Source organism: Lepidochelys kempii, chromosome 7 (genome assembly GCF_965140265.1).
Source record: "Lepidochelys kempii isolate rLepKem1 chromosome 7, rLepKem1.hap2, whole genome shotgun sequence".
NCBI classification, from domain to species: domain Eukaryota; kingdom Metazoa; phylum Chordata; order Testudines; family Cheloniidae; genus Lepidochelys; species Lepidochelys kempii.
The window spans coordinates 83,234,742-83,378,920 of record NC_133262.1 but is presented as its reverse complement, the minus strand read 5'-3'; the positions used below and the strand labels follow the sequence as shown (position 1 = coordinate 83,378,920).

General features: G+C 45.4%; 1 protein-coding gene and 1 long non-coding RNA gene across 2 annotated transcripts; one reads left to right on the top strand and one right to left on the bottom strand.

Annotated features, from left to right (window-relative positions):
* Window positions 1-37,684: 37,684 nt before the first annotated feature.
* On the top strand, window positions 37,685-83,639 carry CHST3 (carbohydrate sulfotransferase 3). Its single transcript, XM_073353538.1, has 3 exons — window positions 37,685-38,127; window positions 73,955-74,245; window positions 75,362-83,639. The coding sequence occupies exons 2-3, from the start codon at window positions 74,109-74,111 to the stop codon at window positions 76,602-76,604; spliced, it is 1,380 nt and encodes a 459-aa protein (XP_073209639.1). The 5' UTR covers window positions 37,685-38,127; window positions 73,955-74,108; the 3' UTR covers window positions 76,605-83,639.
* Window positions 83,640-92,271: 8,632 nt separating this feature from the next.
* On the bottom strand, window positions 92,272-122,098 carry LOC140915339 (uncharacterized). Its single transcript, XR_012160137.1, has 3 exons — window positions 121,904-122,098; window positions 121,009-121,076; window positions 92,272-92,804 (listed from the first exon to the last, which is right to left on the bottom strand). It is a non-coding gene; the product is annotated as an uncharacterized lncRNA (long non-coding RNA).
* Window positions 122,099-144,179: the final 22,081 nt, after the last annotated feature.

Sequence of the window (144,179 nt, the reverse complement as noted above, 5' to 3'; positions counted from 1 at the left end):
TGTTCTCACTTTCTGGTGACATTGTAAATAAGAAGAGGGCAGCATTATCTCCTGTAAATGTAGACAAACTTGTTTGTCTGAGCAATTGGCTGAACAAGAAGTAGGACTGAGTGGACTTGTAGGCTCTAAAGTTTTACATTTTTTAGATTCTGAGTGCAGTTAGGTAACAAAAAAAAATCTACATTTGTAAGTTGCACTTTCACAACAAAGAAATTGCACTACAGTACTTGTATAAGGTGAATTGAAAAATACTATTTTTCATTTTTACAGTGCAAATATTTGTAATCAAAATATACTCTTTGATTTCAGTTACAACACAGAATACAATATATATGAAAATATAGAAAAACATCAAAAATATTTAATAAATTTCTATTAGTATTCTATTGTTTAACAGTGTGATTAATCACAATTAATTTTTTAATTATGATTAATTTTTTGAGTTAATTGCATGAGTTAACTGTGATTAATCGACAACCCTGGTCTAAACACATCTGTCTGACCTAAAGCTTAGGCAGGTTTACCCAGATCCACCCCCTTTTGGGCTGTATTCATCTTCCCCACAGTCCATGTCCCTCTCTGACCATCCCCTCTAGGAAGTATGTCCCCTAATATCCACTCCCAAACTACTTTATCTCCCTATATCACTTCAGCCTGTTCTCAAACTGGTTTATGCACCCCACTGGGGGTTGGGAGAGAGACTTCACAGCCATTGTTCTCTATATTGTCTTTTAAGTATTGCTAAGTAGGGGGCTATCAGAGGTATTTGTCTGCTTTCCTGTATGGGCTCTGTGCCCCTCTTGGAATTAACCCCTTTGTAATCAACCCCCTCACAGCAGCCAAACAAAAAGAGAAGGACATACAGTAGTATTCATAAAATAATACAGGCAGCTTCAATTCCCTTCACAATAGGTGTCCTGACCAAATTGGGTAATTACATTGTTCCCTGAATTCCTTCTACATTTCCCCATCTACACAGTTTTCTTTCTTCTCCTGGCCTAAAGTTCTGTACAGAATTATAAATAGCTACTGCAATCCACCCCAAATGTGGGTGCATAGAAACAGGAATCACTTCATTCACAATTTTAAAAGGGCTTTTTGTAACCCAGAAGAAGGAGAGCCAGTGAATCCTTCAACAGAGGCTCAGAATCAAGGAATTAAAATGACAGGTTTCAGAGTAACAGCCGTGTTTCCACGGCATGCATCCGATGAAGTGAGCTGTAGCTCACGAAAGCTCATGCTCAAATAAATTGGTTAGTCTCTAAGGTGCCACAAGGAATTAAAAGCCACACTGTGGAATGTGGAGGAGCTTGTAAATTCTTTGATCTGGACCTATTATTTAGCTTAGAAATTTTACAGGCTCCAGGTATCTCCCCCGCTGCCCACCCCTTTTGATTTTCTTACCACTCTCCCACTTATTTCTTTAAGCAAGCAAACAAAGAAACTATATGCAAAACATTAGCATTAATACAACATCAAGCAGCTAAAAGTGAGGTAATTCCAAAAGTTTAGTTGGCTTCCACAACATTAATTCAGCTGCTTTGCACATATTTAGCATTTTGTATTCCTGTTTGTTTTAAAATGTAAACTTTAATGTATTGTTGTTCCCTGCTGAGGTACGTCTACCATTTAAATATACTGTATGGTGAAAGGCTCCTGTTGACCTTAGATCAGAACTTACACTGTAGCAAAAAACCGAGTTTGCACGAAAAGAACATCTGGCTTCTAATTTCTCCTTGTGAAGGTTCTGCTGGATTGATGAGTGAAGCAGCTCTGAGCAGCTGCCCTACAGCAACCATTCAACACACAGCAATGGGAAGCTACAGAGACAGCTAGAGATTAATCCTTCTGCTAGCTTCACCTTCTGGCTGGGCTGCTGCAGTTAAGGGTAGGAAGTGAAACAGGGAAGTGTTGCCAAACTGAAAGTTCCTGTCCAGCGCTTTGTACCCAAAGGTGGCACTTTTATTACTCTATTTTTGTTGTGCTGGATAAGGCTGCGCAATGCTTTACCATAGCTAAAATGTGCTAGACAATGTCCGTGCCCCAAAGTGCTTAGATACAAAGGGCCCGCACAAACAGTGCAACACAACATAATTCGTGCAGCACAAAAATTAGATTGCAGAGTGCTATATGGTCATAGCTGGAGTGCGACAGGGAACACATGATCTGGAGGAGGAAAGAGGAGACTAAGAAAGTACTTGGGAGAGATGCTTGGGCAGTGTGTAGAGAGAGGAAGGCATTGTAGGATGAGTTGAAGTCACAATTATTCCTACCTCATTCTATTAATCTATTTGCATTCATATAGCACTTATCACAGGTAAGCTCTGCAGAAGGGTTAAACCACAGTAAGGTGCAGGCCTGGGCAGCATTAGCAACAGTTTTGGAAATAAGGAAGGGGCTTCTGAACTTTACATGGGAAAAAATGAAGCAAGAGAGAGTAGGTGGTGACATGGTTAAAGACAATAATGGCCAGAATCCAGGAGGTTTCAGATTCAGGGATTTTTTTTAAAAAAAGGGAATAAGATTGAAAAAAGGTGAGGTGAATTCTGTGCACCTTAACTTTACACTTGGAACTTCTGTGGCATCAAGGGAGAAGGGGTCAGAGCACAGAAACATTCAGAATCAAGGAAAATGAGAATTTTGTGGGGCATCTGGGAGGAGAGAAGGAGTCAAAACAAGATTCTACCACCCTTCAGGGAGAATTCCTTTTGGATACCCTCAGTACCAGCCCTTAAATCAGCCAGCAGTGTTCACTGGAAATGGTGTGATCTCCACCCCCAGGACTCAGGGCTGAATATACTGACCCACTTCATAACACATTGAATACAGGCTGTAACAAGTTATATTAGACTAGGTCAAGCTGTAGGAAATTGAATCTTGCTGCATCAGGCTTCACTGGACTATACCAGACTGCATGAGGCTGGATGAAGTATTAAATCTACACAGCTGAGGGGAAGTTCACTTGGAAGAAAAAGCTGCCTCAAGAGCAGTGGTTCCCAAACTTTAACAGCCCTCGAACCCCTCCCACTAAATTGTGAAATCTCGTGAACCCCCTCCTAAAAATGAATATTTAAATTTCCTCAGTGTGATGGATGCGCTTGCTTTGTTCTGCATAGCTCTTGGAAGTCCGGAATCACTGGAGAAAGAGAAGGTCTCAGGTCTGGTTCGGCATCAAGTCTGTTTCTGCATTTGGTTTTCAGATGTGCATAGGAGGAAAATGCTTTCTTGCGTAAGTATGTTCTTGAAAATGGTAAAAAACTTCAGCAACTTTTTCTGCCAGAAGGGGGTACTCGTTTCTTAAACTCAGCCAAAAGTTGATCAGTGACAGATTTCTGAAACTCCTTTTCAGTTCGTAATCACAGGAGTTCTCAATCAATTTCTCTTTTTCCTCAGTGTTCAATATCTGTGTTGAGAAAGTGGTATCATCAAAAGGGTTGCGAATCCAGTCATTATCGCCTGACAGCTGGAAAGTATTCCCTGAAAGTTGTGCAAAGTCCTTTTAGGTGTGCAATTATACTGGTTTTAGTGCACTGATCCAACTGAAGTTTATGTTTTGCCAGGAAGTCATGAAGATTACTGAAACACTCAGTTTGATTGTTTTCCAAACAATTTCCCCAGAACTGCAACTTATTTATCATGGATTCAACTCGCTCTTGCACACTGAAAACTGTTATACTGAGGCCTTGAAGAGATAAATTTAGGTCATTAATTCTTGAGAAAACATCTGATAAGCTTTTTATATAAGCTAGGCTCTGGAGCCAGACATTACCGCCCCGTATGCATCCGATGAAGTGAGCTGTAGCTCACGAAAGCTTATGCTCAGATAAATTGGTTAGTCTCTAAGGTGCCACAAGTACTCCTTTTCTTTTTTAAGGTGGAAAAGGTGGCTGTTGAAAAAAACTAGGATTTCATTCTAAGCTCAAACAAGCGCACAAGGATTTTGCTCCGTGAGAGCCATTTAACTTCAGTATGGGTCAACAGACAATTGTGTACACTACCCATTTCTTCACCAAGTACGTGAAATATTCTGGAATTTGTTGGCTGTGATTTTATGAAATTCACTATTTTCACTGCATTGTCCAGCACTTCCTTCAGTCCCTCAGGCATGTGTTTTGTTGTGAGGGCTTGTCTATGGATGCTGCAATGAGTCCAAGAGACTTTTGATGCAACCTTTTTTGTTCCCAGCTACAAATCCAGTATACTTCCCCGTCGTTGATGTGGCCCCATCAGTGTAAATGCCTAGGCAACGAGACCAATCTATTTCCTTTACTTGAAAATATGTATTAGTCAGACTGAAGATATCTTCTCCAGTTTGTACATTCTTCCAATGGTTGGCAAAACAACAAGTCTTCTTCAACCATACCTCCATTCACATAACGTACAAACAGTAGCAAAATAGCTAGATTAGCTACATCAGTTGATTCATCCAACTGTATAGCATAATATGGACTGTTTTTCACTCTATGTATAATTGTGGTCTCTACATTATTTGACATGTCCTTAATTCTTTGTGACAACATATTATTGGACAAAGGTATCATGTCAATCCTTTTTGCAGCCTTTTCTCCGAGCATGCAATGAACTACGTCTTTTATACATGGACCAATCAAGCTCTCTGCCATGGTATGGACTTCTGATGCTTTTGCTACTCGGTAGCTCATGCGGTATGATACTTCAAGTACATTTTCATTATCAGTACTTGCTTTGGATATAAAACTGGTCATGTCACTTTTCCTCTCAGCTAATTTTCGCTTGAAAAAATCAACAGGCTTGTCGAGTTGTGCAGGATGTCTAGTTTCTAAATGGCGCCGAAGTATAGAAGGTTTGAGGCTGCTGTTTGCTAGAACATCACCACAAATCACACACAGTGGTTTTGGACGTTCTTGATCACCAGTGCATGTAAAGCCATATTTTATATAATCATCATCATATTTTCTTTTCTTTGTAAGTGACTTTCCAGGTCCATCATGATCATTAGATTTAGATTTTCCACAGTGTGAACTTGAGGAAACCCTAGCTGATTCTTGCGTCTCTACACTTTCGTTTTTCTGCCACTTATCCATTGAACTTGTGTACCAAAATTTTAATAAAAATAATCCTGCTAACAACCAACAAACTAGAAAATGAGAAGATTCACTCAAGTCTCACTGAAGCAAAACAGCACTCCAGAGAGAATGACAATTACTGAGGCATCTTGAACACTGCTACACTGGCTACAATGTGCTTCTGGCTGGTTTGGCTCACAAACAGCTTTTCTTCTGCCAAGAGGTCCGTCCCTACGAGGGTGCTTTGCGGGGGACAAATTAGCTTGGACCACCCCCATGTACAGCGCGGCCCCAGCTCACTCTGCCCTCGATGCCCACTTCCCCTGTCTGACAGGGACAGGGGTCCGAGCTGCCACCTGCGTAGCTGGGGTCCCAGCTGCTGCCCTGCCCACCACAGGGCTCAGGTGACTGGCCTCGCGTGAGGATCTGGGCTGCCGGCTCCGCACTCCGTGCGGCTCCTGCTGCTGGACACCGTTGACCGCCCCGGTCAACGGAGCTCCACTGAGCTCGGGCTGCAGGTCCTGCTGACTGGCGGGGCTCAGGCTGCCAGCCCCAACTGCCCACCCCCGCTCTCCCTGGGGCTCGGGCTGTCTGCCCTGCAACCGGGTCCCACTTGCTGCCTCCAATGCCCGGGGTCCTCTGGCCGCCATGAGTGAAATTTTTCTGGCGACCCCCCTGTTCGGGAACCCCAGTTTGGGAACCACTGCTCAAGAGATTGCATTTTCGATACCGTGTTCCAGCCCCTACAGGAAAAAAAAAAATGCAGCCCAAATCATCTCTGTACTACCCCCAGTTCTCAGTCATTGCAGATTTCCTATGAGCCCCTAAAGCTATTAGCAGCAGCAAGGCAGCCAGGTCTAGGGTTCACAATACTGGTGCAGCTCAAGAATGGCCCACTGCACCCCACCCAGCCAGGATTGCTCCCCTTCCTGATTAGGGGTGGGGCATTTTGTATGGAAGGCTTTTGCATCTTGTCCTGGGGATTCTCGTGCTAGCACCTAGCTTTGGGCACTGTATCCCAAAATGGTGGCTCTGGAGGCCCAGCGGGGGAAGAGTTGTGAGGGCTTGTGTTCCTTGGTCCCTCTGGAAACAGGCACGGAAGACAGGTGGGTGGAAGTCAGTGGTTTGGCACAAATCAGTGTAGTCATAGGATTTTATGTTTGTATTTTATGTAATTTAGAATAAAAAATAATGTAGCATGTATGAATATAATTTAAAATACAAAATAAAGAATAATAATGTAGCATGAATTATATGTATTGGTGTACGATTTGATCATATCCTGCCAGCTGCCTTTTTTGAATAACAGAAAGGAATGGCCTAATGGGCCAGTGGGTAGAAACATCAGTCAGAATCTGTGTCTGGACTGATTTCAGAGCAGTAACAGACCTTTGAGGGTCACCAATTTGTTGTAGGTTTAGCATTTTAAAATAAGTAAAAGAATGCCATGATTGTTTTCTTTTGCATTGCAATTTGATGTTCCTGTTCAAAATGTTCTGTGTAAATTAATTCTGTTCTGTGTCTGAATTTGGAATGTATGTGTTAAGAGATAAGCGTGAAGGCGATTGCTGAATCAGATGTACGAGGAACTGGAAACAGATGCAATGGTGCCAGGAGGCTGCAACACGCCTGTAGCGAGGAGAGACTCACCTCCGTGGCACCTCCTGCTGGTCATTCAGGGAATTAGCTCACCAGCCTCCAGAGCGCCCCCTGCCCGCTGATGTCTCGCCTGTCGCTGGCCCCCGTGTCCCTTCCGGACCCAGGTGCCCCTTTATCTGGAGGTTCTGCCCCAGCAGTATCCCCCCCAGTCTCTGGGTCTCCCCTCCACGGGGAACCCCCAAACCTCCTAATCCCACCTTGCCTCAGCCTATGGGCTACTGACAGAATATGGACCCTGGACTTCAGAAAAGCAGACTTTGACTCCCTCAGGGAACTGATGGGCAGGATCCCGTGGGAGAATAACATGAGGGGAAAAGGAGTCCAGGAGAGCTGGCCGTATTTTAAAGAATCCTTATTGAGGTTACCGTGACAAACCATCCCGATGTGTAGAAATAATAGTAAATATGGCAGGCGACCAGCTTGGCTTAACAGTGAAATCCTTGCTGATCTTAAACACAAAAAAGAAGCTTACAAGAAGTGGAAGATTGGACAAATGATCAGGGAAGAGTATAAAAATATTGCTCAGGCATGCAGGAGTGAAATCAGGAAGGCCAAATCACACCTGGAGTTGCAGCTAGCAAGAGATGTTAAGAGTAACAAGAAGGGTTTCTTCAGGTATGTTATCAACAAGAAGAAAGTCAAGGAAAGTGTGAGCCCCTTACTGAATGAGGGAGGCAGCCTAGTGACAGAGGATGTGGAAAAAGCTAATGTACTCAGTGCTTTTTTTGCCTCCGTCTTCACGAACAAGTTCAGCTCCCAGACTACTGCACTGGGCAGCACAGCATGGGGAGGAGGTGACCAGCCCTCTGTGGAGAAAGAAGTGGTTCAGAACTATTTAGAAAAGCTGGACGAGCACAAGTTCATGGGGCTGGATGCACTGCCTCCGAGAGTGCTAAAGGAGTTGGCAGATGTGATTGCAGAGCCATTGGCCATTATCTTTGAAAACTCATGGCGATCGGGGGAAGTCCTGGATGACTGGAAAAAGGCTAATGTAGTGCCCATCTTTTAAAAAGGGAAGGAGGAGGATCCGGGGAACCACAGGCCAGTCAGCCTGACCTCAGTCCCTGGAAAAATCATGGAGCAGGTCCTCAAGGAATCCATTCTGAAGCGCTTAGAGGAGAGGGAAGTGATCAGGAAGAGTCAGCATGGATTCACCAAGGGCAAGTCATGCCTGACTAATCTAATTGCCTTCTATGACAAGATAACTGGCTCTGTGGATGAGGGGAAAGCAGTGGACTTGTTATTCCTTGACTTTAGCAAAGCTTTTGACATGGTCTCCCACAGTATTCTTGTCAGCAAGTTAAAGAAGTATGGGCTGGATGAATGGACTATAAGGTGCATAGAAAGCTGGCTAGATTGTCGGGCTCAACGGCTCCAAGTCTAGTTGGCAGCCGGTATCAAGTGGAGTGCCCTAAGGGTCAGTCCTGGGGCCAGTTTTGTTCAATATCTTCATTAATGATCTGGAGGATGGTGTGGATTGCACCCTCAGCAAGTTTGCAGATGACACTAAACTGGGAGGAGAGGTAGATATGCTAAAGAGTAGGGATAGGATACAGAGGGACCTAGACAAATTGGAGGATTGGACCAAAAGAAATCTGATGAGGTTCAACAAGGACAAGTGCAGAGTCCTGCACTTAGGATGGAAGAATCCCATGCATTGCTACAGAGGAGGGCAGCAGTTCTGCAGAAAAAGACCTAGGGGTTACAGTGGACGAGAAGCTGGATATGAGTCAGCAGTGTGCCCTTGTTGCCAAGAAAGCTAACAGCATTTTGGGCTGTATAAGTAAGGGCATTGCCAGCAGATCAAGGGACGTGATCATTCCCCTCTATTCAACATTGGTGAGGCCTCATCTGGAGTACTGTTTTGGGCCCCACGCTACAAGAACAATGTGGAAAAATTGGAAAACGTCCAGCAGAGGGCAACAAAAATGATTAAGGGACTGGAACACACGATTTATGAGGAGAGGCTGAGGGAACTGGGATTGTTTAGTCTGCAGAAGAGAAGAATGAGGGGGGATTTGATAGCTGCTTTCAACTACCTGAAAGGGGTTCCAAAGAGGATGGATCTAGACTGTTCTCAGTGGTAGCCGATGACAGAACAAGAAGTAATGGTCTCAAGTTGCAGTGGGGGGGGGGGGGGGGGGCTCAGGTTGGATATTAGAAAAAACTTTTTCACTAGGAGGGTGGTGAAGCACTGGAATGTGTTACCTAGGGAGGTGGTGGAATCTCCTTCCTTTGAGGTTTTTAAGGTCAGACTTGACAAAGCCCTGGCTGGGATGATTTAGTTGGGGCTTGGTCCTGCTTTGAGCAGGGGGTTGGACTAGATGACCTCCAGAGGTCCCTTCCAATCCTGATATTCTATGATTCAGTCACCATCTAGCCCCCTTTCACTGCAGCCGACTGCAGTCTGTATAAGCCAGTCATCATGGGCAAGGGGAGGTAGGACCTACTGCCTCTTCCCAGCCTTGGGCTGTCCTTTTGCAGCCCCAGAACCTGTTTAGGCCCCACACAAAGCCCTGCAGCCTGGGAGGTTTCCAGGCAGGAACTCCCCAGCTCCTCTCGCCTTCCCCCAGTACTGCCCCACCTCAGGTTCCTGTTTCACTCCCAGGCAGCCAAGTCCTTTCCTCTCTGCAGTCAGAGAGAGACAGCCTGCTCCTGGCCCACTGCCTTCTTATAAGGGCCAGCTGAGCCCTGATTGAGCTGGCCACAGCTGCGGCTGCCCTCTTAATCAGCTTGGGCTTTTCTCCCAGCCCCTAGCCCACTCCCAGGGCAGGCTTTAACCCTGTCAGGGCTTGAGTGGGTGACCACGCCGCTACAATGCCCCTGTTGAAATGTCAGAGGAGGGCAGATTGAGGACTCTAAAAAGAGACAGGCACCTATCAATGGGGACAAAATAGCTGTGATCAAAACCAGCATGGGCTAATTCCCTGAGGAACTTAATAAAAGAACAAGATAAAAGATGAGAAGTACAATTTAAGAAAACAAGCACTCATCAAACAACAATTAATTACAGCACAACAGTGCAAAACTCATTGGTCCCAATGAAGAAAAATCACTATATAAGCAGTGTGCTTTGCCATGAAACTTTGGGTTCGTCCTGCCAATACCCCCGGAGCATCATGTCGCAACCGATGGAACCCGGCTCCTCCCTACCTGTGATCAACCTAGCTGGTCACTAGATTGATCCGGACTCTGAACTGGTAACTATAACATTGACTGGCGGGACAGTGTGTGTGTGTGTGTGTGTGTGGTGTAATTGAATGGATATGCTAATTGTTGTATCTTCAGTAAATGCAGCATATTGTTTTTTCCCCTAAAAAAGACCCCATGTGCTTCTTATAAGCATAACATCAGAACTGACCTGCATAATCTCACAACCACTTGTTTTGGCCTGTAAACTCAAGAGTTTGGGTGTTACCTGAGAAGATCCCAGTTTTGGGCTCATACTATTAAATGTAATATCATTGGTAAATAATGTTTCAGTTGCCCATGATTTATTTAAGGGCAAGGCCCTGGACCTTGCATATAAAACCTGATGGGATGATTTCACTGGGTCAGTTTTGGCACAGTTGATACTGACAGGGTATTCAGTGCAACATGACCCCCAGAGAGCGTGGTGGGGTAGAGGGGAGGTAATGTGGCTGTTTCCATCTAACCTGAAATGTGGGAGGTTGCCCCCACCCCAGCTAGACTGAACACAGTGCATCCATTTACTGTCACAGTTATAAATGAGTGGAGGTAACGTCAGTGATCAGGATGCGGACAGTCTTTCTGAGTGGTCAGAGCAGAAGTTAGCAGCCAGGAACTGGAACGCACAGTCAGAGGCTGGCTGCCAGAGCCAGGCTACCTGGAGTGAGGTAAAGCAGGAGCAGGGCTGGGAACACACAGACAGGAGTTATCACAGCCATGAGCATGTGTTTTGAGCAGCCACTGAACTGCTGCTGGGACTAAGAGCCCGTCTGCTGATTCTTCCAACCAACCAGGCAGCCTATTACAGGCCAAGTGTTCTCATTAGGGTACCTGGAGACTGGCTCTGCTGCCAGCCCTGCTTTCTGACAAGCTGGAGATCCTTTGATTAAACAGAGAGTCATCTCTCAGCAGGCCATTCTTTGTGAGGCGCTTTGGAATCTCCTCCTTTCCCCCCAGGTCCAAGATAGCCCTAATGTATTTCCCCTTGAGATGCACTGCAATGCCTCTCTGTCTACCAGGACTGCTGAGGAGGGAGGGCCCTGACGAGTGTTCTTTGTGAGGGGAGGTGGGGTTCAGGGTCTCTCATGCCTGGTTATATTTCGGGAGGGGTATGTGGAAGCTGCTGGTCTTTACTTTTGTTCTGATTATACTGTTAACTTTTGGCAAAGACTACAAGAGTCCTGGAGAGGCACTTTTTATTCATACTGGATTGATTTTTTTATTTATTTTTAAATACAATAAGCATGTTCTAGTTGACCAATCCATTATGGACAAACGCATTCCAGGTAATTTCTTCTGTTAGCCTCTGTACAGTGATAGAAACGGAGAAGAAGCCTGTGTTCAAAACAAGGGCGGCCCCAGTACCAGAAGATGGACATTGAAACCTCCTGGGCAGCCTCACTTTATTTGTACCCTAAGTCAAGAATTGTGTCATTTCCTGGTGCCTGCATCAGCCACCAGACGGCAGCAGAGCACAATTTTATTCGATAACCGGGACTGATTTTATGCTCAGCGTGGAACTGCAATTCCCCCCGACTAGAAAGATTTGATTAGGTTTGGGAAGCAGTAGTCTAATGGTTAAAGCCTGGCACTGGGAGTCATGGCTGCTGCTGCTATTTTAGTGTTACCAACTGACTGTGAAAGAGCATCATGCTAGGTAGAACCTGCCTCCAGATCAGGCCTGGATGACAATAATAAAAGGACACAGAGGATAAGTCCCCAACCAAGCACCCCATAAAGCCTATCCTGGGCAGATTGTATCTATCGTTGACGTACACCTGAGCATTCCCCCTGTCTTTTCACGTTTGCTTACCATGCCAATAACATAGTCCAAGCTCACAATTCAGTACAAGTCACCACATCCTGGAGCCTCAGCTGAGGGATAATATAACTTCTCTGTCTCACAGGGGTGTTGTGAGGCTTCATTCATTACTGTTTGTAAAGCACTTGGAGATCCTTAGAGCAAAAGCACTTATGTAAGTGCAAGGTATTATTAAAGATTGTTGTTCTAGTCCAGAGAATGGTGTACCAGCTCTGGCTGTAGCCTGTAAGAAGAGACCAGCCACCCACCCCCGGCCTTCCCCAGCAGCAGTCACTGAAGGAAGTGGGCTGTGCACTGTGGTGGGGTGGAGGGCAGAGGTCATTGCTGTCTATCCTCCTGCAGCAGGAGCCACTGTGGAGAATGATGAAGGAACACTCGCTCTCCAGTCTTTCCATACTAATCACATCAGAAGTCAGTCTTCTGAGGTGTAGGAGCAATAGCAGTCCCAGACAGTCATCTAGCCAGGCTGGCTATGGGAGCTTCTCAGCTATTGGACTCTGATAGACCTTAACTAAGGCACACTATTTATTTTTCCCACCCCAGCCAAGACAGCAGCTTACAATGTGTATCCATAAAGAATCACAAGGCATTGTTTCCTTGCATTCAGCTTTTTGCAGACACCACAACTTCCCCCAGTGTCAGATGAGAGCCTGGGGGAAGCAGCAGGGCTAGCCAAAGAGTAAATGGATCCTAAAGAAGTAGGTCTCCAGTAGTGGAGTCACTAGCCTGGAGATAGGAATAAGAGTGCTGACGTGTGGAAGGACAATGTAATGAGTAAGGGGAGCGGTCCCCAGTGATCAGCATACAAGTGTAACCCTTCTGCCCGTCAGAGTTGGCAGCAACAAGGGCCGGGTTCAATATCTAGGGGATCCATTCCAATAACACAATGCAAACCGGCTCGAGCCCCCACCCAGTGACCTGGGACAAATATATACCACCCCCGCTGGGCGCCTCCAAGAGGCAATACTTCCCCTCTCGCAAGCACATAGTCTGAGTGTAACAAAAGCCTTTTAATAACAGAGAGAAACAATGTGGCATTATGTTGGGGAAACACCACCAACAGGATTCATAACACAACCCATGAGCAAAAAAAAACCAACCCCAAGCAAATTGGGGCATGCCCTTTTCCCTTTGGTTCTTGAGTCCAGCAACCCCAAATCACCCAAAGTCCCAAAAGTCCAATGCCCCAAAAACCTCTGTCCCTGGTCAGGGCAGCCCCAGAGTTCGAAAGTTTATCTGCGGAGCTTTACCTCCCAACCTGGGTGGAAATGGGACGGGGGTAAGAGGCACCTTACATGGTCTGAAGCTGACCGCCCCATAGCGGCGCTCCACTCCGCCAGCCGCCCCACGAACTCCTTCGCTCAGCTGCGCTCCGCTCCGCCAGCCACCCCACAAACTCCTTCGCTTAGCTGCGCTCCGCTCCGCTCTGCCAGCCGCCCCACGAACTCCTTCACTCAGCTCCACGGCCCACAAGCAGCTCCTGCCATTCACAAACTTCTCCGCGTCAAACTGCTTCACCAGCCAGTCCACAAGGCACTCCAGCCATCCCGCAAAATGCTCCACAATATATCTTCAGGCTCCCCCACTACTTAACACAACGCTCAGTGATTTCAGCTCTTAGGTGAATTCAGCTTGTAGTAGGGGAGCCCCAGTGCTGGTGCACTGTCAGCCCAAAGTGAGCTCAGCAGCCTATAACTAGACTTCTAATGAAATCAAAATTAGCTCTGATATTCCACAGTGGAGAGAGGAGGAAGTGCAATTAGCATGTAAGGCCCTCACCAAGGGACCCATGCCACCAAGTATTAATACTTGTCCCCAACCTCTCTCCATTCACACAGTTTTGGAACCCATGACCCTTGCCTAGCGAGTGCTACTTAGTTGATGGTGAATCCCTCCATCATAACAAAAGGCCACGTACAGTTCCAAGCACAGTTCCCATAATCAGGGTAATAATTTATTCTTCCTGCCCCAATAACAGAGACACTGGGGATCCCACAGCAGCCAAAGTGACCATTTGGGCAGCTATGGTCTCATTCTAGGCGTGGCGGGTGTGCCTATGCAAATGAGATCGGCCCCTGAAGTTCTTTTTCACAACTTGCCACACCTCACCACCAGATGTCAGGGTGGAGCTCATCCTGACACTGCTTACACAAGAATGAGCCAGCTATCACATGATTATCTGCCTTATCACTAACTCACATAGCTTGGAGTTAGAGATGGATCAAAACGCCATTGTTTGTGCCAAAATGTTATTGCTGGCATTTTTTACTTCTGGGAGGCACCCAGATACTGTAACAGGCATCTGGATGGATGGAAGCCAACAAGAGTCACTACCCACCTCACTCCCCAAGCTTTTGGGGGGTCCAGATAAAATGAAACCTGTATCTGGCACCCTTGTGGGTTTTGCAAACACAAAACTCTAATTTTGCAAAAGCTCATCACTTGAGTCACCTGTTGTGACTTGTCATCTCTGCTTGGAGTATCTGACTTGTGTTTATCCCTCACATCATCCCCCACACTTGTGCAGTTACATACCCACAGGGCAAATAAAAACCTGTATATTTTGTATGAGTGGCTCATATTTACAGTGTTACATTGCTGGCTAATTTCAATGTAGCCAAAATAAATGTTAAAATCAAACAGAGTAAATATATTTCAAGAGACATGTTTCAAGTGTCTTGCTACACATCTTACTTTTGGAACAAATCCTGCTCACAATACTCAAGCAAATGGTCCCACTGATCTAAGTGCAATTATTATTTCTTGGGTGAAATTCACCCCATGCAGAGTCCAGCACCAGGCCCAAGCACCATTTGAGTCCCCAAAATCATATGTGAGACATAGGTGGTACATAGGACTTATACTGGACCCTGAAGCACAGGGGTGAATTCCCCCTCCCCTACAGATAAAGGCAAGCAAGTTTTGGCCATTTAATCTGACAATGGCCAGTTTGGCAACGTTGCAGTGGGGGAAGTGGTTGTGACTATTTCCATTCTTATCCCATATTCCAGTCGGTCCTAACATCTGATATGTTTCTCCTTTGGAGCGGATATTTTCCATGCTTGCATGAGAGTGAGTTGATTTAGAAACATTAGTTGAACTGGCAATAAGTGCCGCTCTGCAGAGAGGCTATGGACTAACGGACCACTCAACTCTTCTTTGATCAACAGGTGGTCCCTCTTGCACAGAGTTAAGGCACACTGAGAGCACTGTATAAGGAAGCCTGCACTGCTGTAGCACGTATTGTGCTTGATTTGTGGACTAGCTGTTTACTCTGGGGCCACCAGCAAGGCACTTTCAAAAGCACTAAATTAGTTTATAGTTTTAAGGGAACGTTCTCCAGGTGCATTTCATACCATTGATCGTAAAGTCAAATGGTAGCTTTTGGAATCTCTTGGTGTGACAGGAGCTGCACTTGCTTGATTTCAGTCTTATCCGTCCGATTAGGCACAGCCTGTCACTGCAATTTCAGTCTTGCACCCAGCCTAGTTTCTTTTGTTGTCTGTTTTAATCCTTTACTATTCAGCCTTTCTATGCTGCTTTGGATGAAGTGGTCTATAGGTGAGAGGCCACATCTCATCCCCAATACAGCCCCGTGTGCTATTTTGCCTGTGCAATGTGGCCATGAAGCTCCCTTAACCAAGCAGCTGAGAACTCCCCTACTGTGGTGTAAAAGCCAGCATAGCCAACTCTGTCACCCTGACACAGTGTGGCCACTTACAGAGCACCCCCTCATGGTCAGGGATCATTTTACAGGCACCCTACCCCTGTTAGCCCTCTCTTCCGCACTGGTATAATAACCTCTTGAGGCATATTATCAGCTGGCAGAATTTAGAGCAACCCTGAGGCTTTTTTAAATTGCACAAGAAGGCATGAAAAACTGGTCCCTAGAAACTGTAGGGATCAAGTGAGCACAGAGATGGCAACCAGCCATCTTTGTCTGGTTCCCCACCATCATTGCCACCAGTTGTGCCAAGTATAACTCTGTTGGTCCCCAGGACTAGGCCCATGCAGGAGATTTGCATTCTTAAAGTGGTGACATAATAGATCTATTTTAGGGTCATGATGAGTTGTTGTAAAAGTTTAAATTTATATTTCTATACTAGATTGGCAAGTAGACTACCATTGGCAAATGAAGCAAAACAACCATATGATGTGGGAAAGAACCTTCCAAGACGAATTCTCTCAGGACAATTGAGCTCATGTTTTGAATAAAGTATGAAATATGGCATTGTGGCCTGCAATCTAACAAAATGATATTTTCAGATTTTATCTCAGCTGTATAATCCCCCAGATAGAGTCAGTCATATTGACTGTCTTAAATAAACTTCCACAATTGCCTTCTTCCGGAGTGCTAAGTATAGATAATAGACAGGTGAAGGAGACTGGACTAGGTGGAAAAGTATCTTTTCAGTCAGAGGTTTCTCCATCACTCTCTGGTGAGATTATCCAAACCAACTTTTCTGGATCATTAAGAACACTTATTAATGACTTCCTCCTGGTGGTTAGACTCAGTATGCTATAAATCACAATATGAAAACAACTCTTCCACTATAGAGAAAGTCTGGTGATGGCATGTATGGTTAGTGGTGGTGGTGAAGAGATTGGAAAAATTCTACTGAGATATTCTGGACAAATATATGGCCTTTTATGCCATATATTTATACGCTTTTGATGTTCTTAAATATTTGCTATTCATAGAGAATTCTTGATGTTCTTAGAGACAGAAAAGCTCAAGAATGGCATAGGGGGTGTGACAGGTTGGATCACAGTAAACCCCTTGGGAACTGCCAACTGATGTGCTGAGACTACCCCTGAGCCTGTTTCCCCTGGCAGCTTGGGACTTCAGTGCCCTGCCTAGTTTGAGCCAGACATGCTTGCCTGCTGCAAACCCAGACCCAGGTCTGAACCACGTCGCCAAACAGCTGCAGACTTAACTGAAAATGGCTTAAGAAGTGTTCCTGTCTCCAACACTCAGATGCCCAGCTCCCAATGGAGTCCAAACCCCAAATAAATCCATTTTACCCTGTATAAAGCTTATACAGGATAAACTCATAAATTGTTCGCCCTCTCTAACACTGATAGAGAGATATGTACAGCTGTTTATCCCCCCCCCCACACACACACAGATATGAATATGTACTCTGGGTTAATTAAGCAGTAAAAAATGATTCTATTAAATACAAAAAGTAGGATTTAAGTGGTTCCAAGTAGTAACAGACAGAATAAAAGTGAATTACCAAGCAAAATAAAATAAAACATGCAAGCCTATGCCTAATACAATAAGAAAGTGATTACAGATGAAACCTCACCCTTAGAGATGTTCCAGTAAGCTTCTTTTTACAGACTAGTCTCCTTCTAGTCTGGGTCCAGCAATCACTCACTCCCCTGTGGTTACTGTCCTTTGTCCCAGTTTCTTTCAGGTATCCTTTGGGGGTGGAGAGGCTATCTCTTGAGCCAGCTGAAGACAAAATGGAGGGGTCTCCCAGGAGTTTAAATAGACTTTCTCTTGTGGGTGGATACCCCTCCCTCCTCCTGTGTAGAATCCCAGCTCCAAGATGGAGTTTTGGAGTTACATGGGCAAGTCACATATCCATGCATGACTCAGAACTTACAGGTAGCAGCCATTGTTCACATGCTACCTTGAACGAACTCAGGTAGACTTCTTATGTAGATTGGAGCCTTCCAAGATCCATTGTCCGTTAAGTGTTTCTTGATTGGGCACTTAACTTGCAAATTCCTTTCTAAAGAAGCTGTGCAAATGCCTTACTAAGGCTACTTAAAATCAAACAAGTACACAGCCAATATTCATAACTTTGAATACAAAAATGATACATGCATACAAATAGGATGAATATATTCAGTAGATAATAGCCTTTGCAGAGATATGTTATGTCATATGTAGCAAAAAACATATTCCAGTTATGTCATATTTACATTCATAAGCATATTTCCATAAAGCATTATGGGGTACAACGTTGCAGGGGTTATAGCAGCTTCAAAATTGGTTCTAATTTTGCCACACTGTTGGCATCTTATTGTTAGAGATGAGAAGAATGAGCAGGGGGACCCAGAGATGGATTGAATAAACGGGCTTCTTTATTGTGGTACTTGTTCCCCTAGACCCAATTGTCAAGTAAGCACTGAGTTAATCACATCACGCTCTTTTATCTAAGTTAATATGTAAATACCCACATTTACTACAACACCCCCAAAACTCTTATTTAGTAATATAAACACCCATATAATGAATATTAATAGCTATATACTGAATGGAAAAGGAGTACTTGTGGCACCTTAGAGACTAACCAATTTATTTGAGCATGAGCTTTCGTGAGCTACAGCTCACTTCATCAGATGTTTACCGTGGAAACTGCAGCAGACTTTATATACACACAGAAATCATGAAACAATACCTCCTCCCACCCCACTGTCCTGCTGGTAATAGCTTATCTAAAGTGATCAACAGGTGGGCCATTTCCAGCACAAATCCAGGTTTTCTCACCCTCCACCCCCCCACACAAATTCACTCTCCTGCTGGTGCTAGCCCATCCAAAGTGACAACTCTTTACATAATCAAGTCGGGCTATTTCCTGCATAGATCAAGGTTTTCTCACATCCCCCCCACCCCCATACACACACAAACTCACTCTCCTGCTGGTAATAGCTCATCTAAACTGACCATTCTCCAGGTTTAAATCCAAGTTAAACCAGAACATCTGGGGGGGGGGTAGGAAAAAACAAGAGGAAACAGGCTACCTTGCATAATGACTTAGCCACTCCCAGTCTCTATTTAAGCCTAAATTAATAGTATCCAATTTGCAAATGAATTCCAATTCAGCAGTTTCTCGCTGGAGTCTGGATTTGAAGTTTTTTTGTTTTAAGATAGCGACCTTCATGTCTGTGATTGCGTGACCAGAGAGATTGAAGTGTTCTCCGACTGGTTTATGAATGTTATAATTCTTGACATCTGATTTGTGTCCATTTATTCTTTTACGTAGAGACTGTCCAGTTTGACCAATGTACATGGCAGAGGGGCATTGCTGGCACATGATGGCATAGATCACATTGGTGGATGTGCAGGTGAACGAGCCTCTGATAGTGTGGCTGATGTTATTAGGCCCTGTGATGGTGTCCCCTGAATAGATATGTGGGCACAATTGGCAACGGGCTTTGTTGCAAGGATAAGTTCCTGGGTTAGTGGTTCTGTTGTGTGGTATGTGGTTGTTGGTGAGTATTTGCTTCAGGTTGCGGGGCTGTCTGTAGGCAAGGACTGGCCTGTCTCCCAAGACTTGTGAGAGTGTTGGGTCATCCTTTAGGATAGGTTGTAGATCCTTAATAATGCGTTGGAGGGGTTTTAGTTGGGGGCTGAAGGTGACGGCTAGTGGCGTTCTGTTATTTTCTTTGTTAGGCCTGTCCTGTAGTAGGTAACTTCTGGGAACTCTTCTGGCTCTATCAATCTGTTTCTTTACTTCTGCAGGTGGGTATTGTAGTTGTAAGAAAGCTTGACAGAGATCTTGTAGGTGTTTGTCTCTGTCTGAGGGGTTGGAGCAAATGCGGTTGTATCGCAGAGCTTGGCTGTAGACGATGGATCGTGTGGTGTGGTCAGGGTGAAAGCTGGAGGCATGCAGGTAGGAATAGCGGTCAGTAGGTTTACGGTATAGGGTGGTGTTTATGTGGCCATTGTTTATTAGCACTGTAGTGTCCAGGAAGTGGATCTCTTGTGTGGACTGGACCAGGCTGAGGTTGGTGGTGGGATGGAAATTGTTGAAATCATGGTGGAATTCCTCAAGGGCTTCTTTTCCATGGGTCCAGATGATGAAGATGTCATCAATATAGCGCAAGTAGAGTAGGGGCTTTAGGGGACGAGAGCTGAGGAAGCGTTGTTCTAAATCAGCCATAAAAATGTTGGCATACTGTGGGGCCATGCGGGTACCCATAGCAGTGCCGCTGATCTGAAGGTATACATTGTCCCCAAATGTGAAATAGTTATGGGTAAGGACAAAGTCACAAAGTTCAGCCACCAGGTTAGCCGTGACATTATCGGGGATAGTGTTCTTGACGGCTTGTAGTCCATCTTTGTGTGGAATGTTGGTGTAGAGGGCTTCTACATCCATAGTAGCCAGGATGGTGTTATCAGGAAGATCACCGATGGATTGAAGTTTCCTCAGGAAGTCAGTGGTGTCTCGAAGGTAGCTGGGAGTGCTGGTAGCGTAGGGCCTGAGGAGGGAGTCTACATAGCCAGACAATCCTGCTGTCAGGGTGCCAATGCCTGAGATGATGGGGCGCCCAGGATTTCCAGGTTTATGGATCTTGGGTAGTAGATAGAATATCCCAGGTCGGGGTTCCAGGGGTGTGTCTGTGCGGATTTGATCTTGTGCTTTTTCAGGAAGTTTCTTGAGCAAATGCTGTAGTTGCTTTTGGTAACTCTCAGTGGGATCATAGGGTAATGGCTTGTAGAAACTCGTGTTGGAGAGCTGCCGAGCAGCCTCTTGTTCATATTCCGACCTATTCATGATGACAACAGCACCTCCTTTGTCAGCCTTTTTGATTATGATGTCAGAGTTGTTTCTGAGGCTGTGGATGGCATTGCGTTCCGCATGGCTGAGGTTATGGGGCAAGTGATGCTGCTTTTCCACAATTTCAGCCCGTGCACGTCGGCGGAAGCACTCTATGTAGAAGTCCAGTCTGCTGTTTCGACCTTCAGGAGGAGTCCATCTAGAATCCCTCTTTCTGTAGTGTTGGCAGGGAGACCTCTGTGGATTAGTATGTTGTTCAGAGGTATTTTGGAAATATTCCTTGAGACGGAGACGTCGAAAATAGGATTCTAGGTCACCACAGAACTGTATCATGTTCGTGGGGGTGGAGGGGCAGAAGGAGAGGCCCCGAGATAGAACAGCTGCTTCTGCTGGGCTGAGAGTATAGTTGGATAGGTTAACAATATTGCTAGGTGGGGTGAGGGAACCATTGCTGTGGCCCCTTGTAGCATGTAGTAGTTTAGAAAGTTTAGTGTTTTTTTTCTTTTGTAGAGAAGCAAAGTGTGCGTTGTAAATGGCTTGTCTAGTTTTAGTAAAATCCAGCCACGAGGAAGTTTGTGTGGAAGGTTGGTTCTTTATGAGAGTATCCATTTTTGAGAGCTCATTCTTAATCTTTCCCTGTTTGCTGTAGAGGATCTTGATCAGGTGATTCCGCAGTTTCTTTGAGAGCGTGAGGCACAAGCTGTCAGCATAGTCTGTGTGGTATGTAGATTGTAATGGATTTTTGACCTTCAGTCCTTTTGGTACGATGTCCATCTGTTTGCATTTGGAAAGGAAGATGATGTCTGTCTGTATCTGTACAAGTTTCTTCATGCAACAATTCTTAGAGGGTGTTCCTGAGGAAATAGAAAGATACATCCTAGATGGGAAACCCAAAACTGTAATTGAGGCAGGAGAGATTGGAGCCAGATGGGTGGAGGTGGCAGAGAAGAAGAAAACTGGTCGCAGTTGGAGCGGAGACCAGTCTCGTCGGAGGTTCAGAGCCCTAAGGTGGAAACCAGACATGTCATTTACCCGACATGCCTACCACATTGTAAAACATTGGGATGCCTGGATATCAGGAGCAAGTGTTGAATCTCCAGTAAATTTGCCCTTCCTAATGCAAATGGAACAATTCTTAGAGGGTGTTCCTGAGGAAATAGAAAGATACATCCTAGATGGGAAACCCAAAACTGTAATTGAGGCAGGAGAGATTGGAGCCAGATGGGTGGAGGTGGCAGAGAAGAAGAAAACTGGTCGCAGTTGGAGCGGAGACCAGAAGGGACCACCCCAGACCACACCCTATTACCGGGGGCCGCCCAAAGCCCCACCTACCTCCCAAAGAACCCTCCAGACCCCTTATCGTCCCACCACCCCGTTCTCCAGCAACCCTCCTCGCCCCAGTGACCCGTCAGCTGGACGATGTTTTAAGTGTAACGAGCTGGGGCATGTAAAGGCCAACTGCCCCAAGAACCCCAACAGATTACAGTTCATTGCACCGGAATCACACCAGAGGTCCACAGGCCCAGATACCTCCCAGATACCCTTGGAGCGGAGGGAAACTGTGAGTGTGGGTGGGAAGAAGGTCACCGCGTGGAGGGACACCGGAGCACAAGTGTCAGCTATCCATGCTTCCTTAGTGGACCCCAATTTAATCAACCCAGAGATCCAAGTGACGATTCAACCCTTCAAGTCCAACTCTTTCAATTTGCCTACAGCCAAGTTGCCTGTCCAGTACAAGGGCTGGTCAGGAATGTGGACTTTTGCAGTCTATGATGATTATCCCATCCCCATGCTGTTGGGGGAAGACTTGGCCAATCATGTGAAGCAGGCCAAGAGGGTGGGAATGGTCACCCGCAACCAGGCTAAACAAGCCGTGAGGCCTAGCTCTGTTCCGGAAACTTCTATCAGGACCCAGTCAGAGGTGATGGACCTGGACCCCAGGCCAATGTCTGCAACAGCAGTAGTGGATCCAGTCCCAGAGACCCAGACGGAACCAGTCCCAGAACCGGAACCAGCCGAACAACCAACACCAGACCCCGTGTCAGCACTGAATCCAGTACTTGCAACCTCAACACCAGAGGGCCCCACCGAACCTGAACTGGCAGCAGCCGATAACCCTACACAAGAGGCTCAGCCGGAGCCTGAATCCCAACATAGTACACCAGCGGAGAGCGGTTCACAGTCAACAGAAACAGCTCCATCCCCTATATCGCTTCCAGAGGGACCAAGCCTAGGTCCACAATCCCATGAGGAACTGATGTCTCCAGCATCAAGGGAACAGTTCCAGACCGAACAGGAAGCAGATGAAAGCCTCCAGAGAGCTTGGACGGCGGCACGGAGCAACCCACCGCCTCTCAGCTCTTCTAATCGATCCAGGTTTGTTGTAGAAAGAGGACTTTTATACAAGGAAACTCTTTCTGGGGGACACCAGGAAGACTGGCATCCTCAGAGACAGTTGGTAGTTCCAACTAAATACCGGGCCAAGCTCTTGAGCTTAGCCCATGATCACCCTAGTGGCCATGCTGGGGTGAACAGGACCAAAGACCGTTTGGGGGGGTCATTCCACTGGGAGGGAATGGGCAAGGATGTTTCTACCTATGTCCAGTCTTGTGAGGTGTGCCAAAGAGTGGGAAAACCCCAAGACCAGGTCAAAGCTCCTCTCCAGCCACTCCCCATCATTGAAGTTCCATTTCAGCGAGTAGCTGTGGATATTCTGGGTCCTTTTCCGAAAAAGACACCCAGAGGAAAGCAGTACATACTGACTTTCATGGATTTTGCCACCCGATGGCCGGAAGCAGTAGCTCTAAGCAACACCAGGGCTAAAAGTGTGTGCCAGGCACTAGCAGACATTTTTGCCAGGGTAGGTTGGCCCTCTGACATCCTCACAGATGCAGGGACTAATTTCCTGGCAGGAACTATGAAAAACCTTTGGGAAGCTCATGGGGTAAATCACTTGGTTGCCACTCCTTACCATCATCAAACAAATGGCATGGTGGAGAAGTTTAATGGAACTTTGGGGGCCATGATACGTAAATTCGTAAATAAGCACTCCAATGATTGGGACCTAGTATTGCAGCAGTTGCTCTTTGCCTACAGAGCTGTACCACATCCCAGTTTAGGGTTTTCCCCATTTGAACTTGTATATGGCCGTGAGGTTAAGGGGCCATTGCAGTTGGTGAAGCAGCAATGGGAGGGATTTACACCTTCTCCAGGAACTAACATTCTGGACTTTGTAACCAACCTACAAAACACCCTCCGAACCTCTTTAGCCCTTGCTAGAGGAAACTTAAAGGATGCTCAAAAAGAGCAAAAAGCCTGGTATGATAAACATGCCAGAGAGCGTTCCTTCAAAGTAGGAGACCAGGTCATGGTCTTAAAGGCGCTCCAGGCCCATAAAATGGAAGCATCGTGGGAAGGGCCATTCGTGGTCCAGGAGCGCCTGGGAGCTGTTAATTATCTCATAGCATTCCCCACCTCCAACCGAAAGCCTAAGGTGTATCATATTAATTCTCTAAAGCCCTTTTATTCCAGAGAATTAAAGGTTTGTCAGTTTACAGCCCAGGGAGGAGACGACGCTGAGTGGCCTGAAGGTGTCTACTACGAAGGGAAATGTGCTGGTGGTGTGGAAGAGGTGAACCTCTCCATGACCCTTGGGCGTATGCAGCGACAGCAGATCCAGGAGCTGTGCACTAGCTACGCGCCAACGTTCTCAGCCACCCCAGGACTGACTGAACGGGCATACCACTCCATTGACACAGGTAATGCTCACCCAATTAGGGTCCAACCTTACCGGGTGTCTCCTCAAGCTAAAACTGCTATAGAACGGGAGATCCAGGATATGTTACAGATGGGTGTAATCCGCCCCTCTGAAAGTGCATGGGCATCTCCAGTGGTTCTAGTTCCCAAACCAGATGGGGAAATACGTTTTAGCGTGGACTACCGTAAGCTAAATGCTGTAACTTGCCCAGACAACTATCCCATGCCACGCACAGATGAACTATTAGAGAAACTGGGAAGGGCCCAGTTCATCTCTACCTTGGACTTAACCAAGGGGTACTGGCAGGTACCGCTAGATGAATCTGCCAAGGAAAGGTCAGCCTTCATCACACATCTCGGGCTGTATGAATTTAATGTACTCCCTTTCGGGCTGCGAAATGCACCCGCCACTTTCCAAAGACTTGTAGATGGTCTCCTAGCGGGATTAGGAGAATATGCAGTCGCCTACCTTGACGATGTGGCCATATTTTCGGATTCCTGGGCAGACCACCTGGAACATCTACAAAAAGTCCTTGAGCGCATAAGGGAGGCAGGACTAACTGTTAAGGCTAAGAAGTGTCAAATAGGCCTAAACAGAGTGACTTACCTTGGACACCAGGTGGGTCAAGGAACTATCAGCCCCCTACAGGCCAAAGTGGATGCTATCCAAAAGTGGCCTGTCCCAAAGTCAAAGAAACAGGTTCAATCCTTCTTAGGCTTGGCTGGTTATTTCAGACGATTTGTACCGCACTACAGCCAAATGGCTGCCCCACTGACAGACCTAACCAAAAAGAAACAGCCAAATGCTGTTCAGTGGACCGGAAAGTGTCAGAAGGCCTTTAACAAGCTTAAAGCGACACTCATGTCTGACCCTGTACTAAGGGCCCCAGACTTTGACAAACCGTTCCTAGTAACCACAGATGCATCCGAGCGTGGTGTGGGAGCAGTTTTAATGCAGAAAGGACCTGATCAAGAATTCCACCCTGTAGTGTTTCTCAGCAAAAAACTGTCTGAGAGGGAAAGCAACTGGTCAGTCACTGAAAAAGAATGTTATGCCATTGTCTACGCTCTGGAAAAGCTACGCCCATATGTTTGGGGACGGCGTTTCCACCTGCAAACCGACCATGCTGCACTAAAGTGGCTTCACACCGTCAAAGAAACTAACAAAAAACTTCTTCTGTGGAGTTTAGCTCTCCAAGATTTTGATTTCGACATCCAACACATCTCAGGAGCTTCTAACAAAGTGGCTGATGCACTCTCCCGTGAAAGTTTCCCAGAATCAACTGGTTAAAATCGTCCTTGAGATGTGGAAAATATTGTTAGTCTTTATGTACTTGGTAGTATATTTAGAGATGCATGTGTCTTATTAACTCTGTTTTCCTAGAGCTCCAGGAAGAAATCCCAGCCAGTGTTTCACCCTAGCTGAGATTTGGGGGGCGTGTCATAAATATAAAGGGAAGGGTAAACCCCTTTGAAATCCCTCCTGGCCAGGGGAAAGCTCCTCTCACCTGTAAAGGGTTAAGAAGCTAAAGGTAACCTCGCTGGCACCTGACCAAAATGACCAATGAGGAGACAAGATACTTTCAAAAGCTGGGAGGAGGGAGAGGAACAAAGGGTCTGTCTGTAGTCGTCTTGGCCGGGGACAGAACAGGAATGGAGTCTTAGAACTTTTAGTAAGTAATCTAGCTAGGTATGTGTTAGATTATGATTTCTTTAAATGGCTGAGAAAAGAATTGTGCTGAATAGAATAACTATTTCTGTCTGTGTATCTTTTTTGTAACTTAAGGTTTTGCCTAGAGGGGTTCTCTATGTTTTTTTAATCTAATTACCCTGTAAGATATGTACCATCCTGATTTTACAGGGGGGATTTCTTTATTTCTATTTACTTCTATTTTTTATTAAAAGTCTTCTTGTAAAACACTGAATGCTTTTTCATTGTTCTCAGATCCAAGGGTTTGGGTTTGTGGTCACCTATGCAAATTGGTGAGGCTTTTTATCCAACATTTCCCAGGAAAGGGGGGGTGCAAGTGTTGGGAGGATTGTTCATTGTTCTTAAGATCCAAGGGTCTGGGTCTGTGGTCACCTATGCAAATTGGTGAGGCTTTTTACCAAACCTTGTCCAGGAAGTGGGGTGCAAGGTTTTGTGAAGTATTTTGGGGGGAAGGACGCGTCCAAACAGCTCTTCCCCAGTAACCAGTATTAGTTTGGTGGTGGTAGCGGCCATTCCAAGGATAACGGGGGTAATATTTTGTACCTTGGGGAAGTTTTGACCTAAGCTGGTAAAGATAAGCTTAGGAGGTTTTTCATGCAGGTCCCCACATCTGTACCCTAATTATACCCGCCCCGTTTACTGTTTACAGCATTACGCATATTATACAGACATTTTTACCTTGAAGATACATTTCTTTGCAGTAATTGTAGCTACAAGTTCCCTTAATCAGTAGTTCACAGGGGAGTGAGGAAGGGGCCATGACCCTGAGCTCGTTTATGTAGCTGGGAAAGGAAGGGAGGGAGGAGATAACACGTCTTCACTTAAGGTGTATCCCTCAGACAACCACATTCCTTATGCAGCTGCAATGCTCATCTATCCTTAACAAGCGGGCGGGGGGGTTGGGGGAGAAGGGTAGCAACTTTGTGAAGTGAAGACAGTGTCTGCCTGTGCCTTCCTCCCTATAGCAGTTCCCCAGGTTTTTACTTAACCCTTACATACCCCAACACTATATATATATATATATATATATATATAGCTATACCTATGACTATAATATATACACACATTAAATATTTGAAAATACATACATTTAAAGTGTGTATTTAAGAATATGTATGAAAAGTGTATTTTCATATGCTGAATATAAATGTTGGGGCAAAGTATACAATATACTTCCATAGCAAGTATTAGGATTTAGTAGCGATTTAAAAATAAATGTATATTATTAGTAGTATAATAGCAGCTAGAGTCCCAGCTGAGATCAAAACCCCATTGTGCTAGGCACAGTACACACATACTGCAAGAAACAGCTCTGCCTCAAGGGTCTTCAAAACTAAATGGACAAGACAGACAAAGGAGGATTAACACCATTTTGCCAATGTAAAACTGAGCAAGATTAAGTGACTTGCCTGAGGTCATTCAGAAATTTTGGCATCGTGAGGAACCAAACCCAGATTTCTCAAGTCTCCAGTCCAGGGCCTTAAACATATGACTATCGTTCCTCTTAATTTAGCTTGAAAATATATACTTAGCCATACACACATGAGACAGGCCTTCTAATATACCAATATATATTAAACTAAGTAAAAATAACAACTGATCTGTTAGACTTTTTAAATGCAAAACTGCTGTGACTTCAATGGAAACTGTACACATAAGGACTAAATGGATGATATTAACTTTCTTTAGAAAAAAAGCAAAGAAACTGAATCTAATAACAATACCAACAATACCTTCTTGTCTATAATGCATTTCATCTCAAAGATTTCCAAAGTGCTTTACAAACTATGGCAAACATTTTCAGAGGCCGAGGCCTAAGCTTTGGTACCTAAATCTATAGGGAAGTACCTAAGTGTGAGGCCTGATTTTCAGGGCTTGGGCATTCACAGATCCAGCTGAAACCTAAGTTTAGGAACTCGGGTCTGAAATATTGGGCTGTGAACATCCAGAACCACTGAAATGCAGACATCTCTGGTAATGGAAGGTATTAGACAATAGTATAATGCACAACAGTGAAGAAAGAAGACAATTTAGGCAAAAACACCTGGGCAAACTTCTACTCTTACAAAAAGTGCTGTGGGATCTTTAATATCGACACACAGCAGACAGGACCTGAGTCTTAAGAATCTCATCCCGAAGAACCTCTCACAGTAAACTGGGTGGCACTCATTTTGTCTACACTGAAAGGATAGGTTCCAGAGAGCTCACCCTGCTAGACTATCTGTGAAACTATCTTGGCAAAGGGTCCCCTGTTCCTTGCACACAGCTCTCATCTAAGACCTGATATACTCACTACACCAAACACACGTCTTACAAGATACTTATCCATAAAGAGTAACACATAAGGTATCTACAGAAAGCTCAGAATTATTCAAGACTCATAATCATTGTGAGATATATGTATGGATAATATTTAAGGAATAATGTATTTATATTAAAAGCATGCTTTATGGACTTGCAGTAGAAATTAGTTACTAGGAGATGATGTGCCTCTGTGATGACCAATTCTAGCAAAAGTCCATTGTCACCCCTCCCAAATCAGCTGGAGAGGTAATGCAAGATTCTACTGTCTACTCTTGCCACAGCTAAGGGAAAACCATCAGAGAAAATGTGGAACAATCCCAACCACTTAAAGGTAGGAAAGAAACTCTACAACAAGGCAGGTGTTCTCCCTGTCTGTGAATAGAAATAAAAACCTGTTTTCAGTATAACAGAGCATAGGGAAAGGCACTCTGGGTGCATTCACTGAGAAAAGCTCTGGTTGAATGGGGTGCTTTCCTGAACATTTGGCTCCTTGTTCTCGAGAAACCAGCCAGCTCGGCCACAGATTGAACTTTGGGGAAAAAATCTATTTATTAGACAGGAAAGATAACTCTTGATAAGTGTAGATCCAGGTTCCTGTTTTATGTTTTTGATTTGTATTGTAACTACTTGTTTCCACTGCTCTCTCGTTACTTTTTATTCTTTCTTAAATAAACCTTCTTTTTTTTTATTTTAAGTGCTCACAAGTGCTGTGTGGTTTACAGGAATGGGGATTTAAGGTAAAACTGGTGACCTGGGGTATGCTGCACCTTTGGGTGTAGAGGTTCTGTAAGCAGCCAATGTCAGGGGCTGCACATCACAGGGGAGCTATTCAAAGGGATTCAAGGATTGGCATGCACCTAGTGTTAACCTCCCTGACAAAGAAAGGGCTGGCATAAGCCCAGAGGAGGGTGCTTCAGTGGCCAAAGCACTGGCAGTGTCAGGGAGCTGACACCCAAATACCACAGGAAAGACTCACTCTCATTGGAGATAGGGGGTAACATTGTGACTGGGTGCCCCAACAACTGATACACTACCCTTCCTGTGGTGTGTGAACAATCCTCAAATTACACACATGACTTTACTCTAAAAAGCATCTGAATGAAAATGGTACCTCTTTACTCACTGAATCTGATCCTTGTGTGTCAATTCAGAGTCATATCTGCTGATTCTAGTGTCAAACGTACATTTTTAGTACCTTTAGTTAGCCCTGCAGAGCCAACATAGCTAAGAAGGAGTGATCTGGATTCTGTTCCATCTATGCATCATCAACAAAACTGGCTGCTAAATTCCAGTTATAGATATAAACAGTTATCCCGGTGCAGCTCCAAAGAAGGCAAACAGAGATTGCACAGTTCTCTGTAAAGGTATAATCTAAAGATAATGGGGTTGCATAGATATCAGTTGGCCTCCAAAACCTTTATTACTGGTAATGATATATAAGAATAAAAGAAGCTGCTTGGCTCTCAGGTGCCAGGGTGAGTTTGTAGGGTTGGCAATTATAAAAGGAAATGTATTTTATTGTAAACTGAGAACATTTGATATGGAAATTATTGAAAGACAGTAAACCTGGAACCCCATGATGGTACTTTTAATGAGTCACTTTTCAGAGCAGAACTGCACTTTAAACTTCAACTTCAACATGTTAAGTTCTTCTTTTCCTTCATTCTGACCAGAATTGAAATTGGATGTCTATCATTTCCCTATCCATATGCTTCTACACATACACACAAAAAAACAAGTCTTCATCATATTACTGAGAACTGATCAGCATTCAAAGATAGCTATCATGGGCTGTGCACAACCATGTACTTGTCTAGTTTATTCCTGCCATTATCACAGTTATGCACACAAATGGTGAATTAGGTTATCTAATTGGTCATTTGCACATGGATTTGTGGTAATCAGCTCTTTGCTGCTGAACTTATGAAATCCAGTATGGCTGATGTGTCCTGGTTAAGCCACTAATGAATTTCAGTTTTCAGTGCATATTATGAAAGGCTATAAATCAGAAGAAAATTGACATATTTGTACCATTTGGTCCCAGTTATTTTTTCCATCACCAATTTGTCCTAAACTCTGACACACCGCTCTGCGATGTTTGCTGCAGACACCTGTGTCCATGACGAGGAACATTGCACTGTTTCATCCGAACTGTGTATGCATCTACCTTTGGTTGGTGTGGTAGCCATCCTTCTGAACTGCTGTGAGCCTTTGATGTGTGAGTCTCATACTTTCTTCTGTGTGAATGCCACAAATTCCGTTGTGTGTGTGGAATGCAAGCAAACCTTGCTCACAAAATTAAGTTTCAGAAACACAGGGTTAATGTTACTTTTACTCACCTAAATCATCAGGTTGTTTTCAACCATGTAATTTTGAGCCTAGCTGAGTTTTTCCCCACGGACTGACTCACAGCCATGGTGGGTTTGCTTCTGTGTCACATGGCCTTCCAGTGTTCCTGATGAGCTGTTAAACTGTCAACCACTGATGCAAACTAGGGGAGCGGATATGGAGTAAAAAATTCAATGAATTTTCAGTGAATATATTGAAAACATTAAGTACCCAACTGGCAGCTCTGAAATCCTCTGTTTATCCACCAAAATGTACAGTACAGGGAGCAACCATGGAGCATGATCCTACACTTCAAGTCTTCAAACCTGCTTCAGCCCTGATCTGGACAGAACTCCCCTAAGGACAAGACAATAGTTCCCTCCTGTCTTCATTCACTTTTTGACCTCTTTACTGAAACTGCCAATAAGGCAGCCAGCTGTGATGTGGACACCTCTCGAGCAGGAGAAGAACGAAGACCACCAACTAATTTTAAACAGGCCACTGAGCAGCCATGAAATGCTAAATGATTTGCTGCCACTACTAATTTGGGCTGAGTTTGGACTAGTGACAGGTCCTATAGCTCATTACCAAATCCCAGCTATCTGGCCTGACTTCCTCCAAGTGGCTGTCTCCACATCTAGACTACCATCCACCATAAATATAAAAGCCAGAAGTGACCACGTGCTCAGGACAACCATAAACTTCAGTGACAGAAGCCAGAAGGGAAGCCGGGTGGATTACTCCAACTGCCCTGTTCTGTACACTACCCTGAAGTTCTGGCATTGGCCACTGTCGGAGACAGGATACTGGGCTAGATGGACCATTGGTCTGACCCAGTGTGGCCATTCTTATGTTCTTATGACTTTAAAGTGAATGAAAAAGTGGGGAAAAAAAACAAATTTAATCTATACTGCATTTTTATGTATACATTATTTACAAATGCAATATATTAACCCTTGTCAAGTTTCTTTCCCCACTCTGAACTCTAGGGTACAGATGTGGGGACCTGCATGCAAGACCCCCCTAAGCTTATTCTTACCAGCTTAGGTTAAAAACTTCCCCAAGGTACAAACTTTGCCTTGTCCTTGAACCGTATGCTGCCACCACCAAGCATGTTAAACGAAGAACAGGGAAAGAGCCCACTTGGAGATGTCTTCCCCCAAAATATCCCCCCAAGCCCTACACCCCCTTTCCTGGGGAAGGCTTGATAAAAATCCTCACCAATTTGTACAGGTGAACACAGACCCAAACCCTTGGATCTTAAGAACAATGAAAAATCAATCAGGTTCTTAAAAGAAGAATTTTAATTAAAGAAAAGATAAAAGAATCACCTCTGTAAAATCAGGATGGTAAATACCTTACAGGGTAATCAGATTCAAAACATAGAGAATCCCTCTAGGCAAAACCTTAAGTTACAAAAAGACACAAAAACAGGAATATACATTCCATTCAGCACAGCTTATTTTACCAGCCATTAAACGAAAGGAAATCTAACACATTTCTAACTGGATTACTTACTAACTTAACAGAGTTTCTGAGACTGCATTCCTGATCTGTTTCTGGCAAAAGCATCACACAGACAGACAGACCCTTTGGCCCCCTCCCCCCCACCTTTGAAAGTATCTTGTCTCCACATTGGTCATTTTGGTCAGGTGCCAGCGAGGTTATCTTACCTTCTTCACCCTTTACAGGTGAAAGGGTTTTGTCTCTGGCCAGGAGGGATTTTATAGCGCTGTATACAGAAAGGTGGTTACCCTTCCCTTTAATTTTATGACAACCCTGTACTATCATGTGACACCATAACGTCTTTTAAGGAAAGTACAGAGTGAAGACTATTTGGATGTTTATAATCTATTGTGCTATCCTATGCAATCGGTAGGGAATACAGGTTCTTGTATCTGGACAAATTCGTGCAGTAGCTTTGATAGGATTAAATACCAGTTGGGTAAGGGTTAATTTAAGAATGGCCAGCACTTTTTAAAATAAAACTGAGTGATCTTGCAGACACATCATCAGCTTGGACTAAGTGCAGCTATCCAGAGCTCCAGCTAGATAATTGGAATCAGATGGGGTCCCTCCCCCAACAAGACCCAAGTATTCTGGTTGCTGTAACAACTTGTTCCCCATGCCTCTCTTCTGATGTCATTCTTGGAGGGCATTGCTTTGGAATGTAGTAGGGACAGTAGCTGGGATAAGGAGGTGTGATGCCTGGAAATACAGACCATAAACCTGCTCTCTGGGCTTTGGGGAGATATTATGTTTGAATCCAGACCCCAAGAAAGCAATTCCTGCAGAACTCAAAGGTGATCACTTTCTCAGGGACACCAAACGCTTGTCCAGCGGAGTGGAGAGCTGTTGTTGTCATCTGGAGGCTGAGTAGTTTAGGAAAGGAGTATGACGTAGTGGCTAGAATAGGACAGTAGAAAGCCAAACTCCTGGGCTCTTTTCCCAGCACTAGTCTTAATCTACTTTTTGGAAAAACCACTTCAGCCTCCTGGGCTTCAGTTTACTCATCAGTAAAATGGGTGAAATTATCCTTATGTCACAGGGGGGATTGTTAGACTTAATACACATTTGTAAAGTATTATGAGATCCTCAGAAGGAGGGTTCTATAAATGGGAAGATAATTGTTGTTATTTTTGTGACTGAAAATATATTGAGAAGAGGCTTGCTCTCGGTATTTCCATGTTAAGTGAGTTGAAATCTGGCGAGGCTCATGCAGATTTAAAAGTGAAATAAAGCAAGGGCACACATTCTGACTTTACAGAACCTGAGCACCAAAAGATTCTGGCTCTCCTTCAACTCCCCAGGTATATTACTACTCCGGTTGATAGTGCACTAAAAGCCTACACAGGTCATCCCTCTCAGATAACACGCGTAGCCAGTTACAGACCCTCTTCCTTCTGCATTCATTTCAACATTATAATAATTTTAAAGTACCGGTATATAATTTGATTAGAATCTTCTTTAACCACAACATATACGACACAGCCCCTTGTTACAATGGACACAATAAGTGAGAAGTTCAAAAATCCTGCAAGCTTAACTATGTCTAGAAATCACATATAAATCCCAATGGTGCGCAATCAATCCAGATAACCATCATTTTTCACATATGTCTAATCTCATTATCTACATAGACCCAATCCTGCAAGCCTTCTGCATAACTCCCACTTGCTTCAATGGGAACACTATATATAAAAGGCTTACAGGATCAGGCAACAAATGTCTTTCATTCTTTAAATATAAACCCATAGAGATATAGTCCGTCACTCTTACCCTCCCCACCAGCATTCTATATAAGACTCTCCTGACTGCATAGTGTCCAGCCACACCATTACAGTACCAGAATTTTATCTGGGCTACCATATCTAACTGCAATGTCATTCAATACCAACATTTTGGCTCCTTGGTATGAACTGAAGATGAAGGAAGCCAAACAATACAACCAGGAGTAGGTTCACTGCTCCAGCAAGGTGGGTGTGACATGAATGAAGAGGCAGGGTCTAATAAAACAGCACTGGCTGTAATGTAGACAGGAAGGGTAAATAAGCCAAGCTAAGGAGCACCCGGTGGTTGTTGGAGGATGTGGAAATATCTTGATGCTTTCCACCTAATACAACAAGCTCTTTTCCTAACACGCACCCTGTTACCTGAATCCACTAAACAGCCTTCTTTGTGGAAGACAAGGGTAGTGAGCTGCTAATAACCAACCAGCACTGATAGGTGGAGGCTGTAACCTGACACACAGTATGCTGAGGCTGTCATATACACACACTCACATTCATGTGTATGCACTCACCAACCCTTTATACAGACACCCCTGTACACCTCCATGTACAAACACATACCTAAAGACAAACCTTCATATGCAAGGACTCCTCATTGTTTTTGCTGATACAGACTAACATGGCTACCACTCTGAAAACTGTTCCTAAAGGCACACATGCTTACATTAAACAAACACACATATATAGATTTTATATAAAAGAATTTATCAGCCTGAGTTTGGGATGGGTGATTTACCCAGGAGTAGCACAGCCACTAGTAAATTATGCTGGTCATCCCAAATGAATGCCAGTAAAACCCAATGTGTGTTACAGAAAAAAATATTTAGGAATGTTAAAGAATGCTTAAACTTTTTATTGGGACTATTTGTTGTATCCCTCTCTCTATAAAGCCAGATGCCTTAGTTACCATGAGTCCAACCATACAGGGCTCAGAGGGAGCTCGTTAAACAAGATCTAAAATACCTTTTTTATATAGAGAAACATTGCAGCTTTAAAGTCTGATACTTTGTGGCTCTGCAAGACTAGAAATGAGTGCTGTGCCCTGCATTAGTACGCTGGGAATCTCCCTTTCACAGAGATAAATAGCTCACATTTCAAGCCCTGTGGGGCTGCAACATTTTTATGTACAGAAAAGCTGTCACTGGCTCAGGCCTTAATCTAGCCTGTCCTAGGCCTCAGGCTGGAGTACTTTGGGTGGAGGAAGCAGAGAACATTCTTGTGGCACATGGATTTTTTTAAAAAAGAAGTTGTTGGCAACTGTTCAAGGGGTTGGATGTTAGAATAAATCCTGGGGAGACAGATAGCAGGTAATGCAGCCCTACGTGAATGATAACTACATTTATCACATCTATGCAGTTTATCACATGGAGGGCATCTTCACATTTATGGTAGATATTGTACCAAAAACACACATTCACAATCCTTGCAACAAAGCCCGTTGCCAATTGTGCCCACATGTCTATTCAAGGGACACCATCATAGGGCTTAATCACATCAGCCACACTATCAGAGGCTCGTTCACCTGTGCATCTACCAATGTGATCTATGACATCATGTGCCAGCAATGCCCCTCTGCCATGTACATTGGTCAAACTGGACAGTCTCTACGTAAAAGAATCAATGGACACAAATCAGACATCAAGAATTATAACGTTCAAAAACCAGTCGGAGAACACTTCAATCTCTCTGGTCACTCGATTACAGACGTAAAAGTGGCAATTCTTCAACAAAAAAACCTTCCAAAACAGACTCCAACAAGAGACTGCTGAATTGGAATTAATTTGCAAACTGGATACAATTCATTTAGGCTTGAATAAAGACTGGGAGTGGATGTGTCATTACACAAAGTAAAACTATTTTCCCTTGTTTATTTCCCCTCCTACTGTTCTTGTCAACTGCTGGAAATGGCCCACCTTGATTATCACTACAAAAGGTTCCCCCGCCCCCACTCTCCTGCTGGTAATAGCTCACCTTTCCTGATCACTCTGGTTACAGTGTGTATGGTAACACCCATTGTTTCATGTTCTCTGTGTATATAAAATCTCCCCACTATATTTTCCACGGCATGCATCCGATGAAGTGAGCTGTAGCTCACGAAAGCTCATGCTCTAATAAATTTGTTAGTCTCTAAGGTGCCACAAGTCCTCCTTTTCTTTTTACGAATACACACACTTGCATACTCATGCACACATACATATGTGGTTACAAACTCGCTTATGTACACACACACACCCCATAACACAAACATATGCTCACACATACATTCACACACATTCCATGTGCATAACTGTGAACATATACAAAGTGGTGTACACGTATAAAGCTGCACATGCATTAATGCCCACACAAATCCTCACACAATCTCATTTATAGTGAGAAACTGATACAGCAATTTTAGAAAAAAAACATTACAATTACAATGTTTCAGCAGCTTGCTTAGCTTCTGCATTTGGAGTCAGAAGCCAATTTAAATAGGAGCTTTAGGGAGATAAATTGAATTTCCTGACCTCTTGGTGGAGCAGTTTTCCACGTGGTTTATTTATTATTTATTTGAGGATCTCACCTCATTGTGGGCTTGCAGACTCAGGTTTACAGTGAAAGGAGGGGAGAGTGAGAGCAAGTTTACAAGCTCTGAAGGGTTTTTACAAAAAAATACAAGGATCTGAGGCTCATGTGTTTGCTGAACCTTTGGTATACACCCAGCTGTTCCAAAATAACCGACTTGCTGCTCTGTCACACAAATAAATTCCATCTCACAGGTTCTGGTGATCTGAATGCTGCTTTGTGATTTATAATGTAATCTGAATGCTCAAGTGGAATTAAAGTTGTGTATACATGGTTATATACCTATTACCGTTATCCCCCAAAGTCTGTCAATAAATGGGGTGCATATACACCTTATAGTGCTAGAAGTATAATGTGACAATGCAGGATATTTTTAATAACTGCAGGTTTTGGGTCACCACATCAGTAACAACTAAAAATGGCCCCAAATCTAACCCTGTCTCTAAATATCCATAAACTCTGGGATGTTTGAAATTCAGATCTGCATCCTGCATCTGCTCCATCCAGGTATTACACTAAAACCACAACACCTGAGTGCAAGGAAGTGTCCTCTCCCAAGAGCAGCTGCTGATCTGAGATCAACACCCTCCACTGGAAAAAAGCTTTCACAGTACTGTGTCAGATCCCCTCGCTCTGGAATGGAAACACAGTGGAAGCATTATTACCACGAATTGCCAAAAGCTGAGCAAGAAGGGCTACAAATTTAGTTCATCATCTATAATCAAAAGAGCCCTGGAGCAACAGAAAATACACAATAATGAAAATATGAAATACAACCCAGCCACACTAATATGGAAACTGTTTAGTCACAAAGGCACTTTCCTTAAAAAAGAGATATGATATGCACACTTCCCCGCTTTTACTTCTGTGTAACCTCTTCCCCTCTGTGCATACTACAGTGAGGAGAAGGGCCTCAAAATTACCATTGATACAACTGTAATAAATGGAGTCGACAACGGCCTTGGAATATTCCGATTGAAAAGGAGCTTGAAATCCCTCCTACTAAAGTGGGAAGTCACGATCCGAGTGACTTCAGAGCTTTGGCTCTCACAGACGTGCGATTCCCTCCTAAGTTATTTCCTCGCTTGCAGAGGGGAGGGATAATGCAATCAGAAGTGCGGAGATAACACAGATGAAGTGTGTCCTGTCCTTTCGCTCCATCCCCCACCCCCCCCGCACACACACACCTTGTCTCACGCCACCCCCCCCGGCCAAGTTTCTTTTCCTGCAGCCACTGCACCCCCCCCCTGCACGTCTGGCCAGATGCGCACTCGGCCACCTCCGCCAGCGGCTTTGCGCCTCGAGAGCCGGCCAGCGGCGGAGACGCGAAGGGCGGCGTGGCGCGGAGTGTCTCGAACAAAGCCAACAGAAGGGTCCTTGTTAGCGGGCTGCTCCCAGGAGGGGGCGAGCGGCGAGGGGAGGGGCGGGGCAGGGCAGGCGGCTCTCCCTTCGCCTGTCTCCTCCTCTAGCCCGGGGCCCGCCGCCCGCCGCAGGGGGACCCGCTGGTGACTTTGGCTCACTTGAGAACTCTCCTGCGCCGCCCGTCGCGGGCTCGCCCGCTGCCTCCGGCCCAGCAGCGAGTTTCCGAGGGGCCGGGAGCCGCTCCAGGCGGCGGCGTGAGGCTGGTGTGCCTGCGCCTGGGGGAGGCCAGCTCGCTCCTCCGCCCCTGGGGGCTGCTCTGAAACCGACCCGACCCTCTCGTCCATTGCAACCCCCCCTCCCCCCAGGCCAGGCATCCAGCCCGGGGCGAGAGCCCGGCCGCCGGCTGCGGGAGGGAGCGAGCCCCAGCCTGGCACGGGGAAGCCGCGGCGCTTTCCCAGGAGCAGGGCGCTGCACCGCTGGAGGAGCGAGCGCGGATGGTCCCCCGGCCGCAGCCCGTCCCGCCGGGCAGAGCTCTCCGCGGCCGGCCCCGGGAGGAGCGAGGCGGGTCGCGGGCCGGGTAAGGCAGTCGGTCGCGTGCACGGTCCCGGCGCCTCGCCGCCGCCGCCGCTGCTTTTGTTCCTTGGTGGGGCTGGGGGGACCCTTCGTGCGCGGATGCCCGCGGCGCGCTCAGCCTGAGCGGGGACCGTGCGCGGGGGAGGCGCCGTCCAGCTGCTCCCTGAGGAGGGCAGGGAACGTGCCCCGAGGACCCCTGCCCCCCGGGACACGCCCGAGGGTTGTGAGAAGAGCTAGCACAGGCCGGGCGCGGTGGGGCGGGGAGAGCCGGGCTGCGCCGGCTGGGGGCAATCCGGGGGGGCGCGCGGCCCCTGGTCGGTCGGTCGGTCTGTCTGTCTGCCCGCCCGCAGCACTCAGCGTGCTCCTAGCGCTCCCCCAGGGACGAACCAGGACGGCCAGAAGGCAGGGAGAGAACAGAGCCCAAGCGCAAGCTAGACCCGGTGGGTTCCTGGGAGCAACTAGCCGGATTTTGGCTTTGCGAAGGCCACGCTGCAAAAAGGAATAAGCGGCATGAAACAGAAAGAGGAGGAGATAAAAAGCCGTTCAGCCCAAAGCCAGGCTGCGAGGTGGAGGGTCAGGTTCTCCTGCAAAGCCGGGAGCAGCGCTTGCAACCCTCCCCGGGCAGGAATCATTGCACTGATTGTCCTTCCAACTTTGGGATACAATTCCGGAAAACTTGTGTGTGTGTGCTGTGCAACGCGGCCTGTTCAGATGGAAGTTTTAGGGAATGATTCATGGAACCTCCTTCCAGAATGTAAATTGCCAGCAGATTTAAAATGAAGCAGCATTGCTGGGAGTGAAAGTCAGTTCAATGCACAGGCTAAAATGCTTGCCTTGAATATGCTGGGCCAGCACAGAGTTATGCTAGTTACACCAGCTGAGGATCTGGCCAGTTAACTATATTTAACCTACTAAATAAAAATATATTCAGTGGAATTAAGGAAGACTCTCACATCCAGGTAGGTGGAAACAAAGGGACCAGTGCTAGGTATGGTTTCTTTTTCCATGACGTGAAGAATAGGGCAGTGCAACTATATCAGAAACCTGGCTGTCCCTTTATGTACAGTAGTACAGTATCCTGTTTTTGACAATGGTCATATGCTTTAGAGGAAGGTGTAAAACCTCCTTAATGCACCGCATAGTGCTATACATAGAGAGGAAGGAGGGATTTCTTCCTGATCCCAGCTGATGATCAGTATCAACTCTGAAGCAGAAAGGTTGATGATCTTTGTAACTGTATCCTAGCTAGGGTAGCTGCAGATGCTATTCCTGTTTAATATCGATAGCTAAAATGTTCTATGTTCCCCCTTAGCTCTTTACTTTCTTCAGTTTCTATCATGGGCTCACCCACCCACCTCTGCCAGTTGACTTCAGTCTTTAGTTGCAGCATCTTTCCTGGCATTGGGTACTATAGACAGCTTTGAGAATCCACCTCTGACAATCCACCTCAGGCAGGCCTGGCATGCAGAACCCTCTCATAATTCCTGGGCTTCTCATGGGCAGAGAATGTCAACTACGCTAAACCACGTCTTGGTTTTGGGGACAAATGCCCATTGAGGACTTCATTTCACTACTGGAGTTAGCTAGATCTGAATGCAGTTCTTCAGGAGAGAAGATCTTGTTAGCAATGGAACCTCCCACACCATGTAGTTCTTTTGGTTACTTTGTTAAAAATTAAGGACAGACAGTCCAGCTCTAACTGTGAGCTTCTGTCCAAAAAGAGCAATGTGTCTGGCTCTAGAAAAGGGCACTTATTCATAAGTATCTTGGAATTGCATCATCTTTCTTGTCAACCCTGTTTTCTTGCTCAGAGGTGTGGAAAATTCTCCTCACTTCTCTTTCTCCCTGGTGCAGACTGGGGCTAAGCACCAGTCCATGTCTGAAAGTTCCATCCGGAGAGTTCTGATGCAGAGTGGGCATTGGCAGGTCCACCGCAAATCTTGCTAATTCCTCCATTTTAGACTTCAGCCACAGTTATCAGAAGCACTGACTCCTGTTGACTTAGCTGATTGCTGTAGCCAAACTCTGAGATGGAGAAACAGACACATGGGTGTATTCTTCTGTCAGAGCATGTGCGGCTTTCTGTGAATAATTCCTGTTAATATTCAGAGAACTTATTCACATAAATCCCTCATTCATCAGTGGGAGAATAGATCCCTATGTGTATAAACCACAGGATTTCATCTTGACTTACCTCTTTTCCCCAAGGGATCTAAGTCCCTTTTTGCATTTTTTGTCCTTTTCCACTACTAAGTGGGGTGATTTATGGGTCCAGAGCAGGGTAATGAAGAGATAATGATGTTAGTCAGTAACACACACACCTGACTTGTTGCTTTTGGGGGGACACTGTGTTTCCTGGAAATGTGCTATATGCACACAGATGCATTCTGGGATATTCATTCCAATTCCCCAGGAGCGCAACAACAGATTTATTTACTAGCTGGAATGCTCTATTTCTTAATACTACTTCTTGCTTCCTGTCCTATCTGCAGGAGCTTGGATAGTGGGATCAGGCTAACATACTGCTTTGTTTACACAATAAAACTGGAGCAATGCAGGTCTCAGACTAGCCTATTGAACAGGCACAGTGCTCAGCAGTTTCTCTGTTCTCTTAGTGCAGGAATGGGTCAGGGGGATTATGAGAAACAGAAAAGGACATTCCATTCCCATAGAAGCTGGGCGACTGTTCCAAATGTGCTCTGGGGACGGAGCGGGAAGAGCGTGCACGCACCAGTCAGCATTGTATCTTGTGCTACAGAAAAACAGCAGCAGCAGCCAGGCGCAACTCATTCCCTCTTTACCTGCACCTATGCGGGGTGTAAACCAGTAGTTCTCTGGCCCGCCTACTCATGGCTCAGCAGTGCCCCTCTTAGCCCTTCTTGGCGGTCTGCAGAGTGAACCACTTTGGGAACCAAGGAGGCAGTGATTGGGGATTGGGCTGGGAGGGGAGATGGGTCCAGGAGATGATCTCTCTTACTAAGTAGTCTACAGAATAACTAGTAAATTATATGCTGTATCGCTCTTTCCCCTTCCCAAACCATTTCCTGTATCACGCCTTTTTAGAGAAATCACATACCTGCATAATTTCTTCAAGGGCATATGGCCCAAGAGGTGATCAGGAGAAGCAACCTCCTGCTACCCTTGCTTTCTAATAGATAGAAGAGTAGAAATTGAAACGTTCATCAAGACTCCCAACAACTTGCCATCTCATTCCCAGTCCGCCCCTACTGTTCCATCTGCCCCACAAAGACCTCACAGTTGTAGGGAGATTTTCTGTTACTTGTGTGGTTTTCATTTCTCCTGCTTAAAAGCTGTCTGATGGCAGAACCCTTAGCTTGAACGTGTCCAGGGCACTGAAGAGGTGAGGTAGGGTCTAGCCTTCCATATTTGTAAAACAAGCGGAACCCGAAGCCCCTAACTCTGTCTCCCTCATCACTTTTTCTCCTATTAAAATTGTTTCCCAGCCCTCCTTACTCCTCTTTTGAGTAAAGGGTTTCTGAGGGCATTATTACATTGCCTGGACTTGTAATGTTATAACACGAAATTACATGGCCAATGCATATAATGAGCTGGTATGGCACACTGTGTTTTAGTGTTTCGTTTGTTCTGGAGTGGATTTGAGACATTGCAAGCTCTTCCACAATTGCAGTTCTTTGTCAGAGCTTCCTGAACCTGAGGCACTTGGCCATTACATTTTTAGTTCCCCTTTATACCAGGGTTATAACTTAACAACACAGTGTATGTCTACACCAGAGGATTTTTAACTCCAATTGGTTGATTATATCAGTTAGCTTAAGTTAGCTACCAGTCTGGACACTCCCCAAACCTTTGTTCCAGGACACAAACATTTGTTCTAGGATAAACCACAAATATTTGTGGTGTCCAGGCTGACATGCACAAATGTGTTAGCTAACTTGAGTTAATTAGTAATGCTGATGAAGACAAAATTAGAGCACAATCTGCTAAGGGCTTCCGCCTTTACAAGACACCAGTTGGAAGGTATTTACGGAGCCATGAGCGGGATGGAGGATTGGAGAGTAGCTGTCTAAATGCTACCTGGAACAAGCCCTCTGTCCAGTGTTGATGTCTTTCCTTGAAAAGTCCATCTTCATTTAACTGTGATTGAGTCAATGGAGTATTTTTGGAGGCAGCAAAAATATCCAGTGAGGCACTTTTCACTTATAGTCAGATCCAGCAAACAATAACAGGGTTCTGCTTCATTTTAACAGACTTCCCTGGCCAAAAGCCCAGTGGAGGCAACCAGAAAGGGGGGGGGGGGCAGATGACAAGTCAAACAAAATTGCTAGAGAAAGGCAAAACTGCTAGAGAAAGAAAGGAGAGACAATTCTCCTTCTCAGGTGTGCACTATGGGTATGTCAACACAGCATTTTGGAGCAAGCCTGCCAGCCCGGGTTAACAAACTTAGTGGGGCTCGTACTAGTGTTTAGAGCTGTATAGACAGCGCTTTGAACTTGTGGCTTGGGCTGGAGGCAGGGCTTGGAAGCCCACCCCTTTCGTTAGTCTTCAGAGCATGAGCTCCAGCCCCAGCCGCAACTTCACAGTGCTGTCTAGGCAGCTTTTTTTAGAATGTTAGTGCGAGCCCTGCTAGCCCAGGTCTGTTATCCGTGGAGAAAGGGCCAGTATCCTGCCATGGCACAGCACCTTATCAGGCTGGTGTGCTTCTGCTGTAGAGAAAAGAGAACAACACTGATCCATCTGAACTACAGAGTCATGGCAGCACTACCATTATTAATAAAGCCCCTCATGCCCAAGTCATTGCTTAGTAAAGCCCTTGGGGATTCCATGAGTATAAAAGGCGCGACAGAGAAGCAAATCCCATTCTGGTTATCAACGATCAGTTCCTATTTCAAGGCAGACACACTAATAAATAATGGGCCTAGAAAGTCCATCTGTATCCAGAATTTTGAAGTAAATACATAAAAAGATTTTTATAAAAATACCAGTACAGATCTGCTGGCTTTTACCAGCACTTTTTCCCGTTTCCCCAGCCTGGGCTGGGTTGGGAGCCAGAATGCAGCTTCTTTTCTTACAAATGTTCATCTCACTAGCTTTTCTTTTCCGAGTGGATGCTACTGTACACAGCACACTTAGTCACTTTAACAGGGCAGTGGAAAACCTATCCAGAGCAGTCTGGAGGAGGAGTGTGAGGCAAAGTGAGGAAAATAAATAAGCAAGTCCCCAGCTTGACCTCCCATGAACCCCAGTGAGTAAACAGGCTGAGAAGAAAACTAGTGACATCTATTTTAAACTTAAGTATACCCCTTTTATGTTCTCTCTCTCTTTACACACATACACACACATGAGACACAGAAATTCTGGAGTCCTTACTTAGGCACTGAAGTCAATAGGAGTTTTACCTGCAGATTTTGATTCTTTATGTAACCCACAACAAATAATAAATAATAATAATAATAATAATAACTAGCTCTTAAATTGCAGTTTTCATCAGTAGGTCTCAAAGGGCTTTACAAAGAAGGTCAATACCATTATCCCTGAGTTTTACAGATGGAGAAACTAAGCCACAAAGAGGGAGGAATTGACTTGCCCCAGTTACCCAGCAGGCCAGTGGCAGAGCTGGAAATAGAACGTAGGCCTCCTGAGTCCCAGTCCAGTGCTCTATCCTGAAATTTTGGTATGCGAGTCAGAAACAAGTCCTTCCTTTTCTCTTTCTAAACTCGCCAGGGCCAGACGTGTTAGAATTGAGGGAGGGAGGCAGTGGGATGAGGAATGAGCCACAGAATGCCCATGCAGTTTTCTGGGAAAACTGCAAAGAGTCAGACGTTGTTATAGCATATGGTTGGTTCATGGTTTTATTTGTGAGCTTCATTTCTTGCGGTATGAAAGGTACAATTGGATTATTTTAGTTCTGAGGAACCTTGGAATGTGTGCTCCCCCTCTCTCTCTCTCTGCAGAGTAATATCAACTTTCTCTTCAAACAGCAGTTGATAGGGGTTGGGAGCTTAACAAGGACAGGAAAGTATTTCATTTTTCTTTCCTGACATGTCTCTAAGCCCTTCTCCAGTCCTGTTGGGAGGGGATTTCCACTGCAAACGTAAAGCTGCTGAGAGTGGGACTTGTGATGTTCTTTTGTCTGTATTTTCCATAGGCTTTTAAGAAGTCTGCAGTCTCTGTAAGGGCAAGGGAGGTGCTGGGCTGGCTCATGTACTGTAATAGGGGAGAGGAGTGGACAGTTTCTCCTGGTAGTACTGCTAGCATAGCTGCTGAAGAAAAGAGCAGCTATCAGAGAGGAGTGGGTGGGTAATGAAGACTCTGATGGTGCCTGTCGCCTTTGGCCTGGCGTGGAGTGCACCTGAAAGGAGAAGATGTCAGTAGCAAATGTGTGAGTGAAGAGCTTGGGCAAGACCATAGCTAACAAGGGGGAGTGGGCCAGAATTTTTCTGTTCTTTTACCGTCATAGAGTTTAAGGCCTGAATGGACCATCAGATCCTCTAGTCTGACCTCCTGTATAGCACAGGCCACCAACCCCACTCAGCAGCCACACACTAACTGAGCAACTGACATTAGACCAAAGTTTAAATGCTGCCAGGAGAATAGACAATTATATCCCATCGGCAGAGAACAGGGTGGACCAAGGTGTTTCAGGGCCTGAGGCTCCCACAATGGCAGGGAAACAATTAAGCAAGATACACCCAGATAATCCTGGCAAATGACCAGCATGCTGCAGAGGCTGGTGAAAAGACCCCAAGGTCTCTGCCAATCTGACTTGGGGGAAAATTTCTTTTTGACCCCACATAAGGCGATCAAGTTAGACCCTGAGCACATGACCAAGAACCAGCCAGCCAAGCACCCGAGAGAGAGCGAAAGCTCAGTGCCTCCTCAAAGCCTTGGCCCACCCCACCCAGTGTCCCATCTCCTGCCATTGCCATCTCTGGTGTTTCAGAAGAATCCATTACAGAACTCATGAGCAAAGAGTTTCCACTTGGAAGGCTCTCTCCACAAGCAGAAGTGTTAGAAACGTACTGAAAACTAACAAAGAAAGCTTAAGTCTGCACCAGTCAACTGATAGCCCTTTACATTCTGCTGGAGCCTGACACCTCATGCTGATGGTCCTTATTTTGCCAGTGAATATCTTACAAATATGCCTTTCCCTGTGTCAGATTTGGTCACACCCACTAGACCTTGCCCAAAGCTTCTCAGTAAACTTCATCTGAAGTTTCTAGAAAAAGCTGTTTCTGAGATAAGATGCGGGGGAGGGGGAGGGAGGGGAGTTAGACAAATTTTTAAAAGCAGGATTAAAAATTGATTGTCTGAGTTCTGTATCTCAAAAACTAATTGCTTAAATCATCTCAAATTTGAACAGAAATTGTCTGCTGGCCACAGACCATGTACCAAAATATAGGATGTAAAAACCACTACCATGGAGTTTTAAAGCAACTAATTACTATAAATTGATAGAAGAAAAAGAAGAATAGACATGAATATTGGACTGGTCTGGGCCTCAGGAGATCAGGGTTCAATCCCCAGCTCTGCCACAGACTTCCTGCCTGACCTTGGGCAAATCCCAATCTCTCTGGGCCTCAGCAACCACCTGTGAAACAAAAGCCAGAACACGCCCCTTCTCTCACTTGCATTTTTCTTCTAACAATGGCTGCTGCAGTGTCCAGCACATTTAGTTTAACAGGGCTGTGGAAAACCTATTCAAAGTAGTCTTCGTGTAAGGTCTGTGGGGCATGGACTGTCTTTTCATGTGTGTACATATGGGTTCTAGCACAATGGGGCTCTGATCTCAACAGGGGCCTCTAGCTGTTACCATAATACAAATAATAATATTTGATATATTTACCCTAGCAAAATAATGAAACAAATATTAAAAGAGAGAGAAACAGCTGTTAGCCTGTTAGTGGATGATGGGAAAATGAGCAAATGAGAAGAACAGGGCAAGCAATATCAAGGAATTAGTAGCTTTTTAAAAAATCTAATTACAAAATGTATGAATAAATAGACTGCAACATGAGTGACCTGTAGAGCAGTCAATGTTCTGTCTCCATAGTTTGCTTCTGTCCTCCAGAGTGCTACAGAGAACAAAGAGGAAGCAATGGTCCGTTCTTCTCTTTATGGCCTTGCATGGACTACTTTTATTTGAAAACAAAATCAAAAACAATGAAAGAAAGAAAAAACCTGAACTGCCCCAGATGATAGAGAACCTAGAACTCAGGAGAATTGTTAAGCTTTAAGAAAATTAGCCGCATAGACAGAGGAAGGCAGACTGGTATAGGAAACATAGGGAGGGAAGAAGGAGTTTTAAAGGTTCAGTTTCTTTTTCTGAACTTGCTAATAACAATTCAGAAGTGACAGAAGTCTGCCCATATCAGACATCTGCTGTGCTCTCAACACTGGGTGCACATATGCTGTCACTTATATATTTCTACTAACAAGACTGACTGCCTTTGATCATCCTTTATGCAAGGCCACTGCCATGTGGCAGCATCCACACAACTTGAACATTTCCATGCAGACCCATCCCATCCACATATATACTCACCTATGTACTCCTTCACTATATTCCTCTCCTACACATACACGTTGCCATCCAACCCTCTAGATGGCTGGCAGCTAGGGAGATCCAAGTTTAACTCATGCCAAAGCTGTGTCAAAACAGAGGAGTCACTGAGAGTCTGAGGACCTACTCAGATTGGATTCCCTGACTCTTTGCTTCCTGGAATCAATGCTGTAAATAATGTGTGGAAGAGGTTTGGGGGAGTCTTGTTTGCTTGCACTGGCCGAAACAGAGATACACCAGAATTCTTTTTTGCTCAGAGGAGAGATGGTATAAATCCATCCAGTTTCTCTTCCTTGCATCAAGAGACTGCATCAGAACCACATAGGAGAGAGAGTAAAAATACTCTTAACCTAAAGTTACAGAGTTCTGGGAGTTTTCTAGGGATGCCACCTTGAAAATCACTGAAAGTCAGTCCCCTATATCCATGCTGAAGAGTCATAGGTAGGGTGGTACAGCAGTTACTTGTACACTCACTAACTCCAACCTTTCTGCTCTGACTGAGGCTTTCCAGGTGGCTGCTTAATTTGGATGGGAGTTGGTCCTATTTCAGGAAGCTTTAAAAATGTACAGTGCGACAATTTTTTTACTCACATAGATACTCTTTGATTTTAATTTTTAAATAAAATTCTGCTTGGCCATCATCTTAAACAAAACAAAACGGCTTTGTCAGTCAAACCCAGCCCAAGGCTTTCACCCTGTGATCAAGCAACACTGGTCCCATGTTCATGCTGCTTCATGTTATGCATTTCCTAATGGGACTCCTTCTCGCATGGCTGCTCCCAGCTTAACTGGCAAGATGATGGCTACAGAGTAGTAGATTGTCTGCCTAACAGTGAGAATGGCCTAGTGAATATAAATTCACACACACCACCCTCTTTATCTAGTGTTCCTATTTTGGGGGCATGTAGCCACATTTACATGCTTAGAATCCCTGAGTCAAGCTGATATTTCTGAGGATATGTTTTGAAAACAAGCTGTGCAATCCACCCAGACTTTATTTTATTTTTACATTAGTAACATCATAACTTGAGAAAGTCCAGAGGCAGCATGAAAGTTTCATTTAGAGAAAGGGAGCAGGAAGAATTTGTCATACATTTCCGAAGGAGGCGTAAGAGTTTGAACAACCACTATAGTGGTTAATACAATGTAGTCTGAAGAGGCAGTCAGGTTAGAAGCAACTTGTAGGCTACAAGGTTTTCTTCAGACTGTGAACAAAAATAGCATCAGAAACCACAACTAAGACTACACTTCTTATCCCACTGCTGTTTTCACAGTGTTTTTTCCTTATTAGCTCTCAGTTATTTTTTTAAGCTGATCAAGTAAAAAGATTAAATATATATATTATAAGCAACTGAGAACAGAGTATTATAGTGGAGGGAGTTGGTCAGCCTTAACTATTGCAATGCTACCTGCAGCACTGATAATGTACAGCCAGGAATTAGAAACAAAGCAACTCCCACTTGGCAGGAATATCCTAGTCTATGTATTCTGTTCCATACGATTCTTTGAAGTGGGAATAAGTAGCACAGTGCATTAGTGTGTAAGACTTTCCTGTTGGTGTGCAAGGTTTGAATCCTGTAGAGCCTTACGAATTAAATGTTTGCTGATTTCAGTGAATGTTTGCTCACATCACAAAACTACCATCCAGTTAAGCACTGTACATCAGGTCTGGTGGTCTGTTTGTGGAGGCCCAGGCATGAAATAGCAGGAATGCTGGAAAAAGGATTGAGCTACATAGGAATTACTTGCATTCTGCCTGGCTCTGGCTGCCACTAAGTCCTGTAGTAGCCCCCTCAAAAACTACATGCTGAAGGGAAGACCTTTGGGTTGGGGCATCAGTTCCCTTTGTGATTGGGTATGTGTCCTAGTAAGCCCTCCAGTATACTCCTATGCAAGGATATTCTTGCTTCAGGTCTTTGTTCTAGGCAATGAATCACATGCAATCCACACAATTATAAATAGCCCACAGCCAATCCATCCATTAAGAGGACTGCTTTTTTGCCATTTATGGCATTAGGAGAGCCTCTCAAGCGAACTATGCTCTTGCAGTCACTCCAGATTGTCTGTGAACTTATATATACCGTAAATATTTCCAGGAGCTGTAGTCGCAGTTCCAGTTTGACTGATGGGATGAAATTCAGAGTTGGTTAAAGCAGGCTGCAGTTTCTCTGGAGTTACACCCTCTTACATGGGTCTGAATTTGGCCAATGTAGTCTGTAATCAGCCAGTTCAGATGTGGTTTGAAGAAACATCTCTACCCTGCACTAATCAGCTATAAAACATCATTGACTATTTAGCCATTGAGTGCTGCTTACCCCTGGAGAGTGAGTATGAGAGGAGTGCTGGGGATGGAGAATAGAAGGTTGGCGATGTGCACAGCAGAGGAGATACAAAGTCTATGCAAAATGAACACATAGAAACCCGTTCAAGATTTCTTATGCTAGATGAATTTCCATACTAAGGTGATCCTCGTCCCAACTGACACCAAAGCAGACTCCATTACTCCGAGACAAGGGGAGCCTTCGCCCTGTCTGACACTGGAGTACTCTGATTCTAGAACATTAATACTCTACGGCAGCATTAACCAGCTGGTACCCCAATCAAGTTCAAAGAAGTAGCACCAGGGCATTGGAGAGGAGTAATTAGTGCTACAAGTTCATTTCCACCGAGATTTTTGTCTCCGAGTACAGTCATAAAAGCAGGGGTTGGAGATGAAAGAAAGGATGGATGAATGAAGGAATCCCAGAAAGAAGGGGATGGGACCTAGAACTAGATGCTCACAGTTCACGCGCCAGGAGCTCTTTTGCTGACCATTGAGTCATTTGGGGAAAATGTCACTCCATTTATTCACACCTTGCACTGGTTTGCCCTAGTAATCTGAACTGTTAAATTTATTTCCTTTCCTGTATGATGTCTCCCATTTATTGCTGCCCATAGTCTGCAACATGGAGGAATGGATGGACATGAGCAAACTCCCTTTGACTGACTTTGGCAGGTGGCTGGCCCACCTAGTCTCTCGTTCCACACTTTTCTCCTTGACACCTTCATTTCCCTCCCTTTCCCTATATAAGACAGCAATTCCATCTGTGCATTTTGTGCTTACAGAGAATTGCAAGTGATGCTAGTATATAATTACGCTTAGTTAGGTGAGATGGTGCCAGCAGACAGCTTCAGAAAGAAGAAATGAATTCCTCAGGGCTGTAATTGTACTATTGATGCAACCATTTGCAGTTCTGGCTGTAGGAAAGTGCTGCTTTGAACCATCAAAAGAGCAGGGAGAACTCACCAAACTGTTCTGACTACTTGGTTTGGGGACTTTTTATTTACTGTTTTACTTCGCCTCCCACCCACCTACCCCCTGAGATACTCAGAACAGGGGAAGTTACGAGTGAGCTGACGCTGATGGTTGCACAGACAGGGTCTGTAGTGCTGCTGGCTTGTTTTCCCCAGCCCAGGAAGGACTAACCACACCAGTCTTTTTCAGGCACAGTTTATTAATTCACACACAAAACTAGTAAAATAACCCAAACAAAAGCTATTCCCCTGACCGACACAGATTACAGGGGCCTTTCATTCTGTTCCCCTTTTTCACAGGTGCCAACCTTCCTCCTCAGCTCTCTTAGCCATTTACAGGCATCACCTGACCCCTTCAAAGTGGGGTCTGACGCTCCAGCAGGGCTTGTTGGCCCCAGGCCCCTCAAGAGGCAAACCATGGTGTTCCAGGGTCCATCAGCTGGGGTAGATGGAGTATGTGACTGTGAGTGTGCAGCTGCAGAGTAGTAAGTGAGATGTGTGCATGTGTACACAACTGGGAGAGAGAAGGCAGAGAATCCTCTCCTGGAGCCCTGCTGCAATTCCCATCCAGGGCAGCCCACACACCTCAGTCCTTTGTTCGTTGCATGCCACTGTTCCAGTTCTGGCCTCTGCTGCTCAACTGTACCAGTGCACCTCAGTCCTGACTTGCAGCATGCCCTGCAGTCCGGTGTCCCTCCTCAGTTGTACAAAATCATTTGCCACCTTCTGTGATGGGACAGCCGTGCACTGGGGACTCATTTTCACTTCTGACCAAAACGTGGTGCATCCCAGGTGATGCCAATACATTCAGTATCCTCTGTCACTGTCTTCTGCCAGTTCTTCCTCGGCCTTCCTCGGTTTCTCTTTCCTCCTTTGATTATCCAGTCAGTGCTTGCTTAGCAAGTCTCCCAACTTCAATAGGGTGTACATGTCCCAGCCACCTGAGCCTGCTTTCTTTGATGATCTTTTCTAACATGTCCTGCTCTTGTCAGCTCCTTTACTCTCACATTTGCTATTGTCTTTCCATTAAATGTCTAGTGTCTTCCTCAGCCACTGTCACAGGCAGCCTCCAATCTCTTTTTATTAGCCACTGTCATTGGCCAAGTCTCTGCTCTATACAATAGCCTGCTCAGTATAATCACATGGTATAGTCTGACCTTTAGTTTGATGTGGAAATCTCTGTTTGTTCATCCTTCCAAATGTGGTGTTTGCTTTCCTTAATCTTGTATGAATATCTATATCACAGCCACCTTCAAATGTCATCACGCTCCCAAGAGAGCAGCACTCTTCTACCTGTTTCCTTTGTTTTCCATCCATGTAGACCTTTGCATCGGTTGTCCAGTTTCCTACCTTATCTTGGGTTTCTTTGCATTTACTTTCAATCCAGTTTTTGCTGCTTCCTGTTCTCCCGTGTAAGAGCAGTGATTCTGTTTCAGGTCATACTTAGTAAAGCAGTTTCATCAGCAAAGTCAACCTTGTGTAAATTGTCTCCACTAACCCATTTTACAGTGTCCATTATACCTTTTGTTGCCTGCTTCATCACCCTGTCCATTGCTAATCCAAAGAGGATTGGTGGTAACACAACACGTGTCTAACTCCAGTCCCAATATTGAACCACTCACCCAGGCCTGTATCTGATCTTACTGTGCATCTGTTTCCATCATATACTCCTTATTTTGTTGATCAGCTTGTTTGGCGTCCCATAGTGTCTAGCAATATTCCACAGTATGCGTCTGTGGATATTATCGAACGCTTTCATAAAGTCAATAAAGTTAATTAAGATAGGATTTTGCCAAGCAGTAGCTATTTCAATGATCTGTTAAAGAGTGAATATCTGTCCACAATGTGATCTACCTGGACAGAACCCAGCCTGTTCTTGTAATATTCCATCCACTGCCTTCTTCATTCTATTCAGTATAATGGTAGCCAATACTTTGCCTGGGATTGATAGCAGTACAGTGTCTCTCTAGTTCATGCGCTGATGATGTCACCCTTTTTTGGCAATGCCATGATGATACCATCTTTCCAGTCTTGTGACACTTGTTCTTTCACTTTTTTTTTTTTTTTTTTTTACCGAGTTTTATTAGCTACTCAATTAGAATTTTGCGTCCTGCATTTAGTACCTGTGTTTGAATTCTGTCAACCCAAGGAACTTTTCCCCTGTTTAAGGCCGCTAATGGCTGCTTTAATTTCATTGGTGTTATTGGTGCCTTTTCTGTTTCTACCTTAGTGTTGTAATTTCTCTCAAACCAGTACATAAGCATCAGCTCTAGACAGTTTAATGTGGAATGGAAATGTTCTTTTCATTGTCTGGCTTGTTCTTCATGCGTTTTCAACATCTGTTTGTGAGAGTCCCTGATGGGGATCACCTGTGACAGTCAGGTTCTTCCTGAGAGTTCTTTCATTATTCTGTAGGATTGCTTGTAATCTCCTCTCTGTTCTGCTGCTTCTGCCTCTGCAGCCTTCTCCTGAACTCAGGCATTTCTATCTGGCCTGCATCCCTTCTTTATTTCTTTGTCCTTTTCTCTGTATCTTGCATCCACCTCTAATTATTCTGCCTTCATCATGCACTGTTCCTTTTTTGCCTTCAGAGCTTTCCACTCATCAGTCACTGCTTATGTTCCACATATAATCCATGTCCAAGCATCTTTCTTCTGCCCTCAGTGGTGGCTGTCTCAACTACTGTCTTCTTCTAGTTTGACCTGCTGTCCTCTAGACTTTCATCAACCTGGCCCTGTAAATCACTGGAATGGTTGCTAAGTGCAATCTGGGATCTGATCTGCATTTCTTTGTCCTTGAACATCTCTATTGCTATAAACACTCATTTTGTCGGTCTTTGTGATCTTTTTAAGTGTAAACTGTAACATGGCCCCTAAAAGAAAATGATCGGAGGCAACATCTACTCTTCTGCTGACTCTGATGTCTCTCAAAGAAGATGCCCATCTCTTAGTCTGTGTGTATACCTATCTTGTTGAGAGTTGCATTGTCTGGTGATGAGCTTGTGAGTCCTCTTGTGCTGGAAGAGCCTTTCTCCTATCTCTGGGGTGCTTGTGTCACAGAGATTCAAGAACCGTTTGCCATTATCAGTTGGATGCCTTCCACTACTGTGCCCATGATTCCTTCCCAGCTAGTAGAGTTGTTGACGATTCGTACATTGAAGACTCCTGGTTAGGCATGTCATCCAGTACTTGCTGCACCTGCTCATAGAATGTATCCTTTTCACTGTCACCAGCTGCACTTGTTGGTGCATATACTTGAATTATTGTACACTTGTCATGTCTTGTTTACAGCATGACTTATGATTCTGTTGTTCATTGGCTCCTAAGCCAGCAGGGTCTTGATTGTGAAGTTATCCAGTATAATACCTTCACTTCTTTCATGCATTGTTCCACTGAGTGTAAGATTGTAGCACCATCAGACATCAGCATGCCACTCCCTGCCCATTTTGTATCACCAACACCAAGTATATTAAGATGGTATTTTTTCATTTCTTGTGTTACCTGTGCTGGCTTTCGTGTACTATACAAAGTGTGTACATTCCCTGTGCCTACTCTTGTTACAAATTTGGTTGCCAGGATACTTGGTTTTGTGCTCCATCTGCACTTACCATCCTCAAGTTTGGGTTGCAATATGGTTTTACCCGAGCAGGTTGCAGATACAACTGCAGAATCCTTCTCTTTTATCCAGGCTTGGGACTGGCACAGCGTAACTATTTTAAAAGAATAAAAAGTAGACAAAAAAAGAATCTCTACATATCATTACTCTCAGAACAGTTCTGTAGGCCTGTCTGCAAAATTAAACTCTTCTCAGCCATGTTGATTCAGTGGAGTGGGGACCAGTGTAGACATTGCAGTTAGGGCTGGAGCTCGGGTTGTGAACCCCCCCAGGCTACAGAACCCAAGCTCCAGCCCAAGCTTGAATGTATACACAGTTTTAGCACCGTAGCGTGAGCCCCACAAACCCAACTCTGTAGAACTGCACTTGTGAGACTTGCTGCCATGGGTTTTAAAACACAGTGTAGACATACCCTTAGATGCCCTATCATGCAGATGCCCTTCTCTCTGGAGGAAGTTTCCCCTAATATGGTGGCAGGAATTCTCAGCAGGTACCATTTTGGCTTTTGGCTTCATGTTCCCATATCAGGAATTCAGCTTACTCCTAGTGTAAACACTGCAATGAAGTATAAGGCTGGGGTCTGGACAAACGGGGTGTGGACAAGTTGGAGGTTTGGTCGTTCAGATCAAATGTTTGGCAAACCTTTTCTCAAGACATTGGCTCTAGCTGCTGTGCAGGTGGAAGTTGAAGAATTGCCAGCACTTTTCAGAAAGTAGAGGCATAATCTTTGTGGGCAGCCTGGCCAAAATTCTCTCTTGTTAAGGGCCTGCATAGCTAAGCATCTCTGGGCACCTCTCAGGATCAGTCCCTTAAACTAGTTTTCATATTCAAGGCAGCACGTGAGCTACTGCTGAGCACATAATAATGGGCACTGGTTTGCCTGTACAGTCACTGCATGCCCAGTATCTTTGTAAGATATTTGGAGATATAAGAGGTGATCTAGGGGGGAAAAAGGGTTTCATTCTAACATCCCCCCCCCGATGTGGCTAAAACCAGTTACATCTGTTTCTTACTATCATCAGTGTTATGTTCAATGTCAGCTCTGGCCGACAGCTTTCTAAACCCCAGAGACCTATGAAAGATTGTATGTTCTGGTGCCTGATGTAACCCTTCTCTCGCCAACTCCTAGTAACCCATTTCATGGGCTTTTGTGATGATTTTGTTACATCTTTAGTTGCAAGGGTCAGTAATTTTCCACAATGCCACTGTATCAGCCTGTCCTTTTTGCCTGGAGATATATAGCTGTGTATGTCCCTATCCGCAGGTTTGCTTTTAAGAACTGCATTTCTTTGACTAGTATTTATTAACCCTTTTTTATCTGGAAGTTTAAGTCTTGACTTTCTTGTCAGTGTCAGTTGTAACAACCTGGGCCATAACTGAAAAACATTTCCAGCTCTAGTTGTGGAGAGAGCAGTAGTCAGTAGATGGGTCAACTACAGGACCATCACAAGCACGGGGAAAGCTCACCAAACCACCTGTACTTAGTGTTAGGGGTTTTCTTTCTATTTCTAATGTTTTATGTTCCTTTTGTTTGCTCTGAGACACCTCGAACAACATAGTATGCGGCTGAGGAAAGCTAATAATTGCTGGATATTTGAGCTATTGAAATAAAAACTGTCCAGAGGTGTAGATGATGTGGCAGAAGCATTTAATAGGGCTAGACAATGCTAGTTATTTCTGTTAGCTTCCAGGAGCGTGAATACACATTTACTTCTGTTTTCAAAACATGAAAAATTTCTGTCATATGCTTGTACAGAATACAGAGTCCATGTATAGTTTGTTGCCTAGGGCTTTTGAAATCTCTCTGCTCTCAGCGGCAACAGGACCAAATACAAGGTGAAGAAATAAGTTTGTTTGCTGAAATCAGTTCATCTTGCCATCTGCCAGGATATTCAGTGAGCCCAAGATAGTATTAAAAATGGCCTCTCTTTTCCGTGCAAGCAGATGATAGCAATTTTTCATGTATTTTTAATATAGCAACAAACAGAAGTACATTCATGCCTCTTGGAAGATGATGAAAATAGTTTAGAAAGTGGCTACACTGAGATCAGTTTGTACCTTGAAAAAGAAGAAAAGCACAATTCATCCCATTTACTTTCCCCTTTTGGGTGCAGTTTGATATCTCTCAGACAGATTTGGGTTAACAACAGAAGCATTTAATCAGGTTAGATACAGCCATGCTGGTGCCCATCATTTTCCTTTTCCTGTGATCCCAGGCTAGTCAGCACTGGGTTTTTAGAGATTCACAGGTCTGTTGCATTGGACCTCCAATCTGATTGAGCTACCAAGCCTGCCGCCCCCACTCCTGAAGTACCAAATCCAAAACCTTCATCAGCAACACGAACTGAGTTTGATTTGCAAGAAAATACAATCCTCCTCTGCCCAGAAAACTTAAGTCTCATGGATAAAACTAACTGAGTTAGGAGGTTGAATGTCAGCTGGAGTAATTTATCCAAGAGGGAAGTGTTAAATGTGCACAGAGACCCTCTGTGTTTCAGCTAACAATGGGCCATTTATGACTTTTCATTCTGTTTCGTCACCCAGCCGGCAGGCAGGCACACATGCTCAGGATTTACTTCCAGTACTGAAGAAGAGGAAATAAAAGTGGGAGGGACAGAGTTGGGCCTTGAATTCTCTACTGAGGATGACTGTTTAGGAGACCATCTGTCCCTTTTACCTAGAATTTCCTCTTGTCCCCAGGTCCTCTGCTCTGTAATGAGGTCCCGGTATGCCAGCAATGAGCACATACTTCTTTTCACCAGTTTTTCCCCCCTGACTACATACTCATGTGTTGCCCAGTCAGAATTTCACTCTCCTTTGCCTGCCCTTTGCATACTATCTACATAGGTATTTTTGCTATGCTGATTAGGGGAGAAGAACAGGAGAGCAAATTGTTACTCTTCTGCCTCTCCCCTGCAATCACCAGAACAGCAAGGCTCAGTTTCTGAATGATCATCACTGTGGTGATAGAGGGCTGACCTCTCTGTGCCTTGTGGCTGTCAGTAGAGACTTGTGGTGCATTAGGGCTCAAATCTCACATACTTTGACATACAATTTTCAGTTTCCTAGAAATAGGTGATGATGTAGACATATTATATGATACCACTCTTTCCATTCCACTAGTGTCTCAGAATGATATTAAACAGTGGCTATTACCATTAGATATTTTAAAAATCAGTAGGCCCAGATAACTTGCATCCAAGAGTTTTAAAAGAGGTGGCCATGGAGCTCGCTGGACTGTTAATGTTGATTTTCAATAAGTCTTGGAACATTGGGGAATTTCCAGAAGACTGGAAAAAAGCTAATGTTGTATTAATATTTTTGAAAGGGTAAATGGGATGACTTGGGTCATTACAGACCTGTCAGTCTGACATCAGTCCTGGTCAAGATAATGGAAAAACTGATACGGGACTCAATTAATAACAAATTAAAAGAAGGTAATATAATTAATGCCAGTCAATGTGGATTAATGGAAATAGATCTTGTCAAACTAACTTGAGATTTTTTTTTGATGAAGTTACGAATTTGATTGATAACAGGTAATAATGTCAACATAATAGACTTATGTACGGTGTATGACTTGGTGCTGTAGGACATTTTGATTTAAAAACTGAAAAGATAAAATTAACATGTCAGACATACAGTTTATTAAAAGCTGGCTAACTGCTAGGTCTCAAAATGTCATTGCAAATGGGGAATTATCATCTAATGGGTACGTTTCTAGTGAGGTGCCACAGCATCAGTTCTTGACCTTTTGCTGTTTAACTTTGGTATTTATGATCTGGAAGAAAACATAAGACCATCACTGATAAAGTTTGCGGAGGATGCAAAAATTGAGGGAGCGGTAAATAATGAAGAGGACAGATCACCGATACAGAGCAATCTAGATCACTCGGTATGCTGGGCTCAAGCAAAAAATATGCTTTTAATATGACTAAATGTAAATGTGTACATCTAGAAACAAAGACCGTAAGTCATACTTACATGATGGGGCACTCTATCCTGGGAAGCAGTGATTCTGAAGAAGATTTGGGGATTGTGGTGGACAATCAGCTGAACATGAGCTCCCAATGTGATGCTATGGCCAGAAGGGCTAATGTGACATGCTGGATCAGAAAGAACACAGCCTGTTTATGCTAAAAGCTCTTTGTCTGTTGGTCTCTGGACAGTCCAGTTTGAACCAGTATATGAAACCTAAGAGTGATTCGCGTTAATCACTGCTCCCCCAACCCCATACAGTTCTTTAGTTCCTTTAGGAACTGTGGTAGCCCTCCCCCATAGAGTAGAATACAATCATACATAAACCATTCATAAGCTAAACACAGTATGGTCTCCAAAGATATATTGCATGCAGTTTCAATATCTGTCACAATCCCTACTCCTGGCAGAAGTGACATGGGAGCTAAATGAATACAAGAAGTCATGACTTTCACTTTACATCTCATCTGGAAGAAGGTGGCTCAACTGTCACTTAATATTTTGCACACAAAGTATAAAATGGTCTCATCCATTAAAATTACACACACACACCCCATCCACCAGAATGCTACCAGTCACTATATACTCTACTTTACTAGATCATTGGCCCATCCAAGCTTGTAGCCTGTCTCCAGAAGTGGTGGACATCTGATGTTTCAGGGTCAGGCATAAACCATAATGCACTTGGACGGCTGTGTAACTGAGGGATTGAGAATGGGGATTTCTTCCTGAAAACAAGCTCTGTGTATGTCTGGAATGGCCTGAGCTTCAAAAACTTCTTTTGCTGAATATACAGAAAATGAGAGGGTCAACAGTCCCATTCTATAGTGAAGTGAGGTTGGTCCGGAGGCATAGCACTGCTTCCTGTTCTGTCTAATCATCAACTATCATACATTTCTCTGTACAGTTAAAGCGAGAGGGCAATAGTCTACATAACTTTTCTCCCCCACAATAGCTGAAGACTCATTCCTTTTCTGGGGTATCAGCATAATCTTCCTGCCGATGGATAGAACTGGGTGCATATTTTGTAACAAATAATTTAATTACTGTTGCCTCTTTTTTAGTTTGTGACTTGTCTGTGAATAGATCAGTTTTCTCAAACATAGTCATTATTTGAAATAATTCACTGAATAATTCCTGTGAATAATTTCTGGCAGTGCCTTATTTGCAGGGAGATTGCTGTGAGTATCAGAAGTTGAAGCATCATTAATTAGTTTTGACCAGCCACCCAGGATTTATAGTAATGTTCAGTTCCCTGACTGGATGAGTTTGACCCTTAGAATCAAGTTTCTGGTGCAGATATCTGTGATTATGGGTTTGAAATTCATTTTCTTTAAATACTCTCCCATATACACTTAGAATGCCCATAAAACAGTGAATTCTCTGCCAAAAAATGCATTTGCAGCAATATCCTCCACAAGCAAACAAAAAAGTACCATAAACACAGTCACAGTAAATTTGATTATTTATTTGAGCAACTATTTGCAAAAAATGCTTTTGTATTTGCTCAGCTCAACTAATGTGATGCTCCCCACTCTGCCCTTTGGCCTGCCCACCCAACCCTACATGGGAAAGACAGAAGGAATAAAGCACAGTGCACTTTTGCCCTGTCTTCTTGACTGCATTGAGCTCCTTAACTCCACAATGAGCTATTTTTATTTTTAATAACGTAATGGAAGGGAAAACAACATTTCTCTCACGACAAAAAAATCAGAGGCTCAGAAGAGATTTTTAAGCCTTACTACATTTAGGAGCAAAAATGGAGTTGAGGGGATATTTAGAGGGGTTTTATATATTTTATTTCTTTTTTAGTTGCTCAGATATTCTGACAAGCTCTGTCATCACTCCACACTGAGCAGAACACTGAAAGTTTTACTGTCTGGCTGAAACTGACTGGTGGCAACCCTAGGGTCTAGTAAGCCAAAAGGCAGCTGTCCCAAACACACATTCCCTCTGAACGGTTTGCTGACAAATTAAACTAACAAAAGCTTTAAATATATAAACTGATGCATGATTCTTTCACTACTGATCGCTACAAAGGTAAAGCAACCAAAATTTCAGAAACTAAGTGGCAGACATGCACTGAGCTTCTCAATAGGCTGCTTTATACACATGGAGCCAGGAAGTGGAAGCACTCGAACAACCTTTGGATCCAGTTGTGTTCAATTGACTAGTATGACCCAAAGTGAAATAACTGTGTATAGTTGTTTCTACTGCTGCTCTTAAATGAAGTGTTTCTTGAAAGGGCCATGTATCATACTTGGCCAAGATTTGTGGATTTATTATTGGGTAGTTGTGCTGTAGTCTTACATTTGAAAACTATAATGTGATTTCCATAAATCATGTGGGTGTATGGCGATCCTGTGCCTATATCGGGTGCCTATATACTAAGAATTAGAGCCACAAGGGCAGATTTGCACTTCAAACAAAAGTAATTGAATTAATGGGCTTTTACCACCAATGGAAATAGTTCCTTTGTCCGTGATAGTATAAAACTTTGCACACATATACACATCTTTGTCAAATCTGCAAAGCTCCCAGAATATCTCCAAAACACGTGTGTATAAAGCTAAATATATTTGTGCCAAGCTCATTCCATTAACTGAAATACACTGAACCCAGTTGTAGCTCTGATGCACAGCAAAAATCCTGAATTGTTCCCATGCATTGCAATGTGTAAAACTACAGTTGCGGTACACGGATCCTCCACTTATAGCAGTTTTGTTTTTACACTAATCTGAGCATAATATAAGCAAGCAACTCCCTCTGATCCAACTGATATTCAAAAGTCTGTATGTAAATGTAAACTTTAAACCCAGTAACAACCATCTGGGCAGTTCAGGTAGTTACAGAATACCCATCAGTCAATTTTCCCAAAGGTTACAAAATACATTGTGTGCACCACTCCTTTCTTTGGAACAGCCAGACTTTCCATGGCATTAGAGCATCAGTTCACGATGACGCTGATTCATTGATTGATTTTGCGCCTTTCAGTCACGAGTGACAGCTATTGAAAGAGAAACAGAAACCAAGGAATGGGCTGGGAATCCAAGGGGTCAATTCTCCTTTCACCTGCACCAGTGACTTGAGTGGAGTTATGCCTGTTTTACACTGGCACAAGAAGAGAATGGTTTTGGAACTGGATAGAAAGACAGTTACTTGGCTCTGCTTCCACAGGATATTATGCCTTGTGCATAGAACTGGACAGTGATGGGAAAAGGATGGGGCGAAACTTGTTGGACCAGGTGGGAAAAAATGTCCACAAAAATAGTTATTTGCCTTCCCCTAAGTTATTTAATAGACATTCCTTTTGCACAATGGAAAACAAATGCTTTACCAGGCATCACACATCTGGTTTGAGAAAAGTTGCCTCTCAGAAGGGGTAACTTCTTATCTCACTTGCCATGCAAATCTTTTTCTTTTGACTAAAAGGCAGACTGACTATTATGATGTGAATTTTCTTATGTTACAAAGGGCTTTTCCACCACTGACTTTATTTTGAGAGGAAAGCAACTATGTGTTTTTGTTTGGTTCTGCTTACCATCCTCAGGTTTCTGTTTACTTCTTCATTACTGAATGGGGGCCTGTTCCTGCTTTCTATTCAGTCCAGTGGGAAATCTCCCATTGACTTCACTCATGCTGAACTGAGGCTCTGACACAGTAAATCCTCATGTCTGTCTTTGAAGGTTCTCCTGCAGAGAACAAGGAACCTCCACTGTTCTGGAGAATTGCAATTGGTGAATTAATCTTTGTTCTTTCTCCAGCAGCTCAAAACATATCTGTCTTTCTGTTGCCTTTTTTGTGACCTTAAAAAACTATCGCTGTCTTCTAGGAATAACTCTTTTGCACCCGTCCCTAACCTAAGGGCATGTCTTCACTACCAACGTTAAAGTGCTGCTGTGGCAGTCGCGGCACCAGACTGTCAGTCGCAGCGGTAAAAAAACAACCCCCATGAGGGTAGTAGCTCACCAGTGCTGGGAGCTGCGCTGGTGAGCTTTACAGTGCTGAAACTTGTAGCGCTCGGGGAGGGGGGGGGTGTTTTTTCACACCCCAGAGCGAGACAGTTTCAGCGCTGTAAAGTGGCAGTGTGGACAAGGCCTGAGTCAGTTTTCGCTCTCTTCTTACATCCCTCTCCATCTGACCCTTTGCTCTTCGTTCTCTGCATTGTTTTCTTTCTCTGTTGTTTCTCCTTCACAGCAGGAAGGGTGAATAGCGAGCGACAGCTGATATACAACACCAGAAATGTATTTTTTGGCTTTAAGACCAAGTACAAGAATTTTCTGGCCTGATGCAATGTCTAGTAGAGTTTTTTAGTTCACATTCTGCTGCAGGACACAGTCAAACAATAACTACCAGACAGGCTTGTTCCTTCCCCTACTAGACAAAGGGAATAACTTCTCTCCAACTGCACTGTTTCATCAGTGGTGACCATATAAACCACAGGGTAAAGCTCAAATCATCGGAACCTTGAGATTAAATTGAAGCCACGTGTTATATTCAGTTTGTGTATGTAACCTTGTTTATGATATTTTGGGGCAAACAAAAAACAGACACAAAGTAAAATGTAATTTGTTTTTTATTTAGAGAAGTTAAGGGAAGATTTTCAAACATGTAACGGGAGCGCAAATCCAATTACAAATCATTGGGACTTAAGCACCTAAGGGAGTTAGGAGCACTAGAAAATCCCACCATTTATATAATATGGTATCTTAGCGTATTTATACTTATTTGCTCATCTACACATCTTTCCCCTCTCCTCTCCCCAATCTGTCCTCCCCCTCTTGAGAAAAAGTGCTAAATCTGGAGATATTCAAAGATGTTTTATAAAAACTAACACTGCACCCATATATAGCACTTTTAATATCAGCAATCCCAAAGCACTTTACAAACCAGAAACAAAGCATCAGTGAACTCCACCTGCCTCTGGGGTGGGAGGGGATATTTTACTGCTGCAGAGTGATTGAAATTAGTAACTATTAATATCCGTAGGAAAGACCTGTTGCTTGGGACATTTGAAACTAGACTGAACAGAGCACTACAAGTACAGCAGGGAGAAATCCTGCCTTAGAAAAGGATGAAATAGATGGTCTTTCCCATTTCTAGAATTTCTGATTCTCATGTAGAATACTGTTCAGAACTACATGATGTGCTAATTATGACATCCTTTTCTGTAACAATTTGTTGCTCTGTTGCAGTTTGTGACATCAAGCTGCAAGAGTGTCACTTAAATCTACTTAGATATAGATACTAATAGATATAGATTTCATGGGGTTTTGTAGTAATAGAAACTGGACTCTGTAAATAACTTCTTGGATATGTGTTAGATTGTCACAGTGAATGATTTTACTGTGTATTGCTGAAGTCCTGCCTGATAAATCAGTTCCTCATTATTTTGCAACAATTGCTATTTTGCTTCACGCGTCATCTTGATTGTTAGCTGAGACTTAGCTTTGTCCCACCTGGCAGCAGCTGCTGTATCCTGGCATTTCATCTGCATCTCTTCAAAACGGTCAGATTGTGATACAGAGAAGCATGGTTAATCAGGGGAGTACAGAGATACAGTATCTCCTTCTGGGCATGTTGGGGGAGATACATTGGTGGAGTGGTGAAAAGGAACTGGAAAATCTGTGTGCAGACTCCTCCCAGAAAGGGAAAGTTATAGTTCAGGGTTATTGGAGGAGCAACGTGAACAGAGCTGAATGAACATGGAAAATGAATCTCCTCTGACCATAGCAGAGGATAGCTATTGAAGTGAGCTGTAGCTCACAAAAGCTTATGTTCAAATAAATTTGTTAGTCTCTAAGGTGCCACAAGTACTCCTGTTCTTTTTGCGAATACAGACTAACACGGCTGCTCCTTTGAAACCTGTTGAATTGTGGGGTCCCTGGCTAGGACAATGAAAAGACACTTGGGATTCTCAGAGTCAACGCTGGAATTTGCTTATTTGGGGAGCACAGGAATTCTGGGCAAATAACTGCTGACAGAACTGGGAATTTTTTCAGCTGCCACTCCTCTCTGACTCCAAATATTTTAAGATACAGTCAGAGGAACAAGGGCCTGTCTGGTCACTCACCCTTGACTTTCTCTTTTTCCTGGGAGAAAAGCTGTTTGGAGGCACATCCTCAAGCAGAGCATCAAATTGAACTGCAGATCATGTTGCTTTGTGAGCCACTGCAGACATTTAACGATCCATAGTAAAGCTCATAAACAGAAATAGGACTTTTAAAAGGAGGCCTGTGGTGAGACAGAGGTCAGGGAGGCTGCTTGTCTGTGAAACCCTGCCCTGGAACAACAGACCAGGCCAGAAGGATGTGGGGGTAGAGAGGCTAGTCCAATTTAAAAGCTTTGGCAAGGTGAGGGGTAGCTGATTTCCTCACGATGTATTCTCTGCTCTCTGGAGCTCAGTACTTCACTTCCAACTTGCAAACGTTGCAGCTAATCACAGCTATTGCTTTCCCAAACTGAGTAAGATATTTGTTATCTCTCTGATTGTGAAGGAGACCTGAGTTTGGAATTAATCTTCTAGCCATGGCACTTTTTATATGTTACCTGGGTTAGACTTTTTATAGGCTACCCACGTTAGACATGTTCCGGCAAGATTGTGAATGGAAAGAAGCAAAACACTCTTGCTGGTTTGTTTTTTGTTCCGTCCTTAGAGCTGTTCCTCTGAAGCAAAGCAGAAGGCCAGAGTTAATTAAAATCAAACTCACCATGAACAATCTGTCTCACCTTAAATTTGTCCTCATTTCAACCCTGGCACATGGGCACTAGCCCCTCTACGTGCATTAGAGGGAAATTGAGTCTCCATGTTCATTCAGTCCTGGTGTTCTCCCCAGCCCCCACTGGTGGGGATTTGATCTTTACCCTAACATATCCCTGAACTTCTCATACTACAACCAAGCCACTGTCCTCTGAGCCTTTCCCCACCTCTCTCTGTCACAAAACACTTCTCTCTGAAACTCAGCACAGTCAAGGCAAACAGGGACTGTCACGCTTTTCTAGTCTTTTTGGTTGATCTCTTGCAATAAGCTGTTTACCAGGTCAGTGTTAGGATAAAGGAAGGACAATATTTTTATTGATTCATTAGATATTTTGAGTGAACCTGGAGAGTATTGAAAAAGGGGATGCATTCATGAGAGAGAGAGAGATGGGGCACTAGGGAAACTTGCTCTCTATTTTTCTGTGATAAATGGCGGAACACAGGGCAACACAGAGCATGTTGTACGAGTGAAGATCTGAAATAAGAAACGTAACAATTGAGTCTCTCTCTTTTGCTTTTTAAATGACTTTGTATTCATGGCTGTTGTGTGTAACATTGTCTCTGAGACACAAGACAGTGCAAAGCGAAGCAAGTCGCCAAAAGAGACTGCTGAATTTGATGTCTCTGTGCTACTTCCTAGATGTTTGTTCTAGGGCCAGGCTGTGTCATGTTACCAAAAGCAAAAGCTCAGCCCAGGAGAGGGAGTACCAGCACAATGTACAGGACATGTGTGAGCATAATTAGTAAGGAGGGACTATGCACTGTATGGTGAAGATTGCAAATGTGATGTTCATTGTCAGCGTGAAAACGATAATGAAGGGATTAAAAGACAAAAGACCTCTTTCTAGACAGTTCAGGACGTTTGACACATCCTCTTAAGAGCTTTACTCTCCTGTAAAAGTTCCTATTTTAGAGATGGAATTATACCCATTATGCTTGTGATTCCAAATAGTGGGTTTTGACTTCATTGTGGATTTCATCTGGGTTTGTTTGGCCTTTTCCTCAGGAACACCTGGAATTCATTTAAAATTCATGCACAAAACTGTTACTGCAACATTAAGGTTGAGATCTTAGTAGCACAATAGCCAGCGTAGTCAGAGCCATGGTTTTCACAGAAAGTGGAACTCTGCATCCTTGCTTATGTTCTATACAACAGGCTCTTTCACTACTGAAGTTGGTTATGTCATCAGTCACAGGCCGGGTGACTAGTTGGAAAGCTAAAAGTTGGTTCTCATTGAAAGTCATGCTTAGCAGAATACAGAGGAGCCTCTAGGCTAACACCCCGTTCTTTTTTTGTTTTTTAAATAAATACCTTTATTTTAGATTGAAAATGAATTTCCCAGCCCTATCTCTGCTTGATGGTTGAGGCAGAGGCTGGAATAATACAGTTCTGATTATACCTGGGGCAGGAGATCAGAGTAGCATCCAGGAGGGGAAAGGCAGCGTCCGGCCTCTGATGACAACCAGTGTCTGGTGTGGGAAGAGGCAGACAAGGCTGCTTTAAACATTAGCAATTTCAGCCTAAAGATAAGTTTCTGAGAAAGTTGTCGGTGACTGGAAAGATGGGATTTAGAATGGAAGTGCCATTGCACTCATAACTATAGCACAGCTCCTGAGATGCTGTAATAGCAAGTGTAGCATTCACTTACTAGCTGTAGCAGAAATAACTATGCATTAGTAATCAGGTGCCTTGCTCCAGAATTTCAGTCACTTACAAGCAGACCCTTCAGCTTTTAAGTAAACCAGCCTTGGCACTATCTCAGCCCACGTTCAGCCCTTACTGAAAAGGGCTATAGAATGTAATAGGCATAAAAATCAATAATGCAATATAGACGTTAATAGAGAACAATATTCTTCCCATAGGTTTTTAAACCATCTTGTATAACATTTTATAGCAGGGATGTAATTCTCTGTTAAATTCTATCAGATTAATAGAGAGTGATAAACTTTCTGTAGGTTTGGGAATAAATTCCTGATGAGTGTTACCAAAAACAGTGTGCAGCAGTTTACAGAATCCAAGCGGACGGAAAAATGTCTTCATTATAGAGAAGGTGCTACCAGCCTCCTTGCCATTTTAATTCATATATAGTTCATTTGAAAAAATAATTGAAATGAAATTATTTAAACCTCACAGAATCATAGCTGAAATGGTTAGAAGGAATTTCTTTTATTATCTACTGCAACCCCCTGCCTCAGAACATATATAAGGGTTTTTTTTCCTTCCTCTGCAGCATAGGGTGTAGGCCACTTGCAGGTTTAATCAAGTGTAAATGGTGGATTTGCTATAACTTGAAGTCTTTAAACCATGATTTGAGGACTTCAGTAACTCAGTCAGAGGTTGTGGGTCTATTACAGGAGTGGATGGGTGAGGTTCTGTGGCCGGTGATGTGCAGGTCAGATCATGAATAGTCCCTTCTGACCTTAAAGTCTATGAATATGTGTCATTTTCTCCAACAAACATATCTAACTTATTTAAAGATAGCTAGTGATTGACTCTCTTAGGCAAACTGTTCCACTCTCTGGCCCTGACATACTGACTCCTTTTCTTTTGGTTTTAAATACTGAGTGTGTGATTCTCAGTTGCTCTGTGCAGGCATTTACAGCAGTGCAAAGGTGGGTGCAAAATACCGACCATTCCAATATGACAACATTTTATATCCACTTTTCATTTATGTGGCACTGGTGTGAACAACTGCACAAGATGCAGGGCAATGGAGAATCAAGCCAAAAAAAGAAAAGAAAAAAAATCTAGGTGAAGTTTGCCCCCAGTACATACAGAGGGGCAAATGGTTTTTCCATGTACTGTCCATAATTATTTTATTAATTATTTATGGAGTAGAAAAGGGGAATAAAAATACTATGTGAAAAACAGTACCAAATAAAATGTACTGTGAGATTTTGAATCCATCTATACCCCTCCTCCACCATAACCAAAGCTGCTGCAGAAAACTAAGTGCCTTTGCTCTTAGACATTACTCAAATAGAAACATTTCCTGTGACTGAGGTTTCTCATTACAGCCACACAATCTGAGAAACTGACAGAAATCTTTCAGAGTAGCAGCCATGTTAGTCTGTATTCGCAAAAAGAAAAGGAGTACTTGTGGCACCTTAGAGACTAACAAATTTATTCGAGCATAAGCTTTCGTGAGCTACAGCTCACTTCATCCGATGCAACACGCTGTAACCAGAGTGATCACTTAAGGTGAGCTATTACCAGCAGGAGAGTGGGGGCGGGGGAACCTTTTGTAGTGATAATCAAGGTGGGCCATTTCCAGCAGTTGAGAAGAACGTCTGAGGAACAGTGGCGGGGGGGGGGGGGAATAAACATGGGGAAATAGTTTTACTTTGTGTAATGACCCATTCACTCCCAGTCTCTATTCAAGCCTAAGTTAATTGTATCCCGTTTGCAAATTAATTCCAATTCAGCAGTCTCTCATTGGAGTCTGTTTTTGACGTTTTTTTGTTGAAGAATTGCCATTTTTAGGTCTGTAATCAAGTGACCAGAGAGATTGAAGTGTTTTCCAACTGGTTTTTGAATGTTCTAATTCTTGACGTCTGATTTGTGTCCATTTATTCTTTTACGTAGAGACTGTCCAGTTTGACCAATGTACATGGCAGAGGGGCATTGCTGGCACATGATGTCATATATCACATTCGTAGATGTGCAGGTGAACGAGCCTCTGATAGTGTGGCTGATGTGATTAGGCCCTATGATGGTGTCCCCTGAATAGATATGTGGACACAGCTGGCAACGGGCTTTGTTGCAAGGATAGGTTCCTGGGTTAGTGGTTCTGTTGTGTGGTGTGTGGTTGCTGGTGAGTATTTGCTTCAGGTTGGGGGGGCTGTCTGTAAGCAAGGACTGGCCTGTCTCCCAAGATCTGTGAGAGTGATGGGTCATCCTTCAGGATAGGTTGTAGATCCTTGATGATGCGTTGGAGAGGTTTTAGTTGGGCGCTGAAGATGACAGCTAGTGGCATTCTGTTATTTTCTTTGTCGGGCCTGTCCTGTAGTAGGTAACTTCTGGGCACTCTTTTGGCTCTGTCAATCTGTTTCTTCACTTCAGCAGGTGGGTATTGTAAGAATGCTTGATAGAGATCTTGTAGGTGTTTGTCTCTGTCTGAGGGGTTGGAGCAAATGCGGTTGTATCGTAGAGCTTGGCTGTAGACAATGGATCGTGTGGTGTGGTCTGGATGAAAACTGGAGTCATGTAGGTAGGAATAGCAGTCAGTAGGTTTCTGGTATAGGGTGGTGTTTATTTGACCATCGCTTATTAGCACCGTAGTGTCCAGAAAGTGGATCTCTTGTGTGGACTGGTCCAGGCTGAGGTTGATAGTGGGATGGAAATTGTTGAAATCATGGTGGAATTCCTCAAGGGCTTCTTTTCCATGGGTCCAGATAATGAAGATGTCATCAGTGTAGCGCAAGTAGAGTAGGGGCATTAGAGGACGAGAGCTGAGGAAGCGTTGTTCTAAATCAGCCATAAAAATGTTGGCATACTGTGGGGCCATGCGGGTACCCATAGCAGTGCCGCTGATTTGAAGGTATACATAAATCTATAGCACTCTGTGTGTGGGAGGGGGAGGAGGGAGCAGTGCTCTAACTAGTGGGGAATTGAAAGAGTGTTGCTGGCAGACAGTTTGTACTGTGGAAACAGGCACCCATATATAAATAAAAAGAAACAAAATGATTTTCAAAGACCAACAGCAAAACAAAAGTTTTTGTGACACTAATTGCAGGGGCCTCCCTGTTCTTGTGCAGTTGTGTAGCAGGACAAAGCAGAGTCTCTACAAAGCAGCGTGTGTGATCTTCCCAGGTATCAGTTTCGTAATCTCCTCTGTAGGGACAATGACACAAATGCACATTTCTGGGCTGTGCTTTTCACAAGTCTCTCCTGCTCTCACCTAATGGAGAGAGACTGAGTGCAAATAACAAATCAGACACCCCCAAACAAAAGCCAAGGAGAAAATGCCCCAGGCTGCTCTACGTTGGTTTGGTGACTGAGATTCTCACTTTAACTGTCCTGTGTTCACACTGACAGGCAATGTACAAGCAAAGACAAAAGGAGGGTGGATTAAATCTGCAAGCACACATCAGAGAACTGCAAAGTTCCACAGTATGCATCCGATGAAGTGAGCTGTAGCTCACGAAAGCTTATGCTCAAATAAATTGGTTAGTCTCTAAGGTGCCACAAGTACTCCTTTTCTTTTTGCAAAGAAACTGTAATTTAGGTGTCAGAGTAGCAGCTGTGTTAGTCTGTATTCGCAAAAAGAAAAGGAGTACTTGTGGCACCTTAGAGACTAACAAATCTATTTGAGCATAAGCTTTCGTGAGCTACAGGATGCGATGAAATGAGCTGTAGCTCACAAAAGCTTATGCTCAAATAGATTTGTTAGTCTCTAAGGTGCCACAAGTACTCCTTTCTGTAATTTAGGTGCCAGTTTTAAAGAGAGCAGCAGTGTGTTTTATTGATGTAGGAGAATCATGTCTATAAATTGTAATTGCCCTTAACTATCCATATAGGAATTTACATGCCCTCATCCCTGTAATATTTGAGCACCTCACAGACATCAACGAATGTAACCTCCCAATGCCATTGTAACACAGGGAGGTATTATCCCCATTTATTGTTAAACTGAGGCATAGAGTGATTACGTTACTTACTCAGGTCATGTAGGAAGTCTGTGGGAAAGCAAGGAACTGAATTTTGATCTCCTGCATTCCAGTCCCATGCCTTAATCACAAGACTATCTTTACTCCTTCTTCCTCTCCTTCTAATAAGGATACTTTGCACCTACATCATGTAGTGCCTTTCATCTTCAAAGTGGTTTACAGATATAGTGTAATCTAAAAGCTCCTTTGTGGTAGCTAAGAATTATTATCCCCATTTTATAGTGGAGAAAACGGAGGCAGCAAGGTTAAGTGACTTGCCCATGGTAACAAATGGAATCATTGTTAGAGCCAAGATTAACATTCAGAAGTTCCTGGTTCCCTGTCAAATGGCCTAGCACAGGACAACACTGCACTGCAAAGATTTAACTGCTATTCATGTCAGTGGCAAGACTCCCTTTCATTTAAATGCGGGGTTGACTAAGGCATATGAGAGACTGGACAGTTCACAGCTTGCCTGGATATTTGCCTTTTGTAAATGTGACAATACCATTAGGAACATTTGGGGAACAGCATAATCTCTGGGCATAAGAAAATATTAGATGGCTTCCACATAATTAAAATGGAAAAACACTGTATAACTATTGTTATATTCATATCACCAAAACAAGAAGCTGCTGTTAGTTAAGAAAAAGTCCCCTTTAAATCTGCTAAGCACATAGCTGTGACTTGCAAGATAAACAAGTGTTGGGCCTACCCTACAATATGCCTTGTCCCCAGAGGATGAACATGCTGCGTCCGCAGCCTGTGTGTGTGTAACTTTTCAAGAAGTACTTTTAATCCAAAGCAGGAACCATGTACTGTGTAACTTCATACTTGTGATCATATGGATCTGTAGCTTGGAATCACAACTGGAGCTGCGCACACATTTGTACTGAAACCCGTTAAACCCAAGCCAAATCTGCCAAGTATGGGGGTTTCATTACTAAACCAGTACTTGGTCCAGCGTTCACTGAAAAGTTTGCTGCGTCTCACAGACCTCTTGGTGAGCCTAGGCAGAGTGAAGCCATAGAAAAGGTCTCTGAAGTCTTGGCAACAGAGAAAAGTCATACGCAGCTCTTCAAAACAGTATGCATTTGGACACGTGTATGAATTACAGCCCCTGTGCAGGTTTCAGAGTAACAGCCATGTTAGTCTGTAGCAACAAAGCATTTTTAAATGATCACTTAAAAACCCAACCCTGTCTATACAACAGGCAAAGAACTGGTGAAATTTCTTGGGAAATGAGAATGCTGTTTGTGTTATAGGAAATCAAGTGGGAAGGATTGGAGAACAGAAAACTTTGATTCTCCACACTGTTTCCTTTTAATAGCTGAAAATCTGTAAAACTCCCTCTCAAAAATATCTTGCCCCCAGGCTGGGGCTTGAGCATAAAACAACGGCATCAGGCTGGAATGGTGACTAATGTAACAGGAATTCCATTTGCACCAAGCACTTTCAGGTGCTCTCTCTTTCCCAGGGCTAGTCCTGACAGGCAAGTGTGAAAGGAACAGGGCCTTTACTCAGACACACAATTTGTTGGATCTGGAACTGTTCCAACAAATCAGAATGAGTAAAGGCTGTTGTCCATTGGCAGAATGAAGGAGAACAGGGCTGCCTTCTTTGCCTGTTCCATTCTGGAATTCCCCTTTTGTGTCATCCTGCCCCCCTTCTCCAGCCCCTCATTGGTGGTTCACAAGGAAGCCTATAGGGCACAGCAAATGAACAGCTGGAGAGGTGGAAAGCTGTGCTCCTAAAATGTAGGTGGTTGTATTCAGTTCTGGGAACTGAGACTCTGATGGGGGCAGGGGAGGGATGCTGCCAGAGGGGAAGTGCAGCAAGGGGTCTCTTCCAGAAGATTTATTTTGGGAACGGAGATATGAGGGGCAGAGGTTGGTGGAGGCTCTCAACAGCTGTTCCTCCCAAGCAGGATGGAGGCTATAAAGAGAAGGAGGCCCCTCGCGTTTTTATTGCTCTCATTGTTAGTTGAAATTTTGTTCATCCAGCAGAAGGGAATTGTTTACAGGCCCTTAACACCAACTCTCCAGATGTTGAGAGCAGCAGATGTTTTCATGGTTGTTGGAGCAGTTCTCTCCAGGGACTAAACAGAGTAGTATGTTTCCAAAACATCAAGTCCTGACATTTTTGATTCACTTATAATTAGGGAATCCCCCTCCCCACCTTCCTCTCTTACCACAGTATGATAGTCATCAGGTGACAGGAAGCATTATCGGTGCACTGCAATGCTGTCTCTGCTTCCCCATAGCTGAGGCCCAGAGATGCTTTTCCTTTCCCTGACCTCTGCTTTCTATCTGTCTATGTGAGATGTGTAGACTACTTCAACCAATCCATCCCTGCAATTCAGTGAAGGTACAGCAAGGGTTATTTGGCCCCTTGCTTTTAAGGTCTGTGCTTAGAGAAAGGCCAGTCCCTAGAGGGAAAAGATGAGGATCCCCTACAGCTGCATTTGATAAATGCCCAACTGCGAAAGTAAAGTAAATCCACTGGGAACAAGCATTACAGTTGCCCTGGAAGCACTTTATGTTTCTCAGGAAAGGTGTCATGGCTAGAGGCACTGCATAGGCCCAGTAGTACAAGCTGTCACTCATGGGTTGGCCAAGGTGCCTCAAACCTGACCTGAAAGGCCTGTGTTCAGGCCTGAGAGAGTGGCCATGGGGGGTGAATTATTCAGAATCCTTGGCTTCTCATAGACTATCAGAGTTGGAAGGGACCTCAGGAGATCATCTAGTCCAACCCCCTGCTCAAAGCAGGCACAATCCCCAATTTTTTTTTCCCCAGATCCCTAAATGGCCCCCTCAAGGATTGAACTCACAACCCTGGGTTTAGCAGGCCAATGCTCAAACCACTGAGCTATCCCTGCTGAGACTGTCCGGAAGTGTGCTACTTAGTGCAAGCTGTGTTTGGGGGGGGTCTGCATCGAAAACCCACCCTCACTGATGGGATACTGCCAGTTGTTATCCAGAAAAGCTAAGCAGCTGCGCTGGTGCCATGATTTCTGACATTACTGACCTGATCCAAATTTGCCCCCAGGCGGATCCTCAGTCACCTGGGCCAGCTAGTCCTACTTCTATTTAAAACTACTGAGAAACAGTCAGGGCAGGAGAGATGAAAGTGAGGACAAGAGCTCTAACAGCTAAAGGCTGTATCTTGGAATTGACAGCTTCATGCCAGGCAAAGCTTCTAGAGATAGTGAATATGAATCCTGTGCCCCTCTTGACTATCTAAAGTGTATTATATTTTATCATTATGCCTAAGCACTAACCATTTGCTTACCGCTCTACAAGACACAGAAGATGACATGTTGGCCTGATTCTGACCTCACCCCCGTTCACTGACGTCAGTGGAATTGCTCCTGATTTACACAAGTGTAAGATCAGAATCAAGCCCACAGTTGCTGTCCTGAGGAGCACACAGTCTACTGTAAACAGAGAGGCACAACATTAGGGATGCTTTACTGCCTTGGGGAGGGGTGTGAGACTATTTTTGACTGCAGTGGGTAGCATTTGTGGGCTTGGCAGGAGTGAGTTTTGATTTAAATTGAGAATTGCCAATTATTATCATCAGTGTTACTTGAAATCCTATTCTTACAGTGCAATGGGATCCTGATCAGGCCCGTGATATAGAGCCCTGCTCTCTCGCTCTTAAATTCCCGAGAAAGTAAAGAGATGCTTTATTGACTCTCTGAGTCAGCAGTGGGTGAGAGGGAGGAAAAGTGCTTTCTGTTTGTGTGGTGCAGTCCTATTAAAGCCTCTGAGCATATACTGGAGAAAATATCACACTGATTGGGGGAGGGGGGGTCAATCTCGATGGAGATTTCCCTGGGCCGGCATTTTGTGTAACTCTTGAAATTCAACTAAAGCATCCACCATATGAAAGGTGCTGACCCTGCAATAGAAGTTCTTAAATTGTTTTTATTCAGGCAACCCAGATTCTCATTCCCAGCACTAACACTTCCCCTTTTCTCTCTCTGTGCAGGGCAAGGGTGTCACCTGCCTGATCAGGAAGTATTAAAACTGGATGATGCCTTCTAGATAGCTGCAGAGCACTAGGAGCTGGGGAGGTGCTCCTTTATTCTCCTTGGAGGGGGAGAGACTTTGAGGCAAAACCTTGGACTCCCCAGTCTCTCCCCATGGATAAAGGACACACTTTACCCCAGGATATCCGGGACCTGCGGCACTGCCTGAGAATGAAGAGCAAGTATGCTATTCTCCTGGTGTTTGTTGTAGCTCTTGTCATTATTGAGAAGGAAAACAACATCATATCAAGGTAGGAAAAAAGGGAGAGCAAGCTCTTGCTATACTGGGAGGGGATTTCTCTTCATCCTTGATGTAGCCTTCACCTCACCTTTCTGCAGCCAGCCTTCCAGCCATTTACAACTAGATACACTTCTCTCTCCTGGAATGTGAAGCCCATTAATGCCTATCACCTTCTTTCCATTACAATCTCAGTCAGTCACTACAACTGCCCACAGTGAAAGGCCTTCTTCCCAGCAGTGCTTCGCATTGGTTCCTCCAGGTCTTTCCCCACTTTCAGTAAAGACAAATACACTGGAGATGGGCATCATAGAAGATCATAGCCAGGTAGACTATGGCAAGTGAGGAGGTGCCAGAGTGTCTAGCTGAAGCGACCAACTTGCCCATACTGAGGGAATGAGGAGGGTTTTTATTTAGGCTGTGTTTACACTTAAAATGCTACCGTGGCACACCTGCAGTGGTGCAGCTGTAGCAGCATTTCAGTGCAGACACTCACTATAGTGACAGGAGCGTTCTCCCTTCATTCCAGTTAATCCATGTCCCTGAGAGGCAGTAGCTAGGTCAATGGAAGACTTTTTCTGGCCACAGTGCTGTCTATACTGTGTTAGGTCAGCTTAACTACATCTCTCAGAGGTGTGGATTTTTCTCACCCGGGAGAGATGTTGCTATGCCGATGTAAGTTTCCAGTGTAGACCTGCCCTAGGGCTTTTCTTTTTTAAAAGCTGATAAATGTTAGCAGTTGAGAAAACGAAGGATGAATAGAGGGGACGTATGCTGTGCAAACTTCCTTTAAGCAGTTACACCAAAAGTACCTCAGTCCTGACCTGCAGCATGTCCTGCTGTTCTACTCTTGGGTTCCCTTACAGCTCTGCCACTGCCCATTAATCCCGACCTGCAGCTCGTACTGCTACTCCAAAACTGTACCTCTCCTGAAGAGCCTGCCAGTTGTGCCAGTCTGTGTTGGCTTTGCAGTATGGACAGAGGGGCACAAGAGAGTAAATTGAAACTAATGAACACGTTAGGCCTCAGGTGAAATAAGATGAATTCAGGTGCTTAGAGGTGAAAATCTAAATGTCCCCCTTTTTAACCACTGCCTTATTGTTTGTGGTTTTGTTCTCTTTGTTGGTAGGGTATCAGACAAGCTGAAGCAAGCCCCACAATCTCTGATGGAGGTCAACAGCACAGACCCTGGCCTAGTGCTGTCAGAAAATGGGTCCCTCTTGTCCCTCAGCGAGCTGGACTCTGCCTTCTCTCAACTCAAGAGCCGGCTTCAGAATGTCACCCTGCAGCTGGGAGGGACCAGGGAGCCTGCTGTAGCTCAGGGATCCCGGAGACATGTGCTCCTGATGGCCACCACCCGCACAGGTTCCTCCTTCGTGGGAGAGTTCTTCAACCAACAGGGCAACATTTTCTATCTCTTCGAGCCACTGTGGCACATAGAGAGGACAGTGTCATTCGAGCCAGGCGGAGCAAATGCAGTGGGGTCGGCCCTCGTCTACCGAGATGTCTTGAAGCAGCTGTTCCTCTGTGACCTCTACATCCTGGAGAACTTCATCACCCCACTCCCTGATGACCACCTGACCCCGTATATGTTCCGGCGGGGCTCAAGCCGCTCCCTGTGCGAGGACCCCGTTTGCACTCCTTTCGTCAAGAAGGTCTTTGAGAAGTACCATTGCAAAAACCGCCGCTGTGGCCCCCTCAACATGACCCTCGCTGCAGAAGCCTGCCTGCACAAGAATCACGTGGCACTCAAGACAGTGCGAATTCGGCAGCTGGAGTTCTTACGACCCCTGGTCGAAGACCCTCGTCTAGACATGAGGATCATCCAGCTGGTGCGGGACCCCCGGGCGGTGCTGGCCTCTCGCATTGTGGCCTTCTCAGGCAAATATGAAACCTGGAAAAAATGGGCTTCAGAAGGAGCAGCTCCCCTCAACGAGGATGAGGTGCAGAGGCTGCGGGGGAACTGCGAGAGCATCCGCCTCTCCGCTGAACTTGGCCTGAGGCAGCCAGCGTGGCTGCGGGGCCGCTACATGCTGATCCGCTATGAGGATATTGCCAGGTCACCCCTCCAAAACGCCAAGGAGATGTACAAGTTTGCTGGCATCAGCCTCACCCAACAGGTGGAGGACTGGATCCAGAAGAACACCCAGGCACCTCAGGACAGCAGTGGCATCTACTCCACCCAGAAGAACTCCTCAGAGCAGTTCGAGAAGTGGCGCTTCAGCATCCCCTTCAAGTTGGCCCAGGTGGTGCAGAGCGTCTGCGGCCCAGCCATGCATCTGTTTGGCTACAAGCTGGCCAGCGACCAAGAGACCCTCACAAACAGATCCATCAGTTTGCTAGAGGAAAGGAGGGCCTTCTGGATCACGTAAGATCCCTCATTGCTGGGTTTCCATATGGAAACATACGGTTAGACTGAAAAAAGAAAAACCTGAGCACAAGAACAGTTGGGGAAGCAGGAAAAGGGCAAGTGGAAAGGGGCCACTATCCCTTGCTGACACGTATCACATCCTCGTTTATAAGGCTTGTGTTTGCCATGCACTCCTCATCCTAGCGAGGTGCTTTCTGATTCTCCGTGGACAGCAGGGGGAACGCAGTAATATCCAGGAGCTCTGGCTCGTCTAGATGGATTATAACGTGGCCACCCTTTGAAACTAAATGGAGCTCAGAAGCTGGCAGTGGGGAGAACCAAAGCAATAGGTACTAGCTTCCATACCTCACCTCTTAGCTTTCTTCTCTGCACAAGCGCCACCCTTCTTTCAAAGGGCATTTCTGCACTAAACATCCAAAGAGAGAATTGTATGTTTTAAAAATATTCGTACACTTTAAAATCCCTCATCTCGCCGAGCATGAGCGAGGAGGTGAGAGGAGCCGAGGGTTGCACTGATACTGCCTTGGGCAAACTTAAACACCTCGCTAAGCTGTGTTTGGTTGGGTTGACGGAACTGTCAGAAAGGGACTTGATTGGGGTTTGTTGCCAAGAAACCTCTTAGTAAATCCCCAGGGAGAGGAGTCGGGGGAACTCTCTTCTCCCATCCTGACTGCTGCCGCCTTACGCTGACAAACACTCATGCCTAGGACACTTTGTGCATATCTACGGACCTTTAAATATACCAACAGCCTGTTAAACCTTGAGAGATGTGACTGAGTCATACAAGAGTGAGCACACTCCCTCAGACCATGCTCTCAGAAGAGCAAAATGCCAGGACATCGGGAAAACATGTAGCAGAGCCAGCAAACAGCTACACCATGATCACTGGCACTGGTGCAGCATTTTCCACCTCAGCTGCTTGTTATCAAGTGCACCAAAACCAGCAGCTGAGAGATGGCAGGGAGACAATGAAAACATTATTTAAGAGAGAGAGAGAGAAAGTGAAAGCAACGCTTTCTATCCCTGGGGATTCAACTGGTCTCCTTCCAAGGTGCCATCAGCTGTTTTGTCTTCCACCACCACCACAGAGGCTGGGTTCCTCAATGATCATTTGCTGGTGTCTAGAGATCGATACTGAAAGATTTCTTGGCTGGGGGCGGCAGGGTGTTTCTGTAATTGTATTTATATTTTGTCCTTGCTATTGTTTGTATATCTTTGGAAGTGCTGGTTGGAGGCTGCCAGCAATTCTCCTGCCCAAAACAGAGGGAAATAGTTTGTACCAATTAGCTTTTTGTGGTAGGAGAGTGGGGAGAAGAGAGACTGGGATGCAGGCAAGTAGGAACTCCTCCAAAATTAGGCAATAGGAATAGTTTCCATAACAGAAAGAGATGGTCTCAGATTGCAGCAGACGAATTCCTAGCCTGTTTCACTCCTTGTCCAGTCCACAGTTAGGTTTGGTTTTTGCTTCCTGGAGTTTGATCTCTTCCTGGGGCAACCCGGAAACTACTGCAGAAGAAGTCTTCAGACTCCTTTTCAGCCCCATAATTATTCTGATGCCCCCATTGAGTCCCCTCATCCTTAAATACATCCTCAGGGAAGAAACATGGAACAAGATCTGAGCTGGAAGTGATTTTTTTTTTTAAAGTAATTTTTCAAGGGGCAGCATCAGGGTTTTGTTTTAAATCACATTTAAAGGGATACTGTCAACACACAAACTTCTCTCTGAATTTATCTTTACTTCCTATTGTCACAAATGATTCAAATTTAGAGAGATTGCAAGAGACATTTCTCTGTTTTTCAGTGTGTTTACCTTGTGCATTTATCAATACTTTAGGCAGTCAGTTTCATCCGTGGTCGGATTCACTTCCTAATCTCATGCACTAGCATGAGAGAATATCAGAATTCTCATGCACAAGGGTGGGGGCGGGCACAGCTGGGCAGGGGAGCAGTCCCCCTAATCTCCCATGGATCCATGGACATGGCCTAGGAGCACTGGTAAACTGGAACTGGACAGCAGGTAGACGGAGTAAGCTGCTGCTGACATGGGTGATCAGCATAGGGGAGACGCTAATGCAGGACGGGGATCCAGGCACATCCCGTTTATGGCCATTGTTGTGCCAGAGCACACCCCTGTTTGAGCAACCGATATGAAATCGGCAAGAGAAAGAAAAACATGCAAAAATAAATGCAGGGTAATGGCTGAAATTCTCAGTCCTCAGTGTACTTTAACATAGTGTATGCCCCTAACCTTCACCCATGTAAAAGAAGAAAAAATGGACAGTGTCCCTGTCACAGGGAGAGCTAGGTGGCACCTCCTCCTGGTCACTTTGGGGGAACAGCTCTGTCCAACTCCGGTGCCCCCTTCCACTGCTCACTGCATGCCCTGCTGTCTCTCACTCTCTGACTCAAGGGGCTCTGTTTTTGTGGTTTGGCCCTTCGGCCAGATCACTATAGTCCTCCCCTTCCAGGGTAACAAAATAAATCTCCAAAAACAGCTGTCTAGAGCTCCTCTCCAGTGCTTCCGTGCTGCTTCCAAGTGGCTGGTAGGAGAACCCAGGCCTGCTCTCTACACTGGGTTCCAGCCCAGGAACCCTGTAACAAGCAGCCATGGTCTGCATGGTCCTACCCCTTGCTGCTGTTTTCCCTGGGCTTCTTCCCACCTAGCTCTCTCGGGCTTCCTTTCCCCACAACTCCTCTGGGGTTAACCATTGTTTTAGGGTTAGAACCCTGGTGCTTATTCTCCCTCTTGGGTTTTCATCTCCCCTCCTCTCTGCTCCCAGAGAGAAACCTCAGACAGTCTCCCTGCAGTCCCGTTGGGCAGCAAACTTCCTGGCTTTATAATTTAGCCTACTCCAGCCCAGCTGAGTCTCTTGTTCAGTTAAGCCTGGCTTTCCCTCCAGGTACAGCCAGGTACCCTAATTGGTCCCTCAGTCCTACATTAACCCTTTCAGGGCCTGTGTGGAGTACACACCACATCACAGTTCTCTTTTTAAAAAAAGCAACAATCCACATCTCCCTCCCAGGGTTACTAACAACACCTTATATTGTTAAACTAAAATAGTTTTTTAAAGATATGAATTTATTTTACACTGGTTACGCAGTTTGTCCAAACTGTGATGCAGAAAGTAACCAGGGAAAACAGACCAGGCAGCAGGGGTGCTGGAACAATTTTTATAATGGGGCTGCTGAAAGCCATTGAACCAAACTGTAAATGATGGAAACCTCTTCAAGCCAGGAGGTGCAGCAGCACCCCCAGTTCCAGCACCTATGCCAGGCAGTTTCACTTGTCAGCTCCCTTGTACTAGCACAATTCTGCAACGTTTGGGTTGCAGATATTGCAAAGAGAATGTTGCTACAAAAAGGTGGAAACTGTTTCCAATGGAGTTTAAAAATAATCATGAAAACATTGACTAATAGCAGGTTTTGTAAAAAAATAAAAATAAAAAAATTTCTATCCCTAAATTTTGGGCCTAAACTACCCTTACATCTTTACAGTTTTTCAAGGAATTACTTATGGCTAAATGAAGCTTAGAGAAGTGAAAAGAAATTAACAAATACATGCTTCAGTGGGGGATTTTCTGTGTATGCCCTTGCAACTCACATGTGGAGTTGTTTGTGAAACCCAAACTCTGCACCCACTGAAGAGCACATTGAAATTACTATCTATAGGTATATAAACCATAAAGGGCAAATATACAACAGCTTCCTCCTTCAAACTCACAGACCCTCTGGTGCACACAATCAGTTTTGACTTCTCTTTCTTTAATATTCACAATCTGTCCTCTAACTGCCACATCTTCTATTATAATTTGTTTATCTTTGGAGAGGTAGCAGACTTAGGCTTCAATTCAGGAAAGCACTTAAGCATGGCATAACTTTAAGCACACCTTAATAATAAGCATGGGCATAAGAGCTGGCCTGAATAGAGGTGCTTTCCAGAAAAAGGGCCTTAATGCATTCTGGAGCATTTCTTCAATATACTCAAGACAACAAGAGCTATAGGTACAGCATAAGGGGCCCTATTTGCAGTTGCCCTCTACCTTGTGTCATCATTTGCATCAGTATAAAGTGGCTGTAAAAGGTCCCCAAAACAAAATGGTTATGATTTACGCAATATGACCACCCAGTGGACCTGAGCCAAGGCCCATTTAAGTCAATGGAAAGACTCCCACTGACTTTGGCAGGTTTGGATCAGCACCAAGGTGCAGGGTAGCCATGAATCAGATCCACACCACTTCTTGATCAAACTTACTTTGCCAGCTCCAGGAGGGAGCCCCCAGTGGAAACGGTCCTCGTGCAGTCGGTAGGAGAGAGTGTGTTTACTTGGAGCTCCAACCAGCACTTTGGTTCTGATGAAATGAGGCATTATTATTGCTATTGTTTGTTTTGTTTGTGCTTTCCAAAAGTTTATTTTTATTTTTATTTTTTTTTGTTTACAAGGGCTGCAATCTGGCAGGAAAGAGGCTGCCACTTCCTGCAACATGTAGAACTGTTCAGAGAATGGAGGGTTTAATATTGTAAACTGCAAAGGGAATTTATTTATTTATTATATGAAAAAGAGGGGAAATATTTTATTAGCAGGGAGTCTGAGCTACACCCAAAAACAGGCAGACAAGAAATATCCCAAGAAATGGAAAAAAGGTAAACAATTAAACTCAGAGCAGCACAGTTACGATTTCAAACAAAATGCTGTTGTTTTGAGATGTCTGTTTTCTTAACACCCAGAAACAAACAAAAATCACACTTCTGTCTCAAAACGACTATCTGCTATTGTTACAAGTTAACACCTACACACTCTAACTGAACCGGATTAGGTTCACTGTTCCCTGTTATTGGGGGAGTCAGGGGGCTTCACACAGCAACAGGAGGGAGGAAAATAGCTCTTATTTTTTAAGGAAAGCATGGTTGAAAAAAAATCTCAAAAATTGGCGAACTCAGGCTGTGTAAGACATGAAACTATTTGTAGCACTTTTAAAATGACAGCCTTTCAAATGGCCCATTTCACAAGCTGAGAGCTTGTTGACACTGCGTTATGTCGGTATACGTTGCTCAGGGGTGTGAATAAGCCACCCCCCGCATGACGTAACTTCCACTGACCTAAGCGCCGGTGCGGACAGCACTGGGTCGACATAGGTGCCACCCCTTGTGGAGAGGGTTTTATTGTGCTGACGGGAGAGCATCTTCACCAGACACGCTACAGCGACACAGCTGCATCAACTGTAGCGTTCTAGTGTAGACTAGCCCTGAGACACACAATGAATCCCAGACAGGACAAAGGCTTTGGATATAATTTTATGGCCTGGGAAAACACAGAAATGCACAGGAAGTGAAAGGATACATGCCTCAGTGGCATAAAAGAGTGGCTGTTGGCCTCTGGGGAGCCCATCTGGAATCAGACCTGTGCATAATGAGAAGTAAATATGGGGGTTTATCCATTCCCCCCCCCCCCCACAGGTGGGAGCTGATACCAGGTCCTCTCATCCTAAGAGATGGGGAGGAAGGTTGCAATAGAGCTGAGGTTTGGTAGATGAATGTGGGATATATGACTAGATATGGAAGGCCAAATCCTGCCATGATTTACACCTATTGCAATCCCACTTGACTTCAGTGGTTCTTAAATCCGGGTAGGATTTGGCCTAGGGACAGGAATTCTGTCTCATTGCAGGAGCAGTCCCTCAGGGCCGGGCTGAATTCATTAGCAGCTCATGGGAATCACGCTGGATGGCTGTCTTCTCTGTACATAGCCCTAGGATAGACAGAGGGAGTCAGTTCTCTGCTCAGCCAGTCACTTGACCTTCCCAAGCACAAGAGAGTCATTCACCAGTTATTTGTTTATTTAAAGGTTTTTTCTCTCTCACTCCATGAACATATCTTCAGGCTGGGGGAGAGAGACAGTTTCTGACCTTGGCACATAAAAGGACTATTCCTCTGTGTTCCACTTATTAGATATGGAAAGGGAAGTTTCTAACACCACATTCTTTCTCTGCTGTGTTCCATAGAGCTACACATTCTCTCCCCTTCTCTGTCCTATAGGACAGGGACCAGGCTCAGATGCTAGAAGAAAGCACTGCATGCAGCCAGCCTGTCATACTCTCCTGAACCCCAGCTCCCTTGCCCTACTGCAGCATTGCAACCTCCAGCTATCAGGCTAGTTCATGGGGGGAGGGCCCTTCACTCACTAACATTTCGGGTGGGGAGAGGCATGGAGAAAGAGAAGGAGCTGGCAGCAGGGTCTGAATGGAGCCTTTGACTTGCTGCTATGCTGCGCATCACCCCAGCAGGGCAGCGAGAGGAAGGCTCACAACTGCCATCTGTGCTCCTAAGGCTGTAAAATGGAGAGCTGCTTTGTTACTTCAGCTGTTTTCTTCCTTCCCTTCTTCCTCCTCTCATCCGTCTTGGCTTTTCAACTCAAAGGGAGGAATCTCGGGCGCCTGGCCCTCTCCAATGGCTGACATCACACAGCCCAAGAGAGCGGTTCCATGTGTTTAAATCAGAACGCCTTCCTCTGGGAAAGCAGACGTAACTTTAGCGGCAGGGGCTGTCAACATTGTGGGGAGGAATCCAAGGGGACAGGAGGCAAGGGAGGGTCAGACAGGGCATCAGACAGGCTTCAAAGGGAAATGCACTGGGATGGGGTTCCTTGGGCAGCTGGAAGCGTACACCTAAGGGAGTCCAGCATCCCTCGTTTATTTATCTCCATGCAAAGAACTCTGTGCTGCCACCTAGGGATTTTTACCAAACTAACAGCTAAACCAATGTCCAGCTGTTTTCTTCCTGGCCCTGTGTCGAGGGTTTAGCTTAAAGGCCTGCCTGGCTCCATAGCAGTGATGTTACACAGGGTTTGTTACACTCCCGGAGCCACTGTGGTCTGTCAGCCGCTGGAAGCGCTGACATACACATCCTCTGAGGAGAGTACTCAGTACTTTAGTTTGAATCTTCTGTGCACAGAAATGAATGTGAACCCTGTAACCGGTTAGAAGATGGTTGACTTGACTTATTTAATTAAAAACACAATGGAGCAGAATCCAAAAAGGCATCTCCTGTGTCTGGTGTTTATTCACTTGTTATTTTTGGCAGCGGGAGAAGTGTAGACATTCACAGCAGCAGCTGGTAAGAGTCTCTGTGTAACATGGTCCCCTGGGGCAGTGACTTGCTCTCCTTATCCGTGTAGCAATAGCAACGGTGCTCAGAGTCAACACATTGGAAGACACTTGGGAAAATAAGATCTGGAGATGAAAACAGAAACTGCTCTGCTGACAAAAATTTAAACACGAGCTAGTCGTCCTCCTCAACCCCAGTGGTACTGAGCACTCAACTGCCATTCACTCAAATGGAAGTTGCAGGTGCTCATTTCCAGTCAGGAGAGCTGTGCGGCAGCTGTTTAGCAAACCTTGGTAGCAGAGCTGTGTGCACAAGAGCTGGTGCTATCTCCAATACTGCAGAGTTGGAGAGAAAAGTTGGTTTCAAATCCATCAGAAATATAGAGAGGAATGTTACCACCCATCAAAGGGAAAAGAAAAGGCTAAAATGAATATGGGAAATATCATCTTCAGGTACCCAAGAGAACTTTACAAATCAGAGAGAATCATTGGGCTCCACCCTGTTTCTTTTCCTCACCCATAATCAAGCATCTATGGTGGGACTAGCTGCAGCTCAGAGGCAGTGGGAGGAAGGCAGCCTGGGTTATTCTGGGTAATTGATGGGATGGAGACAGCCACTCGCTCTGTCTCACTTTGCTCAGGGCCTTGCATACCTATGGCCAGCCCTGGAACCAGTGAAGGAAGATGCTGCAGTGAAGTGTTGGAACCTAACCATCCCAGCAAGCATCTAGCTCACACCTGGTCAACTGTTGAGAATGGGCCACATCTACCATGATTGAATTGGCCTTGTTAGCACTACAAAAAGTAATTTTCCCTCTGTTGATATTCACCCCTTCTTGTCAATTGTTGGAATGGGGCACATCCACCCGAACTGAATTGGCTCCGTTAGCACTGATCCCCCCCACTCAGTGATGCAACTCCCATCTTTTCACCTTTTCAGGTATTTATACCTGCCTACTGTATTTTCCATTCCATGCATCTGATGAAGTGGGTTCTAGCCCATAAAAGCTTATGCCCAAATAAATTTGTTAGTCTCTAAGGTGCCACAAGGACTCCTCGTTGTTAGGGGTCAGCAGAAAGAGTAACAAGGGCTCTTGCCTCCAGCGTACTTTGTCCTCACCTCATGAATGCAACAGCAAACACAATAGAAATGGACCTGTTTTTTGGAGAAAGGGTGATTTTGCCCAGAGAATGGGAAAATTTACATGTTCCTGTCTTTCCATTGCTAAAATAGCTACTTTACAAACATTGTCAATAAAATTCAGCCACAAGGAGACACCAGTGAAAGTGTTTGTGCCAAACTTTGTGAAACAACAATTGTGAATTTCACACAGACCTATTAATGAGCTTGTATACAAATGCTCGTAAAGAGTATACATTTCAAAATGGCTGGACACAGGCTCCAAATAGTAAACAGGTCCCCTGGAGGTGTAATCTTTTAATAGCTAGTAAAAGACTTGCTAAATGCAGCCCTGCAGTTTATTGAGAGAACAGGCAGGTAGTAAAAGCTCAGCAGGACAAGGTTTACCCGAGTGCTCAGAGCTTGGAGAAGAAAGGACGAGCAGGTCTCATTCACTGGCACAGGTGGACAAGGGATGGCTATGGATGGCTGTACTCCTTGAAAGATAAAGTAGGTATGGACTTGCTCGTTTGTTCAGGTGCATGCATGCCTGTTTGTGTCTGTCTTTGTATGAAAGTGTATGTATGTGTCTGTGAACATGTATGCGCAGCTGCAGGCAGATGTATGTCAGTATGTGCGTCTGCAAATATGCAAATCCAGGGTCGTGTGTATGTGCATGCCCATAAGTCTGTGGGTACATCTGTGTGTGACTGCGAGCAATTGGGAATATGCATAAACAAGCAAATGGCAGGGCCCGTGCACACATTATGGGCCCTCGCAACAAAAAAGATGTCTGCAGTGATTCCCACATATCCTATACACTGGGGCGCTATGAATTCTTTCCACTGTGATAAAGGAAGATGTCTGCAGTGTGAAAACTAACACTTCATTCAACACTTAGCTCCAAAAATGACAAACTGATCCTACAGGCCATCTCCCCGCTGCCTGGTAACGCCACAGCTAAGCAGCAAAAGTAACTTGTCATGTGATCCAAAAAGCTGCAGAAGACTGGTGTTAGCAGGCCAAATGGTTCAGTCAGGGCATAGGGCAAGTAATTCTCCCCATTAAGACAGGTCAGACCAGCAAGGAGTGGCAGAGCAGTTGATGATGGCTGAGAAAATGCCAGTGTGTCTAGAACGATCATTTACATTTCCTACAAAGGCTTTCTTGCCCAATTTCACTAAAGCCCCAATCCTGATTGGGGTCTGTCTGCATGGGGCTCCCCACAGGAGGATCAGGTGCTAAGCTTGACCTCATGTGTTCACCGAAAAGTATGATTCCCTGGTAATACCTGGAAGGAAATGTTGCATTACCATTCAACTGGACATGAACCCTCCATACAGGCAGGTTATGCAGCACAGCTTCCAAACAGCTGAATATTATCCTCCTCACTGTCCATATAGCATATATGATCCAGGCAAGACCTTGGCCATCACAATATTAAGCTGGCTGCAGTTCAAGAAATACATGCCAGCTGGCCCTTGTGCTAGATCCCAGGCTTTACAGGTGTATAATGCTGTGCTCCTTCTCTTTTTCTCACCCACTCAAAGACCCCAATCCTCTCCCAGCATCCTCCTGCCTTCCATCCCAGAATGACGTGTCAGGCACCCCTGGAGAGGCTGTGGGGTCAGCAGGGAGGGGACTTGCTGGCCACATAGCCCTGGGAGGCCAAGATGGCAAAGCCAGTGTGGCTGCCTTGCTTTTTAAAAAGAACAGTTCAGGCCACACTGAAAGGAGACCAGAACAGTGCCACGAATAAAACCAATACCTGAAACAAGATCCACGGAATTCTTCCAAAGCCTGGGCTGGCTCCTGCGCTGAGGCTGGCCACCACTCACTCCTAAGAACAGCGAGACCCGTCCTTGAGCAGTTCAGGCTCGTGGCCTCCTAATCAAGGCCAGTCTGATCAAAAAGCCCCTCTGAATCCCTTCCACCTTTTCTCCTGAAACACGGTATCTAAAACTAGGAACAGCCACCAGTGCGGCATCTGGGGGCAGTCAGGCAGCCTGAAAAATGGAGCTGGGGCAGCAGCATGGGGGTTGGGTTTCCACTGTGTTGCCCACAAAGCCCTCCATGCCACAAAGGGACCTCAGAAAGAGAACGAGAAGTCATTTACTTTGAGGGGTGAAGGAAACACATTAATGTCCATTAGCAAGAGAGGTTTTACTGACTGCCTAATAGAGGGCTAACATAAGCAGCAGCCAAGAGAAGAGGCCGAGGAGGAGAGAGGGACAAAAATAACACTATTACCAAAAAGTGTGAAAATACATGACTGGGAAGTGGGAACCAGGCCTGGGTTTTAACTGCTCACACGCTGCTGTTTCTCTCGTGTAAGCCAGAGCTCCTGCATTGCTCATATTCCCCGCTAGCCAGTCTGAAGCCCTCCTGGGGAACTCCATGTTATTTTCTGAATGCCGAAATTGTAGATGCTATATGCAACGGGGCTGAGATTTTCAGGAACGAACCTGGCCCACATGGAGAGCTGCCAGTAGAGTTTGAAACATTTTTACAAGGGCAATTTTCCAAATAAGCTTGAGTGTCCTCAGTCTCTCGGATGCTGGATAGGTCTTGGCTCCAGTCGGGTGACTTTTTGATGATTGTTATACAAATGCAGGGCTGCCAACTCTTGCAATTTTATACTGAGTCTCACACTATTTGGTGTTTTTCTTAAAGCCCCACCTTCTGGATCCAAGTGACTGCGACAGAATCTCAGCCTTCATTGAAAATAAACCCCAGCAGTTCCTAGTAGAGAACTCTGCACATTTGCAGAGCAAAGCTGGAAAACATGAGCTGAGTGCACACTACAATTTCAAAAAACAGAAGGGAAATAAAAAACACCCAACTTTTTGTTTTTTAAATCCCATGATTTTTAGGACAGCCTCCTGATTTCTGGGGCCCTGATTCATCGTTTGACTGCTTTGGGCATTGGCAATACGGTGACTTCCTCAATTTGCAGGGCCTCACAGCTGGTGTGGTTTTCAGGCTTTTAAAAACAATTTATTTTCTTCCCAACTAATATGTTCTGCAGATTGCGGTGGGAATGGTGTTTGTTCACAACAAGGAGAGTTGCAAAATGAGCTATTACCAGCAGGAGAGTGCGTTTGTGTGTGTATGGGGGTGGGGGGGTGAGAAAACCTGAATTTGTGCTGGAAATGGCCCACCTTGATTATCATGCACATTGTAGGGAGAGTGGTCACTTTGGATAAGCTATTACCAGCAGGAGAGTGAGTTTGTGTGTGTGGTTTTTGGAGGGGGGTGAGGGAGTGAGAGAATCTGGATTTGTGCAGGAAATGGCCCACCTTGATTATCATACACATTGTGAAGAGAGTGGTCACTTTGGATGGGCTATTACCAGCAGGAGAGTGAGTTTGTGGGGGAGGGGGAGGGGGAGGGGCGGAGGGTGAGAAAACCTGGATTTGTGCTGGAAATGGCCCAACTTGATGATCACTTTAGATAAGCTATTACCAGCAGGACAGTGGGGTGGGAGGAGGTATTGTTTCATGGTCTCTCTGTGTATATAATGTCTTCTGCAGGTTCCACGGTATGCATCCGATGAGGTGAGCTGTAGCTCACGAAAGCTCATGCTCAAATAAATTGGTTAGTCTCTAAGGTGCCACAAGTACTCCTTTTCTTTTTATTAATCAGCATGGCAAAAATCCAGTCTTCCAGCTGTGACAGGAGAGTCCCGAAGGTGTGAAGACCCATCCTGATGGTCTGACACTTGTTTCAATGCATGGAGACCCCCAGCAGCCCACACAGCCTTTAGCCATGCACCCTCCAACTCCCACAAAACAGAGCTTGACTTCCCCTTCTCCCTCTCCCCCTTGCCTTCCTGTGGGGACTGGCCTCATGGCCAGCTAGTTTCCTTCAGTGCCGCTGGGGCAGCACCCAGCATCTTCAGCTCCAGCCTCTCCAGCGGGCGGATGGCAACCCCATTCAGGCACCCTAATGTCTCCCCCTTCCTGTCACTCTTTCCTTCATCCCCTCTCCTCTGGAGCATTCTCCCTAGGGCAGCTGCCTTTCCTCTGCAGGGTGCATCAGCCAAAGGCAAGTTCAGCTGCTTCACCCTGAAGTGTATTGAACTCAGAGCAAGGAAGCCATCAGACTGGTAGCAAATGGGCACAAACTCTGGGTCCCCAGCAGCAGGGCAATGGTCAGAGAGGAGAACTGCAGGCACAGCCCGCCCCAAGCATTTCTCCTCCCTTGTCCAAGCCGCCCAGGACAGAGAGGGAACACATCGCTGATTAACAACACTGTCTTGCCCCAACTGAATCAGGACACCTGACAAACATGGCCCAGCATGGCAGCTGATGAGCCTGAGGTGGCTGTGACCACCTGTGATGGGGTGGACTGGCCCCGCACTGGAGCAGAAGGGGTTAAAGCAGCGCTCTTAGCATCTGAAGCCACGCCCCCTCCACTCTGCTGGGCAGTCTCCAACTGCTGCTGCAGTATAAAAGGGAGCAGCATAGGTCACTCTGGGTGGACTGCCAAGGGGGAAGGATGCTTAGTAGAGGCTCCAGCCCTTATCTCTAGGAGCCCAAGACCTGGACCAGAGCCCTGCTGCTATTGGAACTCCAGGGAGTGTTTGGTGCTGGAGAGCCTGGAGTCCCTGATGCCCTATGGACTGCTGCTGCAGAAAAGCCATTAGGAAGTAACCCAGGGTGGGTGAGGGAGTGGTACCTCTCACCCTTATGAGGTCAGTGTGTTTCAGGGGGATTCCCTGCTGACACAGTGGTGGACCACTCTGCCACTGTCACCACCTTGGGTTGGGGCCTGGTGGAGTTGGGTGGGCCTGGGCCCCCCTACTGGGGCTGCCATCCCCTGGTGATGGCCCCCAGGCACTGGCCACTTGGCCACCCCACCCTACAGTCGAAGGTGGCTGTATTGACTCTGGCCATTGGGTTGTGCTCCGCTGCAGTCAAGGAGTCCTGTTGACTCTGGCCATTGGACTATGCAGCCTGGTGGCTGAGGGCAACCATATTGACTTAACTGTGGGGCTACCATGCATGTACCTGACCCCAAGATGATGGGGGACGGGGGTACTGGCACTGCAACACCCCCCCATATGGTGTGTTACCTGCTCAGGCTTGTTCATACTACAGAACTAGCAGGTGGGGATTGGTGACACTATGGAAAGTCTCCTAATCTTGAGGAAGGGGAGAGCATGAGAGGTGCCACTGGGTGTCCCCTTCCCTGGGCTAACGGATGGGCTGTGTGCAGCTGCTGACATTCTGCAAAGAGATGGCTGTAGCTGCAGAGACAAGAGATCTGAGAACTCTTGGCGGCAGCTACCCACTCTGATTTCTGGATTGTGCATGTAAAAGTGATATTGTTAAACCCAGACTCTCATTGCTTTCATGCAGAGAAAAACACCGGGTGTCTGGGAGAACCTCAGAGCAGTGAACCTCGGCCAGCGCCCCACTGGATCCCCAGGGGAGGAGGTCCAGAGCTGGAATCAAAGGGGAGCAAAAGGTGGCAATCAGCACAATGCTGGAATAGCACAGCAGTTGACTACCAGATATTTCTGGGACCACACAAAAATTCCTGTGACAGTGAAGAAGGCCCTTAATCCTCTCAGCACGCCACAGACCTGTGCTGGAGATCTCTATGCTCTGTTACAATTTATGTGCCAAGGGAGCAAGCAGGTCAGGGTGGTGAGTGGTACAGGCCTGAGCAAGAAATACCAACACAGGTGTGGTTACAACAGTGGTAAAGCATTGATTAGTAATAACCCAGGAGTGATGCAGGTAGTCAGCACTGCCGCAGGTGTGGGGGGACCTCCAATCTTCACCCTGGTGCAGAGAGCCGCTGCAAATCCTCACCATAAGCCCATCAAAGAGAACCCTTTTAACATGGTATGGGGGTGTAGACATGCACACATCGCATTAGAGTGACTGTGACCATGAGTGAACATTTTGGTTTGATGCTCTAGGGGTTAGAAAACGCCAGTCCAAACCAGGTAATTCAGTAGCACAGATTGCTCAGAGCAGGGGAGACTGTCCGCTCATGGGGCGGGGGGAAGCATCTTTGACCTCCATGAGATCTACCTGCAGGATGCAAAGTTCAGTAGACACCTGCAAGGAATGACTGGGAGTAACTGGAACTTGCAGTCTCAGCTGCAGGCCAGGAACAGCTGCTGAGGCTTTCTGTGCAGGTCATGGAATACCAACAAGGTGATGTTGACCTTGATCCAGCACAGAGTCCTGGGAATTTTCTGGGTCCCTAGCTGTAAAAATACAGCACATTAAAGTGCATAATGGTGTGCCAGAGCACAAGGGATTTACTGGTTGGCTGCTGTTTTGTCCTCTAGGGCCCAGTCCTACAGATATTTACTCATTAAGTCCCCTTGAAATAATTGTATGAGAAGGTTTTGCAGGATCAGCTCCTTAGTGGTTCATTTTGAAAATACACCTAATAATTCATTTTGTCTAGCATCAAGGCCCCTGCAACATTACTGATTTTAAAATTTTTTTCACACTCAGTTATTATTAGGTTTCATTTCACCTTGGAGAAACTATGAAAAAAAGAGCAGAGAGGTGACAGAAACCTAAAATCCAATAGAAAAACAGATCAGTGAACAGGCAGAATGCAAAACAAATCAAGACACTGAAAGGAAGAGCAGAGACAGGGAGGAGAGAACAATGCAATGGAAAAGCTGATCCAATGGGGGTCAGATATTTCTAAAGGGCTCAACTCCTAGTGAGATACCTAAATGAAGGCTAGATTTTCATGCTGAGCTCTTGGACACCTGGCCCTGGAGACACCATAGATCTGTCCCTCACATGCGGCTTTTTACCCCTATCAAGCAACACTGGCTTCCCTTTAGCAGAGGTGCTGAACAACTCCAGCAACCTCTGGGAATTACGAGAGCTGGGAATCTTTGAAGATCAGACCACTTCTTGCTAGGTGACTAGACATGGATTTAGGAGGCAGTTTTAGGCACCCAGGTTTGAACCTCTTGGCCTTTATTTCTTCAGAGCTCATTGGCTCTTGCTGTTTATTTCACACCTCAAATAATCCCCTCTTTGTGACTTCATGAACATTTCTCAGAAGCTAATTGTGACAAAGGCTTTAATTAAGGAAAGCCACAGGAAAAGTTGAACTGTCAAGAGCACACTGATGAATGAAAGAAGAGAAAAATCTCATATGCTCTATATATGAACATCCTATCCAAATCACTGGACCCCCTCTTCCATGCTGACTACAGTAAACTGCTTAATGATGCTGACTTGGCAGGTGGCCAGTTAGTGATTCATTAATATCTTTTCCACCTAACTTATAAGAAACAAACATTTGTGCCTCCAATCTGTGCACTTAGCTAAGAACGTATTCAACCTTGTGTTCCTCTTGCAATCACCTTTGTCTCCCCTCTTTCTCAGTCTATTGTATTCTACTCTTCTTGTTGCCTCTTGACTGTATTTAGGCCCTGATCTTGCAAATACTTGCACACATGCTTCACTTTAAGGACTTCAATGAGACTATTCACATGCTTTAAATTAGATATGGGCATAAAACTTTCCAGGCTCATGGCTTTTGATTGCAAACTTCTTGGGACAGGGACTGTCTTTTATTCCATAATTGTACAGCACCCAGCACAATGAGGCTCCAATCCTGACTGGGACCTTTGGGCACTACTGTGGGACAAATAATACATTTCAATAATGGGAAGGGTTGTTTCTCTATATTTCAATTTACTACAAGGCATCTTTAAGCAACCACATCTTTAGCACCCTCCTTCCAGTCCTTACCGACTCCTCCTGCCATGCAGCTGTAAGACATGCACTTAAAGTCACTGCTCGATGGTGTTTTTCACTCCAAGATGCAAGCAGCTCAGTTTCAAATTTCCAGAGAGGGTCATTAAATTCGAAATTTGTACACACTCCACATCCCATATTTTCTGAATATTCCATATCCACTCCAAGGAAAAGGAGTGTGTTCTCACAGCATGGGCTTCTGTAATGAGCTGGCGTTTGAGTGAGACCTGGAAGTTTACAAAAATTTATTTTAGAAAAGTTAACGGTTAAGCAGGAAGAACCGAAGAGGTACTGAAGAGGTTTAGGGAAAACTGGGTAGGAAAAGCAAGCCAAAATATATAGAAGGCTATCCTGCAAGGCCTCTTAGATTTTCTCTTCCCCATTTTTAACCATGACCACCTCAGTTGTTTTGGAGCATCTGGTCTCAATATGTGACTGACTTTAATAAATTCAAGACTTCATCTTTAATCTGGAAGATTTGGAAGATATTACAGAGAGAGGTTTCTCTTTGTATTTAACTCCGTGAGAGTTAACCTCTTCTCTGTCTAGGTTTCTACCTTAGGTACTTATATCGTTCCTATTATCACAGTATCTGAGCACCAAACAATCATTAATATATTTATCCTCACAATACCCCTGTTATTATTCTCATATTACAGATGGGAAACTGGGATACTGCGAGGCTAAATGACTCACCCAGCATCACATAGGAAGTCTGTAACAGAGCAGGGAACTGAAATCACATCTCCTAAACTCTAAGTGGTTCTCAACCTATTTACCATTGTGGGCTGCATCCAATACTACCTGTATGGCCCTCAGTATGTCACTTGGGCCGCAGCTGTTTGCTGATTGGGCCACAAGCAGCCTGCGGACCACAGGTTGAGAACCACTACTGTAAGCTAACACTCGAGTCACTGGATCATCCTTCCTCTTCTCACTCTTCTGGAGGACTACACCGGCTCCTCAGCTGATGTCAATAAGCATAATATCCCTGAAGTAAATGGACCTAAGTTGATTTAGGCTCTAGGTCTTCAAATCTGTAGAAATATTTTCTTTTAGAATTGTGAAAGATCTCAGATACCACGCTGATGAGGGCAGTAACAATGGATAGATAAATAAATATCTCTTGTGCCATGGTCTTGGTCTTGGATTCAAGTTAACTGCTTTTGTTGTTTGTTTTGATTGTTCCTTTTGTTTGCACAATGATTCTTCTGCACTCACACATACAGCCTTAAATTCTTCCTGAAATGACAAGCAGCCATTCCAAAACACAGCTTGTTTCCCAAGTGTATTCGTTTTTGTTTTTAACTATCCTACTAGGGAAGCGGAAATGTCATTGAATTCAGCTGGATATCCCACAGATGTGTTCAGGGATGGGAAGAATTTGTAACTATGTCATTTGAAATCTCTTTAGCTATCATGAGGGGGGAAACACTGCTAACCCCAGAACAATACTTGTGGGAAATACAGGATATGAATCAGATACAAAGAAAGGAAAAAAAATAAAAAATAAAAAAAGAGGGACACATTCCCCAGAAACAAAAAACTGATATAAATCCCAGTTATAAAAACAAAGAAATAGGGTACTACATCTCAAGTAAAAGACTAAAAATTGGTAGCATAACTTCTCAAAACAACGCCTAAAAAATGTGGCTAAATCCTCCAAGTTGTAAAGGATGTGTATAAACAAATCCCAAAACAACAAAGGCATCGATCTTCTACGCTCCAGCTGCCCAGCAAGAAGCTGGAAGGCCAGGTTAACTGGTCCACAGAAGATTCCAGGGCAGCTCTTCCAGGCATATAAGGCACGGTCAGGGTGTTCCTGCCCTGTCGAACTCCAGCCACCAGAATTGCTCTTGTGGGTTGAACTTAGAGCAGCCCTGACTATGGGTGCCTGAACCCCAGTGCAGAAATGTCAATACCAGTCCAAGAGCAACAGAAAGAAGAGGAACACACTCCCAAACCCTGAGGTAAAACCAGTGACCAAACTCCTCCTTGTTCAGAGCAGGCCTGATGATAAAAGCGGCCTGGTATTGCCTTTTTTTTTTACACATTGTTTGAGGGGGCTTTAGAGGCCACAGTTGCCAAGTGTTGCCCTTTGCAATCCATATATGCTGATAGTTAGAAGATGTAGTCAGCACATACTGCTTAGCCGTGTTGTTGGGGGGCACCACCTTCCACATGTTGTGATGGACCACTCAGTTCCAGAGGCAGGCTTTCCAAAGGCCTGGTTGGATCTTTTATAGCAGAGGCCCCCACTTTTTTTATGGGACCAAAGGCTGTGAAGGAGCAGGCTGTGCCTGTGCACTTTCAGTTAGTGAGCCTTCAGAAATTGCGAAAAGGCCATTGCTCCCGAAGAATCCCTGAGTGGGAATGGATTTCTCTGGGCCGGGCTTCATGGAGTACATTCTTTTGGATGCTACAGACTTGTTGGGTTAAATATTGTTGAAGCTGGGAGCACACAAAATTTTATGCTAGTTGGTTTTTGGCCTTAATTATGGTTTTAATTAGTTTTGCAAGGTATTTTGCGTGTGGAGGTATGGCAGTATGGCACAATTTGGCAGTATGTTTAAGGGTGGCGGTGGCCACTGTAAGGTGGGTGAGATTTGCACTTGTGACCAGTTTTATGGCCTTTTAAAATTGTTTTAACCATTTGTTTTTTATGGCCCCTTGCTGAATATTTTAAATACTAGCTGCCGTATTGGCCCCATCCCACAAGGAGCCCACTAAGGTTCACCTTTTTCGGGGGGACAAGGACAACGTTTGCCTGAGGAGGGCAAGTTAGAGAGTGGCGCCCCTGGTACAATTGGGAAGGAAGGCAGGGACCTGAAAGCATGTCTGTTAGGGGGCTTATTCCTTCACCCACTTACTTCCCTGGTCCTTCTCGCGTGAACAGAGAGCAACAATACCCGAAGTCCAAAGGTGCAAACAATTTGATGTTTATTGGAGTGAACTTCCAGCAAGCATGATTCCAGTTTCCTTCCTTAGTATCCTCCTTGCCAGCTCTGACACCACAGAGCCTTACACCTGTGTCCCTGTTCCCATTCCTGCCCTTAGCCAAACATGATTCCAATTTCCCCACCCCCATTCCCTGTTCCCATTTCCCTCTTTAGCAAAACATGATTCCAAATTCCTTACCCCCATCCCCTGTTCCCATCTCTCCCACCCACACCCACTCACTTCCTGATTGACTACAGATTATATAGTAAAACTTGAGTTCTGCTTAGCTATACCTTAACCAATCATTTTCCTGAAATTTAACTAACCAATCCTAATATATTGTAACATGATTATGTAACCAATTATATCCCACCACCTTAATTAGTTTACACCCAGCAAAATTAATTATACAGTAGACAGAAACAATCACAGAACCAGACAGAGACCATGCAAATAAACAATAGTAAAGTGGAAACTATAATGACAAAACAATACAGAAGTGAGGATTTCACATCCAGCTATTGATAACTGAGTTCTTGCCAGACAGGATGCTATCAAACTAAGTTTCCTTTTACATCTTCTAGGCACTTCCCTTTCTCTGGAGGCGATAGGCATTATCAGGACAGGATTGTACCTAACAGCCCAATAGCACCTGATTGCAATGTGACTGGTTTGGAATGTGAGGATGTGACCGGTCGCTTCCCAGCTTATGGCTGCCTCTGTCGCTTAGCCAAAGGCCTTAGCCTAAGAACAAGGCCTCAGACTGTCACAGTAAGAGAAGGCCCTTACGCCGGCAGACAGTGATTTTGTTTCTTTCTTTTATACCTCTGTAACTAGCTAAGTGATAAGAATACACCTACATTCTCTGAGTACAGGCCTTTACCGACAGGCCTGAATATCTCTATCCTAACAATGTCAGGGGCAGGTAAATGTCTAAAGCTTTCAAGGTGGCACTTAGGAGGATTTAGCACTGAGTGGCAGCCTTCCAGTGGGTGGCAGGTAACATTTGCCACCACCGCTGGTGGTGGGAGATGTGGAGGTGGTTTCCTAGAATTGTTTTTTGAAGCCTAGGGGTTGAGCAGAGGAGGCTACAGTTTAGAAGGGATGCTGGAAATTGTTTGGGGCATGTAATATTTACCTCCCCACACTGGCGGGTCATGTGTGCAGATGAGTGGGTGATATGCGTGAGACACCAAGATTTGGAACTGTGGGGGTTAGATTGAACCCTACACCATTCGGGGACTAATACTACCACCACATTTTGATGCCAGCTGTCAATGTGGAGCATTGACTCGGGTGGCATCTTGAACTTTTTTGTGACATTGAACACCTTTCCATGTACCCTCCCATTGGTAGTTTACTTGAGCAATATTTTTTAGCTTTTTCCTTTTTTGTGGAACCAAAGTGTTGGCAGTATGGATAGAGATTTTTCTTTTTCAGAGGTAGGGGCCATTGTTTTTAGGTAGACACACACTTTTTGGGAGGGAGGTTTAGGTAGTGATGGGACGTGGTGTTGCCCCACATGGTGTTGCCTGGCGAGAGGGCCCTTTTGGGTTAATCCCGTCTGGGATTCAATTGGGGAGGGCTACGCAGGGCCAAGGGACCTGGGGCTCTTGGCAGGGGGCCCCCCCTGGAAAAATACCCAGGTAAAACGTCATGCCACGTTTTTAGGATGCTAAGCCACAATTGCCCCCCTGTCAATGGATAATTGACCTTTTTTTTTTCCCCCACCATGGCCAATTTTGAACAGTGGTAAAGTTAACAAAGGATGACAAAGGTGTCAGATACCCGAGGATTTTTACAGCTATGGACCACCAGACATACATTGTATTACACTGGCGAATTTTGCAGGCCTGAAGAAGCAAGAGTGGTTTCATCACTTCTGTTTAGCGTGTTTTGGGGCTCTTGCTATTCATGTCTGTTTTGTTAACAAAGCAAAACGGAAAGAAAAAGAACAACGTAAATGCATTTATTGGGGAAACTGAGGCACATAAATACTTTTAAAGTTATTAGTTGTTTTGTTACAGCCCTTTCTGGTTTTTGTCGTGGAGGTTGTTTGCCTGGTTTAGGAGGTTACAAGGGCAATATTTTGTCCAGGGATTATGGACTGTTATTGCTCACCAAAGGGCTTTTCATTTCGCTCGAGGCCACCACATGAGGAACAGGGTTTGTTTTTTGGGGGATTTATGGAAGGTTTGGGGCCACCCACCAGGTATTTTGCTGTGGCCCTATGGCATTTATTTGGACTATGCACTGCCCCCACGGCTTCTTTTATTCAGCCTTGAGCCACGCTGTGGCTTGGGCCCCATCGGTAGCTTGAACCATTGAGAGCCTTTGGAGGTACTTTCCCTCTCCATAATTGTAATTATCCAGATAATTTCATTGACAGATGGAAACCTGGATGGTCCAGGCAGGTAGCTGGTTCACAACTGTGGCCTACGATGCCACAACCAGAAACCCAGGAAGAAACATATGTTTTGAGCTGATTGGGATGTGCCCATTTTAGTTTACCGGGTAGCTGAAGCTGGTACACTACTGGGGAGATGCGGTTTACAGTGGAGTACGGACCCACCCATTTAACGTTTAGGGTGTGGGCTGCCTTTCCCAGTTTTTGCAACATTACCTTGTTTTTAATTTTCCATCCCCGGGTGTCTTTAACGATGAGCCCTTTGCGTTTGGCCTTTTTCTTATTTAAAGCAGCCTTTACTGCTTTCTGAGTTTTACAGAGCTTTCTCCTTAGCTGGGTGATATACCGACCGTTTGGTGAATTGGCAAGTAAATTTCCCTCCCATTTTCACAGATTACCCCACATTATTGGATGAGCAAAAAGGATATGGTAGGGGGTGTATCTGGTACCTAGGCGGTTAGAATTGAGTAAGTCTGCCAAAATAGTCAGCAGCTTTTCGGGCCAATTCATTCCCGAAGCAGAGCACATTTTATAGGGGGCATTTTTAAGGTTTTGGTTTTGCATTTTCACAGTGCCGCTGCTTTGTGGCCGATAACTGGTGTGTATTTGTTGCTTGATGTTTAGGGCAGCAAGCAAAGATTTAAGAACCTCTTCCACAAAAGGCCCCACCCCCGACCCAAGCCAATAATTTGGGCTGTGCCATATTGGCAGAAGATTTTTTTATAGAGTTTTTTGGCCACCACGACTGCCATATTAACCCGGGTTGGGAACGCTTTTGATTAGGCTGAAAACACATTAATGATTAGTAGGAGGTATCTAAACCCTTTTTCTGTTGTTTGTAGCAGATGAATAAAATTTATTTGCAGGTGGTGCCATACCTCTTGGGTTTTTTGCCTCTGTAAAATGGGGAACTGAGCTCCTCATTTTACCTGGGTGCACTGAAGACATTCCTTCACAATTTGTTGCATTATTTATTTTTGTTTTGGCCACTGTGCCACTTGCTTCACTTTGAACAGGGTTTTTTTAACCCCCTTATGTGCCCACTTGTGCAATTTTTGAACAATGTTTTTCTGCTTGGCGGTGGCTAGTTTTGTGACCAATGCCGCTACCTCACTTGAAAGATTTTGAGTTAATTTATTTGTTTGTTTTATTTATGGAGTAATTTATTGTTTTGATGGGCATGCGATTTTACCCAAGCAATGGAGACCTCCCCCTTTTGTGCTTTATTCAACGCCATTATTTTTTGCCACTTTTTTTGATGGGCTTACGGTTCGCAGTGTTTTAATAATTTTTTCTAATAGAACATGTACGTTGATACCCCCTGTACCACATACTTATTGTTTGCTACTAGATAGCTCATGAAGTTCTTCCCCAGCTGACTTATATTTTAGAACCTGGAGCACTGCCTTTATTTTGGCATTTTGTGCTGAACCATGCGCCAAGTTTTTGGTGAGGCTTACTTACCCCCCACTCAAGGCTGCCCACTGGACGTACCGATTTTCTTGGTGGAAAAAGCAGGATTTATCTGTAAACCATAAGTGGTTAGTTGGGGTTGTTTTTGAAGGATTAAAAGGAGGTCCCATTCTCAGGCAGCTTGTGCGTTTCTGCTCTGCTACCTTACAGGAATGCTTGGCGCCATGCTGAGCAGGTCTGGGGACTGCAGAGTCTTCGATGCCACCACCCTTTAGGTGAGGAACAGTGTTCACTGTGCCAAGCAGGTGTTCGAGACTGAACTTATTTTGGACCCAGCTAAGATATATTTTAGGGCGGTGTGTGGGGTTTGCAGTATTATTGGCGGCCCTTCGGTATATGCTTGGAAAGCCTGCACCTCCCACACCACCGCCAAGCACTCCTTTTTACAGGGGATATATTTTATCTCCGGCTGTTGCAGCACGTGGGAATTATATGCAACTGGGATTAGCCAGCCCTTTGCATTTTTTTGGAGGATGGCGGCCCCCAGCGCCTCCAGACCACATGACAGCCGAAGGTAAAAGAGCTTGGCAGCTTGGCCCTTGGAAAAGCAAGGGCCAGGGCTCACAAGGCCGCTCACTTCAATGCTTTAATGGTGTTTTTTTTGCGGCTTTTTCCAGCATCACCGCACCTCTTCTTTGAGCAACGCCCATAAGGGGCAAGCAAGGGTGGCCAAGCTGGGAGTGTGATTTTGAATAAAATTAAAGCCCCCCAAGATGGTGTGCAATTGTTTTTAATTAGTGGGCTTTTTCATCTTACACCATGCACGACCCTGTTTGCCTATGAACATTTACTAGCCTACCCTTTTCCCCCAGGGTGATACCCAAGGTGATGACTGACCGCTGGACCAATTGCACCTTTTTTTAACGACACCCTGAACCCAGTCTTTTAATTTTAATGAGAACCGTCCTGGTGATATTTTGCAGCTGGGGTTCTGGTTCCCTGTGCACCAACAAATTATCCACGTACGAAATGACGTGGCAACGAACCTTGGGGGCAATTTGTCCATCATGGCCACCACATGCTTGTGGCCAATGGAGGGGGCACTGTGAAATTCCATGGGGACTTGCGTGAAGGTGAACTGCTTTCCCCTAAACTGAAACACAAAGCGGTCCTGAGAGGCAGGAGTAAGGGGCAAGGCAAAAAAGCAATTAGCCAGGTTAATAACCAAAAACGATTTGTTTTGTGGCTGTACATGGAGCAAGAGCTCTGGCATCAAGGCGACCACCGGTGCCATTATGGGGGTGCTTTGGTCTTCGGGGAGCATGACTGCGGAGACTTACAGTAGACACAAATGGAAAGGGGTGCAGGGAAAAGCTACATTTGGTTTCACTTTTTTTTTTTTTTTTTAATAGGATGGGGGTGGAGGTTTCCTCACCTTTGCTGGTTCTCCTCCTCTTCCCCATGCCCTAAGTGCTGCCAACATGAAAAAGACCCTGTTGTGATACCTCACAGTCCTCTCTTGACTGCCTCACCTGAAACCTGGATCCCTCCACGCCCGATCTGCCAAACAGAACTAGAAGGCTGCTCTTGCCACTGATTGTCCTGGTATCAGAAAGGCTGAGAAACACTGTTCTAAAGCACTTGTGCCCTATTAAAGAGGAAACACTTCATAACTGGGAGCTTTCACTGCACTTTGGTCTGTTCCAAGAAAGACTAAATTCCCTGGGGTCTGACTTAAGAATTCTAATACATGACTCCATTTCACTTTCAGTCAAGAGAACGGGGAATTATTTCCTTTGCTTCTCAAGACAGAGGCTTTTGCCATGGGCAATTACACGATACTAGTGTTACATTTACAGCTGGGCATAGGAACAGTCCAACTAGAACAGTTAAAAAGTGCGACTCTATCTGTAGAATTCTTCTTTCCCAGAAAGCTCACTAATTTCTTTGCTTTCCAAAGTAACAGATCATTCTGAAGATCTCTCTCCTCATATGAAGATTAGGGAGAAGGACCCTATATTTTCCAGCTAATTTGAAATGCGGGGTGGGCAGGAAAATGGAGTCTGAAATAGATGTCTGAGTTGATTGATATAGTTATGCCATTGACACAAAAGACTAAACAAACCACCCAACAGTAAAGACGAGGAAAAGGATGTTTAGGCTGAAGAACACCACCTTCTCCGTGCTAGTGTGTCTCGCTCAGGAATTCCTATTTTGGTTTGTATTATGTTAAACAAGCAAATGGAAAGATTAAACTAAACATTAATATAAATCTGATATTAACTCAAGCTGCACATCCTTGCTTGCAGAGGAAGGAGTGCGTTGCATTGCTGAGTGTATGCTGTGCACCCTGTCAATGTGGTCTGGAAACACACATTCAAGATGTGTGTGTAAATTGGAGAACTGCATCACATCATCACTGGTTTACGCAACTGTAAACTGCATTTCTCATGAAGTGTTTCCCAGTCTGGGTCTCTCTCCCTTTAGAAGAGTTCAGCTGGCTTTGCAAGCTGTACCAGCATTTAGCTTTGAATTCAGCTGAAATTCAACCCTAATTAGTCTGCTGTGGCCAAACACTTTAACTTAAATCTGTTGGAAGCCAACTCTTCCTGCAGCCTGCACTGGTCTGGAGCTGGACGCTGTAAGAGGCTTTGTGAGGTTTTAGGGGACATGTACTGTCCGCTTCACATGGACTGAGGGAGGATGTAGAAGTAGAGCCAGGATCTGAGTTACGCAAGTGCCTAGGGGCAGATTGGGATAGGTGGGTTTTGGGGGCCACCTCTGGTCTGACATCCCTTCCTTACCTTAATGGATATTGCAGGGCCCAGCCCTGTGTGGCTGGATCCCTTTGTGTTGCTGCCTTTACAGTTCAGTTTTGCTCCTTGCTATGATTTCTGGATAGCTCCATCCAGAAGCAGAACCAATCATGTCATGGCTATGCACTCTAGGGCGCACAAAAACAGCTCAGTTGGACGGTAGAGATGGCAGCTGCATATCAGGCCCTAGCACAGACATACCTAAGCCTCACATAAAGTGAGGCAGAGGGATCTCTGGAGCCACTGACCTACCCTTAGTGTTCCCCCTCATCTAACATCACCAATGGGCAGAAGCTCTTACAGTGTCCTTCGCACTCCAAGGGCTCCTGCATAATTCCTGTTGTGAGGGTATCTAAGCATGAGAGTTACAGAGGGATCTGAGGGAGACAAGGAGAAAAAGGGCATTTAGTGTGGAGGGGACTGCATCCTAGAAGGGAAGGAAAAAGGGAGAGATGCAGGGGAAGCAACTGTAAAAAAAAAAAAATGGAGAAAACAGACAGAAAAAGGAAATACAAAGAGAGTAGCTGGCAATAAAATTAAATAGATGAATAGACTGTAGAGATATTATGGCCTGCATCCAGTCCATAACGTCTTGTTGAGCTAGAGCATCTCTTTTAGAAATGCTCCAATCTTGATTTTAAGTGATGGAGAACCCACCACTTCCCTACATACGCTGTTCCAGTTGTTATTCCCCTCACTGTTAAAAATATGTACCTTCTTTCTAGTCTGGATTTGTTTAGCTCCAGCACAGTTCAACAGCTGGATGGAAGATGAAGCTAATGCGCTAAAAATGGACATTGCAGCTCAGGTTGTTGCTCAGGCTTTCAAGAGCCCCGGGCTCGAAAGCCTGAAGTGCAGCATCCACACTGCTAGTTTTAGCACACTAGTTGGAGCAGACTGACTCATGCCGGGGGCTCGCTCACTACTGCAGTGTAGGCATACCCTGGAAGACCACAAGCAAATAAAAGAGAGCTTCCTTCCAGCAAACTGTAAAGTGAAGGTACCGGGGCAGCTACTTGAGGGCCTGAAATTATTTCTTAATTGCTGGAATGGCTTCTGGCTTGTCACATGTTTTATTTTACACCTAGTCTTAGAGTTATATGTTACTGTAATATACATTTGTTCCTGGGATGGGGTGGGGTGGCTGTGTACATGTAGATGGGGAGAATACTTTCAGTTGTGTAGTGTTTGCAAGAGACAGTATCACTATCTTGGAAGTTCTTGTCTGTGTATGATGCAGCAAGACAAATACATGAACTATAATTTCCCTTGGAAACCAGTTTAGACAGATCAGCACTTGGATTAATAAAATGTCTGTGAAGAACACAGCTCCCTTCCTCAACAGTGCAGCTACCTCCAATGGTGAATCACTTCTGAGACCTTTTTAAAGAGTCCTTATCTTCTTCCTGATTGCTGTTTGGACTAATTCCTGTCATGTGATGAACCAAGCATAGAATAAAATTTTAACTTATCTAGTTTGATATTGCGGTGTATCTAAAATTCCTGGAGACTAAATGCTTAAGCAAAGTCCTGCTCTCTGCCATGATCCGTGCAACATGGAGATTCTGGGTCTGACATGCCATTGCCTCTGGGCTGGATTACCCAATAGGCAGACTAAGCATGTGCTTAGGGCACCAGCAAAGCAGGGGGCACCAAAAAACCTGAGCTTTTTGAAAAAATTTGATATTTCAAAAAAAGCATCGAAGTAGTCATCATGGAAAAAATCAGAACTTTGTAAGACTTCCTTACACTCCACTACACACTCTTTCCTTGTTTTTCTGTTCTCTTCTTATTACTTTTCCCCACCTAAACCAGGGGGGCATCCTACTAACATAGATCGAAATAATGCGAGGAAATCAGATCCTGTCATGTATTGCAATAAATTTGTTTTATTATTGATATATTCTTCTGAGTTATGTACTTGATTCGTTTTTTTTTCTTTCTTATGAAAACGCTGCCAACATGTCAGGGCATTATCAAGGAATGCAGAAGAAGCTTTTAGAACAGAACAAATATGCCATATTCATATCTTGTGCTGCACACTCTCAATCTCAATCTGGCTTCAGTGCTGTTGATTGTTGTCCAGTGGCAGTAAGTTTTTTCTCTACAGTCCAGTTACTTTATACATTTTTCTCTGCCTCAACACACTGATGGGAAGTTCTTAAAACATATTTGGGCAATGATCGTGTGTTGAAATCTCTTTCTAATACTCGCTGGCAGGCACATGCAGTGGCAACAAGTGCAATTCTGGAGTCTACTCAAAGATTGTGGATGCATTAGAAAGTACAGCTGAAGACCAATCACAAAAGGGAGAAACTATATGAGAGGCAGAAAACGTTGCAAACAAGATGCAAGAACTAGAGTTTGTATTCACGTTGACCATGTGGAATGAAATTTTACAACGCTTTTACCACACAAGTCAAGCCCTCCAAGAAAAAGAATTGGATTTGAAAATACGTGCAGACCTCTGTCAATCATTAGCAGACCACTAACAAACTTTGAGGAATGATGTCGAAAGATCTGAAGACATATCAAAAGATATTTTGCCAGATACTAACTACAAAGAAGCCCAGTCCCACAAGCGAATCACGAAAAACAAGCAAATGGTAGCAGTGCAACAGAAACAGCACTAGAGACAAATTTTGCATATCTACTTACTACACTATATAGTGTATACTTACTACGCTTACTACTCCCTCCTCAGGCCCTACGCTACCAGCACTCCCAACTATCTTTGAGACACCACTGACTTCCTGAGGAAACTACAATCCATCGGTGATTTTCCTGAAAACACCATCCTGGCCACTATGGATGTAGAAGCCCTCTACACCAACATTCCACACAAAGATGGACTACAAGCCGTCAGGAACAGTATCCCTGATAATGTCACGGCAACCTGGTGGCTGAACTTTGTGACTTTGTCCTCACCCATAACTATTTCACATTTGGGGACAATGTATACCTTCAAACCAGCGGCACACCTATGGGTACCCGCATGGCCCCACAGTATGCCAATATTTTCATGGCTGATTTAGAACAAAGCTTCCTCAGATCTCATCCCCTAATGCCCCTACTCCACTTGCGCTATATTGATGACATCTTCATCATCTGGACCCATGGAAAAGAAGCCCTTGAGGAATTCCACCATGATTTCAACAATTTCCATCCCACCATCAACCTCAGCCTGGACTAGTCCACACAAGAGATCCACTTCCTGGACACTATGGTGCTAATAAGCGATGGTCACATAAACACCACCCTATACCGGAAACTTACTGACCGCTACTCCTACCTACATGCCTCCAGCTTTCATCCAGACCACACCACACAATCCATTGTATCGTAGAGCTTGGCTGTAGACAACCGCATTTGCTCCAACCCCTCAGACAAACACCTACAAGATCTCTATCAAGCATTCTTACAACTACAGTACCCACCTGCTGAAGTGAAGAAACAGATGGACAGAGCCAAAAGAGTACCCAGAAGTCACCTACTACAGGACAGGCCCGACAAAGAAAATAACAGAACGCCACTAGCCATCACCTTCAGCCCCCCAACTAAAACCTCTCCAACGCATCATCAAGGATCTACAACCTATCCTGAAGGATGACCCATCACTTTCACAGATCTTGGGAGACAGGCCAGTCCTTGCTTACAGACAGCCCCCCAACCTGAAGCAAATACTCACCAGCAACCACACATCACACCACAGAACCACTAACCCAGGAACCTATCCTTGCAACAAAGCCCATTGCCAACTGTGTCCACGTATCTATTCAGGGGACACCATCATAGGGCCTAATAACATCAGCCACACTATCAGAGGCTCGTTCACCTGCACATCTACCAATATGATACATGACATCATGTGCCAGCAATGCCCCTCTGCCATGTACATTGGTCAAACTGGACAGTCTCTACGTAAAAGAATCAATGGACACAAATCAGACGTCAAGAATTATAACATTCATAAACCAGTTGGAGAACACTGCCATCTCTCTGGTGACTCAGTTACAGACCTAAAAGTTGCAATATTACAACAAAAAGACTTCAGAAACAGACTCCAATGAGAGACTGCTGAATTGGAATTAATTTGCAAACTGGATACAATTAACTTAGGCTTGAATAGAGACTCGGAGTGGATGGGTCATTACACAAAGTAAAACTATTTCCCCATGTTTATTCCCCCCCCCCCACTGTTCCTCAGACGTTCTTGTCAACTGCTGGAAATGGCCCACCTGGATTATCAATACAAAAGGTTTTCTCCCCGCCCCTCCCCCGCCACTCTCCTGCTGGTATTAGCTCATCTTAAGTGATCACTCTCCTTACAGTGTGTATGATAACATCCATTGTTTCATGTACTCTGTGTATATAAATCTCCTCACTGTATTTTCCACTGAATGCATCCGATGAAGTGAGCTGTAGCTCATGAAAACCAAATGTAGAGATCGCACTACGTATTTTTCTAACATTGATGATTACTAACTGCTCCGCAGAATGCTCTTTTTCTCAGCTGGAAAGAATAAAAAACCCTCAGAGAACAATAATGTGTCAGGACAGACTTGATTCACTTTCCCTCTTGTGTATGGAAGCGGACATGCTTCGTTGAGTCAGCTTCGATGAACTTATCCAGAATTTTGCAATCAGAAAATCTAGAAAGAAGCTATTTTAATATCAGCATACATGTAAGTTTTGTGTCATTTCGAAAAATAAAATTTTATTTTACAGTATAGTATTGTTTTTATTTTGAATTACATCTGGGGGGCACCATAATCTTTTCAGTGCTTAGGGCCTCTAAAAGTCTAAATCCAGCCCTGCATTGCCTTGCATCATGGCACCTGTGCAAAATGAGGGCAAAATCCCACCAAAACATATGGCAGCATTTTATACCCACTTTTCACTTATATAAATGAGTGAACAATGTACCCTGTGACCCTACTGCCACATGAGCGGGGGCAACTCACTTTCAAGTTGTGGAAGATTTGACTGCTGACACTATGCCAAATTCACCCCTGGGATATTTCCCATAAGACTTGCTAGTCATGCCAGTGATTCCAATTCCACTGACATTCTTTACTGAAAAGCCAAGCGCAGCTTTGTCACTCTGTTCAAAATGCTGGGAATTGACAATGTGTCCCACTGTCCCTAAATCTGTAGCCTGAAACCAAGGGCTAGTCTACACTAGAAGCACTACATTGGTGCAGCTGTAGCGCATCTGGTGAAGACACCCTATGCCGACTGGAGAGAGCTCTCCCACTGGCATCATTACTCCACCTCCGTGAGAGGTGGCAGTGACTGGGCTGTGTAACTAATGTAAAAAGGACAAGAGGACTTGAGGCACCTTAGAGACTAACAAATTTATTAGAGAATAAGCTTTCATGGGCTACAGCCCACTTCATGGGATGCATAGAATGGAACATATAGTAAGAAGATATATATACATACAGAGAAGGTGGAAGTTGCCATACAAACTGTAAGAGGCTAATTAATTAAGATGAGCTATTATCAGCAGGAGAAAAAAAACTTTTGTAGTGATAATCAAGATGGCCCATTTAGACAGTTGACAAGAAGGTGTGAGGATACTTAACATAGGGTAATAGATTCAACATGTGTAATGCCCCAGCCACTCCCAGTCTCTATTCAAACCCAAGTTAATGGTATCTAGTTTGCAAATTAATTCAAGCTCAGCAGTTTCTCACTGGAGTCTGTTTTTGAAGCTTTTCTGTTGCAAAATTGCCACCCATAAATCTTTTACTGAGTGGCCAGACAGGTTGAAGTGTTTTCCTACCGTTTTTTGAATGTTATGATTCCTGATGTCAGATTTGTGTCCATTTATTCTTTTGCTTAGAGACTGTCCGATTTGGCCAATGTACAGGGCAGAGGGGCATTGCTGGCACATGATGGCATATATCACATTGGTAGATGTGCAGGTGAACGAGCCCCTGATGGCGTGGCTAATGTGATTAGGTCCTACGATGGTGTCACTCGAATAAATATGTGGACAGAGTTGGCATCGGGCTTTGTTGCAAGGATAGGTAGTGTAAAGGTACAGCGTAGTATCTCTTTAAATACTGCCCTCTAGTGTGCTAACTGTGTTCTGTGTTTTAGAAGCCACTAGAAACTAGTTGGAGCAGCAATATATATGTGGCTAGGCCTTGTGTATTTTGTACATTTAGGAAACAGTTATTTGGGGCCCAGTTGTACCCATGGGGTTTTGACATATTCTTCATTGTTCTAAGAGTAAAAGACATGATGGGGAATAAAAGAGGAAGGAATCCCAGGCTGTGGCATACCATTAGAGCCACTTGAACATCCACAGGGAAATGGATCAGTGTCAGCTACTCTCCCTTCCATGAAGAGAATGATTGCTTCACTCCCAACCACGGGGTTAGACACAGATCCACAGCCACATCTCACCCCTACTCCACACTGAGACACAGGGGGCTCACACAGACCTGTGCTCCACATTGCAGACATCACTAGCAGCTGCTTTTAACATAAGGGGAAATTCTCACAGGTGCTGTAACATTTGTGAACTGTGATAATGCAACAATACTGTGTGCATTCCAGAGCCCCTTCCATCCACAGACCGTAAAGCACTTTACACACACACTAATGAATTGAGCCTCACGATCCCCTCTGAGAATGGGAAGTATCATTTTCCTAACCTTACACATGGAGAAACTGAGGCACAGACAGATTCATTGACTTGCCCAAGGTCTGTGGAAGAGCCAAGAACAAACCCAGATCACCTGAATCCCAGTCCTGCACTTAACCCACCAGACACTACTTCCTTTAATGAATTAAGTATTGCAATCCTCGGTGCTGTTACAACTGCCACTACACATAGTATTTACAGCAATGGCCCCAAACACTGTAGTGACACTTACACACTTTTGCAGGCTGTTGTGGTTTGAATCATTACTGTGGCCTATCTCTATGCTGGTAATTAGCAAAGCAAAACGTATCGACTGACATCTTGATCAACCTCCTCTGTGCACCAGGCTATAGGATTTCATTGTGAAAAGCATCTCTGACTAGCATATAGCAATGGTTCTCAACCAGGGGTATGCGTATCCTTGGGGGTACCCAGAGATCTTCCAGGGGGTTACTCATCTAGATATTTGCCTAGTTTTACAACAATCTACGTAAAAATCACTAGCAAAGTCAGTACAAACTAAAATTTCATACAATGACTTTATACTGCTCTATATACTATACACTGAAATGTAAGTACAATATTTATATTCCAGTTGATTTATTTTATAATTATATGGCAAAAATGAGAAAGTAAGCAATTTTTCTGTAACAGTGTACTGTGACACTTCTGTATTTTTATGTCTGATTTTTGTGACCAAGTAGTTTAGTGAGGTGAAACTTGGGGGTACACAAGACGACTCAGACTCCTGAAAGGGGTAGAGACTAGTCTGGAAAGGTTGAGAGCCACTGGAGTACAGCAAATGCTTTATTTGTATTCTTTTACAGTGTGAAGCTTGGTAATTGATTCTATTGTTCTAATTTTTCCAAGATATAGCAAACCAGGGGTTAATTCTGGGCCGTGTTCCTTACATCCACTTTTTAGAAGCGTTTAGCATAAAGTTTCATATCATTATCCCCTTTTCTGATAATGCAGCACTTCAGCTCTGTGACGGGGTGGGACTCACCCCTGCGGCGCCTCCTGCTGGTTGTTCAGGGAATTAGTGTTTCCAGCCTCTGGAGCGCCCTCTGCAGGCCAGTGTCCTGCTTGCCGCTGGGCCCCGAGTCCCTCCTGGACCCTGGTGTCCCTTTCACGCCGGGGTGCTGCCCCCTGGCAGTATCCTCACAGATCTGGGTCTCCCCCCCCCCCGGGGCCCCCCACCCTCTATCCCCGCCTCACCCCAGTCTTTGGCTACTGCCAGTCACCATCTAGCCCCTGCTCCCTGGGGCAGACTGCAGTATAATTGCTACTCATCATCGGCAAGGAGGACCTGGACCTGCTGCTTCTGCCTACCCTTGGGCTGCCCTCTGCAACCCCAGTACCCTTCTCCTAGGCCTTCATCAAAGCCTGCAGCCTGGGGGTTTCTCAGGCCAGAGCTCCCCAGCCCTGCTCCACTTTAGGTACCCTGCTTAGCTTCTAGCAGTCAGGCCCCTCTCTCTCAACGTCTAGAGAGAGACTGTGTCCTGGCCCACTGCCCTCTTATAAAGACCAGCTGGGCCCTGACTGGGGCATGGCCGCAGATGTGGTTGTTTCCCCAATCAGCCAAGGCTCACTGCTTTCCCTAGCAGCAGCCCTCTAGCAGCCTCAGCCCTCTCCCAGGGCTGATTTCAAGCCCTATCAGGGCTGGAGCGGGTAACCACCCCACTACAGGAAGGAGAGGTCAGTCTGTTCAGGCTGCCCTGCTGGCTGGAGCTCTCTCCCTTCCTGGGCTGCTACTGCTGTTTGGAGCTCCTTCCCTGGGCTGTTGCTGCTGGCTGGCGCTCCTCTACCTCCTCTCGCTCCATGCTTGCCCCTCTGTGTAGGCCATGAAGATCTTTTAGGGGCCTCACTGGAGGACGGCAGCAGGTTGGCTGCCACCTCCCCCTCTGCGCTGAGGGAAGAGTTGCGCCGTTTCCTGCTGTACACCTGTGGCTCAAAGGGCAAGGTGCACCTCGCCCTCCAGTGCTGGGGGGACTTCCACTGCATCCTGTGGGCCATGAAGGGCCTTTTGGGGGAGAGGGACCGGGAGGCAGGGCCTCGTGGCCTACGGGTGGGCCCATAAGTTCCGTGACTCCCTGATGACCTTTGGGGTTGAACATGAGTTGTTGCGGGGCCTTCTGGAGGCCGATCACCCTGCCCGTGAGGATTCGCCCCAGCCCTCTCTATGAAGGACACCATTTTTGCTATGCTGAACACCAGGGACTGTAGCGTGGGTCTCTGCAGGAGTCAGGTGCTCTCCTTCCTTCGGGAGAGGGGGTACTCTGTGATCTTCCTGCAGGAGACTCACACGGCTCCAGCCGTCAAGGCTAGCTGATGGCTGGAGTGGGGGGACGAGGTCTACTTTAGCCACCTCGGCACCCGTTCAGCTGGGGTGGCCACCTGTTCTCCCCCGAGCTATGGCCCAAGGTGCTGAGGGTAACTGAGGTCGTGCCGGTTGCCTGTTGCACATCCGGGCCTGCGTGGAGGGGCTGAGATTAAACCTGGTCAACGTTTACGCCCCGAACGCAGGCCAGAAACGAGTGCGTTTCTATCGGCAGGCGTTGGCCTTCCTCGCCACTCTGGATCCTCACGCATGCCTGGTCCTGTGTGGGGATTTCAACACCACCCTTGAAGACCGGGACCACTCAGGAGTCGAGACATCCCAGGCAGCCGCTGGCGTCCTCAGGGAGATCGTGGACCATCACTCTCTGGTGGATGTCTGGTGTGACTACCACCTGGACGACAACGTTACCTTTACTTATGTCCGGGTGGAGGAGGATCGGTCACGCCACTCCCGGTTGGACCGCATTTATATTTCACGTTTCCATCTGGCACGAGCCCACGCCTCCGGCGTTTGGCCAGCCCTATTCTCGGATCACCACTTGGTGACCGTGACAGCCTCTCTCAGTTCGGAGAGGCCGGGGCCAGCCTATTGGCATTTCAGTAACAGCTTGCTGGAGGACGTGGGCTTCGTGGCATCCTTCTGGGAGTTCTGGCTGGCCTGGCAGGGGCAGCGGCAGCAGCAGCAGCATGCCTTTCCCTCGGCGAGGTGGTGATGAGATGTGGGGAAGGTGCACGCATGGCTCTTCTGCTGCGACTACACCTGGGGCGCCACCTGGCGGAGGGATGCGGTGATAGGGTAGTTGGAGCGGGAGGTTTTAGAGCTAGAGAGCCGTCTCACCTCCGGCCCTGAGGATCCACTCCTCCGCACAGTGTACCTGGAGAAGCGGGAGGAGCTCCGGGCCCTGGAGGGCCATCGCGCCCGGGGTGCTTTTGTTTGATCCTGCATCCGCCCCCTTTGGGAGATGGATCGCGACTCCCACTTCTTCTAGACCTTGGAGAAAAGGAGGGGGGCCAAAAAGCACATCACCTGCCTCTTGGCGGAGGACGGGACCCCCCCCTCACAGATCTGGAGGAGGTGCATGGAAGGGCCAGGGCCTTCTATGCTAGCCTTTTCTCCCCAGATCCAACCGATGCTGATGCCCGCAGGGTGCTCTGGACCAAACTCCCGACGGTCAGCACAGGTGACCGAGACTGGCTGGAGCTGCCTCTCTCTCTGGCCGAGCTCTCGTAAGCCCTCCGTCACATGCCCACTTATAAATCTCCGGGCATGGACGGGCTGACCTTGGAGTTCTATCACGTGTTCTGGGACGTCCTTGGCCCGGACCTCGTTATCGTCTGGGCCGAGTCTTTGCAAAACGGGGTCCTCCCTCTCTCGTGCAGGCGAGCTGTGCTCGCTTTATTGCCAAAGAAGGGGGACCTCCATGAACTACGGAATTGGCGTCCCATCTCGCTCCTCAGCACTGACCATAAGGTCGTAGCAAAGGCCATCTCGCTGCAGCTGGGGTCCGTGCTGGCGGACGTGGTCCATCCCGACCAGACCTACACCATCCTGGGCCAGACCATCTTTGACAACTTGTATTTGGTCTGGGACCTCTTGAAGCTGGGGCGTAGGGATGGTCTGTTTTTCGCCCTCCTGTCCCTGGACCAGGAGAAGGCGTTCGACAGGGTGGACCACAGGTATCTCCTGGGCACCCTGGGGGCATTCAGCTTTGGGCCCCAGTTTGTGGGCTTTCTCCAGGTGCTGTATGCTGACGCGGAGTGTCTGGTCAAGCTCAACTGGACTCTGACCGAGCCGTTCAGCTTCGGGCGGGGAGTATGGCAGGGGTGCCCCCTCTCGGACCAGCTGTATGCTCTGGCGATCGAGCCCTTCCTCCTTCTCCTCTGCCAGAGGTTGACGGGTTTGGTGCTTTGGGAGCCGGAGCTGCGGCTGGTCCTGTCGGCGTACACTGACAACATGCTCCTCGTGGTCCAGGACCCAGACGACCTGGTGTGGGTGGAGGCCTGCCAACCCGTTTACTTGGCGGCCTCCTCCGTCCGGGTCAACTGGATCAAGAGCTCTGGCCTGGTGGTCAGGGACGGGTGGCAGGTGAGCTCCCTCCCACCCGCGCTTCAAGCCATCCAGTGGAGCGCAGGTCAGCTGCTCTATCTTGGCATTTATCTATCCGCCACACATCCTTCTCCGTCAGAGAACTGGCAGGATTTGGAGGCCAGGGTGGGTGAGCGGCTCCGGAGATGAACAGGACTGTTCCGGTGTCTCTCCCTGCGAGGGAGGGTGCTGGTGCTGAACCAACTGGTCCTGTCCATGCTCTGGCACTGACTCAACACCCTGAGCCCTGCCCCGAGGATCCTGGCCAGGCTCCGAGAGGATGGCTCTGGAGTTCTTCTGGCCTGGGCTGTACTGGGTCTCTGCAGGGGTTTTGAGTCTTCCCCGGGAGGAGGGAGGACAGGGCCTGGTTTTCTTGCACAGCCAGGTCCATGTCTTCTACCTCCAGGCCCTGCAGAGGCTCCTTTACAGTGCAGGTAATCCGGCGTGGAGCATGTTGGCGCACGCCTTCCTCCGCCGCCTCCGAGGGCGCCGATATGACCGGCAGCTTTTTTTTCCTCCATCCGAGAGGCCTTCCGCGAGACCTCTTCGAGCTGCCGGTCTTCTACCAGGACCTCCTCCGGACCTGGAAGCTTCTTTCAGCTACCAGGTCATTAGTGGCCACCGAGGGAGCGGACCTCCTTGCGGAGCCCCTGCTACACAACCTCGATCTCCGTGTGCAGGTGGCGGAGTTCCCCTCGATGTGTCGGAGGTTGATCCTGGCAGAAACCACCAGAGTCGGAGACCTCCTGGACTACGACAGGGGGGATTGGGTGGAGCCCCACGCGCTCGGACGACACATGGGGCTTTCCACCCTTCCAACCCCTAGGCGTGTACTCCAGGAGGCGAAGGCCACCTTGTCACCCGATTCTCTCGCTTTCCTGCGGCGAGCCCTACAAGAGGGCGTTCCTCACCCACCCCTCACCCCTGGCCCTCCGGACATTTTTCTTGGGCCCCCGTTCCGCGAGCCCCCCCCCCACTCCCTGCAGCCAGTCCGGTTTCGAACCGTGCCCAGAAACCATCTGTACACACTCGTGCTCCATACATCCTCACCCTCGTGTCCCGCCCCGACACCAAATGGCGGGACTATCTTCCACCTAAAGAGGGTGAGGAGCCCCGGTGGGCCAGCCTTTATTCCACCTTGGTCCCACGGCCCGCCAGGGACATTAGTTGGCAGCTCCTTCATGGAGCCGTGAGCACAGGCGTGCACCTCGCACGGTTCACCCCTATACCTGAGGCCTGCCCCTTTTGTGGCGTGAGGGAAAACCTGGTGCATGCTTATCTCGAATGCACCAGGTTGCAGCCCCTATTCCGGCTCCTCCAGAACCTCTTGTTGAGGCTCTGGCTGCACTTTTCCCCCACACTTGTTCCTCTTTGCACACCCTATCTGTGGCCCCATGAAGTCGCGAGACCTCCTCGTCAACCTCCTCCTGGCTCTGGCCAAAGTCTCCATCTATAATACCAGGAGGAGGATGTTAGATGAGGTGGTGCTCTGCGACTGTGGGGCCTATTTCCGTTCCTCCCTAGTTTCATGCATCAGGGCAGAGTTCCACTGGGCAGCGTCCGCTGGCTCCCTCGACAGCTTTGAGGAGCAGTGGGTGCTGTCCAGGGTTCTCTGCTTGGTGTCCCCATCCGGCATCCTCATTTTGAACCTCTGACCTTCACTCAGATCCCTGTTTTTCATTAGTTGTCCCCCGTAATCAGTTGGTCCCTGGGTCCAGTGGTCCCTCCTGCTAGGCTGGGGGAGGGGCCTTTAGCAGTGGGTGGGCTTGGGCCCGCTCACTTCCCGGGTTTTTCAATACAACCCTGCTACAAGCTCTTATATTAAATGACACCTTCTGGTCTGGAACTGTGCTGCAGCTTTTCTATTAAATGCATTTTTGTCCATGCTTTCGTCATGATCACATTGTGATGATAAACCACAGCCCATCTGGATTCTGCTCACTAACAGTTTTTTTTAAATAATATTAATGATATCACAAAAAGACTGCAAACTAATATATGTTCTTTAAAGACAACACTTTTTCGAGTTTTTATTCCAAACTGTAGGCTCTTCACAGAGCTAGGTCTGCATTTTTATTTCATTTATATCTGCTCTCTCGGCCTACTGAATATGGAGAGTGGCAAACTATTTATTTTGCAGGACTGGAAGGCTCTGGAGTTAGTATTTGTGGGCTAGATTGTAACTTTACAACCTGTCTGGGGTAAGGGGTAGTGCATAGCTGCACTGCCATAGGAACTGTCTGGGCTCCAGACCAGAGAAGGCATTCTGACTCACTAAGTCACCTGTCCACCCTTGCTTTACGGGAGGACTAAGTTATATCCCCATTTTTTGTGGAGCAGCTTATTCCCTCATGTGCCAAGCCAGCTTCTTTGGCCACCCAATTCCCTGCCCTCTCCTACCATGTCTCTGTGCACCTGTCCACAGCAGGGAGTACCAGGTGAGTAGACCCTACAGTCCTCGCTGCCCCAGACACTCCGTCTGAGGAAGGCTAAGCAGGAGGGGCAAAATGGACAAAGAAGGGGCATGATAATTTCACCCTGTAGACATAATTAAAGTCTTATAACTGACTTTCTCAGGAACCTTGTGACCTTCTGTGCTTGGGGAAAACTAGCTTCTGAGTATAGTATATACTACGACTAGCCAGTGTTAGTGTGATACTGCCCTACTCCATTTATAAATTTACAAAGTTATTGCTGTTTCTGAAGGGAGAACAATACATGTATGGACTATAATTAATTTCCTTTTATTGTCTAACAACACACTTTGGGCCCAATCTCACATTGAAGTCAATGGCAAAATTCCCATTGTTTTCCAATATAAGCAGGCTCAAATTTTGGCTGGTTTGTGGGGAGGAAGGATGGGGAAGGTCTGAGAGTAGTAGGATACCTGGGTTCTGCTCTTGGCTCTGCTCCCTACTTGGTGTGTGGCTTTGAGCAAGTCATTTAACCTGGATTTGTGCTGGAAATGGCCCAACTTGATGATCACTTTAGATAAGCTATTACCAGCAGGACAGCGGGGTGGGAGGAGGTATTGTTTCATGATCTCTGTGTGTATATAATGTCTTCTGCAGTTTCCACGGTATGCATCCGATGAAGTGAGCTGTAGCTCACGAAAGCTCATGCTCAAATAAATTGGTTAGTCTCTAAGGTGCCTCAAGTACTCCTTTTCTTTTCACTTGAAGAGAGTGACACTTCCCTTATCTCACAGAGTATGTTCACAGCTTGCATTAAATCGATGTTTGCAAAGCACGCTGAGATCCTGCCATGTGCTGTATAAAAACAAACTTGTATTACAATGGACTGCATGATCATATTTATGTAACCTTGTCCAATCCCTCCGCTTTCTGTTCTCTCCCTCACTTGGTATTTCGAATCTGAGACTGTCAGATATAAGGACCATGTCTAACTATCTGTTCTACAAGGTCCCTATCAGATCTCTGGGCACTGTAAATAATAGTAACACTATTAAAGGAAGAGCTAATATTTTGCTGATCAGGACACACTGATCAATAGCATCGCCTTAGTTTAACTTCAGTCATGCTGCGGGGGGAGTGGCACTATATGTGAAAGAAAGCAGAGTCAAACATAGTAAAAATCTTAAATGAATCAAACTGTACCATAGCACCTCTATGGATAGAAATGCTATATTTGAATAATAAGAGTATGGCCGTAGGAAATACACTACCAACCACCTGACCAGGATTGATATGGTGATTGTGAAATGCTCAGAGAGATTACAGAAGCTATAAAAATAGAAAACTCCATAATAATGTGGGATTTCAGCTATCCCCATATTGACTGGGTGCATGTCCCCTCAGGATGGGATGCAGAGGTAAAGTTCCTAGACCAGTGGTTCTCAGACTTTTGTACTGGTGACCCCTTTCACATAGCAAGCCTCTGAGTGTGACCCCCCTAATAAATTAAAAACACTTTTTTATATATTTAACACCATTTTAAATGCTGGAGGCAAAGCGGGGTTTGGGGTGGAGGCTGACAGCTCACAACCCCCCCAGGTAATACCCTCATGACCCCCTGAGGGGCTCAATCCCCAGTTTGAGATCCCCTGTTCTAGACACCATTAATGATACTACTTGGAGCAGCTAGTCCTGGAACCCACAGGGGAAGACACCATCCTTGATTTAGTCCAAAGTGGAGCACAGAATCTGGTCCAAGAGGTGAGCATAGCTGAACCACTTGGTGTTGGTGACCATAATGTAATTAAATTTAACATCCTTGTGTTGGGGGGCAGGGAGGGGGGAATACCAAAGAAGCCCAACACAGTAGCATTTAACATCAAAAAGGGGAACTACACAAAAATGAGGAAGCTAGCTCAATAGACGTTAAAAGAAACGGTCTGTGATACAGCAAGATCAGGGAGAGTGGGAGAGAGGAGATATATAATCCCTAGGCTAATTAAGGGGTGGTTCCCAGTAGACTAGGGAAGGTTACTACAGGTTAATTGGAGCACCTGTAGCCACTTAAGGACCAGCAGGAACCTAATAAAACCCCCCTGCTTCAGGCAGATAGGGTGGGAAGGAGAGACTTTGAAGGTGTGTTGCTGAGAATTGAAAGACCAGAGAACCGGAGGATGTGAGACCCTGCCCCAGCAGAGTAGGGAGACTCCCTCCCCCAGCCTCAGGGGTAACCCTACCCAAGGGGGACGAGGGTAAGAATCCTGCAGGGGTTGAGAGTGGCTGGGGCTCAGAGTGAGGAGCAAACCCAGACCCCTTCCCTTCTCTACCATCTTCCTGGGCCACTAGTGGGGCCCTTGGTGCCCCAAGAGCCGGGGCAAGGGGTGGTGTCTTAGCCCCCACCCACCCACCCAGAAAAGTGTGGGACCCACCATACCAACATTGGCCATTTTGTCACAAGTTATAGGAGTTAAATGCCTGCAAGCTGCATGGAAACATTTTAACACCATAAAAGAGACTCAAATTAAATGTATACCCCAAATATTAAAAAAGATAAATAAAAAATTAGAGGACCAAAAAATGCCACCATGGCTAAACAGAGTAAAACAGGCTGTAAGAGGCAAAAACACTTCCTTTAAAAACTGGAAGTTATATCCTACTGAAGAAAATAGAAAGGAACATAAACTCTGGCAAGTCACGGGTAAAAGTATAATTGGCAGGCCAAAAAGAATTTGAAGAGCAACTAGTAAAAGACTCAGAAACTAACAGCAAAAAAAATGTTAAGTACATCAGAAGCAGGAAGCCTGCCAAACAATCAGTGGGGCCAAGGACAATCGGGAAGGAAGAAAAGGCCATTGTGGAGAACCTAAATGAATTCTGTGCTTTGATCCTCACTGCAGAGGATGTTGAGGGAACTTCCCACACCTGAGCCATTCTTTTTAGTTGACAAATCGAAGGAACTGTCCCTATTGCGGTGTCACTAGGGGAGGTTTGGGAACAAATTGATAAATTAAACCATAATAAATAACGAATACCAGATGGTATTCACTCAAGAGTTCTGAAGGAACTCAAATATGAAATAGCACAAATACTAACTTTGGTATGTAACCTATCATTTAAATCCAATTCTGTAACAGATGACTGGAGGATAGCTAATGTGATGCTAATTTTTAAAAAAGGCCCAATAGGCAAACCTGGCAATTACAGGCTGGTAAGCCTAACTTCAGTACCAGGCAAAATGGTTGACACTATAGTAAGGAACATAATTATCAGATACATAAGTGAACATGATGTGTTGGAGAAGAGTCAACATGGGTTTTGTAAAGGGAAATAATGCCTCACCAATCTATGAGAATTCTTTGAGGGGGCCAAACACGTGGCGGTAATAGGAGGCTTGGAAGGCCAGGTGACCTAGTCGTCAGAGTACTTCACTTCTAGTCCCCTGGTCAAGATACCTCAGCCTTTAAGGCAGGGAGGGTAGGGGGATCCAAGCCCTTCCACTCCACCGTGTCCCAGCCCAGGGCAACCTCTGGGTTGGGGACCTTCCAGCGGCAAGTCTATGCCCACTGCCCTGGGCTACTTCCTACCGTTGTCCCTTCAGTTTGGGGCATGGCCACTATAGTCCAAGTTGCTGTCTCTAGTAGTGGGCCCTGGGCAGCATCCTGCTGCGGTCCCAGATTCCTCCAGCCTTAAGTCTGACAGGGTTGGAACCCCCATAAGGTCTCTGCACTTCTGTCACCCAGGTTCCTCTTAGGCTGGGTGCTCCTAAGAATCTTTCTCAGTCTCTGTTGTCCAGGAAGACAGGGTTTGTTTCCTGGTGGCTTCCTTGGCTAGGCTGGTGATCCATCCCTCGGGTAGGGAGGCAGCTAGCTCCTGCCTCTTTGCCAGTCAGCCTCATACTGAGCCAGGCTCCATACTTTTCTCTCCCATCCAGATCTGGCATTGCTGCTGTCAAGGTTCCTTCCCCACTCTGAACTCTAGGGTACAGATGTGGGGACTTGCATGCAAGACCCCCTAAGCTTATTCTTACCAGCTTAGGTTAAAACTTTCCCAAAGTACAGACTTTGCCTTGTCTTTGAACCATATGCTGCCACCACCAACCGTTTTAAACAAAGAAAAGGGAAAGAGCCCACTTGGAGACGTCTTTCCCACAAAATATCCCCCAAAGCCCTACACCCCCTTTCCTGAGGAAGGCTTGTTAAGAATCCTCATCAATTTGTACAGGTGAGCACAGACCCAAACCCTTGGATCTTAAGAACAATGAAAAATCAAGCAGGTTCTTAAAAGAAGAATTTTAACTAAAGAAAAGATAAAAGAATCACCTCTGTAAAATCAGGATGGTAAATACCTTACAGGGTAATCAGATTCAAAACATAGAGAATCCCTCTAGGCAAAACCTTAAGTTACAAAAAGACACAAAAACAGGAATATACATTCCCTCCAGCACAGCTTATTTTACCAGCTATTAAACAAAAGAAAATCTAATGCATTTTCTAGCTAGATTACTTACTAACTTTACAGGAGTTGTAAGGCTGCATTCCTGATCTTTTCCCTGCAAAAGCATCACACAGACAGACCAAACCCTTTGTCCCCATCTCCAGATTTGAAAGTATCTTGTCCCCTCATTGGTCATTTTAGGTCAGGTGTCAGCGAGGTTACCTTAGCTTCTTCACCCTTTACAGGTGAAAGGGTTTTGCCTCTGGCCAGGAGGGATTTTGTAGCACTGTACACAGAAAGGTGGTTACCCCTCCCTTTATATTTATGACAGCTGCAAATATAAGGTTGGGCTAGCTGGGCCCACAGGCTCTCTTTAACTACTAGTGTGCTGGCAGGCAGTTTCTCTGCTTCACGACAGTGGATAAGGGTGATCCCAAGCATATAGTGTACTTGGTCTTTCAGAAAGCCTTTGACAAGGTCCCTCACCAAAGGCTCTTAAGCAAACTAAGCAGTCATGGAAGGAGAGGGAAGGTCCTCTCGTGGATCAATAACTGGTTAAAATACAGGAAACAAAGGATAGGAATAAATTATCTGTTTTTAGTATGGAGAGGTAAATAGCAGCATCCCCCAGCAATCTGTACTGGGACCTGTGCTGCTGTTCACCATATTCATAAATGATCTGGAAAAAAGGTGAGGTGGCAAAGGTAAACAGTGAGGTGGCAAAGTTTGCAGATGATACAAAATTACTCAAGATAGTTAAGTCCAAAGCAGACTGGGAAGCGTTACAAAGGGATCTCACAAAACTGGGTGCCTGGTCAACAAATTGGCAGATGAAATTCAATGTTGATAAATGCAAAGTAATGCACATTGGAAAACAATCACAACTATACATATAAAATGATAGAATTTAAATAAGCTGTTACCTCTCAAGAAAGAGATCTTCGAGTCCTTGTGATTAGTTTTCTGAAAACATCCACTCGACGTGCAGCAGCTGTCAAAAAAGCGAACAGAATGTTAGGAACCATTAGGAAAGCGATTGATAATAAGACATTAAATATCATAATGCCATTATATAAATCTATGATACTCCACAGCTGGAATACTTTGTGCCATTCTGGTCACTTAATCTAAAAAGATATTTTAGAAATGGAAAAAGTACAGAGAAGGGCAATTAAAATGATTAAGGGTATGGAACAGCTTCCATATAAACACAAATTAAAAAGACTGGAACCATTCAGAGATGACTAAGGAGGATATGCTAGAGGTCTGTGTGACAGGTTGGATCACAGAAACCCCCTTGGGAGCTGCCACCTGATGTGCCAAGACTACTTCTACTACTGCTTTCCTGCCGTGGTAGCTTAGGATTTCAGTGCCCTGCCTGGTTTGAGCCAGACCCGCTAGCCTGCTGCAAACCCAGACCCAGGTCTGAACCACATCCCCTAACAGCTGTGGGCTTAACTGAAAGCAGCTTACAGAAGTGTTCCTGTCTTCAAACACTCAGATGTCCAACTCCCAATGGGGTCCAAACCCTAAATAAATCCTTTTTACCCTTTATAAGCTTTATACAGGGTAAACTCATAAATTGTTTGCCCTCTATAACACTGATATAGAAGTATGCACAGCTGTCCCTCCCCCCCCCCTGGTATTAATACATAGTTAGGGTTAATTAATAAATAAAAAGTGATTTTATTAAATACAGAAAGTAAGATTTAAGTGGTTCCAAGTAGTAACAGAAAGAACAAAGTGAATTACCAAGCAAAATAAAATAAAACACGCAAGTCTATGTCTAATCAAATTAAATACAGATAAAAACTTCACCAGTTCTAGTAAGCTCTCTTTTACAGAGTAGTCTGCTTCTAGTCTGGGTCCAGCAAGCACTCACACCCCCTGTGGTTACTGTCCTTTGTTCCAGTTTCTTTCTGGTATCCTTGGGGGTGGAGAGGCTATCTCCTTAGCCAGCTGAAAACAAAATGGAGGGGTCTCCCACGGGCTTAAATAGACTTTCTCTTGTGGGTGGAGACATCCTTCTCTCTCCTATGCAAAGTCCAGCTCCAAGATGGAGTTCTGGAGTCACCTGGGCAAGTCACATGTCCATGCATGACTCACAGTTTTTACAGGCAGAAGCCATTGCTGACATGGCATCTTGAATGTCTCCAGGAAGACTTCTTATGTGGATTGGAGCATTCCAAGATGCATTGTTCCTTAAGTGCTTCTTGATTGGGCACTTAACTTTGCAAATTCTTTTCTCCAGGAACTGACCAAATGTTCTACCAAGGTTATTTAGAAATCAAGCCAGTACAGAGCCAATATTCATAACTTTGAATACAAAAATGATACATGCATACAAATAGGATTAATAGATTCAGTAGATCATAACCTTTACATAGATATGTTACATGGCATATGTAGCATTGAACATATTCCAGTTATGTTATATATATATTCATAAGCATATTTCCATAAAGCTTTATGGGGGGCACCATCACAGTCTGTAAAATCATGAATAACGTAGAGCAAGGAAATAAGGAAGTGTTATTTACCACATCGCAACCCAAGAATCAGGGGGTCACCCAATGAAATTAATAGGCAACAGGTTAAAACAAACATAATGAAATACTTCTTTGCACAATGTACAATCAATCTATGGCACTCATTGCCAGGGGATGTTGTGAATGCCAAAAGCTATAATTTGGTTCCAAAAAGAATTAGATAAGTTCCTGAAGGATAGGTTTATCAATGGCTATTACCCAGAGATACCCTGTGACTGTCAATAGTGGGGGGACAGAGTGAGGGCAACCAACTGCATCAGTGTTCCTGAGCATGCTCAGTCCATGTTAGCATGCTCGATACAAGCCAAGCTGCAAATCTGGTGGGATGTGTGACACTCACTGCATGTCCCCCCACAGGTAACCTCTGCTGTTAGTCAGCAGCCCCATGGTCTGTGTTTTCCTAAGCCTCTGACTGCCAGATGCTGGGACTGGACAACAGGGGATGAATCATTTGATAATTGCCCTGTTCTATTTATTCCATTCAAAGCATCTGGCATTGGTCAGTGGGGAAAGACAGGACACTGAGCTAGATGGACCATTGGTCTGACCCAGTATGGCCATTCTTGTGTTCTTTTGTTATTTCAGAATGAAATTGAAGCTGCAGCTTCTGCATATGATGGAGAGAGATTAGCAGAAGGTGAGGGTTTTCTGTGAGGCAATCAAAAGGTAAATTGCCAGTGTGTGGTACAATCACTAAAGGCTTCCAACGTCAATTCTCACTGGACAGAACAGAAGTTGCTAATGGATGTGTAATGAGCCATCAAAAGTGAGTTCCAGCTGTCAGTGTCCCATAGCGAGAGCAGCAGTGGTATGTGCCTGATCTCATGGCTAATATAATGAAGCGTTATTCGGCATACTTATGGTTTTTATACATTAGAAAGGGATACAACAGGTGTCAAAACCAAAAAAATATATAGCCTTCATTACAATTCAGGCTGAGTGATTTGCACTAGGAACTTAAAAGGAAGTTGGAAGCCTTCAAAGGGAGCCCAGGCCCAGCAGTCCAGGAAAAACAAGCCAGGTTCCATCTAGCTTTACTATCATATTCACAATCGCAAGAACTACAGCCCTAATACAATACAAAACTTTTTGCTTAAACAGTGACAGTAAAACAGTTCTTGGGAGTCAGCAGTAAGGTCAAAGAGAAACTGATTTAAAATGAAAAGGAGTACTTGTGGCACCTTAGAGACTAACAAATTTATTTGAGCATAAGCTTTCGTGAGCTACAGCTCACTTCATCGGATGAGCTGTAGCTCACAAAAGCTTATGCTCAAATAAGTTTGTTAGGGTATGTCTACACTACGAAATTAGGTCGAATTTATAGAAGTCGGTTTTTTTGAAATCGGTTTTATATATTCGAGTGTGTGTGTCCCCACAGAAAATACTCTAAGTGCATTAAGTGCATTAACTCGGCGGAGCGCTTCCACAGTACCGAGGCAAGCGTCGACTTCTGGAGCGTTGCACTGTGGGTAGCTATCCCACAGTTCCCGCAGTCTCCGCTGCCCATTGGAATTCTGGGTTGATATCCCAATGCCTGATGGGGCTAAAACATTGTCGCGGGTGGTTCTGGGTACATATCGTCCGGACCCCGTTCCCACCCTCCCTCCCTCCGTGAAAGCAAGGGCAGACAATCATTTCGCGCCTTTTTTGTCTGCTGCCAGCCAAAGATGTAAAGGATCGATGGAGTGGGTCAGAACAAGACATAGACCAGATTTGTTCTGGACTCATTTTCCTCCTTCCCTGTCTAGATCACACTGCAGTCAGTCACAGAGAAGGCGCAGCGAGGTTAATCTAGCCATGTATCAATCAGAGGCCAGGCTAACCTCCTTGTTCCAATAAGAACGATAACTTTGGTGCACCATTTCTTATTGGAACCCTCCGTGCAGTCCTGCCTGAAATACTCCTTGATGTACAGGCACACCCTTTGTTGATTTTAGCTCCCTGAAGCCAACCCTGTAAGCCGTGTCGTCAGTCGCCCCTCCCTCCGTCAGAGCAACGGCAGACAATCGTTCCGCGCCTTCTTTCTGTGCGGACGCCATACCAAGGCAAGCATGGAGGCCGCTGAGCTCATTTTGGCAATTAGGAGCACATCAACCACCACACGCATTATCCAGCAGTATATGCAGCACCAGAACATGGCAACGCGATACCGGGCGAGGAGGCGACGTCAGCGCGGTCCCGTGAGTGATCAGGACATGGACACAGATTTCTCTGAAAGCATGGGCCCTGCCAATGCATGCATCATGGTGCTAATGGGGCAGGTTCATGCTGTGGAACGCCGATTCTGGGCTCGGGAAACAAGCACAGACTGGTGGGACCGCATAGTGTTGCAGGTCTGGGACGATTCCCAGTGGCTGCGAAACTTTCGCATGCGTAAGGGCACTTTCATGGAACTTTGTGACTTGCTTTCCCCTGCCCTGAAGCGCATGAATACCAGGATGAGAGCAGCCCTCACAGTTGAGAAGCGAGTGGCGATAGCCCTGTGGAAGCTTGCAACGCCAGACAGCTACCGGTCAGTTGGGAATCAATTTGGAGTGGGCAAATCTACTGTGGGGGCTGCTGTGATGCAAGTAGCTCATGCAATCAAAGATCTGCTGATATCAAGGGTAGTGACCCTGGGAAATGTGCAGGTCATAGTGGATGGCTTTGCTGCAATGGGATTCCCTAACTGTGGTGGGGCTATAGACGGAACCCATATCCCTATCTTGGCACCAGAGCACCAAGCCGGCGAGTACATAAACCACAAGGGGTACTTTTCGATAGTGCTGCAAGCTCTGGTGGATCACAAGGGACGTTTCACCAACATCAACGTGGGATGGCCGGGAAAGGTGCATGACGCTCGCATCTTCAGGAACTCTGGTCTGTTTCAAAAGCTGCAGGAAGGGACTTTCTTCCCAGACCAGAAAATAACTGTTGGGGATGTTGAAATGCCTATATGTATCCTTGGGGACCCAGCCTACCCCTTAATGCCCTGGCTCATGAAGCCGTACACAGGCAGCCTGGACAGTAGTCAGGAGCTGTTCAACTACAGGCTGAGCAAGTGCAGAATGGTGGTAGAATGTGCATTTGGACGTTCAAAGGCGCGCTGGCGCAGTTTACTGACTCACTTAGACCTCAGCGAAACCAATATTCCCACTGTTATTACTGCTTGCTGTGTGCTCCACAATATCTGTGAGAGTAAGGGGGAGACGTTTATGGCGGGGTGGGAGATTGAGGCAAATCGCCTGGCTGCTGGTTACGCGCAGCCAGACACCAGGGCGGTTAGAAGAGCTCAGGAGGGCGCGGCACGCATCAGAGAAGCTTTGAAAACCAGTTTCATGACTGGCCAGGCTACAGTGTGAAAGTTCTGTTTGTTTCTCCTTGATGAAACCCCCCGCCCCTTGGTTCACTCTACTTCCCTGTAAGCTAACCACCCTCCCCTCCTCCCTTTAATCATTGCTTGCAGAGGCAATAAAGTCATTGCTGCTTCACAGTCATGCATTCGTTATTCATTCATCACACAAATAGGGGGATGACTACCAAGGTATCCCAGGAGGGGTGGTGGAGGAGGGAAGGAAAATGCCACACAGCACTTTAAGCACAGCACTTTAAAAGTTTACAACTTTAAAATTTATTGAATGACAGCCTTCTTTTTTTTGGGCAATCCTCTGTTGTGGAGTCGCTGGTTGGCCGGAGGCCCCCCCACCGCGTTCTTGGGCATCTGGGTGTGGAGGCTATGGAACTTGGGGAGGAGGGCGGTTGGTTACAGAGGGGCAGCAGTGGCAGTCTGTGCTCCAGCTGCCTTTGCTGCAGCTCAACCATACACTGGAGCATTCTGGTTTGGTCCTGCAGCAGCCTCAGCATTGAATCCTGCCTTCTCTCATCATGCTGCCGCCACATTTGAGCTTCAGCCCTGTCTTCTGCCCGCCACTTACTCTCTTCAGCCCGCCACTTACACTCTTCAGCCCTCCACCTCTCCTCCCTGTCATTTTGTGCTTTCCTGCACTCTGACATTATTTGCCTCCACGCATTCGTCTGTGCTCTGTCAGTGTGGGAGGACAGCATTAGCTCGGAGAACATTTCATCTCGAGTGCGTTTTTTTTTCTTTCTAAGCTTCACTAGCCTCTGGGAAGGAGAAGATCCTGTGATCATTGAAACACATCCAGCTGGTGGAGAAAAAAAAAGGGACAGCGGTATTTAAAAAGACACATTTTATAAAACAGTCGCTACACTCTTTCAGGGTAAACCTTGCTGTTAACATTACATACATAGCACATGTGCTTTCGTTACAAGGTCGCATTTTGCCTCCTCCCACCGCGTGACTACCCCCTCAACCCTCCCCCCTCCCCGTGGCTAACAGCGGGGAACATTTCTGTTCAGCCACAGGCAAACAGCACAGCAGGAATGTGTCCCTGAAGAAAAGCACCCTATTTCATCCAGGTGACCATGAATTATATCTCACTCTCCTGAGGATAACACAGAGAGAGAAAGAACGGATGTTGGTTGAATGCCAGCAAACATACACTGCAATGCTTTGTTCTACAGTGATTCCCGAGTATGTGTTACTGGCCTGGAGTGATAAAAGTGTCCTACCATGAAGGACGAAATAAGGCTGCCCTCCCCAGAAACCTTTTGCAAAGGCTTTAGGACTACATCTAGGAGAACCGCAAATGCCAGGGCAAAGTAATCCTTTCACATGCTTGCTTTTAAACCATGTATAGCATTTTAAAAGGTACACTCACCAGAGGTCCCTTCTCCGCCTGCTGGGTCCAGGAGGCAGCCTTGGGTGGGTTCGGGGGGTACTGGCTCCAGGTCTAGGGTGAGAAACAGTTCCTGGCTGTCGGGAAAACCGGTTTCTCCGCTTGCTTGCTGTGAGCTATCTACAACCTCCTCCTCCTCATCATCTTCTTCGTCCCCAAAACCTGCTTCCGTATTGCCTCCATCTCCATTGAAGGAGTCAAACAACACGGCTGGGGTAGTGGTGGCTGAACCCCCTAAAATGGCATGCAGCTCATCATAGCAGCGGCATGTTTGGGGCTCTGACCCAGAGCGGCTGTTCGCCTCTCTGGTTTTCTGGTAGGCTTGCCTCAGCTCCTTCAGTTTCACGCGGCACTGCTTCGGGTCCCTGTTATGGCCTCTGTCCTTCATGCCCTGGGAGATTTTCACAAAGGTTTTGGCATTTCGAAAACTGGAACGGAGTTCTGATAGCACGGATTCCTCTCCCCAAACAGCGATCAGATCCCGTACCTCCCGTTCGGTCCATGCTGGAGCTCTTTTGCGATTCTGGGACTCCATCATGGTCACCTGTGCTGATGAGCTCTGCATGGTCACCTGCAGCTTGCCACGCTGGCCAAACAGGAAATGAGATTCAAAAGTTCGTGGTTCTTTTCCTGTCTACCTGGCCAGTGCATCTGAGTTGAGAGTGCTGTCCAGAGCGGTCAAAATGGAGCACTCTGGGATAGCTCCCGGAGGCCAATACCATCGAATTGTGTCCACAGTACCCCAAATTCGAGCTGGGAACGTCGATTTAAGCGCTAATCCACTTGTCAGGGGTGGAGTAAGGAAATCGATTTTAAGAGCCCTTTAAGTCGAAATAAAAGGCTTCACTGTGTGGACGGGTGCAGGTTTAAATCGATTTAACGCTGCTAAATTCGACCTAAAGTCCTAGTGTAGACCAGGGCTTAGTCTCTAAGGTGCCACAAGTCCTCCTTTTCTTTTTGTGGATACAGACTAACACAGCTGCTACTCTGACACCTGATTTAAAATGGAGATGTCACAAAGGGTGTAATTTTTCAGCAAGATGGAAACTGCCAACAGAGTGTGCAAGAACTCCAGTCCTATTTGTTTTGTTGGCAGTTTCCATTCACACTCCACCCAGGGCATGAAGCATTTTTCACTTGTACCTTCTGATCTTTCCAAATGCTGGGTTCAAATCAAAGGGCAGAGCTGTCTTAGAAGAAAGCTTAAGATATCTTAAGACTATAATACTGAGCAGCAAGAATATTTAGTAACACAATCTCCACTGTCATGTATGTGAATAAGAAGCAGTAGCTTGTTTTTCTGAGATGGCTGCAATCTGCCCAAGCATATACGTTTGGAGGATGAAGATTATATCCAACATCAACAATGATTATATTAGTTACCTGGAGAGGAGCAACAGAGGGCTGCTTTCATATGGTGAATTACAAAAGCCACAGCAAGAGGCAGCGATCCAGGATGAAGAAGGCACATGGATGTTTAGTCTCCTCCAAATCACTGGTCATTGTTCAGATGAGTATTTTCACTAATAACGTGTGATTAGAGCTTCTAAGGACACTTGGTATTTATTTTAACTGCGGCAAAAAGAAAAAACACCCAAGAAAATGATAAAACAGCTGCTCTCAAACTGAAATACACACTTTGACAGAGAATTTGACAGAGTCCAGCATGGTATCCAGGGTTAAGGAAATATTTTGCACTTGTACAGCACCTTTCATAGGCCTAATCCTATACCACTTCAATGGGAGCAGAATCAGAATCTAGCTGAGGAACTTCATGCATTTTTACACATATTAATGGATTAAGCCTTACAATACCACCAGTAGGGCAGGACAGTATTATCACCCCAAAAGAGGGATGAAACAAAGGCTGAGTGACTTGTCCAAGGTTGCACAGAATGTCTCTGGGAGAAGTGGGAACAGAACCCAGATCTCCTGACTCCTAGGCCTGTGCTTCAACCAGAAAATCTTTTGTCCCCTGCAGTGATTTTTTGTGATGAGACTATGTACATCAAATATGTTAGGCTTGTCTTAGCATATCAGTCTCACTCAGATAATCAATATTACTGTATATGCTATGCTACCCATTGCTATGGTAAGGAATGCCAGACAGTGCAGAAGAGGTTGAAATGGAAGTGTTGGTGTTTGCTGGGAAGTAAATAAACTACAACAGATGGCAGGATGGTTGAATGGGAAATACACCACAACAGATGGCAGGATGCATAGGCGCCGACTCTATGGGTGCTCCGGGGCTGGAGCACCCATGGGGAAAAATTGGTGGGTGTTCTGCACCCACTGGCAGTTCTCTACCCCAGCTCACCTCCGCTCCACCTCTGTCTCCTCCCCTGAGCGCACCGCTTCTCCCTCTAGCTCCCAGTGCTTCCCGCCGCGAAACAGCTGTTTCACAGCAGCAAGCGCTGGGAGGGAGGGGGGAGGAGGGGGAACACAGCGTGCTCAGGGAAGACGCGGGGTCAGGGTGGGGATTTGGGGAAGGAGTCCAATAGGGGCAGGGGTGGGAGTTGGAGCGGGGACTTTGGGGAAGGGATTGGAATGGGGGCGGGACAGGGGCAGGGACGGGGTGGAGTCAGGTCGGGGCCGGGGGGCACAAACACCCACAGGTGCCAGGAAAAGTTGGCACCTATGGCAGGATGGGTGAATGATACTATGATGGGGTATACAGGCCCTGTATTGGAGATGAAGGAGTTAAGGCAGCACTCTTGACAGTGGAAGCCACGCCCTCTCATCCCTGCTGAGCATGCACCAACTGCTCTAGCAGTATAAAAGGGAGAAGCCCAGTTAGGGCTGACTGCTGAGGAGGAAAGGTGCACCTCACTGGCTCCAGCTGAGGAACAGCAGGAAGCCTGGATTGCAAGAGCCAGAGGTGCCGCGCCCCAGACTGATGCCCCAGTGTCAGCAGATGCCCCAGAGAGGTTGCAGTCACCAGGAGCAGCGCAGCTGGCTGAGCCCAGAGACACAGACACCCAAATCACGATGACAGGACTCATGGTAGAAAGTAGCCATGGGGAGACTAGGCACTGTCCCCTGAGGAGCTGGTGTGTTTTGGTCGGACCTTCCCGCCGACTCAGTAGCGAACCCATTCACCACTATCTGGGCCCTGGGAGTTGGTGGAGTTGGATGGGCCCGTGTTCCTCTATCCCTTCTAACCCCACCTCTGGGGGTGGCAGTTCCCCCATCTGAGTCTGAGATGCCTGCATTGGTCTGCCACCCCTCAGAGATAGGATGGTAGGCTGTTTGCATTCTGCCCCGCCAGAGAATTGATCTCCCTAGATGGATTATGGTTCTGCCCGGACCGCAGGCCGGGTCTCTTCACCCCTGTCCCCCCAGACTGTTTGGGGTGGCAGCCCACCAAAGCCCTATTGACTCTGGCCACTAGGCCCTGCCGTTCAGGCTAAAGACAGCCCTAGTGATGTGATCGTGGGGCCCAAATGCCCTTCCTCCCTGCCCCCACCCCAAAGGGTGACAGAGTATACGGTCGCCACAACAGATACACACGCACATGTTAGAAGCAGATATAGTTAGGCTGTAAGATAGAGGCAGATAAGGCAATGGACATGGATTCTCCAAACATCTGAATGCAAATAGCATATCTCCATGATATCATTTACCTCACTGTTCTGCTCACAGAGAGTTTTGCCTAATAAAAGAAACTATTTATGTCAATAAGAGGTTAGTTTTTTACTGTTAGGAATAATGCAGAAGTGCTGACTGTGGGGAAGCTATATAGAGAGGTATAGGAGCATTGGGGAAGCTATACACAATGGTATAGGAGCACTGGCTATGGGGAGCTGTAGGGAATCATTTAAGAGCATGGGCTCTGAGGGGGGCTGTACAGGATGGTATAGGAGCTCTGGGGGAAATGTTCAGGATAGTATGGGAGTACCGATTGTGGAGGAGCTGTGGAGGATGGTACATGAGCATTAGCGGTGGGGAAGGAGTGGGTACAGGTGCAATCTAAAAAGAAATCGTTTGGGGTGGGTGAATGTGAGAATTCATGAGTGCTTCAGCCAATACTTCAACAAGACAGTCCAAAGCTAGAGAACCATGTTCCCTTTATCACCCCTTAGGGGGTGGTGTAAGAACCGTGGCTGTGCTGCAGAAGATTTAGGGGGGCTGTATGCAGCTACGCAAGTCCTAATGTCTCCTAACTGGAATCTATGTAATAGGAGTGATGGTGTTCACAATTATTCCAGTGCCATCCCTGTCCAGAAGGAGTCTCTGTGGGAGATGGTGTAGGATTGCTAGCTGAGGGGAGTTTACAAATACCCTCATTCCAGACTAAATGTAACCTGTCTGACTGGTGTTTTCCCCTTACCAGTCTAATTCAAACTTGACATTGGAACAGCAAATATGCCCTGCCTTTTCCCTCCCTCCTTCTTTCTCTAAGACACTCAGGGTTTGTTCCGGAGCTGTCCTGGCTTTGCTAGGTTTGCCATAAAGTGGACTATTCTTGTTTAAGTTGGCTCCAACAGCAGGTTCTGGAGAAAATTCCAAGGATCCTTCACCTGCAGGAAAAATATCAACAGCCATTTAAAAAAACCCCCTCGTTAAACAATTTAACGAGACCAAGAAGCTTGGAGAACATTAGCATTTTCCTTTCAAATCCAAGTCCAGTTTCCTCCTGGCTTGAAACTAGGAGGATATTTATTTCACTCATGTTATTGTTTGAATCCCTTTCCTACAAGGGTCTGAAACGAATAAGATGAGCGAGGACTCCAGTCGACACACTCAGGTAAAGTAAGTACAAGGTAGGGAGATCAGCAGGCACAGAGACAAACAGTGAGTCAGCCAGACAGCTGTCTAGACACATATAAAAATACAGAATACAAACGTATACAAAGACATAACAGTAAATGGACAGAAAGAAAAAGAAGTGGAGACAGGCATATTGTGTACAGTTTGGGGATTCTTACCAAGGGAAGGATATTGGAGAACTGAAAGGTACAGCTTATATTACAGGTGATTCAGGAGCTTGGGGGTGATAGTCATGGTGAGAAGTTAGAAAAAGTCAGGCTTTTCTGTCTTTTAGACTAGAGGAGCTGAAAAGAGCAGTCTGGGAGATTCTGAGCTGTATCGGGAAGGTGGCTGATGAACAACACTGTGAGAGGGGAACATGGTCAGAACCAAAACAGTTTAGGTAAAAGCTAAGTAAGCCTTGATCAGGAAAGGAAGTCAGGACAAGCTTCCTTAGACAGAGGGCAAATAATGTGTGGGATGCGTTCTGCCAAAGGCATCAACTGTGCATAAAGGAGTTATGCAAGCGCATAGAGAAAAAAATATTAGAAGATGCCAACATTAACTATCACATTAACTATGTAAGATGAGAGACCTACATGGACCACTCTAGGTCAACAGGTATAGAGGCATATTGTCCGGACAATGGGTCAAAATAGCTAGTTGACTCAGTTATACTGGATTATTAATGGTATCACTTCAAAAAAGGGAGATGTCATCTTTCATAGGGATTTGTGCTGTGGATATTATTCACCACAGCATGGAGGAGTACATAAATACAACAGTGATTGCGTGTGCCGATGATATACGAAGATGCATGGCAAATGCCGAAGAAGATTATTTCATTGAAGGTGTGGTAAAGTTTTTAACTTTTAAATGATGTATTTTTACAATTAAGTCTTTGTATGTTTGACATACTACAAGGTCAAAAAGAGGCTGATCTGGACAAGTGGGGGATTTCGCCAAACTTCTACAAGATAAGCTTTCAGAGAAAGAAGCACTCCGCTTCCCACCCCACCAGCACCTCCACCCCCTCACTCCCACTTGATTAAGAAGGATGGCCTAGTTTAATTCTAGGTCCCTCTCAACATTATCAAGGTGGGTTTCTATATCGGGCAGTTTGATAAACACTTCTGAGAAGCAATTTATTTATTAGCATCTGCCTGAAGCAATGGACATGTCAGATCCATATACAAATCCAGTCCTGAGAACCTCAGCTCAAGTGCTGGCATGAGGCCAGGGGAAGATGGAGGTTTAGACCGAGCCTTTTCATTTCCAACACTCATCCTGCTTTAGCTGCCACACACAGGAAGTGACCTCGGAGGCACAAGAAGTAAGGAATATTGAACACCATGTGATGAGAGAAAACTGTTTGCCCAACTTCAGTGCCAACTGTTCCTAGTTAACAAGTCAAGATCTATCTGGGCTGGAGTATCTCTTTGTTTCCCATCCAGTCCACAGAGAAATCACTTTTTCCCCACTACTCAGTGTAGGAACAAGGAGAAGAACCATTGTATGTTGGCACTTGGGACACGCACTGCCCTACCGAGCTATATTTTCTGTTTCTTTTGGATTAGAAACATAAAGAGCATGTAAGCAATACCTGAAAGAGGAGCATAAATTGCCTCATTCACTCTTGGGAATAGCTAGGCATTCCCGGTAGAAAACACTTTAAATATGCATTATTCCTGACTAGAGTTCATTTATTTATATAGTAACACCTAACCCACTGGACTTTTGCTTCCTCCTATGGGCCAGAGATAGGACCTTTGGGCCAAAGAGAGACTAGTGGCTGCAGCACACAGGAATATGCTAGAATTAAATAGAAAATGTATCTATTTAAAAAGACTGCATGCCTCACCAGACCATGTTTCTTGGTCAGCATCCCATATTTATCCTGTAATTACACCTTCAGACAAAGGCCATCTGTGTGGCTGACTTTTTTTTTTTTTAGGACACAGTTTTATTATATGCCCTGTTTTCACTGTAATGAAATGCTGACAAAAAAGAGATCCCCTAACAGCATTCGATGCATCCGATGAAGTGAGCTGTAGCTCATGAAAGCTCATGCTCAAATAAATTGGTTAGTCTCTAAGGTGCCACAAGTACTCCTTTTCTTTTTCCTAACAGGGAAGTGAAACTTGCTCTCATTGGAAACTTTCCGTATGTGGAGAAGAAAGTGCAGCAGGTATCCCAGTTCTACCTCCTCCCACTTCTCTACTCCTTAGAGAAAAGCACCCCCCTACCACACCTTCTAGCTTTCTACTTCTTAAGGATAATTAATGGCCAATATTATCTTGCAACCCCAGTCCGTTCTCTGTCCCTTAAAGAGAAACATCAGCTAACTAATCTACCTTCTAGTTCTTCACTCCTTAAGTAGAACCATGGTCAGAATTTCTTCCCACCCCCACTCTCAACCCTGCTCCTAGTCCTTAACCGCATAAGGAAAATTGGCTCACCTCCCTGTGTATCCCAGTCATATGGGGCCTGATGTTCAGCCATGTCAAGCACCAAAACTCCATTTGAAGTCAATGGGAACTGCAGGGGATCAGCACTTCTGAAAATCATTGTATTTGGGTAAAGAAGATTCCGGAGGATTGTGGGTGTGCGCACACACACATGCAGTATGTTGACACTGTGTCCCTCCTTTGTGCTCTCCATCTGCATGAGTTATGCCATGTTCTTCTGCATCTTAAAGCACAAGCTGCTCCCCCTGAACTAAAAGACCCAGGTCTGTTCGCCAAAGCTGTAGCAAGCTCATCAACTTATATACAAGTTCAGCAGCACCACTAGAGGGAGACAGAACACCACATGGCGTGGGTGTGGGTATATATGACCTACTCACATTTTGCAGGCCCCTGAAATTATTCCTTCCCTTCCATACCATGCAGTGTAGGACCACAATAAGTACTGGGCTTCATCTACAGCAAGGGAATTGAGGTTAGATATTAGGAAAAACTTTCTAACTCTAAGGATAGTTAAGCTCTGGGCTAGGCTTCCAGGGGAGGTTGTAGAATCCCCATCACTGGACATTTCTAACAGGTTGTACAAACGCCTGTCGGGGTCGCCTAGGTTTATGTGATCCTGCCTCAGTGCAGGAGCTGGACCTGAGGATTTCTCGAGGTTTCTTTCCAGCCCTATGTTTTTATTATTCTGTGAAATTGTATGTTGCTGCAGTAAGCTCTGGGAATGTTCCCACAGAGGATGTGTCCTTCTCATACATGCGAGGGAGATTCTATTCCATGGTTTTATACTTCTGGGTTTCCTTAGCATGATACTTTAACGAAAGCCAGTCTTGACATGGAGAAACCAGCTCTTGCTGGAGTGACAATGGGATTCACGCTCCAATCTCCATGTTCATTCCATCTTCAGCTTCCTCACTTTTTCAGCTCTTTTCAGAAACACCAGCCTTTCTTTGGGGGCTGGGAAGGACTAGGCATCTGCTTTGATTCAGCATAATATCAGGATATAAACCAAAGAGGGCAGTCCTATTCTGTTTCTAATGCAGATGGCCACCCACACAGGATTCAGCTGAGTTCGGAAAACTCATCACATTTGTAACAGTGGTTGGATTAGAACTCAGATGCTCAGTCACAGCACAAGGTAAGTTAATACCCATAAAACAGCTATCTGCTCTCTCCTGTTTTATGTAGGGGAAACAGAAAATAGGAGCTGAAGGGCCAGGCTAGGGAGGGGTGTTTGATTTTATAGCATGTGCTTTGCAATATAGAGTGGGGTGGGGGGAGGCAGAAAAAGTGGAGGGACTTCTTAAGAGCCCTTCTGTCTCAGCAGTCTAGGCCAGCCACAGAGCATACAGTGAGCTCCTCCCTACATCCATCCTGCTGCACAAAGCCTTTTTCATAGCACTGGAACAGAGAGAATAGTCTTGTGGTAAAACTGAGGACAAACCAGACCCCCTGTTGGCAAATAACCCAGGCCATTTTTTTTCACTGCATATTAGACACAAAGATTAGTTCAATATTTTAGAAGGGGCTTTGGGTTTTTCTGTGTCAGAATCCCTTTTCCAGTGTGATTTTTGCAACCCCGTATGATCTCACACAGACACACATGCTATAAATAGATGTACCATTCCTAACCTCACCCAACAAATATAGGATGATTTTGGCCTAGGAGTGTGGCATGTGGAAATGAGACTATGACTCGGGCTCTCTGGCTCATGTCACAGAAAAAATGGAAATGAGAAGTGAGTTGTTTGGAAAAAGAATAAATAAATGAAGTTAGTTGGTTTTTCTTAAAAGTGGGATTTATTTATAAAGTTAAAATAGCCAGTGTTGATTCTGAGAGAACAATCAGAAACTAGGCTGAACTTGTTTTTTTCCAGAGACTTTTCTGTCCTGCTTTAACCTGATTTGATCCCACAGAATATGAGCACAAATGCCAGGGATAGCAAAGATCTATTAGAGTATCACTTCTATTCCCAGGCAAAAGCAGGATATAGTCACCTGACAGTTGTATCAGACATTATCCGTGATCATAGCTAACAGGCCAAGAAAAAACGATGCAGTTGGTCAAACAAAATTAATCACTACTTGGTTGATCTCCATTCCCAGACACATAAACACTCCTTGTTCCATTTCCCCAAAGGAATCTACATGCCACAAAATGCATCGCTAGACTGTCACACAGTCTCCTGTTGTGATGAACCTGACATTGCAGTTCATTAACGAATTGATCCCTAGAAAAAGGTCAAACATTTTCTAGGGTCAAACCACTATACTGGTGAGTGGGCTTTTTTTCCTTTCCTTCTTCGAGACTGGAATTGATGTCCATTTGAAGAAGAACCTTTTGTATTTGCTGCAGTGAGGTCTATAGGTCACCACGCATGGACTGTGATGGGTTCAGTCTTAGCCAATCCTAGGATGTGGCATTATAGGGAGGCAGGCTGTGAGGGAGCCCAATCCCTTGAACATTGTTAACAATGCCATACAAAAGTGGTAGCTCATTTCAACACTAGGAAAAGAATCATAGAAACATAAGGCTGGAAGGGACCTTGAAAAGCCATCTAGTTCATCCCCCTGAGTGGAGGCAGGACCAAATAAACCTTGAGACCATCCCTGACAGGTATTTGTCCAAAATGTTCTTAAAACCCTCCAGTGATGAGGATTCCACAACCTCCCCAGTATTTAGAAATATTTTTTTAGAAATAATATCTAAATGAAGAACATTTGATCATCATCCTCTTTATGACAGCCCTTAACATATTTGAAGACTGTTATGAGGTCCCCACTCAGTCTTCTCAAAACTAAACATACCCATTTTTTAATAAAAACCTTTCCTAGTCAGTCAAGTTTTCTAAACCTTTTATCATTTTTGTTACTCTCTTCTGAACTCTCACCATTTTGTCCCCATCTTTCCTAAAGTGTGGTGCCCAAAACTGGACATGGTACTCCATCTGAAGCCTCACCAGTGCTAAGTAGAGTAGAACAAGTACCTCCCATGTCTTACATGCAACACTTTTGTAAATACATTCCAGACTGATATTATCCTTTTACACAATTGCATCACGTTGTTGACTGATAACGCAATTTGTGATCCAGATCCTTTTCTGAAGTACTACTGCCTAGCCAGTTATTCCCTATTTTATAGTTGTTCATTTGATTTTTTTTCTTCCTAAATGTAGTACTTTGCACTTCTCATTATTGAATTTCATTTTGTTGATTTCAGACCAACTCTGCAATTTATCAAGTCATTTTTAATTCTAATCCTGTCCTCCAAAGTGCTTGCAACTGCACTCAGCTTGGTGTCATCCTCAGATTTTATGAGCATACTTCTCCAGTCCTTTATGAAAATATTGAATAGTACTAGACCCAGGACAGAGTCCTGTGGGATCCCACAAGATGTATCCTCCCAGTTTGACAGAAAATCATTGACAACTACTCTGAGTATGGTTTTACAACTAGTTGTGCACCTACTTTATTGTCTTTACATTTAGACCTCATTTCCCTACTTTGCTTATGAGACTGTCATCTGGAACTATGTCAAAAGCTTTATTAAAATCAAGATATCACATCTACTTCTTCCCTACATCCATTAGGTCAGTAACCCTATGGAAGACGGAAATTAGGTTGGTTTGTCACAATTTATTCTTGACAAATCTGTGTTGACTATTCCTTATCACCCTACTATCCTCTAGGTGCTTACAAACTGATTGTTTAATCATTTGTTCCAGTATCTTTTCAGGTATCTAAGTTAAGATGACGGGTCTATAATTCCCCAGGTCCTCTTTGTTCCCCATTTTTAAAAGGTAGGTACTATGTTGTTGTTGTTATTAATAATAATAATAATAAATAATAATAGTAACACCTAGCTTTCATAGAGCACTTTTCATCAGTAGATCTCAAAGATCTATACAAAGGAATTCAGCATCATTATCCCCATTTTACAGATGGAGTTTGTGTAAAAGAAACAGACAGAAATATGTTTATCTAACAATGAGCAGATACGGAAAATATGGCGTTTAGCAACCAGAGTGAAAACAAGGATGAGTGTGACAGAAAAGGGTGGGAAGTGAGGTAACCATCCTACTATACCAGCTACAGTATATTCCTGTGTGCATGTTCATACGTCACCGGAGCTGAACCTTGTAAAGAGAATGAAGCAGACACTGCTTGCTGCATCATATGCTATTTTATTAGGTTGCTAGTCCGATATTTTCATTGATTTGTAGATTATAAAAACAGAAGAGACCACTAACATAACATAATCTGAACTCTTGTATATCACAGTAACTCGCCCAGTAATTTCTGCATCAAGCTCATAACACAGGCATCATTTGCATGTCTACCGGTTTGGTGCCAGTTCATAAATTCAGGCTATGGTTAAATTGGAGCCGGCTCGGGAACCTGGAGTAGGCTTAGTGCCAGTTCATGGGCTTGGGCTAGTTTGAGGGCCAGATCTAATCACAGAGTGGGGACAGGATTGTGGGTCTGGCTAAATTGGAGTTAGTCTGAAAGCCCAAGGTAGGGTGAAGATTGAGACTCTCTTGTGTGGTCAGGCTAAGATAAGGGTTGGCCAGTTTGAAAGGCAGGGCAAGGTATAGAGTTGGGACCAGATTGTTAGCTTAGGTGACTTTTAGGGTTGGGTCTCGCTCGTGGACTCAGGCGAGGGTGATGGTGGGGTCAATTTGTGCCTCCAGGCTTGCGTTTGAACCAGTTGTGGGCATTGGCTGCGGTTAGAGTTGGCGCCCATTTGTGGTCCTGGGCAAGTGTTAGCACTGGGCCTGGCTGGAGAGCCCGGCCAGCGTTTAGGGTTATCACTCAGGTGAGGGTTGAGGCTGGGGCCAGTTCACTGTCCCAGGTTAAGTTAAGGGTTGGGGCCAGCTCATGGTCTCATACAGAGTTCACACTCCAGCATACATCATACGCTTGTACTCTCAGCAATCTGCATCACGCTTACAGCTTGAAGGGAATGGGGTGGCACAACATTCTTTCTCCTTTCACCTGCATGGAAGCAGAGTTGCTATGCAGCCCCGTTGCACCAGTGCTCTCAATGTCAACAAAGAAGGGGACAGGAGTGCTCCAAATATAGCCTTTTCCTTTGCCCCGCTCTTTATCTCTGGTTCGCATCAGTGCAATGGGGAGCAGGGGGGAGAGGAAGCAGGGATTCCCATATTTTACTTTGTGGGTGTGACCAGTCTGGAATTCTGGGATTCTGAGCATAGCAAATGTGAGTCAAAAATAGATGGCGACCCATTTCCCCCAGACTGTTCCTGATCTCACTTGAAGTCCAAAAATGTATTTTTGCAGTACTATAGACCATTGAAATAAGACAAATCTCTCTCTGAAGCAGACTGGCCATTACTTATGGTGTCTTGTTTGCCAACTGTAGGAAAAATAACATCAAAACAAGGAGGTATGCAACAATATTTGAAAAGCATGGAAACACACCTGCAGAGTGCACATAAGTCGCCAATCCGACCACACTGATTTCTGCATTCTGAGTTTCTTACCATTTTTCTGTAGTTGGATGCTTTGCCTCGGAATCTGGGGTTCCTATTCCTTTCATAAAGGCTCCTTTTACACCAGCTGTTGTGTTTGGGCTCATTTTTTGACATTGGCCCTGTCTCCCTTGTTGGTTGTGCTCCAGACCTACAGCATGCAAGTTTCATAAGGTTGTTTTGATGCAGCAAAAGTTGACCTTTGCCAAGTGCTGAAAAGGTGCACTGTTGAGTAGTTTTGGTTTAAAATTTGATCTACCTTAAAAATATTTATTATCTAGTTGGAGAAATGCCTTCTGGGTGCTAAGGATTTATTTATTTTCACTTATATTGTATTGACTTTAAAGGTAGGTTAAGAAAAAAGCATTGTCAATACAAAAGCACATTTTTGCCTTAGTGAGAGTTGATTATTGGCTTGCATAAGTGTTCCCAGGTTAGAGAAGTCTGCCATGAGTTTAGTTAATAGGATTACAGGGATACAATTGAATTAGATTTGAAAACTCTGTGGGGCAGGGATTATATCTTCATGTAAAGTCAGATCCTCTTACCTAGTGTACATTGTCATATGGAACTATGATAATTTAAACTAGCTGAAGATCTGCCCTGTAAAGTGCCATGCCACACATGGAGCTATATGAAAAGGAGTACTTGTGGCACCTTAGAGACTAACCAATTTATTTGAGCATGAGCTCAAATAAATTGGCTAGTCTCTAAGGTGCCACAAGTACTCCTTTTCTTTTTGCGAATACAGACTAACACGGCTGTTACTCTGAAACCTGTCATGGAGCTATATAAATATTAAGATCAAAGTCTCTAAAGTAGCCAGTGAGTTGGCATACCTCAATTTGTAGGTGCCCTTCTTGAGCAGGAGAGCCATTAGCAGAATTCGGAACTGTACTCGCTTCGGTGTTCCTGCCAGGAAAATGGACATAACGACAAGTGCTGAGCATGTGGGCACAGGAGTATTAGGATAAGGGGAATAGTTAGCTGTCAAGAAACTGCAGCTTCTTCCCTAACCCTGTCATCCTTACTGACCAAGCTTTAGGATGTCATGCCCTAACCAGTTTCCCCAGCCTGGAAAGATTACAGCAGGGTGAAATGTTAGATGGGTGTTTTGAGGGTAAAGGACAAACCTATTGTTAAAAGGGATAGGTTAAAAAACACAGGGTGGAAAAACAAATATATTTAGTCTCTTTGCAGGAAATGACTACATCATGTGTAAGATGTTAAGCTACTCTTTCAAAGCCCTGAAATGCTTCAAAAATAGTTAGTGCTGGGTTTTTTCAATTATTCAGTAAAAATCAGAACCAAATCTTTGCTTTCAGCGCTTCTTAACATTTGAGCTGTAGCTCATGAAAGCTTATGTTCAAACAAATTTGTTAGTCTCTATGGTGCCACAAGTTCTTGTTTTCTTTTTGCAAATACAGACTAACATGGCTGCTACTCTGAAACCTGTTGTATACCAGTATTTTTTAAGACTACAGTACTCCAAAAGCCTCCCTTCACAGAAACCATGGATCATACTAAACAGATAGACAGATAATAGAGGTATTTGAAGCGGTGTTTTCCTGGTCATGTCAAATCCCTTTTGCACTCAGGGGAAATTCTAGGATGAATCTGTTATTGCCAATTGTAGCAGGGTGGCATGCTCCATGGCCTGAGGCTAAGCCAGCCCTGATTACACCAAGAGCCCCCCTTGAAGGGAATATGGTAATTCAAATATAAAAGGCTGCAGAAAATTATGGGGAGGGTGTGGTTGAGAGAAACTCAGGAATTGGAAGATAGAGGACAAGGAAGCAAGGTCAGACAGCTGAGCTCTCAAGCCAGAAAGGGCTGGGGACTCACAGCTTCAGGCAGAGCAGACTGATGGAGAAAGAGCTCTGGGGGTGGCTGAAGAACTGAAGTTAGCTCTGAACTGTTGAATTATGATTATGGACTTTATGCTGAGGACTCATTGAGGATTTGTTGGATTATTTTATATTTATATTTGTGATTCAGGACTCTGAAGTTAGAGCTTTATTTGATATTAAACCAGCCCCAGCATGGAGTGCTGTGAGCAACAAAGACTATATGGAGCCTCCAAGAGTGGGCTAACAGGGGCAAGGTACCTGTTAAGTGACCCTTACCCATGAGGAGCACTCACTTAATGGCCACAGTGCTACACCTGGGAGCTCCCACCAGCAGTGACTCCCCTCTGAGACACAGCACAGCCCACTCATGCAAATACCCTTGTTTACAGAAAGCACAACCCATCTCCCTCCACATGGGAACACGCTGCCCCAGGGCCCAAGGGCTTTGTTGAGAGAGGGAGGAAGTGGACGGAGTGGTGGAATATTTCCAAAGCAACCTTGTTCCTATAAAGCCTGCTCTTGGTGGCTCAGAAATGCCAATGATGAACCAAGACCATGCACTTACAAAGTGGGGGGGGGGGGGATCGCACAGCAGGGCAGGGAAGAATACAGGGGAAAGATAAGGAGAGGGAAAGGGAAAGTGGGGAGAGGAGAGGGCTTGAGGTGCCTTCTCACTCAGTGGCTAACAAGGAGATTTGGGAAGTTGAATTCAAAGGCTTTCATTTGCTCTGAAGTTCTAACACAGGCATTGCCTCCAGTTCTACATCTTTGTATTTGAAAAACAACTCCACTGAGCCTGGACACCAGATATACACCCTAGGGTAACTAGACAGCAAGTTTGAAAAATCAGGACAGGGGGTGGGGGGTAATAGGAGCCTATATAAGAAAAAGACCCAAAAATAGGGACTGTCCCTATAAAATCGGGACATCTGGCCACCCTATTTACACCAGATTTTTATTTTTGACTGACAAACACAGACCTGAGCTGCCCTCAACTCTCCTTCCTGGGCTGGACCTGCCAAGAGAGTGCTGCTGGTGGGTCAGTTATGCCCCCTGGTGGCCATGTTCCTACAGCTTTCCTGACAGCATAAGCCTCCCTGTATTGTGTCTGGCATTTTCTCTTGTTATTCTCCCCTTCCCCCTCCCCCAACTGCTAGGGACTCTTGTGATACTCAGTTTCCTCCTCTGCAGTAGAACTCACTTCTCCTTGAGCAGTAGCTGTCAGAAGAGGGCTGCAGAACTCCCAAGAGCCATACTCCCAAGGGACCATATGCGGCTATGACCTTGTACAGAGGCACTGGGTCTCCATGTGACTGCCCTCGGCCTCCAATATATCCCCCCAATATCCATGGGAGTCTTATGGTTTGGGGAAGGGGGGAAGTGAACTCTGTTACACCAAGGATGCAGGGTCAACCCTATCCCCTGACAGAATGAGGTGCAAGCTTAGTTGCCGCCAGCCCTTTATACAGGTGCAACCCACGTAAGGGAACATAGGAACCTAAAGAAAGACATTGCTCCTGTCACCTCTCCAGAAGGAAAGGAGCAAGTCAGGATCCACAGTTTCACTAGCTGACTTTTGATTCCGGACTCCTTAGACCATAAGCCCAGAAAACAAACTGCTCTCTGGCTAAAAGGGGCCCCCTAACAATAGGGTTGAGGCCTAAAGGTAGGAAGCTTCTTCCACATTGTCCCTTCTCTGTGGCAAAAGAACTTCTGTTCCGAGGGCCTTATCAATCCACTGCCACACTTCAAAAATGAGGAGGAAGGGGACAGAAAAGAGGAGAAATAGGAGCAGGAGGAACAGCCAAATTCTGTACTGACTTAGACTTTGTGCAGCCTTCTTGAAGATAAAGGGTCAAATCCTAGCCCCATTGTAATCTATGAGAATTTTGCTGTTGCCTCAATGGTGACCAGTTGGCCCAAAGTTAGTGGGTTTGCACAAGGTGTAAGAGCAGAATTTGGCTCTTAGAAATGGGAGAGAGAGTGCCTCTGTAGAGTGATTCATATAGAATTATCAGCCCACAATAACTGCAGCGTGGAGGAAAGCTATGTTTATCCAAGTGACTGGTTACATTCAGGTGAGGCTCTACCAATTTTGCCGCCCCAAGCAGTCATTGCCGAATTGCCGCCACCGCAACAGCGGCAGAGCTGCTGCCGAATTACTGCCGCGCCCGGAAGAGCGGCGGAGCTGCCGCCCAAAAGCCGCTGCCGCCGAATTGCCGCTGCGGGACACGGACTGCCGCCCCATTC

Excerpts from the sequence above, each read along its gene's own strand:
- CHST3 (XM_073353538.1), top strand. The coding sequence starts at position 74,109 with ATGGATAAAGGACACACTTTACCCCAGGATATCCGGGACCTGCGGCAC. Across the intron at positions 74,246-75,361 it reads GAAAACAACATCATATCAAG|GGTATCAGACAAGCTGAAGC; the intron begins GTAGGAAAAAAG and ends CTTTGTTGGTAG.